At 54.8% G+C, this 139,591-nt stretch overlaps 1 protein-coding gene and 2 long non-coding RNA genes across 7 annotated transcripts; all 3 read left to right on the top strand.

Moving 5' to 3' along the window:
* The first annotated feature begins 25,752 nt into the window (after positions 1–25,752).
* Positions 25,753–29,909, top strand: FOXA2 (forkhead box A2). Of its 3 annotated transcripts, none has more exons than XM_075749967.1 (4): positions 25,753–25,804; positions 26,587–26,733; positions 27,436–27,505; positions 28,174–29,909. In XM_075749967.1, exons 3-4 carry the CDS (start codon positions 27,437–27,439, stop codon positions 29,434–29,436), a joined length of 1,332 nt encoding a protein of 443 aa, XP_075606082.1. In that variant the 5' UTR covers positions 25,753–25,804; positions 26,587–26,733; position 27,436; the 3' UTR covers positions 29,437–29,909. The 3 variants fall into 3 exon arrangements, with proteins under 3 accessions (XP_075606082.1, XP_075606080.1, XP_075606079.1); XM_075749965.1 differs by lacking the exon at positions 25,753–25,804 and adding an exon at positions 26,169–26,302; XM_075749964.1 differs by lacking the exons at positions 25,753–25,804; positions 26,587–26,733 and having other exon boundaries at positions 26,997–27,505.
* Positions 29,910–31,845: 1,936 nt separating this feature from the next.
* On the top strand, positions 31,846–79,111 carry LOC142601205 (uncharacterized). The gene is made up of 3 exons (XR_012834837.1): positions 31,846–32,030; positions 78,321–78,508; positions 78,958–79,111. It is a non-coding gene; the product is annotated as an uncharacterized LOC142601205 (long non-coding RNA).
* Positions 79,112–79,822: 711 nt separating this feature from the next.
* Positions 79,823–83,429, top strand: LOC142601206 (uncharacterized). Of its 3 annotated transcripts, XR_012834840.1 has the most exons (4): positions 79,823–80,567; positions 80,641–81,501; positions 82,141–82,209; positions 82,393–83,429. It is a non-coding gene; the product is annotated as an uncharacterized LOC142601206 (long non-coding RNA). The 3 variants fall into 3 exon arrangements; XR_012834839.1 differs by having other exon boundaries at positions 80,641–82,209; XR_012834838.1 differs by having other exon boundaries at positions 82,141–83,429.
* The last annotated feature ends 56,162 nt before the right edge of the window (positions 83,430–139,591 follow it).

A 139,591-nucleotide genomic window follows, 5' to 3' on the forward strand; every position in this document is an offset into this window, starting at 1 on the left:
GCTGGTTTATTTGCTGAGGATATTCTGCTGGTTTTCTTGCTGGCCTGGGGGCTGTGTTGTACCCCCAGGCAGGGACCCGCTTGGTTGCAGAGCCGTATCCGAGTCCCCCCCCAAAACGATGCTCTGCAGGGTAACACGTCTTAGGCGAATCCAGGGGAGGAAGCGTTGTTAGGTACCGAAAAACCTGCGTGATTTCCCAGGTACAGTGAGCGAAACCGATTCTTGACACGGCATTTTGGTACCCCCAGGGACGGGGGGCTTTCCCGGCCACGCTTTCCATCGAGCCCCGGGACGCCTGCGGCGCTCGGTCCCTCGGGCAGGGAAAGGTCAGACCCCGGGAGGGTAGGGGGGTGCTGCGGTAGCTTTTTGGACGTGTTTGTTCACGGCAGCCTGATAGATCGGCCGCGCGTGAGTTATGGCTGTCCCCCTCCCGGGAGGATGTCACCCCCACCCTTCCCTTCGGGCTGCCAGACGGGACGTTCCTCCCGGCCGCCCCGCTGCCAGCACCCGGCTCCTTCCCTCCCGGCCCCACGGGGACCCTCCAGCCCCCGATCCGCCACGGCATCCCGCACCGCCCCGGGAAAAACTCAGGATCTTAAATCCGCCTTCGGCTTCTATGGCTGGAGCCGGGTTCCAGCCCAGCTTCAGCTGGAGCTTTCCCAGGAAGCCGGCTGGCTCCGAGCTGCGCCACGATAACCCAGGGGGCAGGGATGGGAGAAGCCGGAGCAGACGGCCGAGCGGGCGATGCTCTGGGAGCGCCCGGGCAGGGTGTCCCCATCCCAAAAGATGACAGATGCCGCATCCTGCCTTTGTTCGCAGAGGGCGGAGGGGCCGGGAGGTGCTGATAGCATCGCCCCCAGCTCCCCCGGCCTCTGCAGCGAGAAAAGGATCTTTACTTTTTTTTCCTTTTTTTTTTTTTTGTTTTTTCTCTGGGTTATCTCAGGAAATCGGGCGGGGGACGCAGGTTGGGGGTTTATCCCCAGCACACCAGCACAAAAGGGAGGTTTTTACCTTGTCCGGGCAGGCAGCGCAGGCTGGGAGGTGGGTGCTGGGGGCTCCCTGCTCGAGGGCAGCACGTTTTCTGTGCACCTGCTTTCCCTCCCCCTGCAGCATCCGCACTGAAAACATCATCAAGATATTATCTTATCTTAATCGCAGCTCGGGTTGTGGCGGTGGGGAACCCCGAGTCTTGTTGCGGTGCTGCTCTGATTTGAATAACTGCTCGAGCGAGGTACCGAAAGGAAATCGGCACTTTCTACTGATGACTGTTAACCACGGAGTGACAATGCAGAGGAGAAGGCACTTTTTCAGAAAAAAAAAAAAGCTTTTTGCTCTGAAAAAGCCTTCACTCTCATACGAGGTGGGGCCTCTGAAAAGAAAAAGCCACTTTGCCTCTTGATGCCCCCGAGTTTCAGGTGCTTTAGCCAGGCTGCAAGGTCAAGTCGTTCTCAAATTCAAATCGAGCATCGAAGGGCTTAACCTGTCGCCTCGAACACTTTCCATTTATAAATGGCAATTTTAATTCTGGAAAGGCCTGGAAGTGGGGGGCCCTGAGCACCGGCGCTGGGAGGAGACACCCAAAGCGCTGCAGCAGCCGACCTGCAGGAACGTGGGGCAGCGGAGCAGGGCAAGCGGGAGGCAGTGGGATGGCAATCCGGAGGGAGCCATCTAAACCGCGGAAATTAAACCCGGGGCCGACAGTAGGTGCCAAACATCTCTCCTGGTGGATGTTATTCCACACAGGGCAAGGGGGGCCTCCATCGGCTTTTTAGGGAAAAAAAAAAAAAAAAAACAAGAAAAAAAGAAAAAACTGATTTTCCTGATATTGTTCTGCACCTCTAAAGGAAATTCCAGGACTGGGAACCTTCGGGGAAACAATGAGCGGGGCTGGGGGCAAAGGTGGGCTGCCCCCAGCTTGGCATGGTCCTCCTGCAGCCAGGGCAGGTCCCCGCACCCCCAGCCCAGCCCTTTCGGACACCTCAGGGCATCTGCCAGGGCCCCCCCACCCCGCTGGGGGGTGGCTGCATGAGAGCCCCGCTGCCTGCACCCTCGGAGAGCCCCGCTGCCGGCACCCCGCTGCCTGCACCCTCGGAGAGCCCCGCTGCCGGCACCCCGCTGCCTGCACCCTCGGAGAGCCCCGCTGCCGGCACCCCGCTGCCTGCATCCCGCGCTGGATACGGGGCTTGAGGGGGTTTTTTTTGCTTCGCAATTTCCTGCAACCTTGCTTTTTCAGAAAAGCACCCAAATTCCAGAGCAGGTATGGCACGTTGGGGTGCTCCCTGGCATCTTCATGCACAGAAGTCATCTCTCTTTTTTTTGTTTCCGAGGGGTCAATATTTCAGCCTCTCTGCAAGTGTTTCTGCTGCAGGGATGAACCGAGCGCATCCACATCACTGCACTCTTTACTGAGACATGAGTTTTAGGAGAAAATTACTATTTCTCTCTGCTCCTTCCCTAAAATAACAAAGAATGCTCTACGTTTCCTGGGGAGCACAGCTCTCTCCTCCCTTAGCATCGGCCACACTCTGCACCCCTGCGGATGAGCCCGCGCTTCAGCCCAGACGACTGATGGCATCGCTGGAGACCAGCGACAGCGCGCTCGGCCCGAGCGACCCCAGCAAGACGGAGTTCCCGTTGGAGCCCCTCTCCCGCGGCGTGTGAACGGCATCCCACCGCGCAAACGGGGGGCCGCTGCGTTTTGTGGGGGGTTGAGCGCTCTGCGGTAATTTGGCATCGTGGAGGTGCCTGCTGGCGTGCGGAGGTCTCCTCCGTCGCGGCGGCCACGGGCGACGCGTCGGGGTGTGATTGCTGATGACATTGTGTCCACGGGCGCTGTGGTCCACGGGCTGGACGCAGACGTGCCTGGCTACTCCCCATCCTTAACGGGTTCGTCCACCCGCGTTGGAAAGACGTTTCTCCCTCCCTCTGGTCTCCCCACCGCATCTCCCTTCCCTCTGCTGAGACGCGAGTGTTAAATTCCCGGCTTAGCAAAACAGGGTTCAGTGTCAAATGCTTCATTTCAGGTTTTTGTGAGGAGCCAGTTCATTTACAAATGACCAGCTGGAAGTTATCAGGCCCTTAAAACAAAATAAATTGCTCCAAAATTGTGCCTCCCTGCAGTTGGTCTGCTATTAATTTGTGCCGAGTGCTGGAGCCAGCTAAGCCCCATCCCGCCGGGTCTCTTCTTCCCCCCGGCATCTTTCTGCGCGGAGGGAAGGGCAGCGAGATGGGGCGGGTGGGGAGGCGCTGGGATTTTGGGTGCCCGGTTCCCCCCCCCGCCGGCTCTGTCCGACCCTAGCCGCTTCGCCGCTTCGCTCCCTGCTTTGTGCTGGAAAGCACCGTGCTTTAGGAAGCGGCCAGAAATGGTGGGGTTGGAGGCCGAAATCTGCCGCGTGGTCCCTCCTTTTGCCCTTTCGCAGGGCCGGGCGAGCTCGAGCAGGCTGGGACGACGGGCTCCGGTGCTCGAGCGTCTCCCCAGGGCTCATCCCGCCCGGCGATGAAGATTTCTCCCAAGCAATGACGTCCCTCCCGCGCCCCGCGCCGCCGCCCGTGGGGACCTGAAGCTGTGGGTCAATTCAGCATTTGGTTTTTTTCCCCTGAATCAGTTGGGAACGAGTTTGGGAAGCCCTGAAAATTCCCTGAAATACGTAGCCAGACCCCAGAAAAACTGCTTTGGTAGCAGCCTCGGCTACGGGCATCCTCCAGCGGGTCCCCAAGGGAGGACCCTTTCTCAGCGCGTGGGTTTGTGCCCCAGGACAGGAGCCAGGAGCTGCTCCTCTCCTTCCAGCCGTGCGCCAGCGACAGCGCGGCAATTGAAACGCGAGGCTCTCGCTTGCACGGCTGCGAAGCAAACCCAGGGAGGCTTTGCCAAACCAGGCGCTGCCCGGGCTAATACCGTGCCCTGTCCAAGTTATTAAATGTTCCTTGGCACCAAAGTACCACCAGGATCCGCACGTCGCTAATTGTTTCCTGTTGGCCGACGCACACGTTTTTAAGTGAATAAACTGTTTGCAAAAGCGTTTCCTAGAGCCGTCCCCGTCGTGCCCGTGTCCTCGCCCTCCCCATATTTTCCCCAGCGGTGGATCAAATTTCTTTCTCTTCGTGCTGAGCTGGCTCCGAATTACAAAGAAAGAAACAAGCCCCAGTGATTGTTATGACCTCATCCCGAAACGCCAATTCGGACAGAAGGTTTGAGTTCATTTTAACATCCCTCCACCTCCAGGAAGAACGAAGCGAACGCGTCTTTGCCCTGCCCGTCTGTCTCCAGCCGAGCTGGAGGGACCATGGAAAATGGCATCTCTCCTTTCAGGTGGGGGATCGCAGCAACCCCCCGGCCGGCCACCCCCACGGGGCTCTCCGGGGGCTGCGAAGCGTTTTCCCTCTCGCAGAGCAAACCCCAGACCATCCCCACCGCCACATTTGTGGGAGGAGGGTTTGAACCTAAGGGTAGCGGAAAAGCAGCACGAGATATTTTGTGTCCAAAAAAAAAAAAAAAGAAGAAGAAAAAAAACCTGCTTGTATTTCAGATTTCTGACAGCATTTATGCCTTCCCAGATAAACTGGAAAGAAAACAAACCCAGGGTGCAATGACCGAAAAAATAACTTGATTTGCTGCACGGGGTGAAGCACCTTCCTCTCGCTGGAGGAACAAGGGGAGGGAACTGGATGGGACCCAGGGCAACCCTTCCTCCCAAATAGTTTGAGTTATCAAAAAGCCTGAAAAATTTCAGCTGAATCAGAACAGTTCCTGGCAGTCAGCAAGCTATTTCTCATCAGTCAAACCTCCCGGTGCAAACACGTCGCATCGGCTCCGCTGCCAGCACGGTTTAGGGGACCGTGACACGACCCCCTCTGCCCCAGCGTTAGGAAACGGGCTGGTTTAGCTCTCAGGCTGCGTTCACCACCTCATCCCCGCACGCCCCGTGTGCCCTGGACCCCCCACCTGATGCCTGCAGACCTGCCCCGCTCTCCCGCCGTGGCTGGACCCCAAATTCGCAGCCGAGGGTCAGCCCAGGTGGGAGCAGAGCAGGGGAGCCTGTGGGTGCTGAGGGCACAGCTGGGCATTCCTGAACGGCTGAACGAGGAGTCCTCAGGTGGCTCCTGTCAGGGGGAATCCCATTTAAAGGGTGCCAAGAGCCCCTGCCCTGGGCTGGGGGTTTCCTTGGTGGGGGTGAGGGGTGCTGGGGAGCAGGAGGCTGGATGTCAGATGTCCTCCCTCGCTGGTCCACGGTGCAGCTGGCCGGGCTCTCGGATAACCCCACAGATAAGGGTTAGTGCATCGCTCCTTGGGGGGACCTGGTGGGCTGCGTGGGGATGGCGTGTGGGGGACCTGGTGGGCTGCGTGGGGGACCTGGTGGGCTGCGTGGGGATGGCGTGTGGGGGACCTGGTGGGCTGCGTGGGGATGGCGTGTGGGGGACCTGGTGGGCTGCGTGGGGATGGCACGTGAGCTGGCTTGCTCTGTGGTGTGCCTCTTGCCCCAGGGGCTGCTGCCGAGGAGCTCTGCAAAGCTGTGCTGTGAAAGCGCTGGGGGCTCTGCTCTGCTGCAGAAACCCCCTGTGACCTTGGAGGAATCCTTTTGCCTGTCCCTCCTAACAGGAGGGAGGGTTTGGCCTTTGCTTTGCACCTCTAGGCAGGGTGCTGATGAAGCTGCTGCAGGCTGGCGCTGTGCTCCCGCTGCAGCGAAGCCCCTTTCCTTTCTGCCGGCGGCAGCTCTGGTTGTTGTTCCACACGTGCCCTTGGCAGAGCTGAGCGCTGCCCAAAGCCGCTCTCCTGCCCCTGCCTGACAAAGGCCGCGGGTGGGAGCGTGCCCTCCTTCCCCCGCGGCACCTGGGGAGCACAGGGCACGAGCGAGGCGGCCTTCACCTCGCCGCGGTGGTGCTTCTGTTGCCGATCTGGTATCGCACGGCCGGAGAAAAGGGAAGGATGCTTTTGGGGATGGGAACACGGGGCTCCTGCCGACAGCCGCTGCCTGCTCTTATTAGCTGCCACGCTACGGTTCTGTCTCTCCTCTCCAAAACCCGCTGCGTTCCCGTGACCGTGCCACGTGAAGAGGGCGTTGAGTGGTGGCACATGGCTGATGAAGTGAGCGGAGAGATGCAGTGACTGCTGCTTGTGCTTCTTATCGCATTTAATAGCTGGCAGGGAAGCTGCTGCCTCTGCTTGCTGCGCACGGGCTGCTGCTGCAAAGCCCTGCCTAACTTCTGGCAGGCTTGGCTAAGCCAGGCTTTGCTAATGCAGCTAACTAACCCTCGCTGCCCGTTTGCGTGGTCTTGAGGGCTGGTGACAAACGGCCGGAGGAGGTGGCACTTCAGCTGGCACAAACTGTTTGCAAAGCGAGCGTGATGCTGCTCCGCTCTTCCAGTAAACCCTCTGCGCCTGGCGGCTGCAATCGCTGCCAAAGGGGCTTTTTGGCAGCTTGGGACTTCCCTGGCCTCGCGTCCCCTCCTGGGGACAGCCTGAACCAGGGCGAGCTTTGTGGCTGAGCGGCTGGCCCCGCAAAGAGCGGCTCTGTGCATTCAAGCCCCCCCTTGGCAGCTGTACCCGCTTTTGAGGGGCAGCGGGGGGTCTGCACCCCCAGACAGACCCCTGAGGCCGTCCGTCTCTCCGTGTCCCCACACTTGTGGGGTGGCTGTGGGTGATGGAGCCCCATTTATCCCTGTGCTTAAGGCTTTGGTTTGTTGTTTTGTGGGGTTTTTTTTTTTCCCCAAAGCTGCCCCCCGTTTCCCTGCCTGCCACCCTCTTCTCCTGCCTGCGCTGCCCGGCCGGCTGCCTGCAGAGCCCCAAAAGTGAACCTCTGCTGCCCTCTCCTGTCAGCTCTGCCCGGGGAACCCCCCCCACCCCCGGGATTTGGGGTGCCCGTGGGTGTGTTGGTGCAGGGAAGCTAGCCGGAGGCGTAGCGATGTTTTCCCAAAGGGCATCTCCCCCACGCCGTAAGCGTCGCTCCCGAGGCCGCGGTGCGTTTGGAACCCCGCTTTGCCGTCGGGCTGCTCCGCAGGGCCGGAACCCCGCAACACCTGCGGAAGAAAGGCGGCCTGGCTCCGGCAGGCTGTTGGGTTTGGCCCTTCCCCGCTGTTTTATTTTTACGCTTTAGGGGTTTTTAACGTTGCTTAAAATCTCAAAGCAGAAAGTCATTTCCAGTAAAGAAAACTTATCATTTAGGAAGCGTCCAAATAGGATCCTTCCAAAATGCTAAACAAGCAGGTACTGACCAATTTTAAAACTTCTTTCCCCTCTGAAAATACTGTGTTATTGGGAGATGTGGTAAAACTGCCCCTTTGATCGGGAACAGCTTTCTGGCCCAAATGTAACTGGCCGCAGGTTTTTGACCGGCGCAGTTAATGGCCAGTGCCCTGTGGACATCATCTTCAGCACAGCTGCTGTTGGCTTGGGGGTTTTTCCCCAGAAAATACTATCTTTAAACTCTCCAAACTTTTGCCCCTCTTAACTTCAGAGTTTCTGCTACTTCATGGGGGGAAAAAGAGTTTTTGGGAATATGACCTTTTTTTGGTGAATAAAGGCATTAACAAAAAGAAACTCCCCGTAGTCCAACAGCCAGCTTGCTACCGGAGAAGTGTTCTGGAGAGCCTTCAATGTGCGCGTCCCCGTACAAATGATAAGGGAAAAAGGCTTTTATTGCCGTTTGTGTGTTTGTAAAGTGAATATCTCAACACGTGAGGGGGAGCCCAGATGAAGCTTGGAAGGCTGGCAGCGTTTCTGTTCACGTGTGCACACCGAGACCCCCCTGCTCCCACCGTCGGCGTGCAGTGTGTTACCTGCGCGGGTCCCGCTTGGACCATGCGAGGGATGGATGGAGCCGCCCGCTCCTCAGCCCTGCTTGCGGGCAGGGTGCTGGCACCTTCCAGGGTGTTTTGCTGCTGTTTTACCCCCCGGAGTACCTGGGTTATAGACGAATACCTGACTCGGTTTCCCCTCCCCAGTGGGCGAGGAGGTGGCGTTATCTCCGCTCGTAGGGAGAGATGGAGGTTGGGGCTCTGCGCGTCCCCCCGATGCCAGCCGGCAGAGCTCGGGCAGGGAGCTGGGTTGAGCAGGTATTTGTTTACACGGTCTGGGGAACCACAGTGGTGTTACTTATTCCTGCCCTGGCTGCTGTCCCGGCAGCTCCTGGACGCTGGCAGCCCGGCGGTGCCGGCCGGGAGCGCGGCAGACACTGCTGCGTTTCACAGCCCCGCTCAATGCCCCTGTGTCTGCTCCTCCAAATATTCACACCTCCAGGAGCCTGGGGATGGGGGAACCGCTGCCACGGGGTGCGCAGGATGGGGGGCATCCCTGGGGCTGCAGGGGTGTCCCCGAACCTCGACTGTCCTGGAACCCCCCCTTGCAAGCTGTTGCTGGGGGGGGGGGGGGCACAGCGTGGCTCCGGCCGCCAGTTTGGGCTGGGGCTGTGGCCAAGGTACACAGGACATGTCTCGGAGCGAGCACCGGCCAGGGTCGGCTTGCTGCGCCCCGTCTGACCCAGCTTTCCAGCCCGCTGCTCCATCCGAATGCCTCTCACGTCCTCCCCGTGGGCTGGGAGACGTGGCACGGGCTATGGGAGACACAGCTGGGCTCCGGGGCACGGCCGCCGGCTGGGTGGTGGGATGCTCCGGCTGGGTGGTGGGATGCTCCGGCTGCGTCCCCTCTTCCCTTCCCCGAGCCCCGCTCACTCAGGGCTGTCGGGTTCGGCCCCTGCTCGTACCTGTGAGTCAGGCTTTCATTTGCACGCAGCAAAGCGTGGGGTTTTGTGCCCAAACCTTGGCTTTATTGGCATAAGTATTCAGGTTGGTCAGAAATGCTGATGCTGAATAAAGCTTATGGAAAAACTACCCTGCCAAAGTGGGGAAGGGGCAGAGGCACGGTGCTGAGCAGGACGGGACCCTCGTGTCACTTGGACCCTGTAGGTTTGCAGGGCTTGTGCCTACAGGTGTATTAAACCTCAAGCAAGATGAGTAACCCAGCGAGCAGATGCAGGTTACACGTGGGTACGTGTGCTCGGCCGTGCAAGACAGCAGAGCAGCAAAAGCAAAGAGCAGGATTTATCCCCGCTCCAGCAATAGGAAGGAGCTCCTTAATCCCAGATCCCCTAAGACCGGACCAACCTTTTAACTTGGGGAGCTGAGGATGGAGAGGGGAGCAATTCAGCTAACTACCCATTGCCTTGCTCCGGCCCGATCCCTGTGGCAAGGGTTTTGCCAGGCTCCTCGGCTCTCGAGGGGTCTGGGGGACGGCAAGGCAGCCGTTCATCCCCCGGTGCCTGCCAGCCCCTGCCTGTGTGCCATAAACCTACTCGGAAAACGTCTCCCAGATTTGGAGGGATGAAAGCTGTTTGAAAGGATACGCAGAATGCGCCGGGTGAGAAATCTTAATTAATATTTAAATAGCGTGGTGGAATTTGTCTAAATCCTGCTAGATTAAAGGCAGGCATGGTAATGGAAGAGCTTGAATTTCCAATGGAAACGACGGCAAGCCGAGCTATACGGACATAGAGTGGCCAAATGAGTGCTGAGAAGCTACAGCGCCTTCGGTGTGTGGTCCAAATGCTGATGTACAAGGGACATGGTGCTTGTCCTCTTGGTGGCACTTACATTTGCGGCTTCTCCCTTTAGCTGTGGACAAAACCAATAGAAAGGGGAAAGCACTGAAAATTGGTGGATCTCAAATGGTGCTCGTGGTCACCGAATCTCGGAACTCGCTGAAGGGCCTTGCTGGAGATGATGGGGATGTTTCTCAGGGCCCCTGCTCGCAGTGTGAGGGTTTCTCTTGTTAGCACCAAAAAGAGAAGGAGGATTTCCCTTCCTGGTGTGAAAGAAAGGCAATGATGGCTTTGTGTTAAATCCCTTGATATTCCCCCTTTTTTTTTTTTTTCCCCTGGGCGTGTGCATTTTCCATCTTGAGCCACAGGTTTTCACGGTGCCCTTCCTCCAGCCCAGCTGGGGCATTTCTGGGCGGAGGGGGACGGAGCCAGGACAGAGGGATGCATTTATCCCCCCACCGCTTGCTGTAAGGCTGAGGTGACATCACTTTGCCGGTCACTCACACTATATTAATTTAGCTGCACCTTATTTTGGAGAGCTGGAGCCTCAGTCTTTGCCATTTCCTATGGTCTCCTCAAGCCGGCTGAGGTTTCCTGGCTGCCAAGACAGAGAAGCAGGCAACTTTTATGGCAGGGCACCGCTGAAACCCAGCTGGGGATGAATAGAACCCATAAATAGAAAAAAAAAAAAAAAACAAACCCAAAAAACCCTGGAGCTGCTCCCCTTGCAGAGCAGCTCTGCCCAGGCACGCTCCGGCTGGAGGAAACCAGAGAGCCGGAAAGCGTCTTGCCCTGCCCGTGGTCCCCCCATCGCGGCGGGCCAGCCCAGCTCTGCGGGGACGGCGGCTGCTGGCCGCAGGGATGGGCTCTGGCACCCAGAAATGTCCCCGGCTGGCCTGAGGACCTCCTGGTGCAGGGATGTGCCCTTGCAGGAAAGCTGGTCCTGCAGGGCTGTGCATCCCCCGGCCACCTCCTTGCATCGGGGTGCTGCTTTTTGCTATTTTTTTCCTTGGTTTTGCGGGGTCAGACCAAAGGACTCTTCCCTCTTCCATCCTTCCCCGCAGGCGGTGTGGCCCGGATCGCCTGCCCAGGGGAGGGGAGGCCGCTGCGCTCTTGCTGGGGGTGCCCGGAGCACGGGCCGGCTGTGCATCTCCCTGTTTGCACTGGGCGAGGAAACACCCCCTGCGCTTTCTCGAGGCTCTGGCACTCGCAGAGGAAGGCTGCTACCACCTCAAAACCATTTGCAAATAGCTTCTGTTTGCTCAGACAAACACTGGAAAAAAATATGTAATTTTTTTTCGCAGCAGCGTGTTTATTGCCCTCTGCACTTGAGCACAGGCTTAGCCCCCGAGTGCTGCCGAGCACCGTTTCTAATTGTCTGCTTCAAGCTAGCCGCCGTTTCAGCAGTGTTTCGCTCCCGATTTCTCTCCGAGCAGTGTAAACGCTGCCCTTAAACCTGGCTTTTCCGTGCCCAGCTTGCAGCAGCTCTGCCCGCTACCCAGCAGCGGCGGTGGGCAGAGCAGGTTGGGAAAGAGCGGTCTGTGGCGTTTAAGATAACGCAAGCCGGGCTGGAGAGGGCAGCCCCCTTGCTTTTCCGGAGGCAGGGCTGGGATGCTGGTGCATCTGCAAGCCCCCTGCCCGGGTCCGGCTGTGTGCTCCATGGAGAGCCTGGGAACAAGCTTAAAGCCACCGCGGCACAGGCTTAGTGTTGAAGTGCGAGCTTAGCGCCCATTGACTCACGGGCTTTACTTGCTGTATGCACAGCTGGAGGAAAAACATAACTCCCTAGTTCAATCGCATAGTTAATGCCCTACCTGAGGAAATGTTTTTTCCTGCCTGAAGTCGGAGCGAGGTCTGGCAGCTGAGCGAGCAGAAAGAGGCCTTAAGGCTTGGCTGCTGTTTGCTCAAGCAAACAGCTGTGGCAGTGTCGGATGTTACCGGCTCCCCCGGTCACTTCTCAGCATCCCTGTGCCGCTCAGGAAGGCAAGGAAGGCGCCCTCTCCTCCTTATTTAATAGTCGGCATTTTACATGGCGTTCAGCGTCTCCGAAGCAGGGATGCTGTGGTCCAGGGCTGCCTGCCCTCCCGCTGTCCCTGCGGAGCATCCTCTGCCAGGGGGTCGGGAGGGTGGGCAGCTCTCAACAGAGATGATTTTCACCTTGCCAAGCCCCGCAGCGTGGTACCTCCAAGCCACAAGCCTGCCTGAGCTCCGGGGCTTCACCACCGGCGCTGCAGAAGGTGAAGGTATGCGATTTGGCGGGGGGCAGGTCCCCCTCCAGTCCCTGCAGCACGCTCCTGCGTGGCGGTTCAGCTCACTGATCCGGCAGGAAACAAACCCCGCAGGGAAAAGGTAGGTTCTCCTGGTCTTGTGAGTTAGAGCCGCTGGGGAGGTGGTGAAACCCTGCGGCCGAAAGCAGAGCCGGGAGCATCGCCCCGCCGCAAGCTGCTGTGGGGCTTGGTGCCTGTCAGCCCGAGGAAAGGGGATTTATTTTTATTTTTACCAAATGGTTTCAGCTGGATGACAGCGCTGCTGTGCCTTGAGCCATCACACTGTGGCATGTTAATTATAAATATTCTGCAGATGGCAAGGTGTTTATAGCCCCCGGGGAAGGGTACCATCTACAATCAGAGCCGTACCGGTGCGTATTTTTGCTGCTCACCTCCAGGAGCAGCGTAACCCAGTGGAAAGTAATTTTGAATTTTGAGCATGTGCCCGTCCTGGGCCTGCTAACGGACCTGACTTCTCTGCACCTTGGTTCCTTCGTCCGCAAACCAACACGATGCGCCTTGTACCCTGCGGCTGGGGGCGCGCCAGGTATTACTGATGCGGATTATTACAATAATGTGTGGTCAGTGTGCAAATTTGGAACGCTTCCCTGAGGAAAACCACCCAGATACTAAAAGAAAACATGGGATTTTTACTGTGTTAGGTCAGAGATTTCAAGGGAACTTGAATTTGCCCAAGTACTGTGAAATTTCAGTGGGATTTGGGGAAACAAATCTCTTAAATCCTGGCGAAAGGGGCTTCCACAGCAGCAGTGGCTTTTCTTCCCCCCTCACTTTTTTCCTAGCAGATGAACAAATAAAAACAACCAAGAAAGTAACGGGAAGGATGATGCAAGGGGCAGGAAGCTGGTATCTAAGCTATGTTATTGCAGAGAAAATGACCTGACACTGAAAGAATTAAAATAATGTCATTCCTGTTTGCTCTGGCTCATTTTTAATACGCCAGTCACCTTGACATTTCTAAAAGAATTTTTCAAGTATGTAAGTTCAAAAATTATGCAACTTGACAAAAGCAAGGGGGATATTTGAGGCTGCTGGAATAAATTGGGAGCCGGAGGCAGTACATGACCCGTGCCCCGTGCGGGGCGCGATGCTGGTGCGAGCTGGGCCGGATGGGACCGGCTCCTGCATCTGGGGGGACGGGGAGCTAGGACGGGGTGAGGGGATGGCCCGGCTTGGGGCTATCACTGTGTGCCAGTGCTGGGCAAACTGGGGCCGTTTGCTGGTGACCCTGCAGCGGATGCAGTCCCAGCCTAGCTTTTCTAGGGATGCTTTGGGTCTTTAATATGTTGCAATTTAAAAAAAAAGAGGTGTATATGAAAGCAAAAACTGCCTGGCTGGTGGTCTTCCTCCAGCACCCCACCAGCCGCGCTGCCCCGGAGACCCTGGAATGTGAGTTGGGGAGGGGGGCGGGCTGCCCCACTGAACCAGAGTAGGGGGCACGGGGGCAGCTCTGCACCCCCCCGGTCCAGGCTGAAGCCGGGCGATTGCTCACGCAGCAGCCACGGAGGAGATCATTTGCCGGTGTAATTGTATGCTTTGCTGTTAAGCGTATTGATTCTGAAAAGTTAATCAGACAATTTGGAGGTGCTATATCTAAAAACCTAAAATCCCATTAAACTGATTAAATTAAAACTGAATCCATCTTAAATAACCCCTTGCAACTTAAAATTGTTGAAATAGCATATTGTATTCAAATAAAATTATTTCAGTCAAACAAGGCTGCGAGGAGCTCTCGCCCACCGATGCCTCGTGCGTCTCGGCGAGTGCCTGTGCCGGGAGCCGTGTGCAGGGATCCCCCGTCGTGCGGCACGCCCTGCCGTGTTTTGGGACCACGGGGACGCCGGTGAGGCTCTCTGGGTGGTGATGCTGGGGACAGGGGTGTGACTGAACGCGTGGCACGGCCTCGATAGCCTTCTCCTCGCAGCCTGGGGAAAACACGACGCTCGGCAGCGTTCTGTTCCCGGAAGCATCGGGTTCTGCGACTGCGTCTAAGCTGTGGCGTGTTTGCAGGTGCCTTATGCATCGCGCTGAAACCTCTGAGCAGCTTCTTAAAACCCATGCTTTGCCGTGTGCTCTCCTGGGTGCCCACCTCGAGCTGGTGTTTGGGGTCTGCTCGTCAGTTTGGAAGCCGAAGGGACTTTGGTGCGGATGTAACGTGTATATCTCACTAAACCGGGAGGCACAGAGCGCTGCTCTCGGAACCGCTCCGGAAGCGGCGGGAGATCGGGTGGGAGCACGCCTGCCGTGCCCGGCACGTCGCCCCGATACGCTGCAGGTAGCCGAGGTGCCTCGCGGAGTGGCAACGAGACCGGCCACCCGTGGGTGCCCTTGGGGCATGCCTTGCCCCGGATCCGGCCAGCGGGCAGGGCAGAGGCCCTCTGACGAGGTCAGCGCCTTGATTTAAGGAACGCCTTTGCTAGGAGGGAGGAGATAGCGCAGGGCGGCCGTGAGCTCGGAGCAAGCGCTGATCCTGCAGCGCTCCCATCCCCGCTGTCCCACCGGCCGCGGCCTCTCGCCGTGGCACGTCAGCTCCCCAAATCAGCTCTTCTCCGAACGGGTGCCCGCCTTCGGCCCGAGGTACCCGGCTTTGGACGTGGTCCCCTGGCTCTGTCGGAATGCCAGCGTGGAGTATCGGGCAGACACGGCAGCAGGAGCTGATTTCAGTTGTCTGAGGGACAAGAAAAGCTTTTTTTTATCTGCCGAGAGCTGAGTTTGGGATTGTTTCTGATTGCATCACTCAGCTAAAGCGCTGCAGAGAGCTGTACGCCTTATATTGCCTTAGCGATGTTATCGGCTGGGACCCGGCAAAGCAGGACTTGTGACTCGGAGATAAGTGGAGGATTGCTCAGTTAGTTTGCTTCCAAATTTGTTTATTTTCCCCTTTCTGAGTCTACCGTCTCTCCTTCTTGATAAGTTCAGATTGCGAGCCAGACTCTATTTATTTGTAAAGAAAGCGCTCCTTTTCACCTTTACAAGGGAGCAATAGTAATAATAATCACATCCCTGGGGGGGGATGAACGCAGGCTCCCATCCGCCCTAACGCGGAGCTTTGTGCAGGGAACCGTCCGTACCGGAGGGCTTCCCGAGCATCCTGCTCCAGCTGGCCTGCAGTTTGCTTTGGAGGGCGCTTCCCCCGCCCCGCTCTTCCTGCCAAAACTGCTTTTCCAAACAGGACAGGCACCGGCGCGCCGAGCTCCCGTCGCTGAGGATGGGGGGGTGCCTGGCAAGCGGTGATGCCGATGCCCCGTGCGTCGGTGTGCCGCTGCCTCCCTGCCTGCGGGCATGCTCACCAAAAAGCTGGGAGAAAGGCTTTCCGTAGGCTTTTCCGTGGGCGGACTGGGTCGTAGCACTGGTACAACCTGCAGAGAGTCTGAAGGCGGTTGCAGGTGGCTTGGGACCACGCGTGGGCAAGTCGGAGGGGTTTGGAAGGACCAGGGGCCTTTGAGCCCCGTGAGGATTAAACCAGCGGAACAAGGCGCAGCGGGGAGGGCTGCGGCCGCGTTTCTCTCTTCTCCGGGCCCTGGCTGATGTTTCTGCCTGAGCAGAAAGCGTGCGATTCCCGAACCTTCTCCCGTTCCCTCCGAGAGCGTCTGTTTACCTTTGCTGGCCCCGCGAAGCGGGCAGGGGAGGTATCAGCATGCTAAATTTCCAGCCCTGACCTCTGCAGCGCTGACATGCTGCTTTATCTCCTCCGCAACCGTGGGGCTGCTTTTTGCAGCATCCCGAACAAAGGACGCGCCAGCGGCTGCCGTTTTTCACGGTGTCGTTCATGGCTGCGAGCTGCCAGCGGAGGATAAATCCTGTGTCCCCCCCCTCAGCAGCAGCAGGGAACCTTCCTCCCAAGGCCGTCGGGTGCGTGCCAGCGGCGAAGCCCCCTGCTCTGGGCCTAATCCCGAGAGGAGGGGAAGCGCTCCCCTTCTGCGGCGGGGGGACGGGGATAATGGGGAGCCCATTAGCATCTCTATGCGCAGGGGCTGGGGGAGCAGCGGGGTGCAGGGGCGCTTCCTGAATCCACATCCTGGCATCCCTGCCCTCCCAGGTGCTGTTTGCCCACCCGAGATGCCGGGGCTGGAGGCAGCTGCGCCCCTGGGGCCAGGAAGCATCTTCCTCCTCCTCCTCCACCTCCCGCTCCCGCCCCGGGGGCTCTGCATCACAAGGCCCGGGGTATTTCCTCGCCCGGGCCGGCTGTGTTTGCCGGGGTCCCCGGGGAGCTGATGAGGTGCTAATGCGAGGCCTGCGGTGGCTTTTCAGCCCCCCGAACCACCGGCGGGGCCGGGAGGGGGGTACCCGGGGCGGGGGGAGGCAGCGAGGGGTTCGCCCCCCCCCCCGCTGCTCCATTGCCAACACCCCATAAGAGTGCAGCTGGGCCGGGGGGCGGGGGGGGGGAAGCCTAATTTTGCCGTGGGAAAACCCCGAGGAGCCCGGGGGCATGGCGGGGGTCCGCAGGCAGGGGTGCTGCGGGGGGTGGGATGGTCTCTGTGGATTGGGAAAGCTGTCCCATAAGTGGGTCTTTTGTGATGGAAAGGGAGGGGGGTCAGTGAAAGTTGTGTGCGGCGGGGAAAGTTGGGATGCTCGGGTACCCTCACCCTGCCTTCTGCAGGGAGGGAGCAGGGGCTGCGGAGGTCTCGGCGTGGCAAAAACTCGGGTGGATGGGGTAGGCGCAGGTGGGAGCTGCCGCCGGCGCTGGGCATGGCTCAAACCCATCCGTACGTGCAGCAGGATGAGGCCCGGGAGGGCGAAGCAGGGCAATTCGGTCGCTGTCGGCAGCGGTGTCGGTGCAAACCAACCCTGTCGTGCGTGTGGAGCTTTGCTCATGGAGCCCGGGAAGGCGACGCCTCCGAAGGCCGCGTCCCCTCCGATGCGGGGTGCAGCGCCCGTCGGTGAGGGCCGAGGTGGGGATGGGCCCCGGGCCCCGCTGGGACCACCACGACCGGCCCCGGGCGCGGGGGAAGGAGGTCTGGCCCAGGAGGGTCCGTGGGCGCTCTCCGTGCCTTCCCCGTGCAGGCACAAGGGCGAGAGAGATCCCAGCTACAAGAGCTGGGGAGAAATCATGCCTCTTCCTTGCCTTTTTATCTTTCTCAGCTTTTTGCAGTCTGGTCTTTTCTTCTCTTCTTGTCGCTCGCTCGTCACTACACTTTCTGACCTTTTTTTCTGATGAAAGAACAAACACGTTCTCTGGGGCACCTTTTGGTATTAAAATAAATGTGTGACGCGTCCAGACACCTGTTCCTGCTGCTTTGGTGTATAAAAACTTACCCAAAGTATACAGCTCGGTATATAAACCGTAATCCGTGTACTTCGTTTAGCAAATGCTGGCGGGTAAGGACGCGCTCTCGGCGCATCGACAGATAGGTATCTGCAGAGATAAGGGCAAGCCTTGCCGTCTGCATACGGAGCCGTGGCTGATGAGGTGCGTAGTGGTCCTCTGTCCTCGCAAGAGTGGCTTTAACTCACGGCGGGAGACCTCGGGGAGCTCTGTCTCCTGCACAGAGATTGAATTAGCCGGGCAATGGGGCTGGCGGCTGGGATGGGGACTGGGAGGAGGTGGCTGCTGCTGGAGATAAGCAGTGCCCTTGCTTCCCAGCCGGGATGGGGACCGGGGGGGACTGGATGGGTGATGTCCCCCCCTCCCTCGGAACGGGTGTCCCTAGCTTGGGAAGAGAAGGGAAAGCAGCCGTCCCGCTGCTCGCTCCCTCCTGCTGCGTGCGAGCACGTCCAGCCCCTCGGGCCGGCACCAACGCGGCTCGTCGGGGCTGGCGCTCTCCCAACTGGACAAGGTGTTTCGGCAGTTTTCCTCCAAATATTTGCAGATGCAAAGCTGCAGGAATGAGTGCAAATATCTACGAATGCCTCTGATGTCATTTTTTTTTTAATTATTGTTTTTGATATCTCTTTTCCAAGCTATACCCATTTGGTTACTCATGACAAAAAAAAAAAAAAAAAAAAAAAAAATTACGAGCAGCTTGGGGATGCTCAGGTGCCTTTAGGGACCAGCCCTGAGGTCCCGGCCCATGGCTTCGCCTCCGTAGGAGCCGTACTGCCTGTGGGGGCTCGCAGATGCTACCAGACCCCGCGAGGAGTCACTGGCCCACGTGCGTGCCACGTGCTGCCGGCCCGGCGGCTGCCGAACTCCCCCGGCGCGCACCTGGGGCAGGGGGGCCGCCGCCTCTGCCCCGCTCCCAAAGAGGCGCAGCTAGCGGCAGATGGAAATAGCAGCAGCTCTGTTGATTTACAACCACAGCCCTGACTTTAATGGGCTGTTTTTGCTCCCCGACAGCTACGGATTCGGTCTTTTTTTTTTTTTTTTTTTTTTTAACAAGCCTCTCTTTTTCCCTGCGTGCGACCCTTTAGCTCCTTTAAACCAAGGGCGCGCGGGGAGGCGAGGGTTCGCCCTGCGTGCTGGGGGTACACGCGAGCTGCTCTCGTCTGCCCCTTGGAAAAAAAAACCAAACCCAAATCCTATAAGCATAAAAGGCCTTTGTCTGCAGGTCCCTGGTCCCCCCCCCTCCCCGGGGAGAGGCAGCCGGCGATTTCGAGCAGACGGGTGCTGCTGCACCCCGGTGAAGGGCCGGCGGGCGGTGGCAGCCGCGGGCGCCCCAGCCGTGCCGCAGGGGTGATGCTTCCCCGCGCCAGCCCCGGCAGGAATGTTTGCTGTCACCGCAGCCTGCGGCGAGGAAATATTTTCCAAGCAAAAAAAAAAAAAAAGAAAAAAAAAAAAAGGCCTCCCAGTGTATTTCGCGCTGACGGCTTCCAGCAGCCCTCTGTAGCCGTCTTGTTCTGCCGTCGCCGCCGGGACACCTACCCGGAGGAAGAGAGGAGGCGAAGGTGGGAGAGCTTTAAAAAGCTCTGGTTAGGTTTGTTCCACGCTGGCCGTCCCCCTCTGGAGTGGGGCTTTAGAGGCTGCGAAACACCCCGTGGCCGCTTGGCAGCGGGGTGGGGGGCACACACAGATGGTTTCCCGTCTGTCTGGGATGCTCAAACCCCCCCCCCCCCGCCCAGCATCGTGTCGCGGAGAGGAGAAGCAGGGTCCCGCGCGTCGCGCAGCGGAGGTCAAGGGATGCCCCAGCTCCTTCCCGGGCTGGGCTGGGAATGTAGGTCAAAGCCCTCTCCTCACTGAAATCCAGTGACGATGCTGGTGTTACAGGTTGGGCTGAAATATGTACCTCCGGGTCTTTACTCTGGCACCAAAACAAAACGTACTCAGAAAACCGTGAAAAATAAACCCAGCTTGTGAATGCAGCTGATTGGAAGTTTTTCCAGCAGAAAGTGCTGTCCGACCCATGTAAAATCATTCCTCGGGCATGTGTTGATTTGGGCAAAGTTTCCTCTGAAAAGAGAAAAAAAAGATCAGAGCGAGGGGGGAGAAATGTTTGGAGAGAGCCCGAGCCGCCGCCTTCAGCGGAGCTTTTCCATCCCCGCTGCAGAATGGCTCTCCCTTGGAAATGCACTTTATTTAGCAGCCGAAATGCACTTTTTATTTAGCAGCCTGGTACGTGCTGCCGTCACGGGGGGCAAAAACAAGAGCGTCTGCTGCGGGCTTGGCTGAGATGCTGGTCCCTGGTGGGGATGCTTCCGTTGCCTCCGCGCTTTCCCCCCCCCCAAGGACACGGGAATGTGAGTTTTACCAGGAATTTTAGGGGGGAAAAAGGGTCTCGGCAGCAGGCAGGAGCCAGCCCCTGGGAGAAAGGCCGGCTGGGACGAGCCGTGCCGGTGGCACTGCGGCTCGGTCAGCACGTCCTGCCTGGGACAGGCAGCCTCAGCCCCGGGGCCGCCTTTGCCTAAAACCGCCCCGTTTCCCACCAGCCTCACTGCAGCCGTTCTGGGGGCCGAGAGCAGGTGCCGAACGCTTGTCCTCGAGTTGGGGTGGGGGTTTTTTCATTGGAAAGATGTATTTAATTATTTTTTTTTTTGGAGCAGAAAGAAAGGATTCCTGAGCCAGGTGAGCATTTGTTTGGCAGATGTTAAGCCGATCACGCAGTCAAAGCTTTCCTGCATCCTAACAGGACTGAGATTAAATTTTTTGCCTGGAAATGAGCGGGGTGGAATTCAAACGACCTTGCAGGTGGCGACAGCCCTTAGCTCTAGCGATGGGTGTCGCTGGCCCATGGCAGACCCCTGGGATGGGGTGCCCATCCTGGACCAAAACCAGCGCCGAGCTCAAGGCGGCGGGGGTACGGATGTCCTGGCGTCCCCGGGGCTCACCCCACCGGGGTGGCACTGACCCCTCGCCCCGGGGCAGGCTCTGCGTCCCGCTCGCGTTCGTGGCACAGAAATGGGCTTGTGCGCCCGCGGCCGACCCCGAGCAGATTTATGGGGTGATCCTGGGCTGCTATTAGTGGTCAAGGAACCGCAGACTCACAGACAAGGTTTGAGTCCCAGGCAAGCTCCTGTGTTTTTTCGGAGCAGAAATCTCCGCTCCGGCTGTTTTGCCGGCGGCTCTGCCAGGGACACCTCGTTCCCGCGAGCTGCCGGCTCCGGATGGGGCACCCGGGGAGACGGGGTCCCCTGGGAGCGGCGGGCTCCCCTGGTCCCTGCACCCCCCTCCCCGGCAGCCAGGAGAGACAGAGGGGTGACGCAGAGGAGGGGGGTGACGCAGGGGCTCTGTGCAAAGCGTGCCGCCTCGCTTCCCCGAGCTCGGAGGAGCCGTCGCGCTCGGCGAGCGGTTCGCCCTGCTATTTATACCCCGCCGGGCGCGAGAGGAGCCTTTCAGTATAAATGAAGCTATTTTAAAGGTCTTGGCCAGGTATAACTGGTTTAAACAGGGCCGGTAATGACTCAGAGGGCTATAAATGTCCGTCAGAGCCCTCAGCGAAGCTGTCGGGGATTGATCTCCCGAGCGAGCAGCCTCCCGTCCCCTGACACCAACCCCACCGGCAGCACCCCTCCGAGCTCCCTTCGCCCGCGGCCTGAGGGCTCATACGCGCCGTTCCTCCGCGGTTATTTTGGGCGCTGTGCGAGTACGGGCCCGGGGGTCCCCACGTCCCTGCTGCGGGCCGAGCATCGGCAGGTCCCGACGGGCTGCGGCACGGTGGGACGCCCCAGCGACTGGTTTGGCTGGTCGCATCTCTTTGGTATTATGGGATGTGTTAAGTCTTTCGTTACGGGGTCCCTGTTTAAGGTGATGGGGACGATGCGCTGGACCGCCTTGGGCTGCAGCGGGCTCGCTTTGTGCCCCTCTGGAACGCGAGTCGTCGCGTTCCTCCTCCCTCGGTCTCTGTGGGGACTGAAGCGCCTTCAGACTACGCCAGGCTGGAAGGTTTCCAGCAGAAAGGGGTTTTGTTAGGAAATAACAGGGAGTTTTTAAAGCAGAGGGTTTTGGGAGGAGTCTCTATATTCAATTTTTCTGTTTGTTTTCTTATTGTAAAACCAAAGACATTTCAGTTTTCAGAAACTGATAATTAAACATAAAAAATATTTCCCCTGAATGAAACCAAACCCTGGATACTTTGGTCAGCCAGGTAAAACTTCCTTTGCCTGCCAGGGCCTTTGGGGACGAAGCTAAGGAAAACGTCCGCGGCAGGACTTTCCTGGGAGGTGAGGAAGACTTTCTTTTCTTCCTTTCTTTTTTGATCTGGAAAGTCAGCATCGCCGGGCATCTCCCTCAGCTCCATCACGTGAAAGCAGGGGAGCTGGAGCCACCCCGCACGCCCCAAGCGCCGGGATAAATCCGTTAGCTCCGGGTTTTTCACACCGAGCCTTCTCCTCCGGACATCATTCCAGATGCCGGCGCATCTTGTTTACCCAGCAAAATGCGCTCACGGAGAAAACCAGCGCCGGGGCGTCACGTGGGCCACGGTAAACAGCCAGCAGATGCACTCTGTTTATTTTGCTTCGGAGCCTTTCCAGAAGGCACCGTTTTGCTGGTGGGCTCCTCAGAGGGGGCTCTTGCCCGTACCCGCACCCTCCGTGGCGGCAGGTGCCCGCTACCGGCCGCCCCGCCGGGGGCTCAGCAGCAGGTACGGTCCCACCGGCGCCCACCGCGCCATCCCTGGGGACCAGCGAGGTCCCTGCCTTGGGCTGTCGTTGCGCCCAGGAGCCATCGGCAAATGCTCTCAGGTTCCCCAGTTGCCTCTCGGGAGCTCGTCGTCGCCATTGGTACCGGTGCCGGCACTCACCGAGCGTGCCGGTGAGCCGGGGGGACAATAATGGCCTCTATCCCCCCCCACTGCCCCAAGTCACATTCTTCAGGCACTTGCGGGGCTTTATTTTACCAATCAGTGATTTCAGCAACTCGTTACCTTCACTGGCATGTTGAATAATTACAGAGTGGGGAGGAATATTAAAATAGCACCTGGATGACTGAATAGGCCAAAAATAGCCACGCCGGCCACGTCCTGACCGGCCGGATCCTCGGGTACGTTTGTGGAGGCAGCGAGTTTCTCTGCGATGAAGTCCCTGAGAACCTGGGACCGGGGGATATCATTCCAGTGTTAAAAAGACAGATATCCTTGGGCTCTTGATCAGATATTAAAATTACAAAAATTTCGTGTACTCCTGGCTCTTCCTTTGTTAGACTTGTTAAAGCCTTGGAAAATATTTTCATGAATTAAGAAACCCCATTAAATGTTGAATCTAATTAGGAGAGACTTGGCTGTAGAGTTCTTCAAATAGTTAAGTCAATATTACACGGTGTAATTGTGGTAATTCCCCGGCGGTGCCGCAGCTGACGACGGCCTGTTTTAGCGTGGAGGTAACTCCGAGGATGGGGGAAAACTCTCCCCACCGGGGAACGTCACTTATTTCGCTGGTTCCCATCTGAAACCTTCGATGAGCGAAGGATATTGTTTCCTGACGTGCCCCAAAGAAGTGACAGGGACCCCGGCGGCACCCTCAGGAGCATCCTCGGGAGCGGCACCCCGGCGAAGCCACGTTGAACGTGACCTTGGGATCATTCCGTGCTGGAGAGCCGGGCTCTTTCCAGCTCTGCCGCGGGACTACCCGGAGAGCTTTGGTCCAGATGCTCCGCCGCTCTCCGGCATATTTCCCCGGTTCAGAAGTGTTAATAGTCATCGTCGTCATTGTCATCCTCCAGTTGTCTGTTGTTCTTGTGTGAGCGAAGGCTCCTGGGGATGCTCCCAGCCCAGCGCAGCCCCTTGGCCTTACACGTTGCTCCTCGCAGGGATGCCGAAGGAACGAGCTGGGAATAAAGTGTGATGGGGGGGAAGGCCTCGCTAAATCCCGGCGGTAACGGCGGTGGCACCGTACGTGCACCCTGGGCCGTGTCCCTTCCTGGCAGGCCGTTTGCCTCTTGTCTCTAACAAGATCCGCGGCCGCGCGGACTCCTTTCTCTTCTCGTTATTGAAATGCCTCTCTCCGTGAGGGCATCGGCTGCTGCTATCTCACAGGAGAGCCCCTTCCTCAATTAAAGGGGGGGAAAAAAAAAAAGCCAACTCGTTCAGTTTGAAACAGCAGTGCAATTGGGAGAGTTCATTATATTGGATTAATTACGATAATTATCAGTTGAAGGGAGATAATTACCCTGTTTGTTGTCGAGAACAAGGTAAGGGGTTCTTTTTTTTTTTTTTTTTTTTTTTAATTGTTATTTCCTTTTGCACAGACCAGCCTGGTTATGCCATGTGGGGGCACAGGGGAGGCGACCACCAGCACCGGGGCTTCACCCTCTCCCGCCTTGGGGCACGCGGCTCATCGCCGGCCGCGGTTACGTGCTCGCCCGCTCGCTGGCCACCAAAGCCCGGCAGCACCCTCCCCTTCCCAGCCATGCCCTGCGCTGCCCTGGCCCTCACACGAAATTGCCGTTGCAACCCTGGGAGCGCCGGGGAAGAGGGAGCGGGATGCGCTCGCTGCCATCGTCGTTGCTGCAAGTGATGGAGGCGGCCGAAAAAGCACCCCAGCTCCCGGCAAAGCTTCGCGCCGGTCACCGGCCTCCCAGCCCTGGGAAGGGAGAGACGGCTCCTCGAGTCGTGACTTCTAGTGCAAATAAGAATGTCATTTAAAAATTAAATTTAAAATAAATATTAGTTAAATATTGAAGAGAAGAAATCATTTATAAATGGCCGGTGTGTTTCTCAGTAACCCAACCAGGTATGGTTCAATAAGAGACCGCTGAAAGTTTTCAATTTTTATCATCCTGGGTATTTTAAAAAAATGTTTCTTATGAGGCAAGAATATATATTTTACTGCTTCTTTTCCTACTCTCTTAGGAGGTATCAATTTTAGCAGGTTTCCTCAGGCTAGGAGCGTGGAAGGCTGCCCTAGCGAAAGAAGGGGGAAGGAGGTGGCGGCTCCAGGACCCGGGCTGCTTACCGGAGCAGAGATCCCCGTTGCTGCCTGCCGGGTTGGTCCCACATCCAGCCGCCTTCAGACAAGCCGCCGTCTTTGCACGGCCACGTTTGTGAATGCAAATGCTCGCGTAGCTCAGCAAGCGCGTGTCCTTGCGTTACAGAGACAAAGCCTTTGTCTGGGGACGAGGACGCGGTCGCTGTAGTTCACCCTCGGCACCGTGTCCCCAGGATGCGGGTGCCAACGATGCTCTGGGCACGCCGGCCGGGACCGTTCCTTGGGACGCAGGGGATGCGGCGGGTGAGGAGAGCTTCTCCTCGTCCACCACGTGCTGCGTGGAAGGTCCTTCGTGTCCCGGGCAGGGCGAGAGGCTCGGATGGTGGGACAGAGAATGAAGGGTGCGATAGCGGACCAAGGAGGCAAAACTGGATTTAAGCGTTGGGGCTGGAGCAACAACGGTAGGAATGTCCTCTGTAGCCGAGGAGCGGCCTCAAGCGAATGTTTTGGGTCAAAATCCAAGTGAACAGGACTCTCGTGAAAGCAACTCTCCTTTGCCGCTCCGCGGCTTCCAGTCTGCGCACAGTGGGGTGACGAGAGGCAGAAAAACCTCATCTTTGCTGGCAACAAAATTCAAAGTCCTGCTGACCTGAGGGGGAAACGGCACTTCCTAAAGAGCAGCGCGTTCCTGCCGCTCCCCGTGCTGAGGTGCCAGACGTGCTCGGAGCACGCTAGCATCCGTGCCGCTGCAGGACGAAGGCCTGAAGGCGGGTGAGTTTATTGCAGGAGGAAATTCTCGTTATGGCCTCCCTCCTCCTCCCGTGGAGCTCACCGGGAACTTCCACACCAAAGCCAGCCACGCTGAAAACACACGCTCACCTCCCGCACCTCGTGTTCAGAGGGGAAAAAATGATGCTAAAGTTAACCACGCCTCAGCCTAAATGGCTGAAGTCAGCCGTAAGCGGGGAGCTGAGTGGACAGGATCTCTGAACTGATGATCTTCGTCATGTCCAGCAGCCACAGTTACTAATTTTACTGAATCCTCCCCGAATTCTCCCCTCCTGCGCCTTTTGGCTGTGCTGCGTGATGGTCCAGAGGAACACGAGGCTCCGTGGAGATGCATTAGGTCGGAGAGTCCTGTCCCGGGCTCTGCTAGGTCGGACTTGGGGTGCACCTAGCCCAGGAGCCCCTTTCAGCCGTGCCCCAGGGCGGGTGATTTGGGGGTGAATATAAAGCCCCGGAGGCGGGCAGGGTGCTCCCCCCGGGGAAAAGCCCCTCTTGCAGAGACGAGCGTGCCTGAGCCATTTGGAGCGGGACACCCCCCCACTGGGGGGATGCAGCACCCGCACGGTGGCCCCCGGGGGTCCCGCGGGGTCTCCCCCCAACCCTCCCCCCCCCCCCCCGCGGACCCACAGCAGGCGACAGGGGGCGCCCCGCCACCGCTTTTCACCGGCGGGCCACCGGGCCGGGCCCCTCCCGGCGAGGGGCACCGCCGCTCCCCTCGCTTTTGGGGGTACCCCCCCTCCCGGCGGGGGGGTAGCCCCCCTCGGGTCATACCCCAACCAACCCCCGCATCCCCTAAATAGGGAGTGGGAGGGAGGCGGGCTGCCCCTGTCGCCGAGGCTATCGCGATAGGAGCGTGCCCTGGTGGAGGCGGTGGGGGGGGGGTCGGCGATGGCTCCCGAGGGTGCTGGGATGAGTCCTGCGGGAGGGGGAGGGCTCCTCCCGGAGCGGGAGCCCCGCCGTGAGGTGAAATCCTGCTCTCTGTTGGCTTTGTGTTAATATTTAAAAACTATCGCCAGCCTTCGCCGGTCGATGGGCAGGGGGAGAGGGGGGGTGTGTGCGTGTGTGTGTGCGTGTGTGTGTGTGCGTGTGTGTGTGTGTTCCCCCCCTCGGGAGCGATAAATAAATAAATAGAGAGATAAATAAATAAATGAAATCTGCGGTTCCTGGGGTTCTTTTGAAGGTGGGGAGGTGTAGGTGGGGATCTATCAAACAGGCAAAACCCAATCCCGGGGCGCGGCGGAGGCGGCCAGGGCCGGGCGGCGGTCCTCGGCGCCGGGGGGGGGGGGGGGGGGGGGCAGGCAGGGATGCTGCCGGGGGGGTGGCGGGGGGGGGGTGGAGGTGGAGGGAAGCTCCCCGCTCCCTCCTGCCGGGGAAGGAGCCGCGCTCGGTGCCCCTGCGCCGGCTGGACCCCGCCGGGAGCCGACGTGCCCGCAGCGCCCATGGGGCGGGCGGCGGAGCCGGGTGGGTTTTGGAATCGGGTGATTTTTGTCGGCCGTCTGTCCGTCCTTCCTTCCCGGCACACCCCCCCCCCACACACCCACACCCCCCCCCGAGGCTGCCGGGGCGTCTCGGCAGTGGGAGCGGCGGCGCTGCCCCGACGGCGCCCACCGGGACCCTCGCACCGCCCGGCCCGGCGCCGGGGGAGCCCCCGGGCCCCCGACGGCTCTTCTCCCGCGCCGCCCGCCGCGCTCCCCCCTCCTCCTCTCCTGCCCTTCCTGTTTGTTTTAGTTACGAATTTGTTGTAGGTACCTGAGCCGGAGCCCGGGGAAGAGCCAGAGCGGCGGCTGCCGGCGGCCGGGCCCGCCGATGGGGCAGAGCCGGGGCACGGCCGGGCGGGCGGCGGCCTGAGCCCCGGGGCCGGGGGCTCCGCCGAGCAGCCGCGGGGAGAAAAGGTGCGTGGGGCTGGGCTGGGAGCTGCCTCCCCTCGGGGCTGCGGGGGGGAACGGCTCCCGTCGGGGGTGTCCGGGGGGGGGGGGTAATGGAAATCGGCTCCCGCAGGATCCTCCTGCAAAGTCGGGGGGAACCCGGGTACGGGGCGGGGGGGGGGGGGGGCACGGCAGCTCGTCCCGGCGCCCCGGGGTGCTGCCGGGCCCGCCGTGCTCGGCGGCGGGGTGCGGGTAGGTGCGCGGGGGGCCCCGGAGGAGCCTCTCCCGCCTAGGTGTGAGCTGATTATTCAAATGGGCAGCCGAGGACCTGGGGATTGGAGGCTCGCCCGGCCGCTCCGTGCTATATCACTCGGGCACCCACGTCACTGCAGCACTTGTCCTCCTCTTCCTCCTCCTCCTCTTCTTCCTCCCTCCTCCCTCCTCCTCCTCCGGCTCCTCCATCGCCTCCGGGCGACTCTTCGCCGCGAAGCACTGCGAAAACCCACCCAAGGAGCAGCAGCGAAAAAAAAACCCCAGCCCCAGCGCCGCTCGATTTCTCCCCCCCCCCCCCCATTCCTCCCTCCCTCCTCTTCCTCCTCCTCCAGAGGCTCCGACGGAGGGGAGGGAGGGCTGGGGACTTTTTTTTTTTTTTTTTTTTTTTTTTTTTGGGTTGCTCTCTGTCGTCGTTGTGGCTGTTAAATTTTAAACTGCCATGCACTCCACTTCCAGTATGCTGGGAGCGGTGAAAATGGAAGGCCATGAGCACACGGACTGGAGCAACTACTACGGGGAGCCTGAGGTAAGGAGGGGAGCCGGGGCTCCGCCGCCCCCCGCCCCGGCCCGCCCCGGCCCCGGCCGGGGTCCCCCCGCCGTGCCAGCCCCGGGACAAGATTAACTTTGGCATCCCATACCGGAGCGGGCTCCTCGCTGGCTGCCTGCTGCGGGCAGGGCTGCGCCGGGTGCGGGCAGGGGCGCGGCGGCAGCGCGGGGGCTCCGCGGGTTGGGGGGGGCCCGGGGGGGGCGCGGGGCAGCGGGTGCTGCCGGGCGGCGGTTCGCTGGGTTTTCTCCCCCCCACCCCGCACCCCCCCACACCCCCCCCCCCCGCCTCCTCCCAGGTATTTTTCTCGCTCCGGGTAGGGATGTTCCTTCCCCTTCCTCCAACTCCTCTTTCCAGGACGGATCCGCCGATCGTGCTGCCATCCCGTCTCTTTTTTTATATATATATGTATATATATATTTGTTTTTCATTAACGAGAAAAACAAGCCCCCCGCCCCGGGATTTAACCCTTCCCGGCCCGCGGGGCACGGAGCCCCGGGGCTGCAAAGGCTCTCCGGGGCTGGGCGGGGGGTGTCCCCGAACCGCTCCCCGCTCGCCGGGCTGCCCTTGTCCCCGACGGGGCTACCCGCCTGCCTCCTCCCCGTCCCCCCCCCCCAAATCTCCCTCCTCTCTCTCGCTTGCCCCTGCAGAGCTATTCCTCGGTGAGCAACATGAACGCGGGGCTGGGCATGAACAGCATGAACACGTACATGACCATGTCGGCCATGAGCACCACGGCCAACATGACGGCTGCCACCTCCATGAACATGTCCTACGCCAACACGGGCATGAGCCCCTCGCTCACCGGCATGTCCCCAGGCGCAGGGGCCATGCCCGGCATGGGCTCGGCCGGCGTGGCGGGGATGGGTGCCCACCTGAGCCCCAGCATGAGCCCCATGGGGGGCCAAGCGGGCTCCATGAACGCCCTGGCCCCCTACACCAACATGAACTCCATGAGCCCCATCTACGGGCAATCCAACCTCAACCGCTCGCGGGACCCCAAGACCTACCGGCGGAGCTACACGCACGCCAAGCCGCCCTACTCCTACATCTCCCTCATCACCATGGCCATCCAGCAGTCGCCCAACAAGATGCTGACGCTGAGCGAGATCTACCAGTGGATCATGGACCTCTTCCCCTTCTACCGCCAGAACCAGCAGCGCTGGCAGAACAGCATCCGCCACTCGCTCTCCTTCAATGACTGCTTCCTCAAGGTGCCCCGCTCCCCGGACAAGCCGGGCAAAGGCTCCTTCTGGACGCTGCACCCCGACTCGGGCAACATGTTTGAGAACGGCTGCTACCTGCGCCGCCAGAAGCGCTTCAAGTGCGAGAAGCAGCTGGCCGCCAAGGACAGCGGCGGAGCGGGCGGTGGGGCGGGCGGCGGGGGCAAGAAGGGGCCCGGGCAGCCCCCCAGCCAGCCCCTGGGGGAAGGCAGCTCCTCGGGGGGCTCCGAGGGCTCAGCCGGCGCCGAGTCCCCAGCCAGCGCCTCGCCGTGCCAGGACCACAAGCGCACTCTGGCCAACCTGAAGGGCACGCCGGGGCTGAGCCCCGGGGAGCCGGCAGCCTCGCCGGCCCAGCACCTCCTGGCCCCTCCGCACGCCGGCCTGCCCCACGACGCCCACCTCAAGCCCGAGCACCACTACGCCTTCAACCACCCCTTCTCCATCAACAACCTGATGTCCTCCTCCGAGCAGCAGCACCACCACCCTCACCACCACCACCACCACCACCACAAAATGGACCTGAAGGCCTACGAGCAGGTGATGCACTACTCGGGCTACGCCTCGCCCATGCCCGGCAGCCTGGCCATGGGGCCCGTAACGAACAAAAACGGCTTAGAGTCCTCCCCTTTAGCCGGAGAGACTTCTTACTACCAAGGTGTGTATTCCCGGCCCATCATGAACTCCTCCTAAAAGGGGTGAGGGGAAAACCTCCCCTGGCGAGGGGGAAAAGCCCCCCGCGCCCCCCCGCGCAGCCCCCTAGCAGAGCGATGGACTATGAACGCTGTCGAGCACGGTACATATACGTATATATATCTCTATCTATTTTTTTTTTTTATTTTTTATTTTTTTTTTCCCGTTGGCTCCAGATGTTTGCATCCGTTCGGGAAACAGCGGCCGCGTGTCTCGCAAGCATCTCGGCCCGCGCCAAGGGCAGGCGTGTCGGTGTCCCCCGCGCCGGCCCAGAGCCACCCGTGCCTGGCGGGGGCTGCGATTCCCTTCGTTTGCCTTGTGGGGTGGTTTGTTTTGGTGGGGAGGGGCGGGTTGGGGGAGAGGGGACGGGGAAAAGGGGGTTTCTCTTGGGCTTATTTTTTTTTTTTTTCGTTGTCGTCGTTGCAAGGAGGTATAAATATATCTATTTTTTTGTGTGGAAGTGACGGGGGGGGGGGGGGGGGGAAAGCAAAAAAACAAACCACAAACAAAACGAAACCCTCCTTCAGTGTGAAACCCATGCTAGTTTCGAATCCGAGGACCAAAAGTCTTGTAACGTTGTAAAAAGGGGGAAAAGAGGGGGGTGGGGGGGAAGAGAGAGAAAAAAAAAAAAAAAAACTACGAAAAAAAATTTAAAAATTAAAAAAAAAAGTCAGGATAGATCGTTGTAATTGAAACAAACGCTTGATGTTACCGGGAGAGTAAACTACTTGGATCTGATTAATTTATCGTTTCTGTATGCTTTATTTATGGCTTATAAATGTGTATTCTGGTAGCGACTAGCCAGATTTTCACAGAACTATATTAAAGTGTTATTGGCGGTTTTTTTCCCCCTGCATCTCTGTGTCGCCGGGACTCGCCCTTCGCCGCCGCCGCCGCCGCCCCGGCCCGGTTCGCCGGGACCCCGCCGCTCGCCGCCAGCCCCGACGGTGCGGCCGTGCCGGCCCGGAGCTCCCCGCCGGTTTCCCTCGGAGGGGCTCGGCCCGCTGGGGAGCCTGCCCGGGGAGAGGAGGGGTGCTTGGGGGGGGGACGACAGGGCCGGCCCGGGGCGCGGGGAGCCGGTGTGTCCCCGCAAAGCCGGGGCGGGAGGGGGGGGGGTCGGGAGCGGGGACCCCCTTTCGCTCGGGACCCTCCACAGAACAGCGCGGCCGGCGTGGCCGCGGGACCCCTCGCCCCGCAATCACCGGGCAGTGTTAATTAGGGGGGGAAATTAGGGCTCGGAGAGGCGAGCGCATCCCTGCCCTTCCCGGGGGGGGGCACCTCGGTACCTCGGCGGGGGGATCAACCGGCGGCGACAACCCGGGGCGAGCTTTTTGATTCGGCCTTTACACCCCCCCGGCCGCTCCGAGCCTCACGGCCGGGCAGCGGAACCCTCCGGCCGCCCCCCCCGGCAGCCCGGCCGGGCTTAGGTTCATTTCTTCCCCCCCCCGGTAAATACCCCGCCCGGCTCCCCAACCACTTGTTGTTTTTCCCACGCGTTTTTACGGCAGTCATAGATGTTGCTTTCCGAAATAACATTCAAATCCTTCTTAAAATTCCGCATTGTCCGCGGGAAGAGAAAAGAGGAGAAGGGGAGAGAGCGGGGGGGGGACACGGGGGGACACACGGACGGACACAGGCGGGGTGGGGGGGGGGGGAAAAAACCCTCCCAAAAACAAAACAGGGATCCAGCCAGAAATCTGTCCGTCTCTATACGGCAAGGACACACACGTTGTGAACCAAGGCATGCAATGTGTTTCATTAGCACATAAAAGGCTCCCGCGGGGAAGGAGCACGGGCGCGGGGGTGCCGCCGGTTTGGGGAGAGGGCGGCGGGCTGCACCGCTGCCGCCCCCCCGCCTCCCGCCGCGCCCCCGCCTCGCTCCAGCCCCGGCACCGGCACGACAAGGTGCCGTTTGGATGGCCGCTCCAGAAGCAGGTCTCACCCCCCCCCCACCTCCCACATTTTTTTTTTTTTAATTTTTTTTTTTTTAATTTTTTTTTTTTCCCCTTTCTCCGGCCTGGTTCACGCTGAAATGCAAGGATGGGGACTTGAAGGAGAGGGGGGGGAAAAAAAGGAAAAAAAAAAAAAATCCACACGCTAGACGTTATTTCTTTTTCTTTACACCCTCTGGCATTTTTCTCTCCCGCTCCCCACACAACTCGCCCGCCCCCAGCCTTGCTGCAAGTGCATTCTGCTCCTGCCGGTTTAAGCAACCGTGAGCTGTGAATAAACAAAGTCAGTAAACAAAAAAAAAAAAAAAAAAAAAAAAAAAGGGGGGGGGGGGGAGAATCTAGATCCAAATTCCAGGAGGGTAAACTTTCAACACCACGTCATACTTCAGCAAATTTACACAGATATTATATTGCGTCCCTTTCCTTCCCCCCCCCTCTCCTTTTGAGCCATTGTGCTTAACTGAATTTTATAAAGCTGATCGATATCTTGGTAAAATATTCATTTTTAAACTAGCGGGCAGCGAAATCTTTGCTTTGTGCTAAAGTCAACAGTAGCACGGTTTCAGCTCCAATAAATGCCGGGATGCTTCCAGCTCCCGCAGAGCCGGGGCGCGGCGGGCTGGGCCGGCGGCCGGGGCGCAGGTAGGTGACACCCGCCGCTCCTTCCCCCGCTTCTCCTTCTGCTCGAACTCCCACCTTCAGCTTCTCTCCCATCCCGCCTTCCTCCTTCCTCCTCCTCCTCCCCAGCTCGCCTTGGGGAGAGCCGGCCCGGCCGGGGAGGCGGCGGGGGCCGGGGGGCGCCGGGGGGGTGTGGGGTGGATGCTCCCCGCCGCTTCGCCCCCGGGTTTTTTTTGGGGGGGGGGGGTCCTGACCCCGCCGCTCCTCTCCCGGCCGAGGAGCCGTTTGAGTAGGGAAAAGCGCGATGGCGAGCAGGGGAGGGGAGAAAAGGGGTGTAATTTGGGGGGTGCGGGGGGGGCAGCCGTGCGGGAGCGGGGTGCGGCGGGGGCCGGGCCGGCTGGCAGCGCCGTTCCTGCCCGTTTTAGCACCAAACCCCCCTGCCGAGGCGGTGAGTCGTTGTGGCTCGCTCGGAGGAGGGTGGCAGAGGGACGGGGACGTGCCGCCCTTCTCCCGCTCTTGCGGGCCGGACACCTTTCCCCCCCCCCAAAAAAACCCCCCAAACTTTTAAACGATTTTTATTTTTGTCTTGTATTTCTGACCCTTCTTCCCCCCCCCCCCCCCCCTCACTCCCCGGCTCCGTGGCATTCTTTTGTTCCGGGTTGGAAACGACCACGCCGTGTCCGTCCCGCGGAGGGGCATTTCTCCCGTGTCCGTGACACCGGGAAAGCGCCGCCGCCCGTGCCGGTGCCGGTGCCGGTGCCAGAGGGCAGGACACGGCCTGCACTCGCGTGGGCAAAAAAAATGGGTGGGTGGGGGTGGCGGGAAAACCCCCCTCCCCGCCCGTATTTCCTCGATACAGTGGAAACCGGGAGCTTCGGCGGGGACGGCGGCCCTTCCCCGAGGGTCGCCCGCTCTGCACGCCCGCAGACACGGACACGAGTGGCATCGGCCACGCTGGGAAGGAGCGGAGCGGGGGTCCGCGGGGATGCTTCCCGCGGGGGCTGCAGGGCCCGGGGCCGGGTGCGAGGTTGGCGGTACCCGAGGCCGGGAAGGCGAGGGCAGGAGCGGGTGGGTGCGTGTGCGTGTGCGTGTGCGTGTGTCCCCGGCCCCGCGTTGCCGTGACAGGTTACATCTCCCTGGCAAGAGGGGAAGGCGCACGGCGGCTAATGGGCTCTCAATAATTCATAACAGCCCGGCCCGCTCGTAATGCAGCTCTGCGCGCTCGCCAATTACTTCTCATTAAACGCCTGTCGCCCGCGCGGGGAGGGGGACGCGAGTGGGAAGGGCCCAGCCCCGGCCCCGCGGCATCCCGCAGCATCCCTCCCGGGGGTACCCCGCCGCCCCGGCCCCAGCGACACGGGGGCAGAGCGGTTCAGCACCGGGGCCGGGCGCTGTCTGCCCGCTCCCGGTGCACCGGGCCCCGCGGGGGGGAACCTGCCTCTCTGCCCGCGGGTCCCGGCTATTCCCCCCGCCCCCCCATTCCTGCAGCCGAGCATCCTCAGCTTTCTCAAGCCCCGCGGCTTGATTTCTCCCGCTACCAGCGGGGCAGAGCGCTGGGCTCCGTTTCTGCCGGTAATTCCCCCAAAATACGGCTTTATTTTGCGGGCGGGAACCGAGTGGCATCCGATGGCGCCGGCCGGTGTCTGTGAGGGCTGAACCGGGTCGGGCAGGGAGGGGGGACCTGGGAGCCGCCGGCCTGACCCCCAAAATCAGCCCCGATCCAACCTCTCGCCTTCCCGCGGTTATCTATATTTTTATTTTTTTCTTTTTGACTTCCCATCCGCGGGGAGGGCGCGGGGAAAAGGCACTTCTTTTAATTGTTCGGGCCCCTAATGACATGCGGCGAGGGCGCAAAAGCCATCGGAGGAGGTGGCACAGCCAGCAGTGGGACGGGCGAGCCCCGCGCTGCCCCGGCGGGCGAAGGAGGGTTCGCTGCCCGCCCCCCAAACGCCCCCCGAACCTGCCTGCTCCCCGGGATAACGGCGGGGCGGGCAGCTGCCGGCCCTGCCTGCCCTGCCCTGCCCTGCCCTGCCCTGCCCTGCCCGCCGGCAGGATTCTAGCCAAAAGTGCATTTATTGATGATCTTTTAAAAAAAAAAAAACCAAACCAAACCAAAACCCACCCAAAAAAACCCAAACCCCAACCAACCCAAAACAACAACAACAACAACAAAAACCCCAACACCGGACAACTCGGGGGTGAGATGAGTCTAATTATTGCTGGTTCTAAAAAGAGCTGGAACACCCAAGTAGGGCTTAACTCGTCTCCTGGGAAACTGATGGAGACCTATTTTACAAGCTGTAATTCTGCTTTAGACTATTGCAGGCTAAAGGCAGTTCACACTATCCTCTTTCTTCTAGAAATAGTCCTAATCCTATATTTCGGCCGGGTAAAGTCCGCTTCTGCTCCGCACTAGATTAATCCAGAAACCACATAAAACCAGGTAGGGAAGAGGATGGAAAAGGGGAGGAGGAAAAAAAAAAAAAACAAACCCAAACCCGTTCAAAGTTTGTTACCTCTGCCCTGCCTAACCTTCAAAAGAGTAAATACGAAAGGGTGATGCAGAGTCTGCCGGCTCCTTATTTACGGGACAGCCTCGTCGCCAGTGGAGCTAAACGCGGGGCTTTGGGGCCGGCGGGTTCGGGAGGGGAGCACGGCCGGGGGGGGTTCGCTCTCTCGCTGCGGTGGTTTTCCAGGCTCCCACGGCGGCAAGGGAAATATTTATCCTTTCCTGACGGAGCCCCGGGTAGGGGGGGGGGCGGCTGGGGGGGGGGGGAAAGAGGTGAATTTGGTAGGTAGTTATTTTTATTGGGAAAAAAAAAACAAAAAAGGGGGAAAAAAAAAAATCCCAGCCCTAAATAAGAACTGGGTCCGCTCGCAGCCCCGGCCAGGCACCGCAGTCGGGGGTTTTCCCCCCAAATATTCCAAGAGCACTTGTGTTCCTGGGGGGCCGGGCTGTCCCCAGGGACACAGCGGCTGCGGAGCACCCCTGTAAACCCGAGGTTCGGCTCTAAACAACGGATTTGGGGGGTTTTTTCGGCGGTCGGAGGGGCTCGACCCGCCATCCTGCCGTGTACCTGAGCAGGCAAGGGCACCGGGGCCGGGGGGGCACGGCGCCCCCCCAGCCACAGCAGGGCACGGCGGGGGATGGCCGGGCAGAGCCGGCGGTGCGAACCGCGGCCGTCAGGACGGGAAAAGCCGCATCGAGCTCGGGATGTTGTTTTGGGCGGGTGAACGGATGGAGGGATGGAGGGCTCCATGGAGGGAGGGAGGGATGGCTGGATGGATGGAGGGATGGAGGGAGGGAGGGAGGGAGGGATGGATGCAGGGGTTGATGGAGGGATTGGTGGGTGGGTGGATGGATGGATGGAGGAAGCGACGGAGGGATAAATGGATGGAAGGATGGAGGGAGGGAGGGATGGAGGGACGGGCAGCGGTTTGTTCAGCCGCTGCTGCCCGCAGGGCCCGTCCCTTCCCCAGGCCGTGGGGCTCCAGGGAGGGCACGGCCGAGCCTGGCAGCGGCACCGGGCAGGGCTAACGAAAAGGCCCCCCAAACCGGCTGGGAAGCCGGCGGGAGGTCGCGGGGCTCGGCTGCCGGCGGGGCTGCGGCTCGGGGGGACGCGGCGCCGGCGGGGGGGGGGGTCGGGAGCGGCGGGCGGCGGCTCGGCCAGGCCGTTATGTTTGCAGGTGCAGCCGGGCGTGAAATTGCATGTTAAAAAAAAAAAAAAAAGAAAGAAAAAAGGAAAAAAAAAAAAAAAGAAAAAACTTTCTAAAAAACGCAAATGACGCGGAGGCGGCTCCTCGGGGGGAGCCACTGGAGCGGGGCCGGGGAGGGGGCTCCTGCTTGCACCCCACCCCGCCCGAAGCGGGATTTTTCGTTTGCACACGCGTGTGCGCTGGTGTGCCGGGCAGCGTCCCGCAGAGGGGCTGCGGCAGCCCGCGGGGCTCCGCCGGCCGGTGCGCAAACGGCGAGGGCAGGGGACAGCCCGCGGCCGCTCCTCTGGCCGGGGACTCGTCCTTCCCCCGCCTTTTCCTTTTTTCCATTTTATTTCCCTTTCTGTCCTTTTATTTCAATGCCTTTTATTTCTCTTTCTTTCCCTTTCCTCTTTTTTCATTTTTCCATTTCCCCCCTTTCTTTCCCTTTGCTTTCTTTTCCTTTCTTTCCTTTTCTTTGAATTTCTTTCTCCTTCCTCCCTTCCTTTCCTTTCATTTCTCTTTTTTCCTATTCTTTCCATTTTTTCCAGGTTCTTTCCCTTCCCCCCCTTTCTTTCCTTCCCCCCCCCCTTTCTTTCCCTGTTGCCCCCGCGATGCCAGCAGCTCACCCCTCCTTGCAGCCCACCTCGCTCCGCTCCACCCTCCCCGGTTCCCCCCGGCCAGGGAACCCCTTTTCCAGGGGAGAGGGGCTGTTTTGTTTCCCCAGGCCGGGCAGGGGAAAGGCACAGAGCAGCCGGCAGCCCAGTGAGGTTGTGGGCAGCCCCGCTGCCACGGGGATGGGCACCAAGGCAAGGACCACAGCGGCAGGTCCCTCCTGCTGCCCTCCACCTGCCCAGAGATTATTTTTTTGTTTTATAAACCGCGGGGGCAGGAAAGCCCTCAACATAGCACTTGCTGCAGGCAGCATGGATTTCTGCACCAGATCCTTGCTGATGGGAGATCTCTACCTGTCCGAACGGTCGGTCACTGCCGGCGCCGTCCGTGTAGGGCCAGAGCAAGGTGCTCAGCCCTGGCTGGGGAAGGAGTGGCTTTCTACAGGTTTTTGACTCACACAAGCAGTAAAAAGAACGAGCCTCATCCCTCTGCAGCTGGAAAGCAGCTGCCAAGTGCCAACAGCACAGAGGAGTGTAGGGGTGCTGACTTTACTTCCCACCCTGGTACGGAAGGCATCGGTACCGAAGGACTTTTGGAGACCTTGAAATGCTTTGCTTGTCGCCGACAGCCTTCCGCACGCAGCACAGCAGCCATGCAGTGCTTCACCGGCTGCCTGCACCTACGCTCCCCTTCGCTCTCCTTTATTTGTTTTAATAATGGCACAAGGCGTCAGTGTCAGGGGTAGCTGGGGCAAACTTCTGGGCTTCGCTGAGCGTGCTGCTGCCGTGTATGCATCCCCTATTAAAGCCACAGATTCCCATCTCCGATTGCCTGTTTGTGTCTGTACTTGTGTGCGATACCTGTGTCACGCTCCAGTAATTCCTGACAGGAATGGGGAGAAGCGTTATCCTGGCCTGGAGGAAGCTTAAGAAGGTGCTTTGCCAGGAGGGATCCTTTTAGGCTTCAAAGAAAAAAAAAATATCATAACAGCACCTTGAGAAAGTTGAGGAGTGAATTAATTTGTGGTGCTCTTTGGGGGATGCACATTGGTGCTATGCTAAGAGGAGCTCAGGAAAGGTGTTGGAGAGGAGAACAAACTCCGACAGCCAGAAATATCCCCGAAGTGACGATTAAACCCCTTCCCATGCCACCGCTTTTCTACCATGTCCCACCTCGGAACATTCCCTGCCTTCCTCCGCACCAGGTAGCTCATTGTACATGGCACGGATATTTCTATGCCTAGTGGCAACAAAATGGGCGTTCATCCCATGGGAAGGGACGGATGTGCAGATGCACGAACCCATTTTCTTCATGAGAGGTTTGCGGCGGCGGAGCTGCCTTCCTGCCCTGCGTGGGGCTGTGCATCGCTCCCGAACTGATGGCCTGGGAGATGGGGGGGGGACACAAACCCATCAGCCCTGGCGGGGGGAGGCGGCGGGGTGGGGGGCAGAAGGTGAGGCTCGCTTCAAAAGGGGTTGCCAGGACTTTCTGTCACCCCTGGGTCCCATCTGAGGCATCATTAGCAAACTAATAAAATAGCTGCAGATGTTGAGCCAACGGCGGAGCATGTTTCTCAGGAGCATCCTGACAAACTCTTTGGTTTGGAAAGTCACCAGCTTGCCCCGGCTTTCTCTTTGTTTCATCTCCTTTCCCACCCTCCTCCCCCACTGCTTCCCTCCTGTCCGGATTTTTAGGGGGAGAAGAAGGAAAAAGGCCGGAAAGGGTCTTTCGCGCAAGGAAAGGCAAAAAATGAGATGCCTGACCCAGAGAGATGACCACGTCCAACCCCGTAGCACGGCTGCCAGAGCCAGGAGATGTGTAGAGACCCTCAGAGAAATCAAAGCAGCGGGAGGCAGGTGCTTCGCTGCCCGTCGGCCGGAGCGGGGCTGCGTAGTGCTTTCCCCTGGCACGAGGATGCTCGGAGGAGGAATACATCAACCAGGGTGACAGGCTCTGCTGCTGCAGAAACGGGGCTGGGGTTGCTGCAGAAATGAGAACTCCCCGTGCCCAGGAGGGGGTTGTATCTGCTGAAGTGCCTCTTAACCTTTTCTATATCCTGTTACTAAGGGGGAAAAAAAACCCACATGAGGAGTTTCTGCCTCTTCACCTGACCAGAAAGAAAAAAAAAAAAAAAATAAAAGAGGATGCTATTACCCAGCTCTCCAAGACGTTGGGATCCATGAAAGCAGACGAGCTTTGTCGTGGCAAAAAGCCAAACGCCAGCCAGGTCCTGGGAGAGGGAGAGGGCAGGGGAAGGGGTGGGTGGAGGGAGAAGTCACCCCAACTGCGGTGACAGGATGGGGCACTTGCTCCAGGCCCTCGAGGATCTGGGTTATACCATCGCAGGTGCGGGCATTTTAGCTGCTGTTAACACAGCTGCTGGTTTCCCTGGGAGTGCTGAGGCTGCTCGAGCAAAACCCGTACTCCTTGATGCGTTTGGAAAACTGGGAGTATCTTCCTCGTGCTGCACTGCGTCCTCTGCTCCCGCACCCCAGAAATGTTACTCCAGTTTGCACATTTAGCCCAGTTTAGTGGAGCTGATCCCCCACCCAGCAGCAATACTCTTCCTTCGGATGAAACTGGGGATATTTTGGGTCAGGAGTGGCTCCCACTGGGGCGAGGCAAGGGCAAGCTGTCCCGGTGTGCAAGATGCCCATGCAACGGGATGCCATCTCCGTCGGCAGGCAAGGCCATGAGGAATGAGCAAGGGGGCTGGGGGGTGGTGGGCTTTGGGGTGCAGGAGGGTTTGGGGTGCGGCAGGGTTGGGATGCAGTGGGATTCGGGATGCAGTGGGATTCAGGATGCAGCAGGATTTTGGATGCAGCAGGGTTTGGGGTGCGGCAGGGTTTGGGATGCAGCAGAGTTTGGGGTGCAGGAGGGTTTGGGGTGCAGCGGGATTTGGGATGCAGCGGGATTTGGGATGCAGCAGGGTTCGGGGTGCAGCAGGGTTCGGGATGTGGTGGGATTTGGGATGCAGCGGGATTTGGGATGCAGCAGGTTTTGGGATGCAGCAGGGTTTGGGATGCAGCGGGATTTGGGATGCAGCAGGGTTTGGGATGCAGCAGGGTTTGGGGTGCAGGAGGATTCGGGGTGCAGGAGGGTTTGGGGTGCAGGAGGGTTCGGGGTGCGGCAGGGTTTGGGTGGCGGCAGGGTTCGGGTGGTGGCAGGGCTTGGGATTCCGAAATGCCCTGGGGTTTCAGGGCTTCCTGCGGGGTGCAGGGTCTGTCCCTGCTCTGCCGCTTCCATCGCCTTCCTTTTCACCCGCCCCATCCTGCAACGGGCCCCGCAAGCGCGTCCGGGCTCTGCCCAAGGTCCAGCCTGCAGCAAGGGCGCTCCAGGGCCGCGCTGCCCGGGAGCCGGAGAGGGGTGCGAGCTGGGTCCGTGCTGCGGCAGGGAGCAAAGACAGAGCCGGCATATTTTCCCCGAGTTACTTATTAACCGCTGTTCATTTGACAGATCAATATTTCAAGCGAGGGAGTAAACACTTAAGAAGCACCACTCTGCTTTGCTCTCTTTTTCCTTTGCAAAATGATTTATTTTCTAAAATGCATCTGCCTGGAAAGGAGGCAGCGCCCGGAGCCCGGTGGCTTTTATCTGCGGGATATGCAAAGCACATTTATTTCGTCTTTTATCTCTCATATTGCATGTTGATCCCATACATATAGATTGATTTTGTTCAGGTAGATAATGAAAAGTCAAGTGGAAAATTTACACAAAGGCACTCAGGATCTCGACTTTCTATTGGTATATAAATTGGTTTATTACTTCATTCCCTTAAACTGGGACTTTCACACTGGGGAACACTTTAAAATATATCATGTTTAAACACAAAACCATTTACCTTTCATGTGTTTTTTTTCCATCAGTAATTTCCTCGCCACTTTTGTTAATTACCAAAGATATTTGTGTTTAAACAAGGGCTCGCTCCTTCTCGATCCCTCCAGCAATTCATCTGCCTCCTCTCGTTCCCCTCGCCCGAAAAGTCCTAACGGGAGATTTCTGAGCTGCCGGCCGTGCCCGTCGTGCCGACATGTTGAGCGCCGGGGCTGACAATACCTCGGGAGCTTTTTATTAATTCCCTATAAGCGGCTTTCATTTCGCCACCCTCGCCCGGCGTCAGGCGCGCCGCCTCGGCGGTGAATAGAGGGCACTGTATGTGCAAGAGAGCACAGCTTGGAACAAAAAAAAAACCAAAAAAACCACACACACAAAAAAAACCCCAACCCACAAACCCAAACCACCCCACCGAAAAACCGAGAGGAAACATTATTAATAAACATCTTCTGGACATTTGGTGGCTGGCATAGGCTGCTCCAGCTTAAAGCAATTAATTCAGGATACTGACATAAACTCTCCAGCTCTTTGACAGCTTGGAGCTGAAATAAAAATGCTAGTTCTCCAGGGAAAAGGAGAGGATAGTTGGCTCTTTTCTGGACTGTTTGCTTATAGGCCCAGAGAGCAATCTTCCTCGCAGAATGAAATGCAAGGACACAAACAATGTACCAGGGAGAGAATAGGAGATGGGAATGAACAGTTTGAACTATTTGCTCAGCAGAAGGGCAGCCACAATGCTCGGCCAATGGCTTTCCCATGCATCAACCCGGCTTCTTAGCCCCTTTTGTTGTTCAGCCTCTTCCTCCGGCCAGATAAGAGCACAGCTGCGGAGTGGCGGCTAAGTCAGGCCTTCTACTTATCCGCCCAAATCTCGGGTCGCCTTTACTGTATTTCCCCCCGCGCATCGCCCTCCCCGCCGCATCCGATGCCGTATTCGCCCCCAGGGCCGCCCGGCAGCCTGCGCTCGGGGGGCATCTCATCCCCCGCAGCTCGCTTTCGCTTCTTCGGGGCCGGCTCGGAAAGCCTTTCCGGGCACCCGCCGTCGTCACTGCCCGCCCTCGTCCCCTGCTCGGGTCTCCCTTCTCCCACCGAGCCGCGCTGGGCTGCCTGGCTGGGAAAGAAACCACGGCACCAGCAAGGCACCCTGGCACGCCTTTCCTCGTGCGTGCCCCTCCGTCCCTACGTGTGCGTGTCCCAGCTCCAGAAGCGCCGTGCTCCAAAAGGTAAAGGACGTTGCCATCACGGGCCGGAGCCGCAGAGCTACAAAATGCAGGATTTCACCTTTCTACCAGGCACGACCAACCTCGAGCGTTCTACCAGCACCAACGTGCGTCGTCCTCGCAGCGCAGCGGTGGGATGTCTCTCCCGCTACCTGGATATAAGCGACGGCGAGCGTTGGTGGCGATGCCCTTGCAGGGGCAGGTCCTGCTGCATTCCCCTTCCCTCCCTGCGCCCCGTCTCCCTGAAGATCACCCTCCCTCCTCTAATCCACCCAGGGCACCACTTGTTTTGCTTGAACGATGTCATTGCCGATCGGGCAGGCAAATGCCGTAATTAAAAATAAATACGTAGCAAGGTCGGACGCTACGGCACAGGCTGGTCTTACAGTCTGAGCTAAGCACTGATGCCGACGGGGATGCTTCGCTATTTTTACTCTTTGTCCTACCCCAGGCTGTTGGTTTTGGGAGCCGGGCTGCACCGCGCGGTTCTGTTGTACTAAGGTTTATTTAGCTTGAAAGGGTTTTACGAGGTGAAAAGGCAAAACGCTGAGGACTAAAGAAAATGCCTGCCTGGCTGAGATCACATTGAGCGTTTGTAGTCACGGAGCACACCTGCAGGAAACACCGAGTTTAAACACTGCTTCTCTCACAAAAATCTGAGAAACCGACGGGGCTTTTTTTGTTGGGTGTTGTGGGTTTTTTTTTTTTTCCCCCCTCCTTTTCCCCCTTCTCCCCTGGTGGGTGGTCAGGAGGATGGGCTGAAAAGCAGGAGGGCTCCCATTGTCTGCCTGAAGAGCTGCCCCCGCCGTGTCCCTGCAGTCGCCCAGCACCTGGCTGTGCCCTGCTCCCGGGGATGCTGCGCCGCCCCGACCAGCCCCGCATCCGTGGGACGGGCGATGGTGGTCCAGGGGTGTCTGGCCGTGCAATGCCGCACAAAAAAAGAGTTTTTATGACTTCACAGCGGCAGTGTTCTTATGCCCGAGCGGTGTCTTATCACCCCTCCTGGATGGGGTACTCTACTGTATTTAATTGTGTTTGTATTTCATGGAATATCTCACGTTGGAAGGGACCCGTAAGGATCATTGATTTCCATTTTGAAGGCACGGCGCTAAAGAAAAACCGATGCTGGTGTTCATTTTAGGGCGCTCAGGGTCTGCCGTTTCATTGACAGCTTGAGCCCCGTACCTGACAGCTACGGAGCAGCGCCCAAAGTCCCTAAAATGGGACAAACCTGCCCAAACTGAGCCCAACCAGCCACCCGAGAGGGTGAGAGGAATGAGGCCGAAGGCTCAGCTGGAGCAGCCCTGCAAACAGCCGGAGCAGAATAATCCCAGCGGCTCGCAGCCGGGCAGCACCTCTGCCCCCGCCAGACCCACATCTCGCCCAGCGCGGGGCATCGATCTGCTCCCGGCCCAGACGGGTTAATTAACGAGACATTAAAGAGGCGGAATGACACTTCCCACCGTTCACGGCGCTAATTTCCAAACCGCTCCGCCATAGACAAAGAGAAAGTGCAGTTAGTGCAGAGTAATTTGCGCTGTGTTCCCGGCGAATGAATTTAGGGGAGCAAATATAGTTATGCAGAATTTAAATTAAAGTTGACACTAATGTAAATACAGCAATGCAACTGCATGTTTAAGAAATATGATGAGGCTACGGTTTTAATCAGGTCCTTTTAACTCAGGTGGCATTTTAAATCCTCGCCATTTAAATTGGATAAAATCCATAAGCTGGGAGAAGGCGCATCAGAAAGGAAGTCCGCGGGGCTGGCTGTGGAGCGTGGCGCAGCTCTGCCCCAGCTCCCTCCGCAGGGATGCTCTGGGTGCAGGAGGGTACCGGGGCTCCGGGGCCAGTCGTGCAGCCGCTCGGAGGGGAGATCCAGCGCGGGGAAACCCTGTGCCTGGCTTCTCCTCCCCTGGAGAAAGGTGGGGAGAGCATCCCCACGGCCCCGCTGGAGACTTCCCGACCCCTGCTCTGAGACTCGACAGCCCTCTGGCCCTCCCTCACCCACTGCCCTGGCACCTCGTGGTCACACAGGTACTCCCCGTCCCCGTCTTCGTCACCCAAAATAAGAACTAAACGCAACAATCCAACCCCAGAGCTTCTCTAGCCGGAGCCAACGCTACTTGTCTCCCGCTGGTGCCTGTGCAGCACGAATTCTGGGGGGGGTCTGTTGACGCCTGCCAAATTTCCCCGCTGCTTTTGAAGGCTCTGCTTCCAGCTTAAACCATAGACTTGGGCTTTGGTAAAAAAAAAAAAGAAAAAAAAAGAAAAAAAAAGAAAAAAAAAGAAAAAAAAAGAAAGCAAAAAAAAGCAAAGCAAAGAGGAAAGAGCCGCCCGCCTCACCTACTTCAAAGCGGGCTGATCCTGCACGGGAGCACGGGTGCTCTGCAGTAACAATAGGCATTAGCTGCAACACGGCAGGAGCTGCCTAACAGGAGCTTTGTGATCTGGCAAGACCCAGAGTCATTCCTGTTACAGTTACCGGAACAATATATTTGGCAATTGAATTCTTCTGTCTTTTTTTCAAAGCGAATATAATGCCTCTGGCAGGAACAGGCTGCCAGCACGGCTCTGCGGCAGGTTTCTCTGCCACGAGATAAGGTGCCTTGGCGTGAGGCACCATCTCCGCCACCGCCCCGGCGGTGCCAGGGCTCGCTCACCCGCCAAACCGGGGCGGCCGCATCCCGGCTGGCTGCTGAGACCCGGCCCCGGTCCCTCCGGACCCCTCGCTCGCCCTGGGGCTGGGAACGGGCTTCGCCGAGCCAGGGCTGAGCTGCGCTGGGGCGTGCTGCTTCTGTCCTCGGGTCGCCTCGCTCCGGGAGGGCTCTGTCCTCTGCAAACGCCACGGCGGGCAACCGGCGGGAGAAGCAAGCCGTGATGAAGAGGATGTGCTGAAATAGCGTCAACCGTTCTTCGCATCGAGCCGTCCCCTGCATCCGGTTTGCAGATGGTGCTGGGACGGGGCGAGGGCAAGCACGTGTTGCTTCGCCTCCAGCCGTTTTCCCCGAGAAGCACGGCTGGGAGGAACGGTAGAGAAGACGCGGGAGAGAAGACCCTTGTCAGCTATTTTCCTTTATTTTCTCAGAGGTGCCGGCGTTAACTGAACTGAAGATGCTCCAGGCGGCAACGGCACGAGCCGAGCCGGCCGGCCCGCAACAGCGACTGGCGACGTGTGTCCATCCACACACACACGGCTCCGGAAAGCTTCATTCTCCTCTTCCCCGCTATACGTTGAAACCTATAGCTGAGAAGGGGAAGCGGCCCGTGGCACGGCTGAGCTGGGTCAGAGCTCCTCGTCACCCGGCCCCTTGCACACGGGGGGCTGACGCCCACGGGTACGAGCTGTTTCGGAGGAGCTGAACACATCCCCCTGACAAAATGCAAACACACGGAGCCAGGTTTATGTCCACGCTGAGGGGGTTCTGCTCCGCTACCAACACGGGGATGATACTAATAAGAGGAGTAATAATAACATCAACAATAACAAAACAAAACAACACGCTGGCAATAATAATAATAATAATAATGATAATAATAATATCAACTAGCCTTTGGGGAAATGTTTCTCTTGGGATTTTTGGAGAGCCTACATTTAATGACTGGCTGCCCCCAGGCATCTGGGGTGCCTGAGCCGGAGGCACCTCTGAGCTCGTGTGAAGTTTGGGCACCCCGGGTCTGGTCCCAGATGTAGGGGGCTGCGGAGGAGATACCCGGGGGAGTCAGGACGGGTCACGTATCTCCTCCGTGCGTGAAATATCCAGCGATGTGCGTGATTGGCCTCGTGTCGTCCCAGGTAGGTTCTGCCTGGCAGGGATGCTCTCCCGCAAGACACCCCGGCCTCCCACCCTGCCGAAATCCGCCTGCCTGCTGCTGCTGGCAGAGCCCGCCGGCCCGGCCCTGCGAAGGATTTCGTATTCCTGTAGCTCTCTTAATCCCCCAGGGTGACTCAGCATTGTCAGGATGCCTAAGAGAGTAATAAAAAGTGATATAATGCCATTAATTATCCCTCCTAGATATCCCGGCTGCCTTGCTACAGAAAAAAAGAGATGTTGCAAGCGCCAGATTCTGGGAAAAATACGGAGGAGGATTCAAAGGAGGGAGAAAACTCCCCCAAAAAGTGAGGGGGAAAAGCTGGGGAGCGTCTCAGGTGGCGGAGCGATGTCCTCCTGCTCTCCTGGGAAGGGAGAGGGGTCCCTGGGGGGGTGTGTGTGTCACCCCGCGGCCATCCCCCAGCCTCCTGCCTGCGCACAGATGCCTACGTCCGCACCCCCTGAAGGACTTAACGAGCTTCCAGACGGCTATTGTCTTGACAAATCTGATTGAAACGAGCCGAGGAGTTCAAGGGTTAGGAGGGGAGGGACGCCCAGACAGGGTGACACCAGAAACCCCGTCTGGGTGGAAATCAAAATAGATGGGGCTCTTACATAGGTGCGAGCCGCAGAGACCTTTGGAGTGATGATAATTGATGCTGAAGAGCACCCGAGTGGCCCTGACACGCCGTGCTTTAGTGTTTAATTTCTGGTGGGCGACGCGGGGAAGGAAGAAGCGGAGAAGTTGATGAAGAAGCAGAGAAGTTGATGCGATCTGCCCTGATTTTGCTGTCCGAGCCTCCCCCGGGAGAGCCAGCCCGCGAGCACTTTCGCTTGCAGAGCTGCTGGGGAAATAAGAAACTCGGCAATTTTGTTTGCAAAGCCAATTTTGGTCCCACGGTTTTCTCCAGCTTTTAGGGAGAATTGCTTTCGCGGGCTGGATGGGCCCCTGGGGAAAAGGCAGAGCAGCTCCCCGGGGAGGACGAACAGCCCTTATCGAGGGGCAAAGTCCAAATTACTCAACGCATTTTGGGCACTCCTTGGACCTTGCCTAGGGCGTTTGGAAGGGGGGGAAGGCGAAGCGGAGGACGGTGCCGCCACCCCCAAATTGCTTCTGCTGCGAAAGCCGGGGAGCCCCTGGGCCAGCAGACCCCGCTCCGCTCCTCTCCGGCCAGCCGCACCGAGTGGGGTTGGGTTTTTTGGTTTTTCGGGGTTTTTTTTTAACATCTTGAGACCGTCAGCGATGTTTTCCATGCGTGCGTGTTGTGCATTCAAAAATCCTGAAACCACCTTCACCTCAGCAAGACCAGCAAAGATAAGAAATAGCGTTTAAGTTGGCTGAAATTAGCAACTGCGTCTGCCGCACAATGCCCCGGCTGCCGTTAGCTGTGACCGGGGAATGGCACTAGCAAAGCACGCTGGCAATGTTTAACGAACCATCATCCGTCTTTTACCTGGTCCTGCTCAACAGAAACCTTTGTTTGAACCACGGGCCTATTCAGTCACGCTGCTGTCTGCTTATCGGGCAGATTAATCTCCTAGGTATCACTATATTAATTTTAAAACCGGTCTTTATTATTCCCAGTCCTCCAGTGGGGCGGCAGGAGGGCGAGGAGGCGTTTCTGCCGCTGAGCGGGGAAGCCGGGCTCCCCGTTTCCCTCGCGCCCGCGCTCAAAACCAAACGCCGCGCGGCGAATCCCGACTCCCTCCCGCTCCGCGGGCGCTCGTGTTCTCCTCGGCTTCTCTTTGGGGAGGCTGCGGTCCCACGCCATCCCCCGCATCGCCCCAGCGCGACGGCTCGCGGCGGGGATGCTGCGGCGGGAGCATCTCGGAGCATCCCCGAAGGGCGAGGGGGGCGGGAGGCCAGCCCTGCTGCGGGGAACACGCCGGGCGAAGGTGGCTGGCGGGAAGGCGGCTGTGGGGGGGGGGGGTGGGCCGGGCCCCAAATTCCTGGCGGAGCGCTGTGCACACACACCTTATCTCACGCGGCCGTGTTTGCGCAGCAGGGAGCCGGCCGCCCCGGCGGGGAGGGAGGACGGCCAGCACCTGTAGGACTCCCCCAGCTCCCGTCCCCGCCTGCCGAGGGGGTCGCTGGGCTGTTTTGTGTGCCGCTGTAGACTTTTTAACAAGCTGTTGGTGTCTCCTGGTGCCTGAGCACCCTTGATGGACCTGCTCTCTGTGACTTGTCTCGTTGCAAATGTTGCGGAAAGTCATTCACACCTCTGGTCACATCCATACCTCGTGGCGCTGAGATCCACCCAAGCGCCCAGCACCGTGTGATTTCAAAAACCAGCACCCGATGGTTTCCTTTGCAGCGCCCAGTTCTCACGACGGAGGGGTGGCAGGTCACTAGCATCACCTAGAGATGCCGCAGCGTCCACGCACCGGCTCCGCGTCCTCTCGAGCCTGCGAAACATCCCCTCTGAAAGGGCGCTGCCGTGAAAATGCTGGTGCTACACGTAAAGATGAGCGATGCTCGCCTGGGTTGCCTGAAAATGAACCAAACCCTTTCTTCCCAGACCCAGCGGGGTGAGGGCGAGGGGACAGAGGGGATCCAGGCCCCCCAGCAGACGGGTGCTCGGGGTGCTGCGGGACAGAGGGGCAGCTGCGACTGCGTGATTCCCCCCCCGATGCCGAAGCTCCCTGATCTTGGCGACATCAGGTACGTCCCCTCCCATTGCAGAAAGGAGCCGAGAAGCTTTATTTGAGCAAAACCAGGGTGTTCCTGCAGCTCGTCTGCGCCGCTCGCTCTCCCCTCTCTCTCGGCCGTGGCTGTAATGAGCGCCGTGGGAAATGTCCAGCTCCGTATTAATAATACAAGATAGCAAAGCAAACACGCCTGGCCCGCTCACGTGTCCCTGCCGGCCACCCGTCTGAGCTGGCCTGCCTCGCCGTGGGGGCAAAGATGCTTCTCTTCCCCATTAATCGAGCCGGAGGGTGCCCGGGACTACCTGCGCGCGTGACGGGCTGCAGCGGCCGCTGCCCGGCCACCCCTGCCCTCCTGAAGCAGCCCCTGTAATTGCATATTTACCCATCGGAGGCTCTCATTATCTCATTATCACGAGAGGTTAACCGAGTGGCTCTGGGTCACCGAGAAGGTCACTAGCAATGCTAGGAAGGGTTCAGATTCATTTGCTGGCTCGGCATCGTTTTGGCGCTGAGGGACTGATCCTGAGGATGCCGCGGACACGTCCCTTCCCTTGCGCGCCCCTGGCTTGCTTGACGTGGCGTACCACGCGCGGGCGATCGCGGGGGCAAGCTGAGCATCCACCCCCACATCCTTTCTCTTTGCAGCCCAAACACGCGTGCTGTGAGCTCGCGTTCGCTGCAAACAGCCGGGCAATTGCGACCGAGCCCCCAGCTTTTTGTTCCTCCGGTCAAAAACGAAGCAGCTAATAGGGGTGACACGGCTTTTCCACGCAACACGCCATCGCCGGGCAGCGGCGTTCTGCCCGCAGCCTGCTCCCCGGGCGTTTGCATCGCCTTCGGCTCTTATCCACCCTGGTGAAGTGACGCAGGGACTAATAAACAGCCTGTCAGCACCGAGCGCGAGACTTGAGCTTAGAAAGAGCATCTAGAGAGAAAAGGATTTCCACCCCGCGGCAGGAGAAGCGGCCCCTTCCCCTTCCCCTGCCTAAGCTAACTCTTCTGCTATGCCCAATAACAGGCAGGCGGAAACCCTGCCTACGCTGGCAAGGGACAGAGGCTTCCCTGTTTGGATTCGAGATGGGGATTTCTGTGGCTGAAAGTACCTTTGTTATTTTTCCAGGAAAGCTTCCTTTTTGGCTGGCTTCACCTCTGCATAGGATGCATACGGCAAATTGACTGCAGCGATGAAGAAGGAAAAATATTTAAACAAGCAATTATGAATGAGCTTTGGTTGCTAACTCGGAGAGCAGTTTCCTACGCCTGTGTTAAAATCTAAGTGATTTACCCTAGAAGTCCAATCGCAGCCTCAGGAACTCATTAAGAACGCCTCTTAGATTAGAGCTTTGTGGCCGGAGAGGACCGTAATTAGTCTGCTGCGCTCGTTAATCACTTGTGCTACTAGAAAGCTGTGCTCCGCTTCCAGTTTGGATATGCCTGGGAGCAGGTCCTGCTGACTGGTTCCCATTTATCTTCTCCCCGCTGGATTAAAGAGCCTTTTAGCACCCTGGTTTTTCTCCCCAGGGGTGGTGGGGGGGGATCCCACCCCCCCAGCCAACTCATTTCTCAATGTTTCTGAGAAGCTTGATGGCGAGCCCCCAGGTCCCCGCCTGCGATGCACATTGCCTCCTTGTTCCAGCCTTGCATTAACCTCACGCCTCTCTGCAGCGGAGCCCAGCTCGGTGTATGGCAGACGTAGCCAGCTCTGAGCTAAAGCCTACGGAAAGCAAGGAGAATCTTTCCCCTGGCTCTCTGAAAGCTTTGACTCGGAGCAGAGCAAGCTGCAGCACCTCAATAACTGAGCAAAGCAAGAGCTGCAATTCAAGCACCACTGCTGGCTCTGGGCAGGAGGCTGTGGGGAGCTACAGGCTGGCCAGACAGAGATCCAGAGATCTCCTTCCCACCTCCACAGTGCTGGGGCTTTGCAGAAGGGAATGTAAACACTGGTCCAGCCCTTCCCACCCTCCCCTTGGCCAATCCTGCAGAGCCCCACCCTAGAAAGAGGGCCCAGGCATCCTCACCCACCTGGGATGCAGCAGCTGGTACCTGCCTGGTGGCTCCGAGGTGGGAGGATGTGACTGTGAGTACCAGCAAGCGGGTCCTGGTGGTTCTGGTGTTCTCTGTGGCAGGGCTCTCCATCCCGCTCGGTGCGGTGGGGCTAACGCCTGGGTGCTTCCTGCAGACTGACTTTAAAGCCCTCGACTCTACTTGGTTGTTTTTAAAAAGTTCAAAGTAAAAGAGTCAATAAGCACAAGTGACTAAAGGGACCGCTCCTGCCCTAGCCGGGGGTGCAGGACCCGTGGCTTTCAGTGCGTTAAACTTCATCGTTGTTGCCAATGAGCCCTTGGCTGCGACGTGAGCGTGCAGACATTTCTCAGGGACAGAAGAGCCCTCTGAGACCTGGCCTCACGGGTGGCCTTACTGCCTCGGGGGGATGCAAGCTGGCTCTTAGCAGGAGTGTTTTACCTTGCGCTCGCTGTTCGTGTTGCCCTTGTTGCAAAATAGCTGTGCCTACCTGGATGCTTGCGAAGGTGGAGATCAAAGCTTTCGGTGGCCTTGGGGCTGCAATGTTTACCTGGTTTTTAGGAAATCTGCCTGCGGACCGGTGGTGCTGCCCTGGACTTGCTCTGAATTCAGGACGTGTCCCTGTGTGTTTGACACGAGCCACGGCACACGGGCTCTCGTGCCAGGGATACTTGAGTCTGAAGGAGGTGTGCAGGGCACTATAGGTGCTTGTGTTGACGCTATAGGTGCTTGTGTTTAGAAAGGGGTTGGTTACGTTGCAAGGGGCTATTGCATACAAAATCTTTCCCCTCTCTCTCAACCATTGGGGTCTCTGGGTGTGAGGACGAGCGCTCGGGGAAAATATCGCTGTGTGTACCCTGTCCTTCTAATCTTCTCCAGATATCTATTATGTACTACTGAAAGGCCAGGCAGGGACTATTTGTTCCTCTGGTCTGACCAGACTGGGTAGTGCTTATGTTCTTACACCTGCTCTTCCCTCACCCAAGCCTACAAGCCCCCTCTGAGCCCAGTGGTACATCCCACACCCGAATCACATGCAGAATTAATGGTGCTGGTGCCTCAACACACGAGGTGCTTCATCCCATGAGGCCTTAGAGACCAAAGCCAGTGGTGGGGTGCTCTCTAAATACCGATGACCTTGGCAACTTCTCCAGACACGGCTCTGTCCCGTAGGAAGCTCATGGTACCAAGGCTTCCAGGCTCCTTCAATGTCCTTGAGAACTTTATCTCTGTGAGTCACCATTAGCTGGCCTTTACAAATCTATGACATTCAAGGGAGTTTCCTCTTTGATCTGAAAAAAAACTGGCACAAGGAACTGGTGGCCTGGCCCCACGTTCCTCTGGTGGCTTTGGGGTGTGCCACCTTCATGAGGAATGTGGTGGCAGGGCTCCCTGGGCCAAAACCTGCTTGAGTAGAAACTTCTCAGCTGTCTTGCATCTCCTGAGTGCAGCTCCTGCATCTCCTCTTGCCAGGAGGATGGTCCGCAGAGAAGCGCTCTCCATAGCTTGTGCTCGAGCAAGGAGACCCTCCTGTCCTTGCTGAGTGGGGACAAGCTCTGGGTGACAGAGAGGGGTCAGGGTGCTCAGGCCATATGTGACCCCAAACAGCCCCGCAGCCCTCACGATGTCCCCTGCAGGGTGCTGGGCGAGAAGTTGGCTGTAGGGACCTCCTCAGGGAAGCCCCAGAGGTAACACAGCGAGCAGTGACAGGGCAGGCATGATCTGCGAGCCCCGGTCGCCTTTTCAGCAGCTGGGCCATGGACATCCCAGGGTGAGCAGCACGTAAATCCGTGGGGCAAATGGAGGGACCCACCATGTTTTCCCACTGTGTTCCATCCAGCTTCCATAGACCAGGAGGGGTGCGGGTAGCACGTCTCAGCAACAGGGCACCAAAAAGCTAAGGAACCATTTAATTGCTTGTTAGATTTGGCATTTGATCCGCTTTCCATCTGCGGGGGTACCAGAGGAAAACCTTGCTTGCGTGAAGTCCTTGAAGGTACTTGAGTGTGTGAAGCTGGAGATAACGGCAGAGGGAAAAGGGGCATCCGCCCATCCATCCATCCGCCCATCCATCCATCCGCCCATCCCTGCTCCGGCTGAGCAAGAGCTTTTCCTCCCTGCCCGTGCTTACGTGCAGTCTCAGGGCTCTCCTACGCGCAGCGGCGGTTAATCAGGAGCGTTTGCTCCTTGAAGGCTGGTGTGGCCATTGCCTTGGTGGCTCTCAGCTGTGGAATCGCTGAGGCGTTTTGGGGGGGAAAGCTTTCCAGCTGGGAGCACGGCGGGGATGTGGTCCCGTTTTTCCTGTCGGGATGGTACAAATGCAGGAACGAAACAGTGAGAAGACCCTCGGCGTGGTTCTCCCTCCGTCTCCAGGCGGGTTTGGCAGGCTCCGCTTTCGGGGCGGATGAGCAAAGCGTACTGTCAGGGTTTGACGGAGTCAAGGGAAAAGTTCAAGCACCTTGAAGTTTGACTGTGATTCTCGTTTAAGCTGGCACAAATCACCTTCTCCCAGCAGCTTTATGGGGCCTGCAGACCTACCTGTCCTTTACGCTGCAGAATGGGGGTTTCTGTTCAAAACCGGTACAAAAAGAAAAAAAAAAAGGCATTTTATTTGCAAAGTCAGAGAAAGCAGAACGGGCTGCGGGTGCCTTTACCAGTGTGCCAGACCAGTCAGTCTCCTCTTAAACCATGTCCTCAAGAGGTGAGGGCCTAAAATCTGTGCCCTCCTCCCCCCCCCTCTCGGCAGCACCTGGAAGAATCAGGCCCTGAGCAAACAATTTGGAAAAAGAAATGCGATGCAGAAAATATTCAAGCCCCTTGGTGACACGAGGGGGAGGAGAGGAGCGGAGCGAGGCAGTCTGCATTCCTCCCCATCCATACATTATTCGCGAGGGATTATTTGCTCAACCCCACAGCGTACGCGCGCGCACACAAATTGACAGCTGCTAAGAAATACAAAGCGCTGTATTCAGATGACCAATATGGAGCGTACGAGCTGCAGGCTGACGTCTCGAACGCGCTAGCTCTGTATTTTTATCCCGAAGGAAGGATGGAAAAAGTCCGAGGTTGGAGCAGAGGAAGCCTCGCGCTCGCCGGTGTAAAATCACGGGAGCCCTCCTGCGTGGGCTCGGACCTGCTGGGAGCCCGACCCAGCCGGGAAAGGGGTTTTATATACGTGCACGGATGTATGCGCGCGTATAGGCATATGCCCGGGGGGCTGAGGGCAGGTGAAAGGAGATCTGCAGGCGGGCAATGAAACGGGGAGGCGTGAGCCAGGCTGTTCATTAGTACCTGGGTATGGCTGCCGCTGACCTGATGGCAAATATGAAATATCAAAGCGCTTGTCAGCACTCCTGAATGGGACAAAGAAAAGGCGCATTAATGATTAACTCCGCTAAAAGCTCAGGCTTTTTTATTCCCATGGCGCTGGGACTATCTCGCTGCCATGTGACATGCTTGGGCCATTTTCTAGCAGATTGGGGAAAGCTAGTGAGCAAACACAGGTGCTTTCGAGTCAGCGGCGCTGTCAGGGACAACCACAAACACCATCAGCTATGCCTGCCTAAATTAGCTCCTGTGTTTGCCTCCATTTCTTTTTTTTTTTTTTTTTTTTTCCCTTCCCGGAGATTTTTACTTTCTAAGTGCGGCGTCTTTCGCTCCTGTCTTCGACTATTCACACGCAGCATTAAAAAACGGGGAGGGGTGGGGGGGAAAGAGAGAAAAGAAAAGGGAAAACCCGGAGAAAGGCTCTTCTTTGAACCCGCAGGGCTGCGTGGGGACCGAACGCAGGAGACCCGAGTAAACTAATTAAAACTACTCAGGTCTTTAACTGCAAAAACAAAGCGCGTTTATTGTGCTCAAGTGGAATTATTTTAGTGATCCTCGGCAAACACAAAGTGCTGCGAACATGCGCGGGGTGCCGCGTTTGCGGTTTCTAATAAGCCCGGCGCGGCGCTGGGGTGGGGAGAAGGGAAGGGGTCCGGGCTGGGGGTGGTGGGGGCGGATTTGCCATCGCTCGCTGGGACTTACGCCTCGGACTACGTGTGTGACCTCCCCGGTGCCGCCGTTCAGAGTGAAGGTCCCTCTAGCGGTATTATTTGTTTTAATTTATTCCTTCCATAGCGCAAATCAGACAGACTTTCTTTTTCTGTTCAAATATTTATATATGTGTGTTATTGCACTATGCTTAGACTCCTCGCAATCACACTGGGGCAATAAAGAACAGACTATCAGCGTGCGATGATAAAGGTACTTTGAGTAAACAAGCAGAAAATGAAATAAAGTTATAAAAAAGAAGGCCCGGGATGGTATAAATGTCTACAAATAATCGCTATATCAGCCTGCCTGATACTCGGGCAATTAACAACAGCAACAGGGGTGAAATTGTACCCGAGCCGTGCTATTGAATTTCAATGCTGTCTCCTCTCCGGGCCCTTCAAGGAGGAGTAAAGCGTCCAGCTAACGGCGGGAGGGGGGCTGTAATAATCCACACCGCCCCGGGCTCCCGCGGACCCCCGCGGGCTTCAGCTCCGGGGGGGCTGCCAAACGCCACGGGGCGGTGAGGGGTCGGCCACGCGCCGGCGAGGCCGCACGGCTCGAGCTCCCTCAATTTTATCCTCATGGAGAAAAGGTTGAACCTCCCCAAAATGCGATTAACTCCCCCAAAAGGTGGAGGATTCCAATCTGCAAGGCCCAAGAGTTTGCTGTGGGCTTGCGTGCGAGTCTTTTGGCTGCAAACGCACAGCGAGCCCGGCAAGGTCCCCTAAGCATCCGCGAGACCAGCGGTAGCCCGTGGCAAGCGTGGTGGTAGCGTCCCTTGCCTCGGATGAACTGACTTAACGTAAAGTGGATTAAAGTTGTATAAGCAGGGGAAAAAAAAAGTTACCGTGGTTCAGCTACTGGACGGCATCGTCGGGAGGGTCCGGCAGAGCGACCGTGCGTCTGCAAAGCTGCCCTTGCCGTAGCGTTGCAGGTCAAACGCTCGACGGCACCGAGCGGGAAAGTTTAATCCCAAAGTGGATTTCTACGAGCAGTGAAAAATGCAGGAGTTTGAAACCAGTGTCCAGATTTTGTACCAAGGACAATGATTGCAGATGCAGCATAGTTCACTTAGGGGGGAAATTAAAATCTGTGTATTTAGTGAGATTATGCTTGAACTGGTACCAATTTATTTTGCCAAATTGAGCTGCAGCCAATTTCTCTCCCATGCGATGATGGATAAATATCATTAAATAGGAAAAGATGAAGGCGATTGATGCCCTTGTGTTAGCAGGAACTAACATCGCATGCTCGAGAACCAAAGGACAAAATTGGGGAGATTTGGATGCAAATCATCCAAATGAGACAGATTAAGCACGAGGGGCCGAGGGAGAATGGGATCTGGAAAGCGTGATGCTGGGAAGAGCGGGAAACCGCCCGGGTTGTGTTCACCGAAGGGGTTCGAAACGGCGACGCAGACTGGGAAAACTGCGTGCAGAGGTTTCGGCCCCTCGAGACACCCCCAGGTCTCGGGGGTCTATTACAGCCAGGGGTGCTGGGGCACATCCCACCTCTGGGGAAAACGGAGCCCGGTGCCATTCATGGTGGGGTCTTCTGCCAAGAGCTTCCCCCCGGCGCGAGCCTTCCCAACCTGGAAGTCGAGCTAGGGCTTCGCGTGGCCGTTGACGGAGAAGGTTAAAAGCAATTTTCTTCTGGAATTGAATATTTTGGTGTTAGAACTTTTGCTTTCCAGCAAAAAAAAAGTTAAAAGAATCTACAGGAGTGGCTTGTCATACTGGCTTTTGAGTTATTTGCGTGTTTTTTGAAGAGCTAAATATTCCTTAGTTTGGGAAATCTAGTTGTTGCTAATGAGATGGCGGATGCTTGCTTAGTGAAAGCAATGTCTGGCACTTTATGAGCTGCGGTCAGTTTTTGGATTGACGATAGAATTCATAGAAATGAATTTTACGGTAGTATCCCGGTGGGAAGCCCCCCCGAACGCTTCCTTTTACCCACTACGGCCGCACTCCCACCCAGTGCCAGCGAGTGCCCCCCATCTGTGTGTTCGGAGAGGCCAGAGATAACTCTCTGGTTTGCCATCTGTAGCGCACGCACAGGTAGAGTTTAACCCTTCCTTTGCCTCCTCTCTGAGCTAAACAGTTGCAGTCTCTCATTTCTTTTGTAGTCTCCAATTTATTTTCTAGTTCGGAATTTTTTCCTATATATTTTTATTCTTTACTCCAGCAGCAGTTACACTGGTTCTGGTGGCTAGGTGTCGAATACAGCTTTTGCTGAGTTTTCTTTTTCTCACGTTTTTTTTTTCTAACTCAGGTGCCAGGTTCTCTTCCCTCTGTAAATCCCCCTCTTCATGAGACAGGCTCTGAAAGTCTGACTAGATTTCCCTTAGACCTGCTGCTTCTGGTCTGCAGGAAGGGAAGAGTCTCCTGGCAGAGAGAAGCTTGGGCCTGGGGTGCCTTGGGCCGCTCCAGCGTAGCGTCGCCACTTGGATCTTTCATAAAACCATTTTGGTCGTCGCCTCCTAAGAAGGGTTGCAGGTTAATATTTCCCAGCATTGTGCAAAGATGAAGCAGACCCAGATTTTCCTTTTTGTAGAATGGTTGCTGATACAGTTCTAAATATCACCGCTCTCTTCTTGGGTTCCCCGTGAGTACAGACCCTCTGGGTGGGATTTCCTTGGCTTTGGCCCATGATAGTTTATCTGCTTGCGGGCACTAAGGGCGCTTGGTCTCTGTCCCCAGCCGGAGTCCGTGGGGAGATTCCCCAGGGGCTTTCTGGGTTTGAACGCCTCTCTACCCGGCTCGTTTGGGACAAGGATGACTCTTTGCAAAGCCGGTCCTTGGGAGGACGTGGAGAAGTGATGCAAACCATGGTCCAGCCAAGCCGCGCTCGGTTTCCAGCACAGGCGGAGCTGGGGGAACTTGCGGCTGGCTTTCGCTTCCCAACGCACGTGAAAGGACTTGCCCGGGTGTGTCGGTACCTGCACGACCCGGGGCTGGGATGTTCTGCCTCATCCCGGGATCTGTGTCCCGGAGAGGGCATGGAGAAACTGGAGCAGGTCCGGAGGCAGGCAGGGATGGGCAGAGGATGAGGCGAGCTGCGAGGAGGCACGCTGAGCTCCGCAGCCCGTGCGGGGTTGTCACGGTCCGGCTGAAGGACCCAGGGGAAAGTCACCCCGGGTGTTGCAACATCCCTGCCCGCCCCCGTCAGCAGCTTTTTGGGAAATAACCGTGACCCAGGGCGCTCTCGCAGCCCCAGCCATTCGGCAGCAAAGCAGAGGGTTTGGGCTGTGCTCACAGATGTACAGAGGTTTGTTTTTTTTCTCTTTTTTCACTGTTCTGTAAAAAGGAAAAAAAAAAAAAGGGGGGTAGAAAAAGGAAGCGATACTGTTGCAATCAGCACGGTGTGTGATAAAGATTTATTACAGGTAGAAAGCAAATAAAGGTATGGTAGGAACTTCTTTATTACCCATATCATGATTGCTTATGTGATCAGTGACCTGGAATACATTCAAATTCATGTTAAATAAAAGCCTAATAGAATTTCTTTTTTCCCTGCCTTATGGTGACATGTGGGCAGTAGAAAGAGCAGCCAATTGCCGTGTTTACCCGCTTCCTGCTTTTCTGGAAAGTCAACAGTTTTTAAAGGCTTAGGCTGGCTCTGAATGAAGAAACTTGCACTGGTTTAACTAAGGTCATTGACGGACAAATGGGATGGAACTCGGGTTTTTCTTACCACGTTGCTGTGCCAGGCCTACCCCACCCCACCGGTGGGTCCCCCGCCTTTCTCCAAGCCCTTTTCTCACTGCTTCGGGAGGAGAACATCACCACAGGCAGGCAGCAGAGGACTAAAGGCGCCCAAACGACTCGCAGAGACCACGTCCGTCACCCAAAGCGGTCGCAAACCCAGCCAGGCGCTTTGGTTTGCACGGCAGCCCAACCCGATGCCACCCCATTCCCAGGCGGTCATCCCTAGGTCCACCAAGCCTTCTGCCTTGGGCTGAGACCTCAGAAACCCACCGTGGCCGTACCACCAGGAGGTACCCGTGGGCTCAGATAAGGTCTTATCTGCTCACCGCTTTCAGACCTTTCTTCTCTTGGTGGTTCATCCATCACTAGTTAACAGGGTACCCTCGCTTTGTGCGGTATCTTTAACCTCCCGCCAGTAAATACCCTTTGTACACATGTATCTCGCTCCTTGATAAAGCATTGTATTCCTTCCACCACCAAAAGCGCTGGTGGCATGAGGAGAAACAGTCCATTTAGATAAAAAGCAATTAGCACCTCCCGGGCTGGCTTGGTATATATTGTTAAAGAAAAGGGCCCTCGCAGGAGGCTGGTGAAATTCCTCCTGCCTGGAAAGAAGGAAAAGAAAAGCTGAGGTTATTTCAAAGGAAACCTCTCCTACAGATTTGGAGATGCTGGGGTTGTTGGGGTTTTTTTTCTGAAAAATCAGGCAACAAAACTATCTGTCTTGCAGCTTTAGGCCAGGATTTAGGTTTTGGTAAACAAGTTGCTGTGGTCTCTTGAAGATGGAAGAAAAGTTAGTAATAAGTTTTTAAAAAATAATAAAATTGAATCCCATCTTTCATTTGCTTCTGTGCAGCGTGGTCCTGGTGCACCCTCCCGGCTGGCAGGTCTGGGGTGGGTGGTGGGGGGTGTTTTGGGGGGGTTGCTACCCAGGGACTCGGCCCAGCAAAACGTTTTGATTTATTTTATAGCCCCCTCCCCTCAGTTATATCATGAGACACGATGGGCTTTAACAACAGTGCGAAGCAGTTTCTGCAGGTCTTTAGGAAGAGCCATGTATCTTCATTTATATGTTAATTTGCATTAAATAAATGTCACTATAAACAACTTGTATCTCGGGAGAAGGTGGAAAACATATGGGTGTTTGCCAACCAGGGGTTATTAATTTTACACTTTCCATCTGGAGCCTATAAAGGGTCCATTCCCAGGAACAATAAAGATCCAAGGTCGCCGGAGAGCGCAGGGAAGGCCACTGGCAGGGCTCCGCGACGCGAGAGCCGTAAAGCCTTTGTTCCACCTCCAAGGTGCACATGCCCACGTACGAGCGCCTCGTTAAAGCCCGCACGCATGCCGGGACATGCTCTCCTCTCCTATGAACCATCCCACCCCCGGTACACCCGAGAAGCGGCCGGTGTCTGTGCCAGGAGGAGGCACAAAAAAGGGACACCGTGCTGGCGGTGAGGGAGGAAGCACGGAGCTTCTCCCCGCCGCCAGCGATGCTGGGAAGGTGACGTTGCTGCGGCAAAGTTCTCCCCGTGCGTGGAGAGGAGCGGGGTAGACGTCCCACACCTTGCCGAGGTCCAGCCTGCGTGGGCGGGAGGAGCGGGGAGCGTGAAGGATGCGGGTGGTGGGAAGCGATGAGGTTAGTAGTTCATGAAAAAAAAAAAAAAAACAAAAAACAAGACTGTGGCCGAAACAGCACCCCTTCCCATCTGCACATCACGTTCCTTAAGAGCTGCTGCAGGGAGACGATGTCAAGACCTAAGGGAGGGGAAGGGGAAGGGGAACGGGCCCGTCCTCGGCATCCCGGGGCCGCGGGTCTGTGCTGGCCGCCCCAGGGCTCAGCAGAGCCGACGGCGGTGCAGTCGCACCCGCTAAAAACAGGCTCATGGCGGCAAAAGTGTCAGCAAACGCTTCCAAACGCCGCTGGGACGTTGTTGCCACGTACGGGCTGCCGCGTTTCAGACGCTTGTGCAAGCAGCCTCGTGCCCCTTGCCCGCCCCTCCGGCTCCTCCTAACCTGTCGTCCTCTTGCTTTCTGTGCTTCTCGTTCCCTTTCTCCTCCTTTTGTTGCAGCCCTTGTTTGCTTTTCTCACCGCCTGCCCCTCTCCCTTCTCACCCCCGCGTTTATTGGATTTCTCTCTTTTTTTTCTCGTTTCTCCTCGGTTCTTTCCTTCACCCGCTTTCCTGAGCAGGAAACAAAACTCGATGGTGTTGGCGTTGGTTCTATGAACTTTCGACCCTCCTGGGTGATGTTTGAGTGAATTTGAGCCGCGGTTGCATAAATGCGCCTTTACCCCTAGCACCTGGATCCCAAACATCCTCCTCCCGGGTGGCCCGTGGTGCTGGGCTTCCAAACCAGGCTGGGCAAGCGCATCCCAGCGGGACCCGAGCCGCGGGGAGGGGAGCGAGGAGTGACCCCGATAGTGCTCGCAGATCCCCCGCGCAAGGGCCAAGAACGCGTTAGCAATGAGTTTGGCGGTCTCGAGGGCAAAGGCAACCCAAGACCGAGCAGGTGAAGCTGCACTGAAGCATCTTCACTGGAAACAGGCTGCTGGTTTTAATTTTTTTTTTTTTTTAAAAATTCCCTTGAGTCTCCTGGTTTTTCCAAATTTCCCAGTGTTTCAGTCAGGGGATGTTGCTCTCTAAACCAAGAGGCCTTTTTGCTTAAAAAGCCCCCAAAACAGCAAAAAAACACAACCCACTTTAACTTATCACAGGAGAAAATGTCAATAAAATACCCAGGTTCTTCTGGGCACCCAGGTTTCATTCTAAAAAGTGAGTGAGGGGCCAGATTTTTAAAGGGCATCTCGCGCTTTAGTGGGGTCTGCGGCAGCGCCAGGGTGTTCTGGAAATGCTCCCTGGATACTGGCCATCTTGGCATGTAAATATCTTTTAAAATTGGTTCCCTAGGAGCCTCGAAAGTCACCGGGACTTATGCTCCTAAGTCATTTAGGCAAGCTGAAAACGTCAGGCCCGGAGCTCAGAGTAAGAGCTCCGTTTGTTTGGGTGGGGTTTTTCGATGGCGAGTTGATTTACTTGCTGTTTGGGGAAGAGAAAACGGGTTTAGTGGTGGTCCGAAACGCACTTTGGGAGCGTCACCGGGTGCTTATTTCACAAGGAATAACCCCGTGCAAGAAATTACCTTGTGCAATCATTTCCCAGCCTCCTACAGCCCGTGAAAGGGGACAAGGGTGCAAATAATCACTTTTTTTTTTTCCCCCCCCGTAGCCAAAGAAATCCAGCCCTGAAGGCGAGGGGACGGTGGCTGCCGGGGCTGCAGGGTTTTGCGTGCCCCGGCTCACAGGTATCCCATCCCCACCTGCCGCGATAAAAACCTTCCCAGGGGAGTTTCTCCCACCCGGTTAAACACAACCACGTCGGCTGCCTGGAAGCCCCCCGTTTCCACACACGCGTGGGGGTTTTTTTTGGGTTTGGGGTTTTTTTTCAGTTTTTTTTTTTTTTCCAGACCTATAAAGCTAGCCAGCCTCTTGCCGGGTATTTCCATACTCCTCCCGGCTCCGTCCTGCCCCGTTCCCAGTCCGAGCTGTCCCGTAACAAATCTATTCAGGGAGGCCTCTGAAAAGGGAGAAAGAAATGCCATCCATTCAGCGGCCCCTGCTCCTTCTGACACCCTCTGTCTCCCCATCCAGTTCATAAAGGACTTTCTGTTGGTTCGCGGCAACCAGGGAGCAGGAATGCCGCCGGCCGATCATGGTTTATGTCGTCTACAAAACGCCAACAGTATGGGGATCAGATGACCCTGGACGTGTTTATTGTAGTAGGGGAAATTAGCAATAAATAAAGGCAAGTGGGCAGAAGAAAACTGGGACCCTCTGGGACTCTTGTGTCTATAGGGTCAGAATCAAAAGAAGGCTCGATTTGCTCCTATAATTTAACCCAGCCCCTGGGCTCCTTTATCAGAGCAAGGACAAGGACATGCTAATCTGAGTGCCCATAATTTAACGGAGATATACTGTACTTACACTGTGCATTTAGAGTCGGCCGCACGGTCCCGCGGGGCCCCCGCTCCAGGCTGAGCCGGTGTTCCGTGTGAAGCTGGCTGCGGCGGGCTGGGACCCCGTCGGGAAGCAGCAGATTTTGGTGCTTTGGGACTATTGAACGTCCTCGTGGGGTTTCTGGCCGGGGCTGCCAGAGGTGCACAGCATTCTAAGGGGTGGGTTTTCACTGGGGTGCTGATTTTTTATTTTTTTTTTTCCTCCCCGAATCCCATCCCTGCAGCGTGGTGAAGCAGGGGAGCCAGGCGTTACCACCTCATCTCCAGGGGATGGGTCCCCCCGTTCCCCGCCGTGGGGCTGAGCTCAGACACATAGGCACCGGGGAGGGGGGGGCGTGAGCCCTCTCTTCCCTCGCACCCCCAGCACTCATCCTGTCCCGTCCCGCCGGAGGGGAGGCATCCCTGCGGAGCCGGGTCCGGCTGCATCCCCTCCATCCCACCAAACAGCCAGACATGGGTCACCTTCCCCTCCGGGCCCTTCGTTAGGAGGTGAATGGGATTACCCGGCGGCGAAGTGGTGCGTGCACGGGAAAATGCGGTGCTGGATGAGGTCCCGGAGGCCCTGCGCGCCTGGGAAGGACGGGGAAAATGCCCCTCCGTGAGCTGCCACCACCAAGTCCTGCTCCTGGGCTGCTGGTGGCTTCGTGCCAGGCTGGGGGACCTGGATTTTGGCTCGCATCAGCTTGGGAGAGGGGTTTTTTCCTTCCTTCCTACCCGTTTGGCTTGTTCCTAAGATACTTTCTCCTTCACTAAGGATTGTTCTTTCCATGGAGAGAGAAGGAAAAAAAAAAAAAGCTGGGGTTTTCAATAATCTGGGATGGCAGAGCAAGCCAATAAATTCTCTGCTTGAAAGATGAAAGACTACAGTTCAAGAAGAAAAAGAAGCCACCCTAACAAACCTGGGTTCCCCAGCCCCGGCGTGCTGTGGCACAGGTGTCCGTGCCCTCACCACACAGGAACGGCCCACAAAACCTCTGCTCTCCCTTCTAAAACTCGCCTTCAATGGCCGAAAAAATTTCAAGCTGCTTTTTTTTTTTGTGGTTTGGGTTTTTTTGTGTGTGTGTGCGCGTGCACAGATGCTTTTTATCCATCCCTGCTCTGTAACCGCCGCGTAAGCGGGATCAAGGCATTTGCAGATTTTGGCTCCGGCAGCTCGTGGGGGCTGGGATGAGTCCCCGTGGGGGTCCCATCGGCATCAATATCGGTGCCCGGCGGCTTCAAAGGGGCTCCTGGCCAAAAACCTGGCCGTGGCCGGCAGCGCCCTTACCGTCTCGCCGCCGTGACCCACGCGTGCGGGCAGCCTGTGCCTGCAACGCCGGCATCGCCGCGTCCCGCCGCCCCGGGAGCGATGGAGCCGCCGGGAAAACGCTTATCCCGGGCGCCTGCTCCTGCACCTTCCCTGCCGAGGCGGCGGTGGGGAGCGATTCGGGACCCCACCAAGGGGTAAAAGCCTCGTTATGTAAAATAAAATGTTAAACCAAGTGATGATGGAGGAAATTAATAATGCCCAGAAGACGATAAAGGTAAATATAATTGTAATGTAAACATAATGGCTTTAAATATTGGCTTTTATGTGACAGCTGCTCTCTGAGCACCTGCTTTAGGCTCTTATTCACAACAGTAATTTACAGGCAGCAGCTTTTGTTGCATGGCACAAAAAAAAAAAAAAGGAATATCCCTATATTCCTATTGTCTTGGGTTTTTTCCCCTTCCATTTCCTCGCACGGGAGGTATTATTGACCGCGCCTCATCCCCGACCCGGTGAGACACGTTCGCGCTGTTAAAATCCTGATGCCAGAGCACAGAGCGCGAAGGGCCGCATAAAAATCACGCTGCCGCCCCTTCCTCGGCAGGAGCTGTCCTGGCTTTCGGGTAGCCGGGATTTTTGGGGCCAGGAAGCACTCGGGGCTGGGGGCAGCGGCTCGGGGGGCGCAGGAGCTGTGGGTGCCCCAGCCTGGGGGGGGACGGACCCTGCCACACCAGGTATCTCTTGGCTTGAGGTGTTCTTGCCTAGGCATCGTTTGGCTGGTTAAATACGGGGTAGCGGTGGCGAGGTCGAGGGATGGAAATGGCTTTACATGCTGATTTTTCTTCCGCTTTTACACAAACCCTGTTTTCTTTTTGGAATCCATAGTTGAATATTTGGGAACTGCGCTGTCCCTGTGTATTTTTCCCCCTGTAGATGTTTACACGCAGGGGGATGCCGGGCTTCCCCTGGCACAGCGGCACCACCAGCACCGGGCGCGTGTGTGGCCCCGGGGCCAGCAACCTCCGGGCACCGGGTCCTGCCCTGGGAGGGGGCTCCGGCATCGGCGGGTCCGTGGGGCAGCCGGAGACCAGGTTCGCCCCTGCTGCGTCCTCCCCCGGGGGGTTCCTCGCTCCCCGTTTTTTGCAATAGGTGTTTTCTCCCCGGCAGCGAAAGACGGTGCAAACCTGGCAGCAGTTTTTTCTTCGCCCCGATGTGCAGGGGTGCCTGTGACTATAGAGATATTGCACTTCTCGGGGGTTTTTTGTCATACTTTGCTAACGCCACTTTCCAGAGTCGTGTCATTCCACAGTGAGCCTCTCCCATTCACCCAAAGAAAAGTAAGTTTTATCCCCCCCCTCTTTTTTTTTTTTTCATCCTCAAAACACAGGAGGGAAATAAAAATTACACCCATTCAGGATTTTTTTTAATTATGTCCTTTTAAAGGTCATTCCATCACTGGGTATCAGTTTCGCGAGGTCCTTTCCGAACACTGGTTGTTAGCAGCAAACCATTTCCGAAGGAAATTCACCTCTCGGGAGTGGGACGGGGCGGTGGGTGCCCCGCAGAAGGGTCCTCCTGCGCCCTGGCAGCTTTTTCGCAGCAATTAGAAGTTTTGCCTCCGCACGGGGCTGCGTTTCCTAGTTTTGTAGAAGTACTGCAGAGCCGAGGGGGTGTATCACAGCGGGTTTGAGGGCCGGAATATTCCCCCAGCCATCGTGATATCGGGGGGCACGGTAAACTTTTAAGAGCTGTGGGGATGGATAAGAGATGTGCCCAAGCTTTGTATTTACTTTAAGATTAGCGGAGAATTGGCTAGAACAGCGTGTTTTCTGTTGACTCTGAAAACAAGCGTGGCCCTGGCCCGGGCTGAACCCCGCGGGGGGACGAGCCCCACGCCGGCAGCGTGTGGGCAGGGTCCCTGCCTGCAGCTGGGCGCAGGTTAAACCTGGCGGGAGCCCCGCGTTCAGCCTGGGGTGGCTACGGCTGCGGCAGCGGTGGCTAGCGCCAGCCCAAGCCGTGCTGGGGCGGTGAGCCCAGCGATGCTTGGGGGGGTCAGGGGGGTGGCCGGGAGACCCGTTCGGCTCTTTGCTACTCCGGGATGTTTTTTAAAAGGTAATGAACGTACAAACATGGGAGGGAAAGAGCACTCGGGTAGCGTGGCTTAGGCTCGTGATAGAAAATTCAAACAATATTAGACTCAAAAAGTCAACATTAGACACACTTCTACTAAGGACCTACAAACAAACAGAGTTCCTCTGTACACACATTAACAAACACAGCTCGGAGGATGATGGCTGCTTTCACCTTTTCACTGCCTCCGTCTTCTACCCGGGTGTCGGTGCGGTGGCTGTCGGCGGTTCCCAGGCCGGGGAGGCTGCGTAGCGCAGGGCTCGTGCTCCTCCATCCACCCGCTCTCCTGCCCGTGGACCCTCTGTGGGGTGCACAGCCCTGGGGCTCAGCACGTCCTCAGGGGTTTTGTCCTGAAAAGTTGGGAAGAGTTTGTGCAGGGCGAGCGGGATTCGGACCTCGCCGCTCTGCGGGGAGGATGAGGAGCACGGCAGAGGCTTGCCCAGCCCTGGCCCGCGGCAGAGCAGCCGGGCGGCTTGCGGGGAGATGGTCCCGGTGACGGGGGTGGCCGGACGCACGGGGAGCCGGACAGCCAGCCAGCTACCCCGGCACCGTGCCTCTGCAGAACCCACCGGGGCTGCTCGCAGGTACGAGGAGCCTCGGGTACCGCCTCAGCTCTGGTTTTTCCAAGAGTGTTTCTAACGCCTGGAGGGGGATCGAGCCTCTCCTTCCCCAAGACCCATCTTTCCCTGGGGCCCCTCTGCTTATGGAATGAAGTGGGAAATGATCTCCTGTGAAAATCTGCCCTTATATATTGAACTGAACCAACGAGCCCCGTGTTTCGGGGGGGGGGGAGAAGCAAGAGCAAAGGGAGCCCTTGGGTCCTGCTGCCACCGTCTCCTCTTCCGCCTTTCACCCCGAAGATCGGGGTGGGGGGGAGCGAAGGGAAAGCCTCCCTCCTGAAGAGCATCCTAATTGTCATTGCCCCCGTGCGAGAGAGTCGATAGCACCCGGCCGGGGCGGCTGCCGCTCCTCCGAGTCCCCGGTAATGCGATGCTCTTCCCCAGGATCAAGGTATTAAGGTTTAGGTTATTTGTATTGATTTTATGTGCTGCCATGCTGTGTCAGTCATGCTCATATTTGTGGTTCACAAATTCCTCCTTTAAATGTCACAGCCATTTCATCTCCCTCTGCCATCAATACTTCCAGCCACGGGGGCTGTTTATTAACCCCCGGTGCCGGCTCCTCGCGCGCGCGTCGCGCTTCTCCTTTCCAGGCCCCTTTTTATTAGCAAAAAAAAAAAAAAAAAAAAGGAAAAACCAGAGTTACTTCCCCACAGAGGGGAAAAGACCTTCCGAAAGCGCGTCTCCCCGCCGCAGGCGACTTGCTCCGCACAATTTTTGGGCCCTCTAGTGGTTAATGCCATTTTTGGATAAAATTTCGGTATTTCCCTGGCGCTGCGGTCGTGGTGGCGTTGCGTGGCTGCGGCTCCCACCTGGCAAAGCCGGGACCGTGTTTGGATAAGGCGATTGCTGAGCGAGCAGAGACCGGCAGAGACGGCTTCATCAGGAGCGCGCCTTGCCCAGGGATTCCCCTGGAAAAGCGGGAGCGGGTCTGGCACGTCACCCCCAGCCTTCCGAACGCACCGCCCTCTCTGTTCAGTGACCGGGAAGCCCCACGGATGCTTCCGAATATATAGGGATAATGACTGTATTTATTAGCGGGGGTCCTATTTTCTTTGTGATCCTTTAACAAACAGGCAGCGGAAATAAAAACAGCAAACATGTTTTCCCCTATTCCTCTGCAAGCGCTTACTTAAGCTTTTATTATATTTGGCCATGGGACGTTTGGTAAACTTACTGATGATATCAGAGAATGATTTTACAAACAGTAAAAGTTACACTATTGACACCTCCAAATTCGGGAGTATTTACATTGTGTTAGGTGCACACTTGCTCGGCGAGATTAACAAACATTACTCGAAAGGCTATAGCCAAATCCACCGTGGTTGTTTATAAAACCTTTACAACTCATCAGCTTCCACTAACACACTGGCACTGTTCAATTACCATCACTTTTAGAGAGCCTTAGCAAAACACCCAGTGCCCATGTAAATAGACAAATCTGAAAACTAGCTGGTCTGTTGGCTTACATACTGTAGGTAATGTTTTCTTTTGCTCAAATTTGTTCTAGAAACTAATCACGCTCTGATAAAGCCATCTGCAAATATGAGAAAGATTGACATCCACATGTCAAAGTTTACACAGCCTGACCAAGTGTACATATAGTGCGGGCGACGCGAGGGCCTCGCCGCGCCGAGCTTCGCGGCGATGCTGCTGTGGGGACCGAGCCCCCTGCCCGGGCGCTGCTCCTCGTGGCCCAAAACGCATCACCTGCTCGGGGAAGCGGGGGGGAAAACCGACTTGTTCCAATGCAAAGGGCAGATCTCGGCATAGCCCGGTTGGGATGGAGATGCTCTGCATCCCCGGCTCCCCCGAGGCGTCAGGGACCCCGGCCCCGGGATGCTCCCGCGCTGGGATGCTCCCGCAGCGGGCTGCTCCAGCAACCGCCTGAACTTATCTTCCAGGTCCCAGTCAGAGCATCTTTCCTGCATCCCCCTTCTCCGGGAGGGAGTTAAAAAAAAAAAAGCTCTTTTCTCCCAGGGTTTTGCCCCGGGTGCGTGCAGGAGCCTGCGCGGAGCCGGTCTGCTGGCGGGGTACCTTGAGGCATAAGGATGCCGAGATGGTAATGCCGCAGCGGGGCTGGGGGCGAGCGGCCGTGCCCGTGTCGCCGGCTGCCATTCAATGCTTTCTGCGTGGCAACGGCCAAAAAAAAAAAAGTTGGGAAAAAAAACCAACAAACCAACCCCAACTTAGAGGTGAAGCTTAGCAAAAGGTTTTGACACAAGACTTGTTATCCCGCCGAGGAGGCATCATTAGACTTGATCCAAAGTACGGATTTCCGTTTGGCTTTGGGTTGTTAAACATGGCTTTTGTTGACTCCTAAACAAGGCCAGCGCTCGAGATTTGGAGCCGACCCCAGCGGCTGGCACCCGGGGCCTGAAAACCCAAATACAGAAGGAGAAAATAAATCACTAACGTTTCACTTAATCGTATTGCTAAAGAAAGGATTTAATGGACTTCCCGTCCTTCTTTTAATCAAATAGAATATCCTGCCCGCGCGGGGCCGAGCCTGGACATTTGCCTCGCCAGCGTGGCGAGGGAGCCAACTTGGAGAGCGTGCCGGGGCGAGCCGGATAAAACCCGGGGCCAGCCGCCCTGGGCTCAAATCCTCATTTTTCAGGCCCCGTGGGCCTGGGGCGGGACCCCAAACTAAGACGGCAGGGACCACAGCCGCAGGCTCGGGAGCTGCCGCCGCGATGCACGTCCCACCCGTGTCCTCTGAGGCTGCCCGGGGCCCCGTGTGCCCTCGGGAGATGGGCTTTGCTACGGCTCGCCTTGCTGCTCTTGGCAGTATTGGTGCGTTGTTATGGAGCCAGTCTGGGATGGAGAAAGGAGGAATTTTTTTCTTCTTTTTTTTCTTTTTTTTTTTTTTTTTTTCTCCCTTTGAGCTGAAAGGGAAATGCCACCTCCAGCACAGCGATGGTCCCCTCCCGCGCTCTCCTGGGCGCTCTTTTGGGCGTTCCCAGGGCGGAGAGCCCACAGGTAGCATCTCGGGTACCCTCGGCGCTGAGCCGCAAGGTTGGGGTCCTGGATGCGCCTTTTGTGCTAAGCGGCTGGAACGGCCGTGGTTGGCTTTTTCCATCCGTCCCGGTTTCGCCTCTGTATTTCTGAGCTGACTGCTTTCTCAGCCTCTCTGGTAGCCAGGCAGACAGATATTAAAGCAAAATTCACGCCCCTTCCCCTCTCCCCCTGCTCCCAGCGCGGCTGAAGGATGCTCGGGGCTGGCGCTGCGGGACTGCAGGCCGCTCTCCGCTGGGAAGGGGCGGCGATGCCACCCCACCTTTCCTCCCATCCCTGCGGAAAGGCAGCCCTGATTGCTCAGGCTTCGTTATCCTGCGAAGGGGACCTTGTCCGAGGGGAAAAGCCGTCCTCCAGAAGGACTTGTAGCAGAATAGATAAATAAATGGATAAATCCCGGCTCACGTTTAACGGGGGCTGGAGCTGCAGGTCCATCCGTGCTAGCGTTAGGTGTTTAAGGCGACTCGTTTGAAAGCACATCAGCATCAATCATTGTCTGCTGCTACTTGAAAAACAAGGCTGATAGACTAGCGGGGAGCAAAGCTTTCTGCCTGCCTCCGCAGCATGCTGCAATTCAATTAGTCATGGTCAGAGGGTGGCATTATTATTCATACATTACTGATTGTTCCCAAAGTAAACAGCGCGAGGATGGGGTCTGTGATCCTCTCCGTGCCCTTAGCCAGGACACAAAGGGAAATGCGATGCAGAGCCTGGGGTGGGACGTTGTTTGCAAACTTCACAGTCAGATCGCGCTGGGTTTCATCCTCCTCGCAGATGAGTGTCGGTGTACGCATACAAAAAAGCCCCGAGATATTTTACCCCAGTCAATCCAGTGATGGTTTCTTCTAGCACCGATAACTTTTTTTTTTATTAAACAAAAAAAAAAAAGCCACATGCTAATTTTAGATAGGATGGATAGCTTAAACTATGCAAATACAAACCCTGTCACCGCAGAATATAATAATGATCGACAGCTTAGCAATTAGCAGTAAATAACCACGCTATGCAACACAGCAATATCATTTGCATGCTCGCAAAATAGTCACCCCAAGCTGTAATGGCCCGTGGAGCCATCTGTTTATCAGCGGCACGGCGGCGAAAGCCAAGCCAGGCGCGACGCGAGGGCTGACCGAAGCGCTGGGGACCCGCTTCTGCCCTCGCTGGCCCTGGGGGCTGCAGCGGCGGTGGGCCCTGCGCTCCCCCCCGCAGCAGCAGCCGGGGAAACCCTCCCCTGGAGCAGCCAGAAGGGAGAGGGCTCCTGACAGCATCCCTAATTGTTTTACACCTTTCCGTCTGTCCCCCCCTCTTTCCCCCCCGCCCGCCGCCGGGTTTATCACTTCTGCTAATGGTGCAAATTACCGCCCAGGCTGATTTCCTCCGCTCGCCCACGATTTCATAAGCGAACGCAAAGCTGCGGGGAAGGGGGGGCGAGCGCTGCCGCAAAGTGGCGACGAGCTTGTAAGAAAAATTCCTGCCCGCCCGGGTCACCGTCCGCTTTCCTAGTGATGCTGTGGAGCAAAACATGTGGAACTATGTGGAACCGTGGAATAATCGGTCGCTCTGGGCAAGTCTTGTACTAAAGCAGAGGTTTCGGGGTAGGTTGGTGCCCTGGTCCATTGAAGCGTTCAAGGGTAGGAGCACCCTCTGGGTGAAAGGGCATTGCGGTGAACAGAATGGGAATAAATAGTCACAATTAACCTAACCGTCACCTATGCGGGTGCTTTTATAGGTATTGGGAAACCTGTCCTCAAACGTTCAAGCTTAGCTTGGTTAAAGGCCTGACTATAGATTTCCAGCGTTGAAAAATACGGCGTGTCTCACGCTAGGTGAGTGCAGAAGGGGGTTAGGTGCCATCATGTATTGAACAAACTTGTGACCTCCCCCTTAAACTTTGCGCTTCAGAGACCTTCACGAACTATTTTGCCCAAATAGTCTTTTCTTTTTGGGGCAGGGGAGCTTGAAATGCAGATGGCATTTCTTCTTTTCATCAAAAAAAATTAAAAATAAATTGTACGAGCGTACAGAAAACTAGTCCTCTCCCTGGAACCAGCTCCTGGCTCCCCCTGCGATGGGGATGCTCTCCCCGGTGCAGCTTCTCCTCCGCTCCCCGGCAAACCCCTCCTCCAGCCCGCTAATATATTTGCACAAAACTCGAAGGAGCGCGATGTACGCGAGAGCCCTACTGCCTCCAGAGTTATTACGGGGACCGATGGGCAGCCGCCCTGCGAATCGGCGTATTTGCTCCTTTTCCTTGGGGAAGCCGGCTGGCTACGATAAAAACGTGCGTTTTCATAACCGCTTGACGAAATTCAGGCGCGAGGGAGGAAGATTGCTTTGGGCAGGGTGAGGGTGAAGATGAGCTTCCTTCTGCGGCTGTGCAAGGAGCGCGGATTCAGTGAAGAAGTTGCGGTGGCTGGTGGTAAACGTCTTCCAGGCTCACCAGCAGAATTATCGATGGGGCTGCACTGATTCTGGGAGGACATGCAGCACAGAGCTTACAACAGATCCCACCCAAAGGAAAAATAACCACCTGACGCTCCAACGGACTCGAGTTTTCCCTTTTTTTAAATTTTATTTTTTTTTTTTTTTTAAAAGAGGCCATCTTCACCGTCTCATTGATATTCTTCCCCTGCCCTACTCCTCTTCCAGAGGACCAACCCAAACCTAGCAAGGGAGCAGCCGCAAACCTCCCGAAATGACAGATGCAATGCCTGGTGTCAGTCAGTGGCATGATTTTCCATAGCGGTACTGTTCTGGCCCCTTGACAGCTTGATTTAAGGCCGCCCTTGCTTGTCGTGTTGACATGACAACTGTGGGATATGTCGTAAATATCCCAGGAGTGGACAGGAATTGTGGGGCTGGATTGTACGGCCGGCATTGTACGGCATGTGGCTGAGCCCTCAGCCCGTCCCGGCGGCCGAGCAGGGTTTGCTGTGGTTTTGTTTGGAAAAGAAAGAAATAAGAAAGAAAAGAAAGGCGGGGGGGAGGAAACCCTACTAAAAAAAAAAAAAAGTAAACTTTATTTTTGGTTGATTTTGTAACTCTGCGGTTGTGGGATCACTCATGGCCATCAAGGACCCAGCGGGTGAAAGCCGTCAATCAACCGGTGGTTTTCTCAAAGGCTCAGAGATATCTCTTCCCCTCCCCAAGGCTGAGCTGCTGCGGAAGCGAAGCCAAGGCTTTCCAAGACCTGAAGTGGAGGACAGGCTTTTAAATCTGGGCAGGCAGGATGACGAGAAGACGCGTTACCAGCGTGAAGTCTTGACCTAAAGCTCGTCAAAGCCAGGGCAAGGTCTTACCGAGCTCCGCGCTGGTCGCAAGAGCCCTCGGAGCCAGTTTTTTGGGGCGTGTTGGAGCACATGGCATCCCCCCAGCAATCCCGAATCCCACCGATGTTATTGGCCTGCTTCTGGCCTCGGTGGCCGCGGAGCGTCGGCGGAGCGGCACCCACCACGGCCACCCCGTCCCGCACGCTGGAGCAGCCGCGTCCCAGCAGGCCGTGAGCGGGAGATGGAGATGAGGAGGTCCCAGAGGCACAGGCACCAGTGCCTCGCGCTGCTCTGCCCGATTAGGTGGCATCCCAACAGCGTGTCGGTCCCTGGAAACAAAGATTACCAATAAAATGGTGCCATTGGTACAAAACACAGTTTTACAAGGAGATGATATTTGAGCGGCGAGTTGTACCGGAGGAACAGAATTTCGTGGTTTCCTGAACTTCTGATGCCGTTCTGGGGTAAAGCAGAGCAATCTGTGCTTGGAGAAACCCCTCAGCCATCGCCTTCAAACCTATACGCTCAGACTGACCCGGCTGAACGGCTTTTTCTCCAGCTAACATCCACAGAGGGTGACATTTCCATTCTGGCATTTTCTCTCCGGTTTGGAGTTTATAAAGCAGCACACACGCGTATTGAGTTTTGTTTCAAATTGAAATGAGACATTATTGAAACAAAGGAAAAGTTTCCTCTCTTCTCCCCTCATTCTTTTCCGCTATTATAGGCGGTAAGACAAATGATGGGGAAAAGCTCCTTCCCACTTTTTCCTTTTCTTTTTTTTCCCTTTGTAATTTTGAAAAAAGACCCCAACTTGAAAGGAAGATGAGCCAGAGCAGCAAGGGAACAAAACCCATCAGCAACTCCATCGCTGGGATTTTCAAATGTTTAAATGCACCAGGGTGACAAGGGAACAATCTCTGTCATTTCCAAAGTTTCCCTGAGCTTGAGGAGCTGCAGAAAGGAAAAGAGGCGAAGGGGGAATAAAAAAAGGGGAAATAATGACAATTCCTAAATACAAGGCATGAAGTGCAAAAAGCGAATTTAGACTCAAAGTTCAGGTTCATTTTTAGGACGATTTGTTCAGAGGAAGGTGCGCTGCCTCGGTCTCTGCGGCTGCTCCCCTGGAGATGGGCCGATGCCGAGCCGCCCTCGCGGGACGGGGGGGCCCTGCCTCCCCCAGCCCAGTTTCTCATGGGCTTGGCCTGGAACAGAGCCTGACAGCTGCGTTACCCTTGCTCCAATCTGAGATGGGCATGACCTCACCCGGAGCTTTACGAGGACTTTCCTGCTGCCCCTACCTTCCCTACCGATAGCCCCGAGGAGCTCAAAGTGGTCAGAACACCCAGGCACCTAAAATCCTGCCCCCGCCAGGCCCCTTCCCTGCGGCACGGCGTGAGAGCGCCGACGGGTACCAGGAGCATCACGCCTGAGGTCCCTCCCAGCCCACCCCACCTGCAAGAGCAACCCCGGGCAGACGCTCCGGGGACAGCCCTCGGAAGAGGGTGGGCACACGAGGTTTCCTTCCCAAATACTCCTCAAGCCTTCAGAAAGGACCTCTCGAGCCAGCAGCGGTTTGGAAATATTTAGTACCCCTCAGGGAATTTTTCCTCGAAGCCTCCCCGCCTTGCAGTGCTGATTTATTCCAACCTCTTCTAAAGTTTCTTCCGCTGCCGCGGAAGCGAGCCCTGATGCTGCGAGCGCCAGAGCTCCCGTCCCGGTTTCGCGGGACCTACCCCTGATGCGATGCGTCACCTCCGAGCACGGCTGTGGCCTGGAAATTTCAGCGTGGAAAGGTGTTTGCGTGGGTGGGTGGGTTTGTAACGCGCCACCTCACCCTCTGGGGTCCTTTCATAAATGGGTTTGTTAATGAGCAAACTGTAAATGCGATGGGGAAGAGCATCGGATCCCACTGCCAGCTGGAGCATCGCCTCTGCCCAGGGCTGGATGGTGGAGCACGGAGCCGCTGAAGGCACCGTGAGAAATCCCAGAAAGGACCTTTAACATCGGCCAGGGCACATCCCACCACCTGGCACGCGAGCGGCTCGGCACGTACAGGCAGAAATCATAAATGCAACACTAGTCTTCCCTTTCCTTCCCGGATGCTGGGAGAAAAGTCTCGATTGGTTTTTGTTTGCCTGTTTGCTTGGGCTTGTTTGTTTGTTGATGTGTGTTGTGTATTTGTAGGTGTGTGTAGGCTTTATTGACTGAACGCTGAGCTGACGCGTAAGCGGGGCTATAGGGAGGCACGGAGGAGGAGAAGCAAGCTGGCTGGATTGATAGATATGGCATTTACATTCTCCGTTCAATCTGCATCGGCGAGGAGGGTCACTGCAATATTCGTTTCGACTGCGATGTACTTTGCGGAGCTCCGAGGAAGCCGCAGGCACAGGGAAACCCTTCAGCCTTCCCCAAACCCCTCCCAGAACCTGGCTGGAACCACCACCAGACTGACCTGACGATGTTTGTCCCGTGGGCTGGCGCGAGGAGGAGGGGGAAGGTCGTGGGTGGTGGGCTCAGAGGACAACCTCTGCTGCCGGGAGCGGCCGTGGGGCTGCCCGAGACAATCCGGGACGTTGCCGTCACCGTCGGAGTGCCAGGAGAGCTGGGGTGGCTCAGGGGACAAGTGCTGTGCCGGGAAGCTCGGCTCTGCCGCCCAGCCCGGCTGCCCGTGTCCCTGCCGTGGCGGTGGGGGCTCCAAGCTGTGCTTCAAGAGCACTTACCAAGTTTCAGGGCCCGGTAGGTAAATAAAAGGCACATTTTTTTAAGGTTTCATACTCACCAAACCAGTCTGGGGCTTTTTTCTCTGAGGTTTGACTCGAGGTTTTTCATCGCTGGGCGTAGGGAAAGGAAGACGAGGCAGGATGGGAAAAGGATGACTTTAATTGTCGCCTGCGTCCTCTCCCTGGTGGGACAGCCAGGAGGGGGGGTGCGTGCAGGAGGGGTGCTCCCCAGCCTTGCCTTTCCCTGGGCAAACGGCTTCTTTCCCTCTCTGCCCACAGCATGTAACCCCAAGATATTCGTGCACAGTTTGTGATTCGGCTGCTTCCACTCTTGGCTGTCTTAGCTCGAGACTGGCAGCAGGGAGAACAGCCCAGGAGAACCAGCTCCAAAACGGTGCCCGGCACCAAAAATCAAACCTGCAAACCCCAAATAACATCAGAAGGCTCAAAGATAAAAAAAAAACCCAAGACAAGTCAACACAAATTCACCCTGCTTGTGCTGGCTCCCTCCCGATTCCCATCAGCTCAGCGCTTGAGCAACAAATATAAAATAAATATCCTCTGCGTACCGCTCCCTATTACACAGGTGGGTGCGTGGGCGAGCGTGGGGCTCGCAGCCTCCGCACAAATGGGCAACATCTGCAGCTGCCCCCAGACAGACAGACAGACAGACAGATAGTCTGATGTGAATTATTTAACACAAAGTGCCGTGACCTCTATTAACAAAGGGAGATGCTTCCAGACCTGCGGGCAGCACCATGGGAAGCAGCTGGATCCAAATCAATCTAATTGAAGACGGGCCTGAATTTATTATAGGAGCCGGCGGCAGGCATCCTGTTGAGGATGCTGGGGGGGAATGGATGCCGGTACAGTATATTCCTTTTAGCTCAGCTGGAAAGATCACGGCCATAAATTGTGCTTAAGCAAAAGCTCAGCAGCTGAGCGCGTCCAGACGCGCACGCACGTGCGCCGAAAGGGGGGGAATTGCTTCGTGCTGGGGCGCTTGCGAAAAATAAAATTATCTTGAAATTTCCTGATTTTTTTTTTTCGGGGGTTTTTTGGGTTTTTTTTCCTTTCCCCTTCCCCTTCCTCTGCAATCAAAAGAAAGAACTGAAAGAAACGTGCACTTCAAGGCTTTAAATCTGAAACTTCCTAATCCCCTGAAGTCCACACTAGACTTCTTGCCTCCATGGAAACCCCAAAGCATTCATCCAAGTGATTGGCCTCCAATGAATTTTAGATAAGACAGAATGGAACGGAATTGATGTGATTTTAATGCAGAAGAAAGCGGTGGAAGGGAGGTCCACTTGGTTCATATTTGAATAAAGCAAACATGACAGACAAAAGGCTGACAGCTGTAAATGACATTGTCAGTACAAAAATTATCAGCCAGTTTACAATCTGTTTGCTTATGTTGAACAAACAGAATGTGTGTGGCATCCCTTGGCTTCATGAATGGCAGAAATACTTGCAGGCTCCGGAGAGAGGCAGATATCTGTTCCCTCCCAGCCCTCCCACTATAAGATATCCATTTGACAGCCGCGCTGAAAAGGAAAATTCTCTCCTCTTTTTTTTTTTTTTTTCCCCCTTCTCCTCCTGCTTTTTTTCTTTAAAATTTTTTAGTCCTTTTTATTATTATTATTATTTTTTAGCCCTTTTCTTTTTCTCCCTCTCCTCTTTCTTCGCCTTAGTTGTGGGTTCGTGATTTGTTTGGGGTTTTTCGGCGGTTGTTTTGTTCGAGGGAGGGCGGGTGGTGCTGCGGCCGGGCACAGCCCGCTCCGGGGCCGGATGAGGCCCTTCGGTCCCGGGAGCGCCGGTCGGGGACGGTGCCCTCACCGCAGCGGCCCCGAACCCCGCTGGTTTTGCGGTCCTCAGGGCAGCCGAAATGTTGGCACCCCCCCCGAAATGTTAGCTGCGAGGGGGAATAAAAAAAAAAAAAAAAGGAAAAACCGAAACCTTTTTTTGGGGGGTGTGTGCATGTTTAATAGAGAGCCGCCTCCTCTGAAAGCGCGGGTCCGAGGCACTTGTGAAACGAGTTGTGGGGTCTCAGCTGAGCGCCGTGGGGTGTTCAGAAACCGCCCTTCTTGGTTCATAAACCCCGTATTTATGTCCATAATTAGCTCAGGTGCTAAATACCTTCCTTTTTTTTTTTTTTTTTTTTTTTTCCTTCTTTCTCTGGCGGATTTCTATTGTCGTTCTGCGTCCTTGGTTGCGTTTTCCCGTCTGTTCTTTTACGGTCAGACTTTTCAGAAGTTCTTGCTCAAATCCCTTTCTCCCAGCCCATCCCCGTAGCGTCAGGCCGCGTTCACACCAGACAGTTTGCGATTCCCGGGAAGAAGCTGCCTCCCAGCACAATGTAATCCCGCGTTAAATCCCAGCCGGAGCTGAGAGCGGGTTTCCTGTTTGCCCTGCCAAGCCTGCCCGGTTTATCCCGTCCTGATAGCAGGGAACCCGGCGGCCGGTGCCGTGAATCAAGTCCCCTTCTTTTATGGAAATGGAAGGGGAAGGGGGGGGGGGGGGGAGAGTGGGGGGAAGGAAGGAAAAAAAACCCAAAAACCCCAACAAAAAACCCCGCGCCAGAATTTGTTTAGTGGCACTTGGCTTGTTTGATCAGAAGGCAAAAATAGTGACAGGTGAGCGGGGTCTGTGCGGGGCAGATAAAGGGACTAGAATAACACCGGGAGAACACGGCAACTGCTTCCCGGGCAGCCGAGCATCCAAACGCAGGCACTCGTCTGAAAAGTTTATCCAATTACGGCAAACCGGATGACGCTCGTTATGTTGTGTTACTCTTTTCATTTTAATCTAAATTGCCGTTTCTTTCTCTCTGATATGGCAATCGGTCATAAAGGGTTGACCACCATTAAAGCTGTTTGATTTGGAACCCTGTAGTGTTTGACTAAGAGGGTAAATGCAAATTTGATGAAAGAATAAGGATAAATTTACATATCAGCTTCGGCTCACATGGAGAGAGTAAACATTCTGTTTATCTCAAGTGTCACTTTATGATTTCAGTAGAATATAAAACTGACCTTGGTCCAGACATTGCAAAAGACCTGAATGAAATATATTGTTGCCTAAATACAATTTACTCAAGTAGAAGTTGTCAGCAAACCCGGCGTAACTCAGCAAACAGGGTTAGACCGCGGGGTCGCCGGCACAAAATTGGTGGGATCGGCTCCGCAGGGCACACGGCGGCGGCCGGGAAGGGGCAGGAGCTTCCCCCCCCCCCCGGTCCCGGCCGGTCCCGAACGGCTCCTCCTGCCCGCCGCAAAGCTCCGCGGAAAGTCCGAGCGGTTGCAAACTCTGCGGTGCGGCAGCCCTCGCTGGTGCGGGGAGGGCAAAATTGCGTTAAAATGCTACATTCGGTATTTTGATATTTTTTTTTCAATTATTGTTATTATTAATACCTGCTGGCCGTTATCCTTTCCCTCTCCTTAAATTTACCCTCGTCCTTCACTCAGCATCCCCTACAAATAACTGCACTTCAGGTCGCACACACAGTTGGACAGCCCTTCCTTTCTTTGCTGCTGCTCTGGGGTTTGTAGTTGCGGGGGAGGAAACACGAAACTTTAACGCTAAATGGGAATTCTTCCTCTGCACAGAAATACTTCCAGGCTATTGACACTACACTGAGCATTTATTTTATTTTTTTTTTTTTTTTTTTTACCCCCTGCTCCGTCAGATCATCCAAAAAGGAAAATAAATGTGGCAAGGAAGGGAGATTTTCTCCCGCTGTCGGCTAAGCGATGCTTCATAAAGGGTCCGGCCGCGGGGCGCGATGCTGAGCGCAGGACTTTGTGTGTTTAACAAAGAGACGAGCGAAACCGACCGAACGAATAAACAAGAAAGTAACCGGGACTGACACACAGAAGCAAGAGGAAGCGTAAGCTATTTTTTATTTTTTTTATTTTTTATTTTTATTTCCAGGTAACTAAATAAATCGGTTATTGCAACGACGCCGTGGGTTCTCCCCCGACAGGCAGAGCTGCCTGCAAGGCACGGGACGGAGCAGGCAGCGAGCGGGGGGCTGATTTCCCTCCGTAACCCCCCTCCCCCGGCAGGGTGAAGGCAGGGTGAAGGCAGGGTGAAGGCAGGCAGGGCACCCCGGGCGCTGCCTGCTCCTGCCAAGCCCGGGCCCCGCCGGGGCTCGGCGCAGACAAAGGCTGCCCGGGAACAAAAGGCGGAGGGAAAGAAAGGCCACTCGTGCGGGGTCGCCGGTCTTGCTGCGGATGGGGTGCTTTGGTGGGGTTTGCTTATTTGTCCGTAAAAACGTCTAGATTATAATGCTTTTTTTATGATGTATTTAATGCTTTTTTTAAATTGCGTTCCCAGGGGCCGGGTTGCAGGAGCTGTGCTCCTCTGGGTGCTGCTCCACAAGTGGACCCTTCCCTCTCCGGCGGTATAAACGCGGGTAAAACGCACCAAGTCCGGGTGACGCACCAGACTCTGGCGTCCAGACCACGTATTTGGGGCTGATTCATGCTTTAAGGCCGTAACACTAACCTTTTGCAGTTACAATTTGCCTGGGCCCAGAATGCAGTTAGTTAGGAACCTTTTTTTTGTTGTTTTTTTAAAAAAAATTCACGGGTATCGATTTAATGAGGGAACCTTGCAAAGCCAAGAAGCCTTGCGATACCGTGTGGGGATGGGTTCAATCCCGCTCAGGGTGCTGTGGAGCAGGGCTGGGTGCGGAGGCAGAGCCCTGAGACCCGTCAGCCTACGTTTGGCCCTTGATCTATAGGGGACAGAGACCGGTATGGAGCTACAGCCTCGATGCACCGCTTGCTTCGGAGCTGCCGGCCTAACCCCTTGATAGAAAACGTAAAAATTAAAAAAAAAAAAAAGCAGGAAAAATAAACCAAAGCAGATGAAAAAGCAGGGAGAAGCAGCTCTTCCCCAGGACAGCCCCGTGCCCTCCCAGGCTGCGTGGGGAGATCTCCTGCCCCATCGCTTGATCTGTTCCCCCCCCATTTATAGAGATTATTTGCACTTCTAAAAGCCTGAACAAGGCTGCAGCTCCTGGAGGCCGGGAGCAGGCTGGGAGAACAAGGGATTTGGGCTGACCCCGGGAATTCCCGCTGCTGCATTGTTTCAGGGCAGTCAGAATTAGCAAAAGGGGGCACTTCGCCTTTCGCGGGAGGGAGGGGACGCATCCTCCCTAGCTGGGGAGAATCATATGCTGCTGGGTAGAAATATTTATGCGTTGTCGATTCTGATGTTGTATTTAAATAAAAAAATCCCAGGAGAGGGAAAAAGTTACCTGGGAGAAAGACCTTGGGTTCCCTGCTCCTGTGCTGGCCACATCTTCCCTAAATTTTGACTTGCAAATGAGCTTATTTCTCCATGTTTTCAAAATTATGATTTTTTTTGTTTGTTTTTAAGAGAGATAAAAGAAGTTTTTGAAGGAAATAAACCTGTGACTTTCCTCTTCTTCCCTCCCAGGGGACACCCGCCCCTCGGCACAGCCGGTCCCGCGCTTCGTTGGGGCTGCAGTAAGGCAGGTACCGGCACCCGCGGCCCTTTCCGGGATTTCCTCGGGTGGGCAATTGCCTCGGCACGATGCTCGCTGAGCTGCTCTCTCTGAGCCCGACTGACCTGGGCAGAACCCGCCTGCGTTCGGCTTCCCTTCCTTTTGAACCCCTTTGCTCGCGAAGGCGACTCGCCACGGCTCTGTCCTCTCTGCAGGAGGTCGTACCTGCTCTTTCCGCGCCTTAATCTGACGAGGTAGGAGCGAGGGCTCTGCCGGATGGGCCCTGGCGATGACGATGTTACGGGTGCTCTTTGGAGATGAGCTACTTTCCCAGGGAGAAAGGCAAGAGCCTGTTTCCCGGAGTGCAACGCACAAGGTGGGATTTGAGAAAGGAGGATTTGGACTTTGCTGACGTTCGGATCCAGGGCAGGAATCAAGAGGACGCCTGATGAAGCAAGGTCCATTCATTCAGGTGAGGATGGTCCCTATAGACCAACCACATCCACGATGGTCCGAACGCTCTGCTTTGGTCCTCTCCCTCCCAGGTGGCTTTCCCAAAGCCCCCTGCCACAGCAGCCAGCCAGAGGCAGGACCAGCCAAACCTCAGCTCCGCAGAGAGCACCCGGAACGTGGCGTACGTGGGACCGGGTGCTCCTCACCCCTCGGACCCGCCCTGGAGGACACCAAGGCCACCCTGGAGCACCCTGCCAGGCCACGGCGGGTTCCCAGTCTCTGCGGAGGGATGTGTGCATCTACCAGCTGCCCCAAAAGCCCCTTCTCTCCTGCTTCTCTTGCTCCTCCCCAGCCCTCATCCAGCGTCTTGCTACTCTAAGGGGCCGGCAAGCGCTGCCGAAACCTGCCTGGCCTGACCAAGGGCTTCCCTCTCGCAGGCGGGTATATCTCGCTGAAGCCCCCGGCACCCACTGCTCCGGATGGCTCCGGGATGCCCTTCGCTGCCCATTCCCATTTCTTCCCTTCCAAAAGGCCGGCTCCTTAGCCGGCATAATCCCACCGGCTTTCTCCCCAAACCAGGACCGGTCCCGTAGGCTGCTCACGCCGTACGGGAAGGTCGTATCTGCAGCATCATCCTGCCCAGCGATACCTCCGAAAAGGAGGAAGGCGGCTGCTCTGGGCTTTCGGCATCGCAAGCGTGAACCTTTTTCCCCGGTGGAAACCAGGGCTTATAATGGAGTTGCTGACACCACCTCAATTACCGCCGCGCTACCCGCTGCCCCGTAATGAAGGAATTTTCCTCTTTTTGCAGTGTGAATACTAATTGAGACGGGCTCCCGTGCGGCGCCAGCGCAGGAGGATGGTGCCATCTAAAGGAACCGAAGCAAAGAAGAGCAGCAGCCGCCGCCGAGGTGGTGCGGAGGGACCCGTGGCATCATTTTGGCTGCTGTGAGGTCGGTCGGCAGCGGGGGCCCAGCTCGGCAGAGGCCTCCACAGGAAGTTTCTGATGGGTGTTTGATGGTTTCACGCCACCTTAAAGATAATGGGGGCCCTCATTTGCATGGAATTTGCCTATTCCCTACAAAGCTGAGTGCGTAGGGTGTTTTCCTCCTGGCACCTTCTCGTTTCCATCCCGTACGTAGCTGATACCAGGGAAATCGAGGGTAGCGTCTGGCTGGGATCCTCGATCCGCGCAAAGCAGGGCCATCCACCCCAAAGCCAAGTGATCGCGATCCCAGAGGACTTAGTGCAGGTCTTTGGGATCAGGTTTTGGAAGCGCCCGTACCCGATGTGTACAAGCTCAGCTCTGCCCCCGTAGCCTCGCTGGAGCATCAGGGATGGTTACGCTATAGGGACCGGGAACCGGGACCTCCACAGAAAACTAACCAGTTTGAGCTAACCAGGTCAATGTATGGGCACATCTGCTGGCGCTCTGACCCAGCTTAAACCCCCGCCCCCCCCCCCCGATGCATTCCCTTTGTCAAGAGGGCTGCAGTCATCCAAAAAATCCTCTTGGCATATGCAGCTAACAAGCCCAAACCAACCCCAGCATTCCTATTTTACCTTTTTTGACTCACTGCACGCTATGAAAGGAACATCAGTCATGATTTACAGAGCCGCCACAAGAACCCTGCAAGATGGGACTGCCCGCCGAATTCCAGGTACGTGAAGAAGGCTGACGCTTTTGTTTCGGCAATTAATTAATTTTCACCGGGCTTTCACTTTTACAACCTCTTTTTCCACTTCCCGGGTTGCTCAACTCGAAATCAATAAGACCACCCCGTGATAAAGACGTCATGCTGAATGTATATGTCATTAATCACTCGAGTTACCTTTCAACCCAGCGCGTTTCCTTTGTTGGAGCCTTCCCTCGAGGTACTGGAAAAACAAACAGACACATTTATAACAACCCCTCAGGGCTAAGTCAACAGTTGCATTCACCTCCTTAATCAACATCTTGGGCTTAACCAAGATCATCTCTCAAACTCCTCAAAGAGCTACAAAGCAGTAACTGTACTTTCCCAGTACAGATAATTGGGATTTTACATGGCACGATGATAGACTTCATTGAAAAAGTTATCCTAACATCACTGCTCGCTGCTGCGAGTCCTAAAGTCATTGCCCAAACCGAAGCGAGCCTTCAAGATACCCGATGGCATCGTGAAGACGCGCTCGGGCATGTTTTCCAAACCATTAATATTTGGCTGTGGTGCAATGGAAGATGAAAGACCTGGAGTCCTTCGTTTCCAACCACCCAAACCCGCCACGCCTCGGCCCTATTTTTACCCATCTCTTGTGAAAGAGCGATGCGAAGGTCAACAAGTCAAGAGCCGGAGCGCCCGGGACCATCAGGGCTACGGCCGTCCGCCTCAGCCACCCCTGGGCACGGGGCTCCCTGCTTGCAGGACCCAGCACCACCTTGCGCTTTCTCGGTCAATGAGGACCAGGATGGACCTGCCCTGGGGTCCATCTCACCTGCAGTCCTTCACCCAGCCGCCTCCTCTCCTCTTCTGAAGCTCTCCACAGCCCATCGGGATCGACGGACCCTGCGCTGAAGTGTTCAACATATTTTTGAATGAAAGTGTCAGTTCGAGATCCTCGGCATAAAACATACCTAACAAAGCCTATTTGCAAAGTAAATTTACTCTGGATTTCCGATACCTAGGAAAGTTTTTTCTATTATATTTATTTAAAATTACAACAGTTTACATTAGAAACAAGCTCAAACAATTAAGGTAAAAGATAAATAACTGCATACAGTTTAATTTTACAGAACGCAAACATACATCTTTCATTGTTCCATTATCCGAGTATTAAGTGCAATATAATTGTCCGATGCATTTTCGCTGACTTAAATGCTATGAAATTAAACGGGCCTGACTTTTACGGAACAATCTTTATTTCCCTTCATTTATGCAAGCAGCGGCCTGTGACGGCTCAGAGTTTTTTCGGGGGGGCGGGGGGAAACACCTTCAAACGACATGTTTGCTTCCTGCCGCGCGGCAGGGTTGGTTCCTCCGCAGTTCGGATGGCCGAAAGTGCCGCCTAGCAGGACGCAATGCCGAGGAGCGGGAGTCGGAGGCTGACTTTGGAAAAGCCGGGCATCATCCCGGCTATCAAGCTGGCAGGGAGAGCCGCGGGATGATGCTCCGCGCGGCACGGTGAGCGAGCAGGCAATACTCGCCACGCTTCCCTCGCTCCCCTCGCCAAACACCCCTGGGGGGACACGCTCTTTATCTGGGATGCGATTATAAAAATTGGCTTTGAAATAATCCTTTTAGAAGGGTGGAAAAAAAAAAAAAAGAGAAATAACAGGAGGCTTATGTTGTAAGGTCGGTCCTGTATGTATTACAGCGACTCGTAAGGCGGTATTACATCAACGGCAGCGCGCCCGGGGGTCTCGGAAAGAGCGGGTTTGGGTTTTCAGGAATATACTGAGTCTGAAGGAAGGATGGGGAAAATGAAAGCCGACGTTATCTTGTTAGGGCCCTGCATAAAGAGGCTGAAAATTACGGTGGCGTTTAATTTCAGAAGGGAACGGGAAAGGAGGGACATGGCGAAATAACGGCAAAGGATGCCCTGCCCGGGAAGGGCAGGTGGGAAGGTCAGCCCGGTGAGGCGAGCGGAGGGGCGGCCGGAAGCAGCGCCGGGAACCCGCCGTGCAGCACGCTTGTCCCGGGGCAGAGCGCGGGCGAGCTGGCCGTGTGCCGCCATGGCATCGCGGTCCCCGGCCGAGCGAGCCACGGGCCGAGCCAGCACCCCCCTTGCTAAAACCAGAAGCACTCGGCGACTGATTGGAGTGTAAGTTACGGATGACTCGTATCATTTCGACGCACGGGCCGGGCTCACCAAGGTCTGCAGGTGCTTAGGGGTAATCCTGTAAACCTCTACGCCCCCAGCTCTTTGGTAGACGCCCGCGCCAAGAGGAGAGGTGGCATCTCCCGCCGCTTCTGGAGGGCTGAGAGGTGCCCTCCGAAACAGGGGCCTTACGCCAGCCCCTCGCACCCGTGCTCTCAAAGGCAGCCTTCCCCCCGCCCCGTGGGCTTCCCAAGCACCGCATTGCTCCCCCGCGCAGGGACTCGGGAGGGGATGCAGCCCCCGCATCGCAGCGCCGCTGCTCCGGGAGCATCTTATTGCACCCCCTGAGTTATGGAGACAGTATTTGTCTTGAAAACAGGCACATTCCTCTTGTGCAAGGATGCCTCCAGCCGCCTCCTGGGTGGGCATGAATCACACCAGCCCACCGAGATTGGTCCTATAACTCCTGTCCGCGGCAGCCCCGGCGCGGGCTGCTTGCGCGGAGGATGCCGGCGAACGCCGGGAACGTTTTTTCCATGGCAAATCAAGAGTTTCGCTAAGACGAGCCCAACGTGCAGGCGCTAGGCGTTGATTTGTGGCGGCTCTCGCGACGGCGACGCTGAAAGGGCAGACCTTCAGCTGGTGTAAATTGGTACCGTTCCCCCCCCGGGGCCCCGGGTCAGCTCGTAAAATGGTGTAACTCAGCGTAGCCCTATGGATGTCACTGCATCCCCACTAATTTACCCGCGCCACGGGATGAAAGCGTTAACTCTGCCGCCGAACAGCCGCGGGGATGCCTCGCAGACCTCCGCCTGCAGCCGCAACCGAAAAATCGCAATGCAACTTCTCTTTTCTTTTTCTCCTTCTTTTTTTTTTTTTTTTTTAATAACCCTTTAATTCTTTCCCTTACAGCTGCATTTCCCCGTTGTCTACTCCCGCATCCACAAAGAGGGGCTGCTAAAGGAGAAGCCGGCGCGCCCATAACTCACTCCCTCGGCAGTTGCGATGCCTCAGCCTCCGCTCGCACCCCCAGACAAAAAGGCCATGTGTCACAGCCCCGAGACAAATGCTCCTGGCACAATGCTGCGACACAAGCGAGGGGGCCGGAGGTCAAAAGTTATTTGTGTAAGCCGGTATGCTTTCAGCAGGAAGACATAGCTGGAACAAAACTTTAAAGGTCAGTGCTGTCTCCTTTTATTTTTTTTTTTTTAATTATTTTTTTTTTTCCTTCCTTTCGCCCCTCCATCCTCCTGCCTGCACCTGTCCCGAGAGCCCTGCCTGTGCAAAAGGCAGGCGAGGGGTTGCAAAACCTCCTGGCGAAGGGTGGGAATCACCCCGGGAGCGGGCATGGGGAGAGGTTTGCCCCCCGGGAAGCAGAGGGCAGAGCCGGGCTCCTCCAGCACCCAGGGACCAGCTCGGTTTGCTGCCGGCAGCGAGGAGCGGCCGATGGATTTAGGTCCGGTGCAGCATTTCCCTTGGGATGTTCTCGACTAGCCCCAGGTCTGCCCACTTTTAGAGAGGTGGTGTTCACGAGATGGAAATTCGGGTGATTTGCATGGAAAGGCGTGGACTGGAGAGGGGGGAAAAAATAAGAAAAGAAGGACAAGAAAAGAAAAAAAAAGGGAAAAAAAGCTGGCGGCAGGCATGAGCAGACAGAGGTGTCTCTGTGGAGACAGGGAGGGGAGAACGGGTGAACGTGCCCGAAAGGCAGACACCCCGCCCCCAGCCACCTCGCAGCTTTTTGGGGAAACCCCTTTGGATGCGCGCTTTTAGGTAAAGCTTGCTTTTCCCCTGAGAATTCAGCCAGCCTGGGGTTGCGCCTCTCTACGCTTGCTAACAGAGTCGCTACCCTCAACTTTGGCGACCAGCAGCAGAAGCGCTGTCCCCGCCTGCGCCTCCTCCAGTCGCTAACTGGTTTAAACTGGAGTGCCGCTAACACCCCGAGGCTGACCAGCAGAGGTGCAGCAGGAGGATCGGGAAGCCTCGGCACGCTCTCGGATGGATGCTTTCTTCTTGGGACCAAGGGAATTTGGGCAGAAAACGATGCGGAATTCCTAAGAGCCAGGGACTCTGGATGGACGGGAGGAAATCGAGCGCAAGCGGTCCCGCCGATGGGCAGCTCCTCTCCGCAGTTCCCTCCTCCCGGGCGTTCTCCCACCTCCCCTGCGACGAGAAGCACCAGCAGAAATTCGGCAGAGATGCGCAGGACTTGCACTCGACGGGGATGCCGAACTCAAGCCCGAGCATCCCCACTGGAGGTGCTGCCCGCCCGCGCTTTGGGGGCAGGCGGGGTTTGCCCCAGAGGTCCTGCACCGCGGGGAGACCCGCCGGGGAGCAGCTCGTCCCCCCCCAGGAATGCGCCCACCCCCTTCAGATGAGAGGGCATCCTTGGAGAGCGAAACGGGGTCCTCACCTTTCCCTCTCCTTTCAGTTCCCTGGGACAAAACATAAATATCTCCAGCCAAGTGCACTCAGTACGTCCTTGTTTGCCAAGCCATTATCTACTCCTGGGTTATGAGAAGGCATTTGTGTTTCAACGGGAATCCAATCAATAAATTCCACAGTCTTTCACCCTCTCTTCTTGGCAAACATCTCCATCCCACCCCACTACACCAAGTTTTCTCCCTTTGCTGGAGTTAAATATTTGTGGGGCCCCTTGTTAAAACATCGGGAGCACCGGGCTGCGGCAAAGGGCTCCGGCCGGCGCTGCCCCGGGGGTCTTCACAAGGAAAGCCTCTCCTCCCTCGGCAAGGGGCGCGTGATGGGAGGAGGCCATTCTCCTGCGTGGTTCTGGTGACGGGAAAGGCAAATCAAATGAAAGATTGGGCTCAGTGATCCTTATGGGTCCCTTCCGCTCGGAGATCATCTAGGATTCCTAAGACAAGCTTTTGCAATGTTACCTTGCCCGTACTCGGTTGACGAGATGGACCTTCCCAGTTTCCAAACCAGACAACCTCCTAGCTTACCGCATCGAGATAAGCGGGGTGCTGGAAGCCCCCCTTGGAAGTCCCCTGGGTGCCCCTGGAACTCATCCTTGGTCTGTAGCAGAGGCACCGGGGAGGGACAGGGCCAGACCCCAGGCCGGTTGGTGCGGGAAGGGCTATGGTCCCTCCGAAAGCACCGCGATGTGAGGTGACAGCAGCTGCGACGGCAGCCCTTTCGGGGCCGCGGGTGCCTCCAGGTGTTGCCAGGTGTGCCCCGAACCTGCCCGCACCCTCTCCAGCCTGCTGCTGGCGTTGCCTTGGCTGAGCTTGTATCGCCGGGGCAAGAACGTGATTCTCTCCGGCAGGGCGTGAGGGTCTGCCGTAAGCACGGCACTCCTAGCACCAGGCAAAGAAAGATTATTTTTCTTAAGCTTTATTTTAGAGGCAACAGCAAGCTGGAGTTACCGGAAGGTGTTTTCCTAGTTGGTGCTGAGCACTTCTGGGGTACACAGTGCCAGAGCCGCCGCAGAAACTGCTGCTCTCAGCCCTGCATTGAATAACTACCCGCGTCTCTGCTCCCAGGTTTCTCTCCACAGCCTCTTTCTGTCTGGAGCAATGGAATCTGGAAAAGTATGTTTGCAATTAAGATTATCAACCCCGTTATTAAACGAATTCAATAAGCGCTAAGATCTGGAAGTTTTTTCCATGCCAGATAGGTACCAGACGTGCTACGCAGACACTCTCGCGTCTTGCGTCTCCTCAACATATGGCTTTGTGCACTCACGATCTGCATCTCCAGGAACCGACCTAGAGCTCGACCGTCCCATCGCGTCAAGATGCGCGAGACCACCAGTGGGACACAAGTGATGGGAGTTGAAAGGTATTGGCCCCGCTGCAAGAAGCTCTCCATCAAAACCTGGTATCAAACAGCGAAGGCTGCGGCGAGGAGGGAGGAAATTCGTAGCAGAGGTTGTCGGGGGGGCAGGAGCTGCAGCGCTGGCCAGGGAGCGGGGCCGGTACCAGCTGCCGATGGCCGAGCATCTCCAGCCAGGACATCCCCGCCAGCAGCAGCGGGGAATGGGGGGGAGCGGGGCGAGGGCTCACACCGGGGATTTCAGGCGTTTTCCACCGCAATGGGGAACGCGAAATAAAACGCGCCCTGGATTATTTCTCATTCCTAAGTGAGGGGCATCCGCTCGCTAGACGGGAGCGGGTGACGGGCGCCGTGTCACGGGCACAGCCTTGGTCGAGCGGGGTCTGTTCTGCCCGTGCGAGGTGCTGGAGCAGGAGACGATCGGGGAGGGAAACCCGTGATTTCAGCCCGATTTCATGGAGTGGTTGGTGCTCGGCTGGGATGTGAACGGGCAGAGAAAGAGGAGTGGAGAGGCATCCCACGCCTGCTTGTCTCCCCAAACCCATGACACTGAGACCTCGGCGTGGGTAACTGGGGACAGGGGAGCTCCGGATTTGTCCCCGAACCAGCTCCTCCGCACTGAGCGGTGCCTTAGAGCACACCGTGGCCGCTCCACGTCTCTCGGTTTACGCGTGGCCGTGGACACCGAGGTCTGGGGTCACCCTGGGATGCAGCACGTTATTCAATACCATCGTCCCCCTCAGCTCCGTCGCTAGTGAATCGTGGGGGAGAGGCACCACCGGAGAATGAGGGCTATTGTGGCAGCATCACGTGGATCCCAAAAAAATGAAATAAAATCAGTCTCTATTATAATAACTCTATTATATCAGGCTAATTTTTAATTAGGGCTATTAGAGGGATAGTCCCGCAGTCATTGAAGTAAACGGGAACTGTCTTTAAGCCTTAACCTTTTTAATCATCCCCGCATGGCATGCCAGAGCTTGTGAATAGGAGCCTTTTGTTCCTCCAAAAACATCTAGCAGACAATTGCATGTGAAGGCATCATCTCTATTTAATAGACAACCTGTCAAGAACCAGGCAGCTTGTTACCCTCAAACCACATGCCTAGATAAAGGAGAGGGTATCAGGCCTGATTTTCAAAGGCAAGCGTGCTCACAAAGGCGAATTAAAGGCCTTGGGAGCTGTGTTTGCTCAGCACCTCTGAAAATGGTGGCCTGGTGGCCACGATCCAGGCGCTATTGAATTCCCTGGAAGGGCTCCGCCAGGCGCCAACGGGCGTTGGATCAGCCCCGCGGAGGCAGCGACGTCTCGAGGGAGACGTGACCTGAATTAATACGAATAAATATATCCCCCTCGCGCACAAACCCAACTATTTAAACTGTAAACGAACTATTTGGGACTTAACGTGTATTCCTGAGTCAGGCAACGGTGTGAAGGCTAACAACCAAGCTCTGCTGGTAAACCACAAATCCTCTGAATCAATATTGTTACCGTACTCGTCACGGCGAGCGGTGCCATGCGCGGCGTTACTGCCAGGCTGCTACAGCAGGCTGGGGGTTTTTTTTTTTGCTCGTTGCACGTCCCCAGTCAAAACCGGCGTAAAACTCGCCTTCAAAGCGGGGTGGGCTCCGACAAAGCCACCTGAAGCACCACCACGCGCTCCTCAGGAGCACGGAGGTGCCAGCATCGTGCCAGACAGATGGGGCATCTCAGCCAGGTCCTGCTTTGGCTCCCACGCCCGACATTTCTCTCCGTTGCGCTCCTACCAGCGAGCGTTTATCCTAACGGAGCGGGGGAATCGACCTCGGAGGGAAAAGGAGAGGTCAGCAGTCTTTCGGAGGAGAAAGGCTGAACGCACGCATCCCGCTACTGGTCTGCTGCCTTCCTCTTTGCTCTTCCCTTTTCCCACTTGCACGGGATGCCGCAGCCCGAGACGGGATGTTTGGGGATGCCGCCCACAAATTTTTTGAGCCCCCTTAGGCAGCCGAAGCAGCGGAGGCATTCACCATTCACAGACACAAACCAGCGGTGAGGCTCCGGCGGGGGGAAGACCTTGCTGGGACCCAGGAGAGGGCTTCCATCCAGCACCCCCCCCCACCCCCCTTCCTTTGAGGTTTTGAGGCCCCCAGGGACGTGGCGGTAAAGGTGAGGACCAGCACATAATTTTGCCTTACCACTGGGTAAAACCGAAGCGTATGCTAACGAGTGGCCGGCCAAAAGGAAAAGATCACAATTATTCAGGTTGCCCAGCACAGGAGCCGGTGACTTCCATAGCTCTTCCAGGATTTTGGCCGATTTCATTACGTCTGTTTAAAAATTAAGGTAACTGTGTGCAGTTATGAACTAAATTAAGGGGAAGTTCCGCGGGGTGCCTGGAGGTTCGCTCCGAACTGCCTTCCCTGTAGGAAAAGCTCTTTGATAGGCAAGGAGTCACATCGGAAAATGAAACAAATCGCACTTCTCTCTGGTTTTTAATTTATTTTTTTATTGTTCTTCTGCTTCCCTAGCCCTCGTTTAAATGCAAACCTGTTCCAAAGCCGCGTCCCGTGTAGCAAATCGCTGGCCGTATGCTCCCTCCAGTGGGCAAAGGACCTCAAAGCAAAGGCACCAGAACCGCTCCGACGTTCTGCTCCGGGACCCTACGGCAAACCTCGCCCGGCCAAAAGAGCTGGGACCAGCTTGGGTTTGGCACCCAAGGGCTCAGCCTGCTTTCCTGTGCTCGCCCTGCTAAAAAAAAAAAAAAAAAAAAAAAAAAAATCCACCTGAAAATGTTACTTTAACCGCAGGAGGGAAGTGAAGTTTTGCTGGGGCTTGTTTGGCGTTGGTCAATCCAGCCTGACGCACGCTCCGGAGGTCTCAGGCCACCCGTTTCTTCTCTGTTTATTTTCCCTGGCCGGTTTTAGGGTGCCTTTCTGGGGTCCCACATCCAGCCACCCCCGTGATCACCTTCAAAGCCTCAGCCAGGACCTTCGCTGCCTAAATAAACCATCACAAACCAGTTCTTCCTTGGAGAGCCGATATTTCTTAAACCCCCCCCGGCCCCGACGTGCCACCTTCACGTGGCTACAAAATCACCTTGTTCCTCTTGCCCGGGCCATAACTAAGTTTTCAACACCCACAGCTGCAAAATGGGAACCTTTGGTTAATGAACAATGGGAAACCCATTGTTTGGCAGTTTTAGAGGCTAGGCAGAAAGAATGCACGCTGTCAGCGTGGCTCTGGGTCTCAGGGGGAACGGAGTAAGAGCACAGTGACCCACAAGCTGCCATCCAAAACCAGCTTTCCCGTTAAAGCAGCACGGGTGCTCGGACCAGTGCTTTTACACCTCCGGGTTGCTCGGGTTTGTAATTTATGGCGTGCTCGGAGCTTGAAATTTGGCTTGCGGGCGGGTCACGGTGCCTAAGGAGACCGAACGTACCCCAAACCCACGTTGTACCCTGAAAATGGGGTGCGCTTCTGAGACACCCCCAGGCAGAGGGGTGGGGAGGGGCACATCACCCGAGCTGCCCATTTAGCCAAGAGTTTATCCCATCTCCTCTTAAACCACTGACGTGTTTGAGCTCTTCAGCATCCCGCGGCAGCACTTTTCCTAATTTCTCATCGATATCGAAGGCGCCTTGTGTTCGGTGCTGCCCACGGGTCGGGGGGGGGTTTAGCAAGGCTCCTTCCTCGGGGTGCTCTGCCCGTGCGCGGGATGTCTGCAGGCAGACGGGTTTAATTGCGGGCTCACGGCCCCTCTCATTACTCCTGGCATCCCGCACTCCCAGGAACAATGGAGCTCCCTCTGCTAAAACAAGCACCTACAGCATTAGTTCAATCAAAGCCCTTTCAAACTGACCGATTCCCCCCCAAGAAAATGCAGTTTTCCTATTAAGCCTGAAAGCAATTATCTGGGATTAGCATCAGATCAAAAGGGATTACTTCCAGTATTGTTTTCAAAACCCTCAGGGCTGGCAGAATTATGATACCGCACCGCCGTCGCCAGCGTGCCGAGCCAGCCGCAGCGTCCGTGCCGGCCTGCCGGAGGATGCCAACCATCCGGCACCCCGCCATGGCGGGGGCTTCGGCCGTCCCGGGACCCCAGCACGCTCAGGCCTGGTTCCTGCCGGCTGCCCCGGCGTGCTTTGGCAAGGGAGGAATCACGATTTTTGCAGCCGTCTTTGCGTGACGGCCCGTACACCCCGTTACCCCTCCGGGAGGGGAGGACGGCACCAGCATCGCTCCCCACATGAGGCAGGGCTGCGTGCTGGGGGTGGGGGGCACGGGGCTGGCTGGGTGCCCTCCACGGGTGGATGTCGCGCTCGGTCCAAGCACCCTGGTGTGACACCCTGCCCTGCAGAGCCCAGACCTGCCCCCGGCTCTTCCGCCCCGCAGCTGGGCTCGTCATGCTGACTGCCTCAGTTTCCCCACCTGCGGAAGGCCAGGGGCTGTTGCCTTCACCTGGGCGAGCACCCACTGAGGCGCAGCACATAAAAGCCAAGTGTTTCGCCCCCCCCTCTGCCTTAGGACCCTGGTTAAGACAGCAGGAGGTGAAGGAAGGCTTCGGGGAGCGAAGCAGCCCCAGGTACTTTATACCGCCTGCGTTCCTCCTTAATCCCACCCGGTGGCTGGTGGCGGCGTTGCCAAAACCCTGCAAAAAGCAAGGCCGGAGGAGGTGTTAAAGCTAAAACGGATGCAAGCGTTATCCCGGGTGAGACGCAGAGCGGCAGCGGGACGGCCGAGGGCTCTGGGACCTCGCAGCCCGCAGCTCTCCCGGCCGGCACCGCTCGCCTCTCCCGCAGGATTTACTGGGGTGGGTCCTTGCGGGAGCAGGAGCCGTAGATCTGCCGCAGGCTCGCCGGCCGGGGCTGGGATAACATTTCATCCCCGCCGTGACGCGGGGGGGGGGTGATGCTGGTTCAGGGCGACCTGTGAGCGAATCCTCCTGGGAAGGACGGGGCTGGCCAAGTGCAAAGGGTTATTATTAAACCAGCGGTGTCACCGTGCCTGGCAAGCTCTACAGACAGGAGCCACGTAGAGCTTTGTGCAGGGAGGCGAATATTTTTTTTTATCGGGTGGTTAGAGAAAAAAACCAAACCCGAAAACCCAGGCTTTTGGGCTGGCTGAGTCAGGGAAACTCCTGATTTCTGCGTTAGTATCGAGCAGACTAACGAGACAGCTCAGCTCTGATTATTTGGCCAATTTTATTTTTAGAGTTTGTTCCTCCTTCCCAACGTGAACAAACTCCCCGCGGCCGCACAAAGCAAGCCTGCATTTTAAAGGTTTGGGCGATACCACATTTAAAACCAGTTATTTTAGGAGTTTCCTGTGAATGCTATATAATTTGGCATTTTTGAGGCGAGGTTTCGTCTCGTCTTTATTAAACTTCTGGAAGTCAACAGAATATTATTAACTGTCGAAGCGACGCTCCTCCTGCACGCGGGAAGCGGAGGATGCCGGCAGCGTGGGGCAGGGCCGGCAACTTTCTAATGGCATAAGCCTGGCTCAGGAAGGGCTTACGGGGGGGGTTAAACCCATCCCAGGGTCTGCAGCAGCCGCTCCGTGATGCTCTGGGAGATGGGAAAGGGTTGGTCCGTGACCTCCTGCTTTTTTCTTTCCTCTTGCTCAGCGGATCCAAATTTTCTCCATTTTTAAGAAGTGTGTTTCTCCAGCAAACGCGCTTAAAAAAAAAAAAAATTAAAAAAAAAATTACCCTTTGAGGCTCGATGGAGTAGGAATAGCAGGCCCAGGACATGCAGGGCTGTTAAACTGATGTTTACCTGTTTTTCTTTCTACTTATAGATCGGTCACAACTGACCTTCCTGACTCAGGCTTCGTGGCGGGGATGCCGGGTTTTCTTCTCCTATCCCACCCTCGTATTTAGCAGCTCCTAGTTATCTGTCACGGCACGGTTAGCGATCGCTAATTTTTCTTCTCTCGCTGAAAAGGAACGCTTCTTTTTTTTGCCCAGTGCCAGCAAGGTAATGAAAGTCAGTCTGATTTTTATTTTAGAAAAAGCAATTTTCATAAATGGTGTTCCACTAATGGCTCACGATCACATATAAGCCCCACAGCAAATTACTCTTAATCCAGTTTGTCTGTGTTATGTTACCTGAGGGAAATAATATCAATCCTTTCTCTTTGCTAGCAAACTGTTCGCCGGGACTTCTCCAATATATATTAATCCCATCATTTATCTTTGTCAACCGAGAACAAAAATAATTTGTGGGAGAGTAAACAGAAGAGCATACAAGACAGGAGCTCAGCATTATTAAACAGCGGAAAGCAGGTGTTCACAAAACCGAGCTTATTTTTATTGCAAAAACTTGAGTAATTCTCCTTCTGCATCCGTGCATAGTAAACAAGAGTTTAGGGAGATTCTAATATTTCAGAGGAAACTGAAATTTCATCACTCCAGGAGCAAGGTACAAATAACCAAATACTTTGTGCAGCCTTTTTTTTAATTCGCTGCGAAATTTGTTCGGGACAAAGGAATGAGATGGCTCCTCCGCTCCCGGAGAAGCCCCCGGTGCGGCTGCGAGGCCAAGGCGGTCCCCAGCGCCCTGGTGACAGTGCTGGGTGCCAGCCTGTTCCCAACCCCCCCGGATCTCCCCAGGGACACGACCTCTCCGCTTCCTCTCCTCCTCCAGCATCTTCCGCGTAGGAAAACATCACATCGCTCCTCGTTCCTCGCCCATCCCAGGCGGGTGCACCGAGACGCCCTGTTTGGGAGCTTCCTCTCGCTTCCTCCTAGCGACGCTGCTTTCTCCCGCTGATTGTGCCCGGTCGCTTTGAAGATGGCTTGTGTGGGTTCCTGCAGGGTTTTTGTTGGTTTTTTTTTTTTTTATTGGAGGAGGAAGCCCCGCCGTCAGCAGCACGCCTCTAATTGGGGGCCGCTGACCCGCTCCACGCCGCAGAAAGAGCTATTTTTCGTCTGGCTTAAATGGAGCTTTAAATAGAGCTTCATAATGAGCCTCATTACAGCAGGTACTCCCATGTAGCGGGGATTAAATTACCCGCGGCAGGTATTCCCCCCGGCCGCAGCCTGGCCCTGCGGCTGACAGCTCGCTCGCGGGGCAGGACAGCCCAGGCGTCACCCCTCGCGTCACCCCTCGCCCCATAAAGCACAGGCGAGGAATGAGCTTTCGCGCGGGGTTGTCGCCGGCGGTGTAGGGGAGTTGTGGGTGCTGTCAGGGCACGGGAGTTATGGGGTGCCGGGCGGCAGCGGGTCACCCTTCACCCCCCCCCCATTCACTGATGGGGACGAGCACCCCCTCGCTGAATAAATAAATTTAAAAAAAAACCCCACCAACCACCAACCCTGGCCATTGCTGGGGCATAAAGACTGCTTTATTAAATGGCAGCATCCATCAGCGCCTCTGATTAACTGCATCGGGGAGGGCGGCCGGGCCGAGCGCGCAGCCGGCGGGGACACGTCTCTGCGGTGCCATTGCCTCGGGGACAGCGCGGGCATATGAGAAAATCCCAGAGCTCCCCTCTCTGACACTTCTTTTTTTCTTTTCTTTTCTTTTCTTTTCTTTTCTTTTCTTTTCTTTTCTTTTCTTTTCTTTTCTTTTCTTTTCTTTTCTTTTCTTTTCTTTTCTTTTCTTTTCTTTTCTTTTCTTTTCTTTTCTTTTCTTTTCTTTTCTTTTCTTTTCTTTTCTTTTCTTTTCTTTTCTTTTCTTTTCTTTTCTTTTCTTTTCTTTTCTTTTCTTTTCTTTTCTTTTCTTTTCTTTTCTTTTCTTTTCTTTTCTTTTCTTCTCTCCAGGTTATGTTCATGCAAAACCTTGTAAAAGAAATCATAACGTGAAATCGAAAGGCTCGCTTTCATACCTAGCCGGCCGTTTCGGGCAGCCGGAGGTGCAGTGCTCAGCACTTAAAAATAAAGAAACCAACAAAGCAAAGAGAGATTTCTAAATGAAAACTCTTTGCCAAACCTTCGTCGTCATTTTTTTTGCCAAAAGATGTTTTCTCCAGCTGACCATCAGCAGACCTGCAGCTCCAGGGCCCGCCGTCTGTTGCCTCGGTGGCTTTGGGAGCACGGCGGGGTTTGGGTGACGCTGCGTGCCCATCACTCGGGCATCCACAAAGTGGACTCTGAAAGTGCAGGTCCTTCGTCTTCAGAGTCACTAGGTGGCAACCTAAGGCATCCTTTGTGTTTGGAGAAGTCCTGTGGAAGATGGACATGCCTCCGCTTCTGCCTCCGACCCGCTCCCTCCTTCTTTTTTTTTTTTTTTTTTTTTTTTTTTAAAAAAAATCCTGAATTACTGACAGACACGGTAAAAACATCTCTTCCCCCATGTTCTTCAGCGGCGGAGAGTGGAGGACCGTTCTGGATCTGCTCTGTCCCAACATCGCACTGGACAAGGAGGCAAAGGCAAGCAGGGGAGCACGTGCTGCGCGAAGCCCAGGAAGGACGAGGCTTCCGAGGGGCAGACAGTGGTCGAGGGTAGGAAAGGGGGAGAAGAGTCCGAGGCTGGTGGCACCGGCAAACGGGCTCCTCGGGTAGCGAACACCGGAAATCCCAGATTCGGGTCGTGTTGGGAGAGTCTGCGGCCAGCTTGATAGGAACCGCTGGTTGGGGGCACATTTTCAGTGTGGTTTTGCCTTTATTCCCTGCCCACGTTTTGTGGGTTCTTTTTCTGGGCCTTTTCATAGACATATCTGAAAATACTGATTTTTTTTTTAAATTATTTTTTTCCCCAAAAAAAGAGGACGTTCTGCCCAGGAACACAGATTTAATCACACATTTGCAGCCTATAAAATGCAGCCAGGATTAGAAGGGAGGCTGTTTCCCTCCAAAATTTCCTGTCAGCATTGACGTAATTATCTCCCTTATCCCTGTAAGGGACGGTGACATCTTTAGCCAAACCTGGACACGGAGAAGCCCCTTCCAGCTCAAACGGCAGCCAGCTCTCCATGCCCCCTCGCCACCAGCAGTGTCCCCCGAAGGGGCAGAGTTGCAGCTGCATCACTCAATAACCCTTTATTTATCTCCCGACCTGTCACCGCTTAATCCATCCACTCTCAGGACCTCTTTCCCCCCCCTCCATTGCTCTGTTTGAAGCTTCACACTTCTCCTGCCGCCACCGTCCCTCGGCAGCGCATCCTTCCTGGGCATCGCCTGCCAGCGGGAGCTGAGCTGCTCCTTCCCTGCGAACCGGGCTGAAAAAAACCCTCCACTGGTTTTTCCCATTTCTCCAGGCAGAGAAAGGAATCCATTTACACCTTCCTCTTATTTAATTTGGCTCCCAGCAGATCTGTTTTATAGGACTGTCTACTCTGGGAACAGGGGGGTTTTTTTGGAGGTTTTATTCTCTCCAGATGTTCTGACTGTCTTTGGTAACCCCGTTCTGGTGCGAATGTTAGACAGCATCCTCCCTCTTCGCGGGGCGTGATGAGGTAAGACAGTTTGCTCCTGGGTATAGATGTTAATCGCAAACGAAAGGGAGTTGTGATTCAGTGCAAAAGCTGGGCACGAGGTTTTACGAGACCTCAAACACTTCCCGTGTGCTCTGATCCGCGCTGGAAAGTCGGAATCTCAAAGGAAAAAGTTGGAGGGGACCGACAGCTTGGAAAGCTTTTCAGTTGCAACCAACAAAAGGTTCATTTTTAAAAGCTTCCTTGGAATTCAACCGCTTAAAAATGTAATTGGGATGCTCACAATAATTCAGAAACCAACCAGCCCAAGCTATTTTCTTCTAAAATCTGGCCACCCTCGCCATACCTGCATTGACAGAAGCACAGCCAGCTATCCGGTGTCCCCGGAGTTCAGGGCACGGTCAGGTCAGTTATCCTGTTGAAGAATAACCATCTTAAGGAAAACAGCTCCATACTTTTGCCCTGGCATGGTCTGCTTCTGGGGTGGTTTTTTTTTTTGGTTTTTTTTGTTTTGTTTTTTAATCAGCCTTCCTTGCCCAGAGGAGCTGATACCCCACGCAGGGAGATGAGATGGTTTGTCCCCAGGACACGCGATGGCTCGGCGGCAGGACAACCCTCAGCATCCCTCCGGCTTTCTACTGGACCGTGCTGCCCCAGCCGTACAGACACCCGTTTGTCCCCCCGGCTCGATTCAAGCCGGTGACTCGCTCGTGCCCCCCGGTTCACGCCTCAGTGGCCGGTGCTCCTGGCCAAACCCAAGCCCCGGTGTAGACAAGATGAGGCACGACCAGAGCCGAGCGCTCCGGCCAGAGAAAACAGCCTTTGCTGGAGCACCGAGAGAGAATGGCCATTGATGGCTTTCAGGCGACAGAAACATGATCTTTTCCTGGGTTTATAATGTGGAAATAGCCCAAAAAGACTGGATCTCTCAGAGTGGGCATTTGGCTTTTGGACAAAGGGCCCCACACATCATTACTTTGGCTTTGATTCCTCCCTCGATACAAAGGGCTGCTTTCTTAGCGCGGCTCTTGCCCCAGGATGGCCACCTCGATGTGCTGCCCACCGTCCAGTTTCTCACAGTAATTAAGTGGTGAGAGTGAAGAGGTGTTGGTCCGTTATCAGCCAAATGCCTCTTACGCTGCGTTCCTCGGTTGTTTAACTACGGGTCCCTCCCACAGAAGCCGAGGAAGCACACAGTAGGTAAGATACTCCTCATATTCTTTCTGCCTTAGCCTTTGGTGGTGTCTAGCTGGAGTTCCTAAGTCTCGCAGGCTTCATGCCTGGGTTTTGACTCCTTCCATGCAGCCCAGGTGAGGAAAGGCACGAATGACCATGGCCGGGTCCTCATCTGCCAAGAGAGAGCAGAGTCCCCTGGTCCGATGGAGACAACCTTGCTCCTGGCTGCTGCTAGGAGGGAGCGCGGTGCCCTGCAGGAACCCATCGGTGCTAGGACCTGCAAAGTTACATCCTCACCCAGCAGCTTCTCCCACCTCTCGGACACCTGCAGCTGCGGACCAAGGTCTCTGCTCCCCCCCCACTGCTTCCCTGCTCCGTTCAGACCACAAATACTTCCCGAGAGGCACCGTCTCTCCAGCGCGCACCGGGACTGTCAGCTCTAGGAGATGAAAGCTGGCAGCAAACAGGATCCCTTTGTGGAAACTCAGTTGAATTTGACTGATTCTGGATTTTGGTTCGCTCATTAACTAGCTGGAGCTTGGTTTTGGTGATACTGTAGGCTTGCTTGTTCACTATCACCTAATCTTTCTTCTGCTGCTACGGCACGAATATTTCTGTTTCCCTTCCCTGTACAGACCCGACCGTACCTCAAAGAACTATTTATTTTATAGGGTTTTTTTCCAGGCAGATGACTGAAAAGTATTCCCGAGCAGTTGTGCCAGGTTTCGGTCACCAGTCCTAGGCAGGAGTACAGATGGGAGCTGTGGGACAACATAAACGATGTGGCAGAGTCCAAGCCCGTTAGATAAAACCCAGGAGGAACCGTCCTTAGGATGACGCGACGTCCAGGTCTCGGGGCTGGACCAGAGCAGGTTTACTGAGCTCAGTGGAGGAACCTACACATCTACAAGTGGAAATCTAGTTCGCATGGGGTCTCTGCTTGGAAGGCTGTCCTCACTTCTTCCAACAGCAATGTTAACGGGGGGGGGGGGGGGGGGGTGTCAGCTGTTGGGATGCAAATAGAAAGATTTGTCATCTTCTGAAGATGCTAATTTTTTTTATTGGAAACACATCCCAGGCTTGCTGAGCAAAGACTTCTCCTAACCCTCTTTAGCTTTGGGAAGAGTTAAAGTCATTTGTAGCTGGGTTAACAAAGAGCTGGCCAAGATCTTAAAAAACGATTCAGTTTTGCTTTACGTACTCGTATTTATCTGACCTCAAAACTCTGGCACGTGTGTGTATTGCGTTGAGAATTGTCAAACAGTCGTGTTTACAGAACCGCATAATCCTGGGGCCCCCCTTCTCCTTTCCCCCGATGCGCTGCTTCCACTCGCGTTTAGACACGATTGCCTTCCGACGCAGACCTGTACCAACCATCCCGATTTTCCTCTGAGAAACGGCGTCGTATTCTTTTACATCCTCCGGAAAGCCGGCCAGCTGCTTGCGAAGCTGGCGAAACCCTTCGCCGAGGCTTTCCAACGGCTAAAATTCGTGTCAGATTTTTGAAGCCAGCACAGCTGCAGGTTGAGTTTTTAGAAATACAGATCTCTAGCGCAGGTAAGCAGAGGAAACCCTCAGGCAGGCACGAGGAAGGCGGCAGCCGCATTATCGGCCGCGGCGCCCGGCAGGACAGGTCTGCAGCACAGCACGCGGGGCGCCGAGAGCTTCGCATCCCCCTTATTGGTCTTTGCGGTGATTTTGCTGCAGCCAGTTTGGCTGGTGGGGAAGGCTGAGAGGGAGTCCAGGAGGAACCACAGAGAGCAGGCGAGATCCAGAAAGCGTAACCCGCAAGGAAAGCTCCAACCCGCCAGCGCCGCTGACAAAAGGCGCGATAAACGCAGAAGGAATTCCCAAGTCCGGTGGGTTCCGGAGCATCACCCCTTCTCCCATGGCTTCTACAAGGATGGCAACCCGCAGCCGACGGGCGGGCCACGGTGCAGTGGCAGAGAAATTTTTACCCACAGCTAAAATACCCCGTTGCGGGGTGCGTGGAGCCCCGGCACGGCACCCGGCGGGCTGCTGCCCGCTGAACCCCCCCCATCCGGCTGCTCCCGGGCGCCTGTGCGGCAGCGCGGCCCCACCAGGCATTTCAGGGCTCGGGCTTTCATATGAACTTTATTACCTTCAGACAAGTTTTATTTCCTTTTGAATTTAGGAGACGGAATAAAACACGATAAGCAGGATGCAGGAAACTCTTGCGGCGGGAGGAAAAGCGCTGGGAAAGAAGCGGAGTTGGGGGTAATGAAACAGCTAGCGGGTGTTAGTGCCGTCCCCAAACCAGAACCAGCCCCTTCCCCGGGGCCACGAGCCTGCCCGGGCTTTCCAGAGCGGCTGCTCTCCAGACCGCTCCCGCCCGCGGAAAGCGTAGGGGGATGCTCGGTGGGGTTGGGAGCTCGGGGGGCAGCCCGCTTTCCCGTGGCAGGGCCCCGAGATCCCGAAAGCCCGCGGGCAGGGGACAGCGGGGCCGTATCTCCGTCGCCGTGCCCTTGCCCGGAGGAGGGTGCAAGAGCGAGGCGCATACGTGCGCCACCCTGCCCCGGACGCTTTCCAGCCGTTTCTTGGCTTAGAGGTATTTTTGATGCTTTCAGCCACGCTCAGCACTAGCTCTTTCCCCTGAGTTTGCCCAGCCTCTCCCCGAAGCAACGTGAAGCTTCAGCCCCGTCTGTGTGGAGCTAGGTCACGGCTTTTGTAGCTTCTCCGGTGTCTGATATTAGGGCTGAGCTCACGCGGCGCGGCTGGACAGCCCCTCTCGGGCTCCTCCGAGCCCCTGGGCGCATCGTATCCATCTCAGCCAGCAGCTCCTCTGTCTAATTCGGTTGCACCAAAAGGTCCGGGAGTTATTTGGGGCAGGGGCAGGGGAATTAGAGGCAGGCAGGCAGCGTGATATTGCGAAAGCCGTGCTTCCTTCGGAGACCCAGCTAGCAAATCCTGGGGTGATGAACTCCGGGTTTCTCTCTACTTCCAAGTAGAGAGCGGGGAGGAAAAAAAAAAAAAAAAAAAAAGGGGGGGGGGGGGAAGATGTGTCCTATCTTTGGCCAAAGAGAGAATGAAAATGAAAAAGAGTCGGTGATGTGCCAGAACTTTTACTTTTTATTAAAAACTTAAGTGCAGATGACGAGGAACCCACCTGTTTTTGATTTTTTTAATAAAAAGTCAAATAATCCCCACAAACAATTCCTTTGCAATGGTTTCAATATCGGAACCATAAAGATGAACTTTAAAGGCGCTTGTAAAAGAAAGAATATTACAATAATTTTAGTGCAAAACTCCAATATCATATTTTCTTTTATTTGAAAGAAAAAGGAGAATGTACAGAGGATTTCTTTTTTTCTTTTTTTTTTTTTTTCCTTTCTCAGGATGCAGCAGTTTCAGATCATCTATACTTGTGAGAAGGGAAAAGAGAGGAGGAGGACCGGGAGGCCGGGGCCGCGGGCAGATGCTGAGCAGGAGGTGCCCTGGGAGCGGAGGCACGCTGCCCGCCTCGCGCCGGCACCATCCTCTCCCTCTCCGAAATTCGGAACCGCATCCTTGGCTTCCCCGCGACCGCGTGGGATGTGCTCCTTCATCAGCCTTGCCCTCGGCCAAGGCAGAAATAGCATCTCCCTCGCCCGCTCGCCCGAGGCTGGAGCGAATCGGTATTTGGAGATGCTCAGGTTCAGCAAATGCGCAAAAGGGGCTCAAAATGGCTGCGGGGGGGAGCCGGGCAGGGAGAGGGATCCCGGGGGGTCGTGGTGGCTGACCTCTCTCTCCCAGAGAGCTAGAAAGCTTAGCTGCTTGCAATTCCTCCCTAAACTCGAGTCAACCCAAAACACAACCCAGCTCCCAATAAAAGCGCAGTACTATTGCTTCTTCAAAAAAAAAAAAAAAAAAAAAAGAGAGAGAAAAGAAATTCATAACACTGAGAGAAAACAGCCTTACCCTAATCTGAACTCTTCCTCCTAAACTGCCAGAAACATCATAAAATTTCTTGGGGAGTATTGTGCAGGGGGGATGCGAGGAGCCCGCAACCCGGCTGGGGTGCCGACAGCCGGTCGGAGACGGGGACGGTTTGCCGGTTGGGCAATCGGCCTTCCGCTGATATCAGAATTTTAAAACATATGAGAAGCGATAAAGTCAACTTTAATCTCCTTTAAAATGTATTTCAAACTGGGGAATTAAAGCTGGAGAGGATTAGGAGGCGGTCAAAGAGTGCATTTCAAAACTGCTGGAAATCTGAGGATTTAAAATATATTAGCAAACAGAAGCGGAGCTTTGGAAAAGCCGTGCGGGAGGGAGCGGGGCCGGGAGCGAGCAGCATCCTCGCGCTGGCTGGGCCCGCGGGAGGGACCACGGGAGGTGCGGGACGCGCTGGGGAGAGGGGCTTTGGCCGGCTTCGGCATGGTGCGTGGAGGGAGAAATGAGAACGTGGGCTTAACCGGGGCGGAAACTGAGAAGTGAGCCCGAAGCGAGCAGCGTAAGCAGATCTAGGCTGGCAGGAAGAATGCAAGGCTGACCAGTAAGACGTGGTTTTGCCAACGGTGGTAGAGGGTTTCTTTCTCCTTCTCTAATTTTATTTTTTTTTCCCCTATCCAAAATTGGTTTACCAGCTCTGATTTCCTGTTTCCATTTTGGCAAAAGAAACACTCACACAAAAATTCCTCTGCCCGGAGTCACGCTGAAAGCATCTTCAGGCAGAGACTTGCTGGGCTGGGCTGGCAGCCGTGCCAGAGCAGCCCGTTCCTTCTCCTCCGGAGGCTCCGAGGCCGAACGAGCGACGGTTTATAGACGGGTGAAATCACAGCGGTTTGGTGAAATCACACACAGTCGCCGTCGGGCTGCGGAGGGGAGCGGCGCAACGCGAAGCGTGCACGGCTGGAGCCCTGCGGCACAGCCCCCGCCTCGTGCCACCCCCGCCGAGGAGGGATGGGCTGCGGGACGGTCAGCAAGTCCTCGCAGTTGGGTCAAATTCCTCGGCAATTTCCTTCCGATGGTTTCAGGGTTATTCTCGTGATGTCCCAAACTCCCCGCTCCCGGAGTCACGGGACGGCGCGTGAACTCCTGCCTTCGGACGCGGTGATGTTCTCCGCCCTGTGGGTTGTGCAGGAAACTCTGGAAATAATTGAGGATGACAAGTATGATTTTTTTGCCAGTGTGATTTATGCATATTATGGGGTTTTTGTTTTGTTTTTTTAAATCCTCCTGATCTCCAGCCTTCCCTTCTGATGCTTTCGGCTGTCCCCGAGGTACTGCCGGGGACGAAGGCTGCCGCGCCGGCCGTGATGACGACTAACGGCGCGCACCTTCTCGTCCTTTCAACCTGCCCGGGCACCTGCGCCGTCCCACCAAAACCATTCAATTAGGGACCCTGGGGAGACGTGTCAGCAAGCGGGGGGGAGCCCGGCCCCCCCTTTCGGCGGAGCCGGCGGCCAGGGAGGTGCGGGGTTCTCCCCCCCCCAGCCCCTCTCTGCTCACCACTTGTCCAAATAGTCGTAAATCACCAGCAAATTCCTGGGTCTGCTCGTCGAGGGGGGGGAGGTTGGGGCTTCAAAGGCGGCGAGGGGCAAACAGGAACCTTTCATTAACTGTGGGAAAAGCCTCCCCGCGCGCAAAAAGGCCTGGCCAGGTATTTGAAGAGGTGGAAAAAAGCGGGGGGGAACATAAAGAAGGGCACCAACGAGACGGTAATCTGCTCGTCTGGAGCTCGGAAAGACAGCCCTGGTTCGCAGCCTGGAAAATTTGGGGAAGATGGCAAAGCCAGAGCGAAGGGACCCCGCGTTTCTTGTGCCTTTGTATTTACTGACGGGTTCGCGGGCGTGCCATCCGGTTAAGTGGGACGCTATCCAGCCGCACTAAGCTGCCGTTCGCTGCTTTGTCACCCTCGCTTTTCCTCCTCGTTTTGTTTTTATTCTTAATACTAGGCTTCTTAACACCGCCGAGGAAACACAAGTTATAACAAGAGTTTTAACTGCGAAGGGGCGACGCGGCATCTTCAGCTGGGATTGTCATTTCCTTCCAGCGTGACCCCAGCATCAGCCGTTTGACTTTTCAGGAATCAAGGTGAAGAAGAACAAACACTCCCCTGGACCAGGAAAATAAAAAGCTAGAGCTCCCGAACCGCGCGGGCGCTGGAGGCGGATCTTCCTAGCTGCCAGCGAGCTGCTGGCGTTTGGAAAACTCATCAGCGGGCTCCCTGCCAGAGCCGAACCTTGGCGATGGGTGGTCACCAACAAAAAAACAGAGGAAGAGAAAGGGAAAAGTCTACGAGCAGATGATTTTCCACGAGGCGATGGGTAGCTGTTTTACTACACGGTGTAAGTGCCGCCCTCCCGTTGACAGATGAAATCCTAGCGATGCAACGAGGAGCTGGAGGAGGGTCGGCTTTGACCGGGGCGGGATGCCTGCAGGTCCTGGATGTGTCCCCAGGCCACGTGCGGCTCAGCTGCGGCAGGCTCCGTGCGCCCGGGAGGCTTTGACCTTGTCCCTGGACAGCAGCGCGGTGGCACCTTCACCGGCTGCATCTCCAGGGCCACCCCCGAACGGCGGCGGGGAAGGACTGGCAGTCACCTGCCTCGTCCCTCTACCCTGGGGTGCCCGTACCACCCCGGGCAGCACCTCCCGCAGCAGCCTTCGCTCCGTGGATTTACCCCGTGTATTTATTGTCCCCTATATTTACTCCACGCGTCCCACCCCTGCTGCGAGCTGACCCTCTTACGATCTAAGAAATAAAGTCGACAACCTTTGAGGAAACTGAGAAAGTTAAAAAGGGGAACAAAATCCAGGGTGTTTCCCAAAACGTTGAACTTTAAGTGTGCGCAGCAAAGCGATTTCCCTCACCGCCCGAGCAGAGCGTCGCTCTGGCCGCAGACGCTGCTGAGTCAGCAGACGGTGCCCCGCTGCCTGCGACGGCACCGGATGCAGCTCGGAGCAAACCGGCTCCCGGAGTGCCACCCCGCATCAAGCACCTTCCCACCTCTGCGCCGGGACTAGGACGTCAGCCCCTAAGCTCCCAGCCACCTGGAGTTAGTCTGGATTTAGGGAAGGGCTCAGACTCAAGGGAGCAGCCCAGCCTAGCTAGGAAGGGTTTAATCCCCCATTCGCCCCACCTGTGCCTAACCTCGCCCAGGCTGCCCTGGAGCCTACTTAAGGCTTGCCCAAGGTGTTTGCTGCTTGCTGTCAGTGTTGATGCTGCTGGCCCTCCTTCCTGGAGCCTGGCTGTGCTCCTGCCCTCCATGCCCGGCCCCCCCTCTGCCACAACTTTCCTTTGGTGGGGTGCGCTAAGGGTCCAGAGCCCCAGGGTGACGTGTGGGGGCTGCTGGAGGCGGCGGTGGCCGAGCAGGAGGAAAGGTTTTGAAGCAGATGCTGCCGAAGCAGAGCCTGAGCGAAGGTAAGGCATGGAGGTAGGGGAGAAGGGAGCGGCGGGTGCAGGAAGGCTCCCGGAGAGCCCGTGCCCAGGCTGCTGCACGCGGTCGGGCTGGCTGAGAAAGTCCGAGCGTGGCTCCCTGGTGAAGCGGTGACTGGTGCTGGTTGAGAGGAGCAAAGTCGCGGTGCTGCCTCCGCGGGGGCTGCTCTTGCCTCCACAAACAGCATTGAAGAGCTGCCAGCTTGACAGCTGGGGGGGCTGCAGCTCCTCTGCGCGGAAGCGTGTAGTAAGCATCGACGCCGCGTCGCTCTGCGTCGGGAGGAGCTGGGCAGCTCGTTCCTACGGCAGGGAGGGGAGGCGGATAATAAAACCCATGCGCTTCCGTACTGACGACTTGCTGGGAGGACGCGCTGGGAACGCTGGGAGCGCGCAGAGCATCGGTGCAGCTCCGCAAAGGTCTGGGTGGAGCACTGAGCCGTGCCGAGGGGTGATGCTGCCGAAGCCTTCCTCCCCTCGCTGCCACCTCTGCAGGGCACGATGCTCTGGAGGGACGAGGCCACCGTGAGCCTCTGGAAGCCCTGCCGCACCGTGCGCGGGGCTCCTGGGGTTAAGGCTTGGTTTTGTTAGCGAGCAGCGGTGCTGTGCCCCTGATCGATGGGTTTGGTTTTTTTTTTCTGAAAATAAGGAGCAGTGACTCGCAGTGAGTTTTTGGAAGCTGGCCCGGGGTCTCCAGAGGACCTGGCTCTCACATGCACCGCTGTACAGCGTAACTGAGTTTATTTTAGCAGACCCTACTCTCTGCGAAGCCTGGAGCCCTGCGCGCTTGCACGCGCGTGTGTGCAGGTACCGGTTCCCACAGCTCAGCTCTATCATCGCGTCACATTTCCTCCTGGCTCTGGGATTTTTGCCCTCGTGGGGTGAAAAAAAACCACGTCACAAGGCGTAACCTTCCCGCTCCGGCTGCCGAGATCCCCCGGCCTGCCTGCCAGATGCCGCGGCTCGGCTGCTGCAGGGATGGAGCGTCCCTTCCCTTTTAGCAGGACCACTAATATGGTCTCTCTTTGGTTTTCATTTTATTCCCCTGCCCTAATTTGCGGAGCTCTAATTCTCTTTTCTGTCTGGCTAGGGCTGAGGAGCAGACTGCAACGCCACGGGGGGAGACTTTGGTTTTGGTGGAGAGATGTACACTTGAGAGATTACACAAACCTCATTTCTTTGGGAAGCCAGGCTGAAAGCCCACAATACTTATTTTCTTAGAAAATAAACCGCTCCAATACATCAACTGTCTGTGCATGGGCGGGACGATCGCTGTTTAGCAAAATAACTATAATTTTCCCTTTTCTGTCCTTCCAAACTGAACTCTTGTAGGCTTGGACCTCAGGCAGCCTGTAAAAATGCAGCTACCAAAAAAGCTCCGCGTATGCAGATGCTGTTTATTCCATTACAGCCGAGCGCTTCTGTGTCACAGAGCATCGAGTTCGGGGAAATTGGGCAAGTGGGATTTTTATTCCAGATGTGTTTAGCACGAGCTCTGAGCTCCCCCCATCGGGGGGTAGAGCAGCTCCCTGTCCTGGGGGCTTGCACCCGCGGTGTGGTTTTACAAGCGCTCGGGTCCCCGTGGGATTTATTCACGCGGTTGTGTGAATAATTTATTCACGCGGTTGCGCTGCTGACAGCTCCGGTGACTGTCACGGGGGCTCTTCCCTGCCACGTGCGGACCGGGAGCTGCTCCGAGTTATCTTTCCCAGGGAAAGGGATGGTTCAGGTCGGGAGAAATCGATTGTCAGGACACACCGAAGTTGCTGATGTCTGTGTGAGAATTAATTTAACTTGCTGCTGAGATGGACATACCTGCACAGACTTCTGGTTTCCCATTAAATACTCGTTGCAGTACACGTTAGGATGATGATGCAAGGTATCTTAAAAAAAAAAAAAAAAAATTATTATTGGCTTGAATGCAACTGGGAGAGGCAACTTCCGGCGCTTCGCTTGAAGCTTGTCTTTCCGTTTGCTCTCTAGGGAAGGAAGGGTGTTTTGGTTGGGTTCTGTGTCGGTTCTGCGTTGCTCTGAGCACGGAGGGAACCTGGCCTTGGAGGGGAAGAAGGGGCTCAGACGCCTTCAGAACTCAGCTCTGCCATCTCCTGGCTGATGGACTTGACCTTGCTTCGAGGTCCGATGTCAATCGGGGATTTCTGACCCCGTTAGTGCAGGGTTAGCCCTGTCCCGTGCCCGACGCAGCGGCAGTCGGCGTTGGGCTGCTGCTCACCAGCTCCGCGTCCCGTGCCGAGAGGGTCCTGCTAAGCCCTCCAAACAGCAGGAAAATTCGGGTCTATTCTAGGGCTCAGACCCCCCAAATTTAGGTGCCTGAGCTCGTATGTACCTCAGAAATGTGTTGGATCTCGCCCTGGATGAGGACGGCTATACGTGCTCCTCTGACTTGATGTGCTCGTAATATTCGAGGTTGCTTTCGGGTCCCTGGTGACTTCATTGTATTTTGTATTTGGGTTATAACTCGCAGGCAGTTGGTGTTACTGGCAAAAGAGTAAATAAAAGGTAAATGGTGCCTGCGTTCTAAAAATAAAAGCTGTGCTGTTTAAAGAAAAAAATATATAGAGGCACCCCCAAAATCCAAATTCCCTGGGTTTGTCCATGCAGAGGCTGGAGCTTTTGCCTGGCCCCCGCTCCTGAGCTGCCTTTTGTACCAACTCTCATTTGCCCCCTTTAACCGCTGTTCCTCGTTAGCCCAGGGGCAGCCGGTTAACGACAGTGGGGTGCGATGGGACTCAGCCCCCCCCATCAGAGGAGCGACGTCTCCAGCTCTGCGGTGGGGTTAGGGCTCCTCGACCTCCTGCCACCACCCCGCTCGGGTGCCTTCGGGAAAGCTGCTCCTAGTATTTCTGCCGCGGAGCTTGCAGGGTAGTGGCTGTGCAGGCTGCTGAAGAGACCCAGGAGGCTCCGGTATTTTAAAAAGGAGTTAAAAAAAAAAAAGGAAAAAAGGAAAAAAAGGGGATGTGTGTATGTGTTTTTTCTAAGAAAGTGCAAGTCTGGCAAGAGATTTGAAAACAAGGCAAATAAAAGTAAGTGCTACTCTTGGTAGAGTTGTCTATTAAAATTTCAATTTACCAGCTTCAGTCCTTCATTAGGGCTAATGGACAAAACTGTCTCAGTCTTTTTTTGCTCCCCCATTTGGTGCTTTTGTAGGCTTTTTTTATTATTGTTATTATTAGATACCCCCATTGCAGCACTAAAACCTGAATTTTCCCCATGTGGAGCTCACTTCTTGTTAAGGGTGAGACCGTGCCCTGTTGACGTCAGTGGCTAACCTGCCGCTGATCTCAATAAAGCTGGGATTTCACCCAAAACAGCATTCTGTACTCTGTGGATCTTGCAAGCAGGAACTCCTGTGTGCGTACGTAGAGCTTACTAGCTGGCATCGGTGCACTGAAGCTCAATTTTTATTTTCGAGCCCTTTCAGGGTACAAATGAGGTACGCGACGCGTGCGTGCGGTGGCTCCCAGCCTCTTCTGCTGGTCCGAGCCCGCTCCCCATCGCGCAGCCCGACGGGTGCCACGGCAGGATGGACGGGGCCGTGGTTACGCAGCCTGAGGGCTGGAGCCTTTCTAGATGTTCCGAGCTGGGCGGTGACTTCCACCGAGTGGGGGAAAAAAAAAAAATAAAATATGATCTCAGCTGGTTTCTGCTCCATCATCCAGCTAGATTTCTGTTCGACCCAGGAGGTATTACTCATATTTACCTTTACAACCTTGTGTATCTGAGTAGAAAAAAAAAAAACCAACAACAAACCAGGCTTCTCCATTGTCCGGGACGGAGCAGATGAGCGGTACGGTTTGCAAAGCTGTCCCTGCCTCAGAGATGTGCCCCGAGTTTTTTATCTCGATTCGAACGCTCGGAGGAGCGGGCTGGGAGCTGAGGCGCGCGGTGCGAGTGTGCCCGCAGGAAATCTGTGTCAGGGCTGGGCTCTGCAACAAGAGCTGCGCCCTAGCCCAGTGCTGTAACCACAAACCCGTGCTCTCCAATAGACTGTTTTTTCTCCCTCGTGTCCAAAACCCATTCAAGTGTCTGGAGCGGCTGAACATCTGGTATTAACTGCTCATCCCAGCACTGGGTTTTGGAAAAAGACTCGAAACCACTGGAGTAGTCATATCCTAAACAGATGAGTTTATCCCTCAAACTGACCGTTTTGTTCCAGTTTCTCCTGTGTTTCTCACTCTTTTGCTATCTGTCTCCTTCCAGGACCAGCCAAACAACGTTTTTGAACGACTGGGGCTTTCTGCGCGGGACCGGGGGTAGGAGAGGATCACTGCCGGCCACTGGCGGGGTGGGCATCGCAGAGAGAAGGTAAGGTTTTATCTCTCGTCTTTGCTGCCGTTGTCTTCGTACTGCGTTAAAAAATTTAAAAAAAATAAAATAATAAAAGAAGGCTCTGGCTCAGAGCAACAATTGGTTCAGCCCAGCATCCTGTGGCTGCTACTGGTCAGTGATAAAAAATTAGGGACGGTGCGTAGGAGATGCCAGGTCCGGGGGCTCTTCCTCTCCCGCTCATCAGCCTGCTGCCGCGGTCCAGGAGCGGTGTGAGCGAGCTACCCAGGGTGGGAGCAACGCCGCACGATGCGCCGCGGCGGCAGCGAGAGGCGTTGGTGTCTGAGCTGGGTCTGTCCAGGTTTGGGGAAAGCCGCACGGCGCCGGGTAGGTGCAACCGACGTCGAGCGCTCTGACCCTGCGCGGAGCCGGAGATGTACAGCGCCTTAAAGAAATGGCAAAAAAGCTGGGATTCTGCCATTCAGCTAGCAGAGTCATTTCCAGCCGGCGGGGAGTTTAGCATTTTGATGGGGTTTTACCCTAGATTGGCGTGGAGGGTTAAGATATGTTTGTTTGGTGGCACAAGAAGTGCAGAATTACGTTATGTTATAGGAAAGTCGCCCTGTTTTCTAAACAAAATATTTTAGGGTATGCAAGCCTGAAACATTTGGACTCCAGTGACATTTCTAAGTGCAATATTTCATTTTAAAATATCTTCTCATAAAATAAAGGAAAACATTGCCGAAGTCGGGTTTTTCCCGCAGAGATGTTGATTTTGATGGAACTGCCTATTCTGATGAAAAAGCTTTTCGGCAGAAAACGTTTCATCAACGCGGCTGTTAGGAAATACCACTCCGCGCTTCCACGCGCGCGCTCTGTTTCAGCTTGAAATCGCGCTGTATTCTGTGTTCAAACGTCGCCTTACGCAGGCAACGCCGCAGAGGCGTTGCGTCTCCGGGAGCTGGAAGGCAGCGTGGCATTGAGCCGTACTGAACCGGAGATAGCGGGGCTCGAGCCGTGGCTGGTGTCTGTTATACAAATGCGCTTCCATATTGTAACGAATATTATTGTGAGGGTGCGCAAGGGGGAAAGGGGTCAAATAAAAAATCGAGGCAAAATTTTGCCTTTTTTTTTTTTTAAATATACCTTGCTTTGAAATGGGCGTCATCCCATCGTCGGTCAGGGTCTCGGATTTAGATGTTTCAAAGTAGGAAGGTGGGAAAACAGTTCTGCTAAGATCTGCCTTGGGTTTTCCATGGACTTTTGTGGGGGCAGGATTTCACCCTCTGGCATGAGGCTGTGTAAGCAGGTCTCCCTGGCCATAGATTTGAGGTGGGAGCTTCATCCCTGCTCTACCTTCCCCGTGATTAAAGCTGAGGCTCCGCTGCACCCATCCTGAGCTCTCCAAGCCCGGTTTCTTGGTGCCTTCTGCCTGGTGCTTCCTCCTGGCTAAGTCTGGCCAGCAAACAGCAGAGCCTGGGTGGGATGAGGGATCCAGCGTTGCCAGGTGTTTGTCTGGGGGGGTTGGTTTGTTTTCAGTAGATGTTGCCGCGTTGAGCTGTTCGACTCAACCAGCAGCCTGCCAGAAGGAGCAGGTTTACTGGTGGGGTAATGGGGCTGTATTCTCCTGTCCCCGTTTAATGGTCGGGGACCAGTACGTTGATGTGGTTCCTGCAGCCTTTCCATCACCCCAGCGATGCTGAGCGAGCAAGCTCGAAGCTAGCAGCAGGTACAGGGGTGCATTGCTCTGCCTGCGATGCCCTTCTCAAAACAAGGACCAGTCTTAACCCTGATAGTCTGGGAGCCCTCAAAAAGACACCAGTAAAAAAAAACAAAACAAAAAAAACCCAACAACAACAAACCAAACCAAAAACCCCCACCAAAGGAACAAACAAAAACCCCCAAACCAACCCTCCCCTCGTTAGTGCCCCAGTGCAGATGCTTAAGCCTCTGGGAAGGAGGGGGTAAGATTTATTATTTTTATTATTTAGAACTGAGTGAAAACCATGATCTGAGCCGAAAGTGTGGTTGAGAGAATGAAGAGTGATTTGGGAAGCAAGATTCACCAGTGCCTCTCCTGGAAAACAGTTTTTATTTAACTTGAAAAACATGCCAATAACAGAAAGCATAACTCATCTCGTGAAAGTTATGGTTGGCTGTAAAAGAGAATACAGAAAATTTTCCTACTCAAGCTGAAATGTTTTTCTTTTAATTCTTTGGTATTCTCTCTGCAGCACTATAAACTCTAATTCGTGTCTTGGCCTGGGCTGTAAGGTCTAGCTGTGCTTAGCAGAATGGGCTCCGCTTTCAAAATTTTCAAGATTTTAAGTCACACACCTTCCGCAGCATTATAAACCCACCATATGTCAATTGGGGGGTTTTTTTGCATTTATGAGACCTTTGGCTTAGGGAAAAGGCAAAGAGGAAGATTGGAAGGTAAATAGCTAACTAAATGGGTTTTAACTGCTGCATGTTGTTTTAAATATCCTTTTAAAAAACCCTAATATTGTAAACCGAGATGGGTTCCAAGTTCAGGGGCTTGCAGATGCCATTTATTTTCTTTCCAGGTAGTTCTCTCAGACCATACAGTTCCGGCTGTGATTTAACGTCGAGAGGTTAAATGGAACCGTATGCAATTAGCCATTGGGCAATATAACAACGTGGATTTCGAAGCGTGCGGAGCCTCCCCCAATTTTTGCTAGGAAACGACTTCCTGTGAAGGTCCCTTACGTTTTTAGAGCTCCATAACCTGCCGGCTGCGTTTCCCCCTGGACCCCCACCATATGAAAAAGGCGTCTCTGGAGCTCCCGGGGATGGAGCTGGGGGACCTGGGGATGGGGATGCCGGGTCCTGCTCACCATCCCCAGGTTGGCCTTGGCACTTAGTTGGACGTGTCGCCATCTCAGGTGTTGTTTTCATTCTGAAATAGCGTAAAACGAATGCTTTGGAAACTTCCAAGGAAGAGAATGGAAATAAATAAATCCCAGCGTCTCGAAACCCCCCCAGCATCATCTTAGACTTTTGCTCTCTTCCAACCATTGCGTATCAGGATGTCGCTTCCACTGGAGCATCTGCTCCCTTGTGTATAACGCTTCAGTCCCCCGAAAACTCTCTCGTTCCCTGAAAACAGGCTCCGACCTGCGCTCTCCCGTCCACGCGATGTACTCGCAGGGCGTATTGGGTCGGTCGTGGCTCGCTCTCTGGGCGGGTGGTAGTTGCAGGTTATTGCCATGCTTGCAAAGTCAAAGCCTTGGACGTTTACCGTAGACGTTAACGGGACTGATTCTGCAGACTGGTAATAAATCTTTATAACCGCGCGTGGCTGAGTTAGAAATAACCCGCAAAGAGCGGGAGGGGAAAAAGCAAGCCGTGTACAGAAAGGTGTCTTTGCGACTTTAGGGGTTTGATACTATTTTTAAGCATTTTATAGTATTTTAGAGATGTTATACTTTTTTTTTTGAGGGAGTGTTATATTTTAGAAGGTGAAGGGCTCTGAGGTCAACAATCTGGACAAAACAGCCTGAAGAAACAACAAAACACAATCCGTAAGACTTCAAAACATAAACTCCTGTAATTCTGGTTCGGTGAAGAAACCCCTCGAACACTTCTGGCCTGAAAACCACGAAAGCCAAAGGCTTAAAACGGCGGTGGAGAGCCCCAGAGCCCCGTCCTTTCCCGGTCTGCAACAGGTTGCTGCTGCAAGCGCTTGTCCCAGCTTCACCGCTGCAAGAGCAGCCCGTCGAGTCTTTAAATGCCTTGCTCGTAGGCGTGGGGAGAGGAGCGGACAAAAGCTCTGGGATGTGGAAGCACTTGAAGAAAATCAGTATAAAATAAGGAAATATTGATTATTTATTTTTAAGGGACCTACCTCTGATTATTTTTTTTTTGGGTTAAAAATACGTTCCGTTTGCTTTCAGGAGATAGGCTGTCCTTGCAGACGCTCTCCTGGCCGCGTTGCATCTCTGCTGCCGGATGGCCGGATCGTTGTTTTTCCAGCGACGGCTCATAGTTAATAATAACGAAATGAATGCGACAAAGAGCTCTCCTATGAGGAGAAAAAAAAAAAAGAAACGGTGCAGGCGAATACTAGGCAGGCTAGTCAGCTATTCAGCTGATGTTCATAATTCATAAAATATAGATCGTTTGCAAAGTAAATGATTTATCATAGAAAAATAAAGCACGGTTTCCTATAGGCTCCTTTTCAGAAACCTTGCATTTATTTACCTTCACAGCACGGCTGTTTGGAAAATGGATCTCTCATGAAATATTAAACACACTTTCTGTTTTTTGAAGAACTGTCAACCTTTTGGGGAGATAGAAATAGAATTAACTAAAAAGGAATCTGGAAAACTGCAAGTGAGGAAGAAAGCTGCAGGTTATTTTCTGTCTTTTAGACGACAGGGCAGATTTTGCAAGTGTCAGTAAAATGGTCTTTTTTTTAATTTTTTTTTTTATGGTGGTGCTCCCTGATCAGCCGCAGTTTAAAAGATCGAAATGTGTTTATGTAGGAAAGCTTCCTTGAGGTCTAATATTAGTACCTTATGCTGGAATACGGCCGTACCAAATTCCCCGTTTTTTCCCCCGGTAGGGCCGGCGGGCCCGCGGGGCGGTTGGGAGGATTTATGGCACGCGCTGCCTGCCAGTGTTCAGCTGAGAGTACCTCTTATTTTAAATGATAGCTGGATATATTTTATCCAAAGTATTACGCTAACAGAAACACAACAGTGCGTGATGTTTTTTTCGTTTCGCAACGGAGGTAATCAGGGATTTCTAAAGGCAGAAGAAAGTTTTGTTTAGCGAGTTGGGTGAGCAAAATGCTTGTACAAGGCCCGTTTTTAGCAAAACTGCAGGTATTTCATAACCAAGCAAGGCAGTGCTGCCAGTAGAATACTGTTAAATTGGGACAAACGGTTGCAGGGTTTATTCCTTTATTTTCCACAACCCACCCCCCCCCCCCCCGCACATACGGAGTTTGTGTTTGCACAGTGTTACACACCTAATCGACGAGCCGTAAGGAGCGCAGCGGTGTGAAATAAATACCGCACGCTATTAACGTCTGCCTTCACGTATGGTCAGGAATGTCCTTTCGGGGCTCTTCGGATAAGCCCCTCCAATCGGAGCTTAACACCTCCCCATCCTTAATAGATGTTTATTATTTTTATAATTTTTTTAAATAACTTTTTTTAATGCTTATAACATCTGGAAATGGCACCTTTTGCTAAATAAGGCAGTCGGCCTTTTTCTGGAGCACGGCGTCTCTGCCTCACCCAGGCACGAGCAAGGCGGAGGCAGGAATTTCTTCCAGAATCGGGAATTTCCTGGTGGTGGCTGGCTTAAACCTTTTTATTCAATGTATAAATATTGTGGATTTATGTGGAAGAGTATGGATTTATTTTTTTTTTCAGTCTCACCAATAACTGAAAAAGGTGTGTGATCGCCAAAAGCCCCTGGAAGAAACGTATGGGAGGCTGCATTTGGGGCAATGCAATGCTAGGTTGGTAAATCAGAGTTTTGGGACTTTCAGCACAGCATTAGCTCTTTTTACCCCGGCTGTATTAAGTGATATGAAATAATTGCTGCCAGCGTACCTTTGTTCTGCCCGCTGGGGGCTCTCGGTGGCAGTTGGTTCAGGTTTTTTCAAAGACCTTCCACATCCCATTGAGTTCAGAATTGCTCAGAGCGATGTTTTCCAAAGCCCTTGCCATGGGTCAGCGTGCCTGCTTGCCAATGTAGTACTCGTCATGAGTATCGTAGTAACTTTCTTCTGAAGCCCCAGGTCCTGGAGTCATGTTATTTGAGATTTTTCTCCTTTCCCTTTAAAGCGATTTTTCTAGCAATTTTGGTTAATAGAAATATGAAAAATGGGGAGCTGGGAGGAGCTGAGCCTCTTCCATTTGAAGCTGAACTGAAATCTTTTGGGGACACTGGATGTGCTGCTATGGCTGGGAGAGCAATGCAAGGGTGCTGCTCTACCCGCCTGTCCGAGCCAGCACCACGGGCACTGTGAACGCGTGGAGAAGCTGCACCGGGGCAGGAGGGTGGATTTCTCCCAGAGAAAGGCTTGTCCTGCGTAAGCCCTCGAGACGGGTGATGTGGTTTAGGCCCAGCCGGCAGCAAGGTACCATGCGGCCGCTCGCTCAGCCCTCCCCCAGCATGATGGGGAGAAGTGTAACAAAAGGCTTGGGTTGAGATAAGGACAGGGAGAGATCACTCACTAATTACCCTCATGAGCAAAACGGGCTGAACTTAGAGAGGAGATTCATCTAATTTATTACTAAACAAAACAGAGTAGAGCAATGCGAAAATAACATCAACTTCTAAAAACACCTCCCCCCACCCCTCCCATCTTCCCGGGCTCAACTTCACTCCTGGCTTCAACCTCCGCCCCCCCCAGCGGCACAGGGGGATGGGGAGTGGGGGTTACGGTCAGTGCAGTGCATGTTGTTTCTGCTGCTTCTTTGTCCTCAGGGGGAGGACTCCTCTCATCGCTCCCCTGCTCCAAAATGGAGTCTCTCCCACAGGCTACAGCGTGGGTCCCCCACGGGGTCACAAGTCCTGTCAGCAAACCTGCTCTGGCGTGGACTCCTCTCTCCACGGATCCACAGGTCCTGCCAGGAGCTTGCTCCAGCACGGGCTTCCCACGGGGTCACAGCCTCCTTCGGGTGTCTCCACCTGCTCCGGCGTGGGGTCCTCCACAGGCTGCAGGTGGAATCTCTACACCCCCTCATCCTCCCTCCATGGGCTGCAGGGGGACAGCCTGCTTCACCATGGTCTTCACCACAAGCTGCAGGGGGATCTCTGCTCCGGCGCCTGGAGCACCTCCTGCCCCTCCTGCTGCACTGACCTTGGTGTTACACCTTCACACTTCCCCCTCCCGCTGCAAAACCTTCCCCCCACTGGTGTGGGGTTTTTTTCCTTCCTAAATATGTTATCCCAGAGGAGCTGATTGGCTTGGCCTTGGCCAGGGGCGGGCCCGGCTGGCATTGGCTCTGTCAGACACAGGGGAAGCTTCTAGAAGCTCCTCACAGGAACCACCCCTGTAGCCCCCCCACTACCAAAACCTTGCCATGCAAAACCAGCACACCGGGCGTGATGTTTAATTACTTTGTACTGGGAGCAGCGCATCCCCAGGAGGAGAGGGGCTTCGGGCTGTCTGACATCAGGTATTTATGAAGCGCCGAGTGTTGGAGCTGGGGCATCTCTGCTCTCTCAGAAACAGAGATGGGCTCTGAAATTTGGCAATGGGCTTCCAGAGGAAGCTGCCAAAATAAATCCATGATTTCCCAGTGAATATAACTTCCCAAATACTAGTGTGCCCGTCCGCCCAGAGATCCCTTATGCTCTGCGTGTTACCCCCCAGGATACAACCCAAGGGACCGAGGTCGCGTTAGACTGTACTCGGTGCTGCCAGTTTATTCCCCCTGTGGTTCGCTGTGTGTTTGTTTCTAAAGGCAATTAAGGCAGCAGAGACTTTCTTTTCCACTCTAAGATGTGTTGTTATGTGCTGAGGAAGGAGAGGGACTGCTAATTCGCTGTAGGAGGGACTGTTGATATTCTTCCTATGGTAATCTTGCATCTGGCTTTGCACAGCTTAAAATCTTCAGGAATGGGAAGGGGAAAGATTGAAAAGAAAATGAAGTCACTGAGAAGCAGCTTTCCCCCTAAATTGCAGAGAGGACGGTGGGTTCCCAGGGCCTCGGTGGCGTGGTTTCCTCAGCGCAAGGTGAATTTTTGCCCTGGTCCTCCGCGTGCCGCTCCGCTGCCTGGTGGGTTGGTCTGTACCGCTCCTCTGCCACTTCTCTGTTAACAGACAAAGCCTGGTCCTCGGGGCAAAGCTTCCCGTAAAGATGCCAGGAGCCTTTGGGAGCCAGCCCTGCGGATCTCCCTGGGGCTGCCGCAGGCGCTGGGCACCGTGCGAAGCTGTTCCTGGGCTGCCGTGGCTTATAGCTGGTGCTTCGAAGTGCACTGGCTCTGGCTGCAGCTCGTTTTAAAAACTCCAGGCTGAAAACCACAGCAGTTTAATCTGAGCGATGTGAATCAACACCAGGCTGGGCTCTGCGCTGGGGCAGCCCGGGTACCGGCTCCTTGATGCTGGGGCATCATCATCATCATCATTGCCGGGGCATCATCATCATCATTGCCGGGGCATCAGCATCATCATTGCCGGGGCATTGCCTCTGCCCACAGCTGTGATGAAGCCCTGGCTCCGCCACCCACTGAGTCCCACGGAGGGCCCGGCTGCCAAATCCCCCTTGCAGGCAGGGAAACCTCCCCGGGGAGCGAGGAGGGCTGAGGAGCCTTTAGCCAGCCCAGTTCATTAGAGCCGAACCCCCTTGCTCCCAGAATGTGGCTGCTCCAGCCCAGAGTTTTCTGTTGTGGCACAGGTGAAGGGCTCGGATTTATGTATTTTTTTTTTTTTAATTCAATTTGCTGGATATCGATGAGATTTGAGCTGGTGCTTTGGAGAGAAGCTGGTTTCTGTAGGAGCAGGCTGAAGTTGAAGCAGTATGTCAGTATTAAATGCACCCCCCTGGCCCTTCGACATGCAGGGCGCTTGCTTACAGCCTGTTATTTCCAGACATTGCCACACGTTTTCCTACGTAAATTGAGTTGTAATATGAAAAGCAGAGTTGGATGTTTAGCCTTCAAGAGCTTCTGGTGTGCTTTGTTCAAAGGGATTCACTAGGTGACCTTAGACGTGCGTTTTGCGCACCTTGCGGTCTTTAAACGGGTAAAAAAATTAAACATGTTCTTGTTAGTAGTAACAAAAAGTATTCCCCCTCCTCTACCAGCAAGCGTTTAAGGGGGAAGGTTTCAAGCGCGTGTGTCTTTGTCACCCTTGCTTCGCTTGTCGGGCAGGGGCACGAGCAGCGTTTGACAGTGGAGCTACGCCTGCAAAAGACGCTGCTCGACACCCATTAACGCGTGTAAAGCGGCGGAGGCGACGCGCCCATCTGCGTGAATTTGGGCGTTTCGTACGTCCGTGGGGATAAGCATCAGGCGGCTAACGCTCGACTCCTTTGGCTAAGGGCAGACTCGCCGGAGCTTGAGGTGACGGACGAGGGGAGTGCGGCGGTATCGCGGGCGGCGAAAAGGGGAGCCGCGCTTCCCGCAATCTGGAAAGCTGTGCTAATGAAGATCTCGGCGGGCATATGGATCCCATTTGTAAGCGGCGGTGAGAACGTCCAGGTCAGCCCGTGTGTGCCGGGGTGTCTGTCCGTCCATCTGTTTTCACACGGCTGGCGAATGACGGAACCCTCCAGACCCGAAGGATCGTAAATCTCCGCGATGAGCGTGGCCGCTTTTCCCCATCCGTCATAAAACAATGAATTAAATTCATGCCTGTCAAAATACACCGCTGCGAGCTCGCCTTCTCCTGCGGCCGGAGGAATACAAAGCCCCATCTCATTGCCGTAATTTATGGCCTCCCGGGGAGATTTGGGTGATTAGGGCTTGGCCCACCAACACGCAGAAAAACAGTAGGAACTCCAATAACTCCAAATGGAAATCTTGGGTCGAATTTATCAAACAAATCAGAGAAATCTATTTCTGTTTGGAGAAGGAGGAGATATATTACATGTTTAGTAGACGAGTACAGCTCTGGAACATTTGGCTATTCGGTATTTGTGAGTTTTGGAATTTCTAGCTTAAATAGTATCGCCAGAGGACATGTGATGTATTGGACACGAGCACATTTTTAGCCAAATAAAATATACAACTGCAAGCAAAGAGGTTTTTCAATGTTAACAACAACATATTTGTGCAAATGATGTAACCGAAAATTTTCTAGGTAGGACTTAAAAAAGCAGAGGGTTTTTTTAGTACTGGAAAAATACACGGGGGAAAAAAAGATAAAATATGTTAGAAGTGGATGACATCAAACCCAGAGCTGGGGGGAGGAGAAAAGGCGATAAGGTGCTGTTATTCCCCTTGCAGAGATTTATACTGCCGGTTAATATTTGATATTTGGACAGGCTCTTTGTTTTAGCTCAGTCCTTTCTTTTACCTGGCTGAGACCGTTAATCCGAAACACGCGCCGGCCGCCCCGTTTCCTACCCAAAATACTCTTCGCCGTTAGAGATGCGCTGGAAAACGAACGCGGAGAAACGAGGGTGTGTGATGCAAAGCCCCCGGGGCTCCTTTGCGACTCCCGGGGATGTTCCTCCTCTCCCGGAGGAGAGGAGTTGGGTGGGTGCCGCGGGGATGCTGGGGGGGCACCCTGCGTGCGTGCCTCTGCGCCCGTCTATTTGCCTTGAGAAATCGTTTAGCCGGTGGAACTGCTTGCCACGAGGCGTGCAGGAACCAAGTGAGGTTTTACGGAGGATTTGGTATTCGAGCAGGATGCGAGGACGTCCGTATCGCAACAACAAAAAAATATTTAAAAAAAAAAAAAAAAAAGGAAAGGGTTTTCTGGAAAGATGTTTGTTTGTTAGAGATTTATTGCTCCCTGTGCCTGGCCGCTCTGATGCGTGATCTGTTCGAAATGCCCCACCGCGTTTTCTCTGAGGTCGCTGGGCTTTGGGCAGGCTCTGCCGCCTGCGCGACTCCAGCATCCCCATCAGCGGATTCGCTGGAATAGCCCCACCGCGGTAATGGGGGGGGGGGGACAGGGACAGGGCTGGTCCAGCATCGGCATATACTGCAGGCACGTTAAAATAACGCTTCAGGACTGCGCGGGCTGGAAAAAAATCTGTCCTAATTGCACTCCATTAGCCTCTCTCTGTAGGAGAAGTACCGTGTGTAATCTGAAGGCACTGGTTTATTGGTTTGCACTTCATAAAATACGTTGCTGTTAGTTTTATTGCAGCCTTGGTTTTTCTGTTTAATGGGGGGAAAGGTAGTTTGTTACACAACAGCCTCCGTTACCTGTCCAAACCGCGCGCAGCTCTGCTCGGCTGCCTGCGAGGGTCTGCTAAACGGGAACACATGTCTGGGGGGGGCGGGAAACTGCTTCGGCCCTTCCCGCAAGGCTGCTGCTTTGCAAAGGCAAGGGCTTAGCCAAGCTACCGGGCTTGTACCTCAGCGAAACCGCAAGAGGGAACCCAGGCGGGGCCCTGGGATTCGGGAAACAGCGGGGAAAAACGCCGGGCGCATCGCGCAGCGCTGCCCTAATGGGGGGAAAGACTCTGAGCAGTGCAGAGAACGTGTCTGCTCCTACCGAGTTTGCAAATGCAGGCTGCTTGTCTCCGTTCCGTTTGTGCGAAGCAGGAAATGCGTTTTCTGCCGTGGAAATAATATTTGAGTATTAAAAAGTTTTCCTAACCCCCAAGCGGGACAAAAAGTTTATTTCAGAATAGCTTGCACGCTCAGAAGTTTTGGAGAGTAATGGTTCTGGGTCACTTAAACTTGTTCTATTTCGATCGGTTTAAAACGCCTCCCTTTGCCCTCCCCACGTTATCATTTGTAGCATATGTAACGTACTCCAGAAAACTCCCACCGAGCCCCCGGGTACCACTTCCCGGGGAATATGTTCCATCGCGAGGCATCGTTCCGCTCGTGGCTCGATCCGTCGAGTCACCAAAGACCGATGCAATTCATTTATACGGCAAAAGGAGTTATTTGCAGCAGTGAGGAGAGGGAGGAACTGATGGAGAGCCACGCTGCCGGCGAAGCGGCGGCTGTTAATACAGAAAATAATTGCAAGCATCATCAGGAAAGCAAACGTACCTCCGTGTGGCTTGAATTCCTGCTTTGTGTCTCCGGTTTACCCGTGAGGCGGCGTACCTCGCAGCTCCGTGGCGCACGGGAGCACCTGGTAGCTAACCTGTGAATTACGTTATACAAGGCATGGGTTATTTACGACAGCCATCGCCGAGAACGAAGGCCAGGGTCCCACGCCTGGCAGTAATTTCACTATTTCGGAAATAGTTTAAGTGTATGGTAGCCACGTGGAATCAAAGCTGCCACAAATCATTTCCAGCCGCGCGGAGCAGCAACCTGCGCCGACACCTCCGGCGAGGGTGTCCTGCCCGTGGCCGCCCGCCGGACCTGCCGCGGGGGGGACGGGGGGGAGCGCGAGCGGCGCTGGGTGCGCTCCCAGGGGCTTCGGGGTTTGCCTGAAACCATGTTCATTTTCATCAAACTCTAAATTTGGCGTGCTTTGAGTGTCTCCTCGCCTTTTTATCTTTTTTTTTTCTTTATTTCAACTAAAGTCCAAGCTGGTGGGAATTGCAGATGACAAAGTTTTGCAAAACGCAGCGTGTTCCCTGTTTCTGTCGAGTGGTTTGATGCAAACGTCTCTGATTCTTCACAACAGCCCACAGGAGGGAACCAGAAACGCCCCTTTAAATAGGTGCGGTTTTCTTGGGGACCTTTCAATTTATCCTTTAAGGATTCGGTGAAGGGACTGAGGCAAAAGCGGTTCAGGGCCCGTGACCGCGTTGATGTGGGCGGCACGGCTCTATGAGAGGCGATGCTCAGCACGCCGCCCTGCTCCATCGCAGCCCCGGTGCCTCGTCTCCCGCTGAACGAGGGGGAAAAACCTGGTCTGAAAACCTCTGTCCTGGGTGACAGCTTACAGGATTTTAGTGATTTTTTTGCTTTGCTGTGTATGTGGTGCAAAATAGGCAAATGTTGGCTGGGTACGTGGGGGGCTGTTGTACTCCTGGGGGGCACAGCAGCTCCAGGAGAAACCCCAAGAGCCAGCGGGGAGCCCTCAGCGTTTGCAAACAGCCCGTGTAGCCGGAGGGGCACTGCCGACCCTCATGTCCAACAGACCTCAGAGCATCTTTGGATACTGCTCTTAGATGATTTTGTCGTCTTTTTGGGGGTTTGGGGTTTTTTTTTTTTTGGTAATGATGTGATTTTTAGTATTGCTCATGCTACCACAACGCCGATCCTCAGCTGGGAGGAAGGAAAAGCATTGTGTGGCTTCCCTTCGTGCTTTTTCTATAAATTCAAATGCGTGTGTTTAAGGAGTCCCTCGCCAAGGGACGCAGCGTGTGCCTCCCGGGCCTTCCCTGCCCTCACAGACAATGTAGATGCTTTAGAGTATCGAGGATGCTTTACATTCAGGGTAAAGCCCTCCGAAGCCAAGAGAGATAAAAACAAGGGAGCGAGGCTCCCAGAGTTCACTCCGACAGTTATTTTTAAAAATAACTCTTTGTATTTACCTTCCTTACGTTAAACCACAGCAGAAAACACTTGTGACTCAATGTAAGACGCTTACGCTGTTCGGCTTCAGTCATGCAGCTCGGGCACACAAACGAGCTCCAGGTTTTACGTGCAGTTCATTCTTCATGTTGCCTTTCTTGGCTTGTTTATGTTAGCTTAGCCTCCATCAAAATGATGTCTTAATTAAATCTGAAAAATGGACATTTGACTTTATTTTAAGTGATGATTTCATTCTGCCATGGGTATAAATTTAAGTTATACATAACAGACATGCACTCTGCACAGCTCATTCCTGGATTATATATATTATTTAAACGATAGCATTTTTTTTCTTCTCCATATTTTTCAATTATTTGTTTAAAAAAAAAAAAAGCAACAAACCCCAAGCCAACCACCGCACTTTCAGCTCACGCCGAAACGAAAATCCGTACGAGATTTCTAGCCCTGTATCCGAACGATGGGTCCGCAACGTGTAGCATAAATCTGTATTTCTTTTGGAGAGTAAATCCTGGGAGTACCGGTACGTGTTCGAGCTGCGTCTGCTTGTGAACCTCGAGTTACCTCGCGCGCGGAGCATCGGCACCAAGGTGTTAGGAACGTTTAGTGTCCTGCACCGGAGGAGGAGGAGACGTCCCCGGGCATCCCTGGACCCGGTTGGGGGGGACGCGGAGCAGGCGCGGTGTTGCATGCGGTCCCCGAGCTGCCTTTTGGCCCTGGGTTTTGTTTAAAGGTGGTGTCGCTTCCAACCGAGGCACCTGGCTAAAGGCTTTGCTGTCTGCAGGGTTATCTATAAGAAAATAAATGACCCGGCTCCAAGGTGCCTCCTCTTCCCCCCCACCCCGACTCTCCGAGCCCTGTTTGGGGGCATTCTGGATTTTACATTTCCAGCAACTGTGTCTGCCATGCCTCTTGAATGATCCCTCCTCCGCCAAATAGAGAACAGAGGCCTTTAAAATGTGGAAAATTAAGAAAATGCAGAACACATCATTAAATCATATACTCAGGAAGCTGTGGCAATCTTTCCTTCCACTCACAGAAGGTCCGCTATAACTGAAATCTATATTTTAATGATTTCCAGTTTGGATGCCCCCAATGTGCAATAGAGAACCTCCACTGTTTGCCGTAGAATAAAAGGGAAAATTGGATGGTAAAAAGAAGAATGCTGCAGCTAATGCGGAACAGTTGCACGTTTACATTCCACATTGCCCTGAGCAAAACTCTTCCTTTTATTTTGGAGAAAAAGCAATCGCTTTCCTCCGCGGGTCCAGCGGCTGCGCTTGCCTCGGCTTTTCTCGGAGCAGCTCTCTGAAGCAGCCGCTCCCCCGATACCCACCGGCCTCGAAACTCTTTGAAGTCGCGGGGGCGACAGCGTGTACTGCTCCTCCAGCCTTTCGAGATGCTAGGCAGGTGGCGGTGGGGGGGCTGCTGACATATTTTATTTTATTTTTGCATGGCATTTCCAGTTTCAGAGGGCTGGGATGACTCGGAAGCCGGTCTGGGTGAGGGCCGTGGTGGGGTGCAGCATCCCCGAAACCCCGCCGGCCGCTCCCCGGCTCACGTCATGTGAAATATCGATCCGTCGTATGCGGTGTGCTCCGGCTGAGACGTGGTCTGCCGCTTCAAAGCATTTACTCAGAAATACGGCGGGGCTGCGTTACGGGCTTATTTCTGCCTCATGGGCTATTCGATTTTCCTCTAGAAGTGCTGGGTGTCACCAAAGCTTTCCCTTAGAAAATTAAGAGCATAAAAAGCTCTATTTTTTTCTTTCAAGTCGTTGGACAAAATCTATTAGTCACAGAACTGCGCATTTACGTGAGCATGCGTATACATACGCGCGTTTCTACGCTCCCTTCCCCCAAACGAACGAGCTCACAAATATTTATTTCTTATTAACCGGGTCTAACGAGGAGCGGGTGTCACGTTGGCATGTGCCACGAGCTGAGGAAAGGTTGTCAGCAGGAGAAGGATGCAAACTGGAAAACTGAATGTTAAATACTCTTTTACTAAATTTTAATATTTAATACAAAGAGTAAAAGTCATATTGCAGTCGTCGGAGCACGGTTTATTCTAATTTTTTTTCTCGCTATTTCAGTGCGAACTGATAGGGGTTTGGCAAAATGGCTTTTCCGGGGTTTCAGATTTAGCCAGGCTAAGGTTGGAAACGGGGAGCCCCGTGCATCCCCCCGCAGGGGCAGGACCTCCCCTTCTCCCTCGGCCGGAGCCAGAGCCGTCCGCCACGCCGCACAAGCCCTGGCCTTCCCACGCTTTGCTCCTTCCTGGCATAAATTCACCTAAATCGGGCTTGGCCGGTTGCGGTTTTGTAACCCGTGTGTTATCGGGAGCGCAGCTGTGGGTTTTCTCCGCTGGTTCAGTGCTGGCGGGGAAAGGATGCGGAGAGCAGCGGGGCTGCCCGCGGGGATGGGTCCCAGCGTCCGCGGGGCAAATCCTGCCTTCCGTTTGGAAAAACACCGTTAGATTTATGGCTGCCTCCCTGCTTTGCGCTCTCTGAGGACGCAGTCTCAGTTTCCAGCCAGCTCCATAGAAAAAAAATACTAAAAAAAAAAAAAAGGCAATTACCTTTTTTTTTTTTTTTTTGGTGGCTGTTGTGTCTAAGTTCATTTTGTACAACCGTGCTGTGCAACGTGTTTGCAAAGCTTCCGTGGGCGTGCACGCATCAAATCACCCTCAGGACCGTGCGCTCAGCTCTCCTCGCCGCTGCTTCCCTTACTGGGAACCGCCACGACCGAGCCGAGCCTCTCCGACCCGTTAGTTCCCAGGCTCCGCTTTGGGATGGAATTGCTCCCTTTCCTACAACGGCATCATCTTTACCCCCAAACCCCCCCCCGGGGTTATGCCCTGCGTGAAGGGGGTGTCGGTGCTGGCATAGGCTGGGTGGGCACAATCCTGCCCGATGTCTGCAGCTCTGAGCCGGGCTTAGGTGTACGGCTTTGCAGGGAAGATGGTCTCGGGCTTTTCCCTGCTAACCACTCTCGCGTACGAAATACGGGACTGCGCTGCCGCCCTCCGACGCGGAGCCGAGGGGAGGGATCCCACCCGAGGCGGGGGGGTTGTTCCCAGTATTTATTATTTGCGTTGCGGTAATGCCTAGAAGCCTCCGTCATGGCACGTTGGGCTTTGTTTTTCGTTCCAGGCAGCTTGGCGAGGGCGAGCACGCTCTGCTGAAAAAAATAAGGAGGGGAGGGGGTGGAAAATAAAAAGCCAAACAACTCAGCGGCTGGTGTAAGTCAGAAAAAACTGATTTATATCAGCCAAAGGGCCAGCCCCATGCTTCTGGCACTCAGACAATGGCTTTGATTTTTTTTTTATTATTATTTCTTTTTTTTCCCCTGGAATTTGGACATCTCAGGTGCTAGACCGAAGCGGGTAAACACGCCGTGCTTTGCCTTGCCGCAGGCTGCTGATTTACCGTGCCTCCTGGCCCTCGCTGGCAGCGGAGCAGGGAACGCGGGCAGGCAGCGTTTTCCTTCGCTCTGCGGACGAGTGCGTTGCTTCGTGTCCTGGGGGGGTGTAAATCGGCCCCATGCCAGCGTGTGCATCGTGCCCCCCCGCCTCCCCGAAGGCGCACGGCATGCTCTGGGTCGCACGCGACGGGTCTCCGCCGAGCCCTTGGCTTTCTTCCTCCTCCCTGTTTCTTCTCCATCTGCTCAAACCCAAAATCCAGCGGGATGCCGAAACATTCAGAGACTCCAGAAATGTTCAGGAGTAACCTCCTGACGAGCAAAGTACTCCTTGACTCCCTAAAGGAATCAAAAAAAAAAAAAGGTGGATTTTTGGGATCAGAAGTCAGTAAAGGGGAGGGAGGAGCGCGGATGCCTTCTCGATTCAGCGTTTTGGATTTTTTTTAATAGCGTTTCTGCTAAAAAACAGTCAAGAAATCCAAGTTCTGTCTCACTGTTTGAAACTTGCTGTTTTCTGTTTTCAGGTCAATTGAATTCTTTCTTGTTGAGTCCCCAACCTTGCTCCAAAGGCCAGATGTAATAAAGACTCTCTCTTCTGCCCAGTGGAAAATTACACAAAACCCAGAAAATTGATTTTCCGGGGTTTGTGCGGTTTTGTGTAAGAGCCAGACAGTTTTCATTTAGCCTGGCCCTCGGCGACTGGAGTTTGGTCCTGAACGATGTGATTTAATGATGATTGCTCAGTAGCATCTCTTCCCCAGCCGGTGTAAATCAGCGATTCCCCACTGGACTCGATGGGGGTTCCCACCAGCTCAAATTTGGCCATTGGAGACTTCTGTAAGATGCGGGGAAAGGCGTTGTAGATGGTGGGCTACCCGTTTGGAGCGGAGGCGGCGGCCTCGGTGCTCCCCTGTGATGGGCAGTAGTGGTGGTCCGTGGTGGGACCGAAGCTCCCGTGATGATGCTGAGCCCCTCCGGGCTGCTCTGTCCCCCAGCCCCGATGCAGTAGTAAGGAAGAAATTGGGGAAAGCATATAGCTTACGATCTAGACTCCTAGTGTCTTTTCCAGTGTGTTTTTGGAATTCCACCAAATACCGAAAATTTGTTTTTCCTTCCCTCGCGCAGGGTAGGCACCTAAATTAGGTAGCGATTCTGGAAGTTGGGCTAGTTGTTTCGGTGTTGCAGCAGACAGTCACTAGGCAAATGCTCATCTTTGGATCTAGATTACAAGCAAAACATCAGTTGTCCTGACCCAGAGACAGTCAACAGAATTAAGCTGGAATTTTGGCGTCGGGTTTCTGCACTCGTTTGCAAAGAGAAATAGAGATGGCAACAGCGTCTGTACATAGAGATGCTGGTTTGTTCTAGTTGAGGTCTAGAAGAGTCACTGTAGAATAAAATGGGAGATAAGATTTTGATCGAGGCAGTCTCTCTTGGTATTTTCTTTTCATCTCTCGCTGCTTCTAACCATGAGCATCTTCTGGCATCCTTAGGAAAAAACCTACCTGCTGCTTTTTGGCCGGGCAAGCTGCTGGTCTGGAGGTTAGCTCTGCCTCCCAGCATCTGCTTTTCGCCTGGCTTGACCTTGAAAGGTCCCTCTAAAAGCCAAATAGTTGTGGCTCTGGGGAAAAAAAAAAAAAAAAAAAGCTTGGGATCTTGGCCTGAATGCGATTGAAAAAAGAATTGTGATTTTCTTTTTTTAAATGAATTTAAAAAGTGTGAAGACAAAATTATATCAGTGCCTTAAGCTCGATACGTTAGACTTATCTGAGTGGTTGCTAGAAAATTTTGGATTTGAAAACAAACCCTTCTTGGTTTAGTATTGTTTCCTCTGCTTTTTTATGACCAAAAAAGGGCAACATTCAAAAGAAAGAGAGGGAGAGGAGGCAACGCAAAATAAAAATTATGGTGTCCACAAGAAAACAGATTTTTTTTTTTCTTTAAAACCGCTTTTTTGTTTGTTTCTTAAAGACTCCTTGGACTGCGCTGAGGCCGAGAGCCACTCGCAGTCGTACTGGTGCACGGTTCCCTTTTCTGCGGCCGCTCGCAGGCGAATCCCCTTAACTGAAAACACAGCAACTAGACAGTAATGGGGAACAGAGCCCAAAATTACCCAATGACAACATATTTAGTAGCAGATAAAAAAACCCCGAGGAAAAGCTCAAAGGAATGCCTCATCTTAAACTTATTTTGGCCCAAATGTCATCCGCTTCGTGAAGTCTTTTATGTCGCAGTTGTTTTCTCATGTCGTCCTTTCTGGCAGATGTAAGGATTTCTCTCTCTCATCTCGAACGCGTTCTCTAGCCGGCGGGCACCGTGGTTCTTCCACGAAACTTCATTACAGTTGCGACGCATTAATTTGCTGAGCAGATTTTCTTCTTTCCCTTGTAAACCCATCTCCTCCCGCGTACGGTACCTGCTGAATATCTGGGGATAAACGTAGCTTCCGATCTTTAACTTGTCGGAGGGGTATCGTGTGGTTTCTCTAGGTTCAATTCGGGTCCCCTTGCCTGGCAAACTGCTGTCCTGCACGGGGTTAAAAAGATGATAGCACAAACGCACGGACTCGCAAGGAGAGGGAGGGCTGAGCATTTGCATAACCAGAAGAGTTATGGGAATTAAAAAAGAAAACTACGCAGTTTGTGACTTGAATTTTGCAGTGTCGCTAGGATCTGTTCCCAACTTAGAGTTTTAATGCAGGAAAAAGTCTCTGTGACGCAGGCTCTCTCAGATTTGCCCGGGGCAGTTTGATAAGTTATTTTGCCGAGTGGCCAGGGGCTGCATGGACCGCTTTCCCAGTGCCCCTTCAGCAGGAACAGCTGGCGAGATGCAGAGCGGGGCTGTCCGAGGAGGTGCTGAATCAGCCCAACCCAAGCGCGTCCAGGTTCGAATAAAGCAAAGCTGCGTGTTTGCCTTAGAAGAGGATTTTTAAGAGCTTCCATAAGGCAGGGAGTTTATTCTAGCTGATGCCGTGGCTGGAGTTGGTATGCGTTGCGGTGCTGGGGAAAACGGCAGTGCCCACGAGGCGTCAGCATTGGCGGGGATGCTCCGGTCCTGGCATTCCCCCCCAAAAAACTTCAGGATGCTGTTATTGTTCTGGGTCTGTGGGGTATCTCACTCCAGTGCTACGACGTGGGAGCAGCAGGCAGCAAACCTGGTCCCAGCTCCAGCCTTTTGCACCGGGACATCTGACTCTGCATGAGGCATCTTCCAGCGCAGGGGGCTGCAGCCACATCCTCCTCTTGGCTAACAGTTAATCCTGGAGCACGTAGGATTATAGGTGAGCTGCTACACATCGGACTTTGCATGAAGCAGAGAAGAGGGAAACCTCTGCATCTCCAACCTGGACTTTTCAGAGGTTGGTGGCACAATAAAAGGCACAGGCTGCTGTGGGCTACTCCCTAATCCAGCCCTGGAAAAGGCACCTGGAGCAAGAGCGGGGAAGGTGGTGACAAGTAAGACTGATGCTCTTGTCGAGGTCATTTGTGGCTTGTCTCCACAGATTTGGGTATCTCAGAGGCGTGCAGGACCGTTTGTATCCCGCCTCCTGAACGCCACAGCGGGGTGAAGGGCTCTGGGAGCATCCCTGCTCTGGAATCTTTCAGCTCAACAGCTCTGACGGCGTGGGCACCGGGGAACACGAGGTGAGCAACTGCTGGAGCTTTTACCGCCCTGCGTGTTGCTCCCCAAAGTCCTGCCGTCGTTTGCAACTCTGCTACCTCTCCAAGTCGTTAAGGCTCTTTTAATGGCATTAAGCCTGAGCTGGAAAGATGTAACCCAGTCCAACAGTAATGCAGTCAGATGATACCTGGGTGGAAAGCTGCCACCGAGAGCGCAGCTGTGGAATACGAGTGCCAAACGGTACAGAAGGTTTTCACTGGCTACCAGGAGAGCAGCTCTCTGCTCCAAAACACTGTCGGGAAGGCACGTGCCGAGATGTCCGCACGTCACTGGGAAGCAGGTGTTGCTTAGAGGAAAGGTGAAACTTCAGAGCCCAGAGCATCAGCGGAGGCGGAGAAGAGCCCGTCCTTCCTCGACACGCACCGGCGCGTCAGCGGCAGACGCGGCCGTGTCCCGGCACAGCCCGCCGACGCAGCCTCACCCCCCCGCACTTTGCTGGGTCCGGACACAGACGGCCGCGATGCCAGAGAGCCGTCTCTGAGTAACAAAAGGCGCTCGAAGGGCAATAACTCATTTTCACATTCCTTCCACCTTATTTTTTCGCACCGCGGTGACCGAGAAGCGCGTGGCGTGCCATAGCGCATGTTTCAGAGGCTCAGGTTCCCATTTGGTGCTGCAGGCGTAGGAACCAGGGCGCTGGAGGGGGTAAAGTGGCTCGTCGCGGAGCAAACCGGGAGGCACGAACCGACCCCGCGTTTGCTGGGTCCCCGCCTGACGCACCATCCCCGAGACCCTCCCCGTCACCACCACGGTACGGGGACACGAGGACGGACCGTGGTGCCCCGTGTCTGCACCAGCACCCTTAACGCTAGCGATGCCCTTTCCGGGCAGCAGGCTTAACCAAAACTGTCCAAACCATTGCACTAACCCTACAAAAATAACCCACGCGCAGCCCTTCCCGTGCCTCAGCGCTCTCGGGAACGCTGCCGTCCAAGCTTTTGTGACTTTAGCAAGTGCCTTGACAAAGTTGGGGGCGTTCTGTGGTTTGTTTTTTTTAAAGCCCTGGCTTTTGAGTTGTGTTTATTACGCGCCACCGTGCTTCGAACATATAAAAGCCTCTTGGCTTTGTAGCTGTAGAGGAAAGCTTGAAAAGATCCGGAGTCAAAAAATGGGAAGGAAAATTAAGAGCCCAGGATTTATTATTTTTCTTCTTATTATTATTTGCCTGGTCTCTGAGCCTGTCCTCTGTTTTCTTTGGAGCTAGCTCGTGATTTTTGAACTCCTGGGGCTGACCGTACTAGAGCTGGGCTCCAGCAAAAGCGCCTGACTGCTGCGCTTCTGCTCAAGCAGCTTTTACCGCCTGCGAGCAGGACAAAACAAACACGTTTTGTATTGTTTCTGCTTTACTAGAGGCTATACAGGGGAACCGGTCTCTGTCCTCAGGGCTTGCTTTCCTGGTTGTGACACCCAACTTCCGTCCCTGTTCCTCCACGTTAAATGCCCGACTCCCCGTCCCGCTGGGACTGGCGTGAGTAAATCCCTTTATAAGCTTCGAACCTTTTCCCCGCAAGATGCTCCCAGAGCTGAGAACCAAACCGACAACTCCTAACCCCAAAAATGAGCCGGCAAAGCATCTTCTTGGGCTGTCGCCGGGGGCAGGGGGGTGGAGGGAGCTGTGGCCCGAAGCCCTTCCTGGGGGTACCCGAGCACCCAGCTCTGCATCGTTTGAGTTGGTAGATGAACTCATGGCACGGTTCCTCCCCGACTGGGGACCTGGCTTGCTCCTCTGCCCATCCACACATCTTGAGATGAACCTATATTTTCCTACACTTAAACATGGTTAATCTGGACCTAAGCCCAAAAGTACATAACGTTACAAAACCTGCCAGTAACGTGGGGGAGAAATAAGCAAATCCACTACTTTCCTCTGGTATTTTTGTTATGAATCATGTTCGTTACAGGACTGCTCACTGGAAAGCTTCAGGCTTTTCTTTTTGGCCCCTTTGTAGGTTTGGCAAACATGGGTGTCTTTTGGGAGGGTGGAAGGGTCAGCGAGGAGACCGGTTGCTGTCCCTGGAGCTGTAGGAGATAAGACATGATGGAGAAACGCAGCGAGGGCTCAGTTCGGGACTGGCAAAGCTACGAAAATCCCAGTTCGTTACCCAAATGACTTTTTGAAGGTCACCTCCTAGCAAGCCTTTCCGGAGGCTGGATAACGGCACCTGGAAGCACAGGGGCTTGGCTGGCTTTGAAGACATTTCTTTTGCACTTACGGGGCTTGGGCTGCTGGCGCTTTCGCAAGGAGACCGAATAGTCCGAGGTGCTCTGCAGAATTACTTAGCGTCGGATGCGTTTGTTTCGGTGTCCTGTCTTACGGATGCGAGGCAGGAGGCTTTGTGGCGTGAGATGCGGTCTGCAAGAGGGATGCCCGCGCTTTAGGTCCAGCGAAGTGGCGCGGGGTTTAGAGCAGTATTTAGGTTTAGCAGCCTCTAGATCTGTGCGATCTCCCGGATCCGTTGAGAAAACCATTTCGGCTGGATTCCTGGACCTGCGAGGGGGGGCTGACCCGGGTGAAAGGATCTTCCCTTTTTCTCGTGGCAACTGCTTTCGGAGTAGCAAAACCCGTCTCTAGTTGAACGTTGTGTCGTTTTCCTTGCGTGTCGGTGTGACAGCTGGCATTTAGATGGAGGAAGAGAACCCAAGTGAAGGCTAAATGAAAAGTTCATTGGTTTTTCACTTAAATTCTCCAAGAAAAAGCCCGGAGCTGCAGGAGCACTCTGGAGCATCGTGCCAGAATTCCCCCTGTCTTTTTACCACCTCCAGACCTAGATGCATGCGTGGTGCAGAAAAAGACACGTTAAATGTAATGAAGGAATTGTCCCTCTGCCAAAGGCCGTTGGAGGGACGGGAGAGGACGTGCCTGAGGCAGATGTACAGGGAGACACAGCGGTGGGGTTTTTCCCGACGCTTTACGCTACATGCACGCGTTTCGGTGTTAGTGGAGTCTATAGGAGGCGATTCTGTGCCTATGGATTGTATGGCTCGGAGAGCGAACCGCGCGCCGGGGTGGCTTTCTGCGTTGAAGAAGGAATTAAAATTGTCAGATGCTCAAAATCAATTATTGGGTGTTTTTGCAGCTCTGAGCCAGGTTCAGCGTTGGGAGCCTTTCTGTGGACTTTGTCTGCGCTGATCGTTTTTATTGCCACGGCAAGGGAGGAGGAGGAAGAAAAATGGCCCCTTCACTACTGGTGGTGGGGATTTCTTAAAATATTAAGCTGATGCAAAAATGCCAAGCATCACAGCAGTAAAAATGTAAGCCACCAATAAAGTGGAGTTAAGGTTTCACAGCGCATACGTTTTTCAGGGTTTCCTGCTGATTTCAAGTGACTTTGCTTTGGCCCATAAATTTAGTCTTAAAGCAACATTCAGCGATTGCGTTGTGATGAAGGTATTGGTCTATAACAATGATGATATAATTGCGATAGTCATTACTGTGGATTACTTTATCAATGCCAGGAGCCTGGCCAAACACCCCCAAAGCCCGTTGTAGAAGACCCTGGTCCCAGGAGGGTTTCGGCTGCCCGTGCCCATTGTGATTGAGCCCCAGGGGAACCTGCAGGTGTGCACGGGTGCCCTCGCAATGAGCGGAGGCATGCTGGCAAAGGACAAAGAAATACAGGAAAAAAAATTAAAAAATGTTTATTTTAATCGTATGGGTACCTTAATCTTCCCCTATTTCAGTATTAAGTGTGGACTTCTCTTTAAGATCATGAACTGGATTCTTATGACGGGTCTTGAGGTCAATAGTTACCTTCAACATCTATTTTTGCTTCCATTACCGAGATCTTTACCCATCATTTAATTCGCAGTAGGCTGCAACCTGGCAGTCCAGATGTATTTCTTCTAATAGGGCAGAAAGTTTCTTAAAAAAAATCTTAAGCGCCTTTCCTTAGACTTCCAGCTTCTAATGTTTCTTTCAAGGATTTGAAAACAAAACAAGAAACAACAACCAAAAAAAACCCCTTGTGCCCCTTTTTCATGCCGTAACTGGCTAATTTAATAAATTTGATCCTCCCTTGGGAGGGTTATAATTCTGTATTAATTTTAAGCAGGCTCTCTGTGCTGCAGCTACTTTTACTCCTGGCGTCCTGCGTTATGAGCCCTTGCTGCCGGGCGGGCAGCGTCCGAGGAAAAGGAGGGGGGGAGCTTTGGGGCAGCCGGGATGAGAGAGAGACCTGAAATATTAGCGGGGGGATGATGGAGCATCACTGGGACGGCGGGTCCCCCGGCTGCTCCCTGCCCCGCGAGCTTCAAAGCCAAAAGTGGTGTCTCCATCCGAGCTGAGAGGGTTGAGGGCTTGGGGAGGAGCAGAGTGAAAAAAATGGAGTTTCCAGCTGATGGGAAATGCCAGTTTCTTTCTTTTTACTTTTTTTTTTGTGGTGTTCTTTTTTTGGGACAAGAAGTCAAACCGTCGCACCCGTTTGCCAAATGGGAAGTCTCCAACTCCCTAAAAGCAGAATTAATTTTGCAAAGACTGAAACGGTTTGTTTCAGCATTTCTGATGGCTGTGAAACGCTCTGGCGTTCCACGCAGGAGGGGTTTTCTCTCGGATTTTTCCCTGGTGGAGTTGGGTGGAATTTTCCATCCAATTCCACAGCAGGGGGAGGGAAAAAAAAAAAAAAAAATCAACTTTGGGAAAAAGCGGTGCCCAGCTGATGTTGAAGACCTGCTCCCCTGGGATGGTCCTGGGGAAGGAGGTGGCCCCAGGAGGGCAGCAAGTCTCTGAGCCCCTCGGGGACACCTCGACTCGAGGGAAGCTGCGGTAGCTGCCTGCTGCTTTCCGAGCATCCCCGTCGCGTGCGATTGCACCGTGGGTTTTTGCAGTGGGTACTGCCAGGCAAAGCCCATCTCTTGCCCTTCTCCTTGGGGTTGGGGTGGGATGGGATCCTCAGCAGATGTGAACCGGCACAGCTTCATTTCACCTTCAGAATTTCTGCCAGCACATCCTTTCTGGTCATCTTGTAAATAAGTATACACGCGCCTACAAAATGACTTCATTAAAATCATTACTAGTCCAAGTCATTTGTCAGAAGCAATGTGAACCTGTGCTTTGTTTACTAAGGTAAAATTGCAGTCTACTGTTCTGAAAAGGAAAAATGGCTTTTTACGTTTTTATTAAGAGAATGCATTCAGCAACGATCGTCTGGTAATAAGTTGGGGTTTTTTTCCACTAAGATTGTATTTTCATTTTGTTTCGTGATCAAATGGTTCAGGAATCTCAATCAGCCTGTTTCAAAGCCCTTTCTGCCTCCTTCAGCTGCCCTGGCATATTAATGAATTTGGAGGAAATCGCTAGAGGCTGAGCTTTGTGTGTTATTGCTCTAGATCAGTTATGTTTATGCTTTATTTGCTACCCACGGAAGAAATAGGAATACCAAATCATGATCAGATTGTAGTTTTGCAGCATACCAGAGAGGTGAGAAGGTGTTTAGCTTTTCAGTGCGATGCCAAACTCCATCCCTCTCCTTTCCATTCCCGTCCCAGACGGGGAACTGGGGATGCTTTAAAGCAGCAAGAAAGAAAACATGGTGAATAATCTTTGCAAAGAGCCCGTGGGTGTTGTGTTGGCCAGAGACAGCCTTTGAGCGGTATCAGCCGTGCAAAGGTCGCGCTGAGGGTGCCCGTCCCGTTCCGATGTGGCCCTGGAGCCGCTCTCGCCCGGCTCCCTCCGCATCTCAGCAGGTCCGAAGCTGCTCTCTCCAGCGCTCTTTGCACCACGGGTGCTTCTCTTTCTCCTGCTGGACACTTTCTCTTGCAACGTTGGGCTCTTCGAGAGCTGGCTGCCTTCTTGTGAATGCAGCTGGTATTTCATGTTACTTGGCATCTGGTTAAGACAAGCCAAAAAAAAAAAAAAAAAAAAGGCGGGGGGGGAAGGAAAAATTCCCATTAAGATGCAGGAGAAATGAAAAGGAGACATAATCTGCACGCATAACTTTATCTGAAATAATGATACGGAGCATCTTCTGTGAAATCTCAGCTCCTTGTGGACAGGGGTCAGAGAAGAGAGCTGGAAGTGATCAAAGAGCTTGAAAAATGTTCCTCTGCGGGGAGCGTGAGACGCCTGGCTTTGTTAATCTGGAAAGGGAGGGGAATTGTAAAACAAAAGCACGCTGAAGAGGGAGCACCTCTCGTGCTTTTCATGGTGTCTGTGCGCTTCTTCTGGAGCATTGGTCTGTCTGCCGTGGGAGGGTTTGCATGGGGAGAGGGACGTGAAGGAGTTGGGTAGAGGCTTTGGGCAACGCACACGTGCTCCCAGCATCAGCCCCACCGCGCTCTGATCGCTTCAGCAGCGGCATCCCTGCCGTCACGGGGACCCCCCGGTACACCAGTAAACACATTGGCTGGTAACCAGGAGGGAATGAAGCCCCTGAGCGCACACCTCGGCTTTCTCTGGGCTGAGCTGAAATGGGTGATTTCCAGATAAAAGCATCAGTTTTAGGCTTGTATTACTAGGTAAAAGACCAAGTACCTTGGTGGAAATCAGAAAAAGTCCATCATCAGGGCTGGATTTAAACCAGCTGAGAATCTCACTTAGCCCCCCTGCACCCCCAAATCACGCTCTCGTGTTCTCCCATCGCCGCTGCTCTAGCTGCAAAAATTCTAATTATTTGGGGGTTGCGGAGCAAATCTAATCCACTAACCTTGAGAGCTGATGTCACGTCCCAGTTGTCCAAAATGCTCATTACTGGGTTGAGCAACACCTACAGGCACGTTCTGCTGTTCCTTTATCCCTTCTGGCATCTCAAATATTTACTTTCCTTTGCAGCCGGGAGGTAGGGAAGCACCGAGGGGCAATGAAGTGGAGGAACAGCACGTCTGCAAGCTGCGCCTTGCAGCTGGTACCGTGGGACGCGGACATCCAGTGCAAACCGCCGTTGGCCTGGCCTTTCCCCAGCAGTGCTCGTGTTTCCATATTGCTTTCTGCACCGGTCAGGCACGGAGGCTCGCTCCTAACTGGAAGGGATGTATGAAGCGCTCTGAGCTTCTGGATGGAAAACTCAACATTGCACATCAGAGCACGACAACTCTGTGTTGTGTGTCCGCTCATCTTACGGTCAACCTTCATCCAAAAGTTGAGCTACTCAGATAATATTTTATTTCCACACCCCCCCCACATACACCCTGCAAAACGTTTGTGTGCTTTGACATTTTTAGATAAAAATCCTGGCTATGTACTCTTTGGAGACACAGGGAAATTCTGCTCAGAGTTGCGGCGGTATCCTTCTGGAGTGACCTGCCTTGAGTTGAGGACAAAATCTGGGCTCCGTAGGTATGAGTTGCTCTCTTGTACCTTCGAAACGCCTGGCCAACGCTCACCCCGCAGCCTGTGGAATTAGATGAGAAACGCAGTCCCGATTTCAACAGAGTTTGGATCAGCCCCCAAAACAGCACATTTCTTGTTTGCATTTCACTTCCTCGTTTAAGATTAATCGATATAGTTCCCCGCTCAGCGCAGGAATGAGGGTGGAAGGGAGAACTCGACTCGGCTTAACCCCCAGTGTTGAAATCCGTGCGAGGAATGCCTCATTTTATTTTCCTAGCCTTTCTTATCCTGCTCCGCTCCTCCTGGGAGCTGTTTGTGTGAGTGTTTTGGTGTCGTTCTATTTTTGCTAGCCTTCTCCTAATCCACCCAGCTCTGTGGGGTAGATGAACATTTAACATAGTTTCGTGTCATTTCCGTGTTGATCTTGCACGCTGGAATTTTATTTTAATGGATTGCATGTACATTTTACTCCTGAAAGCAGGCAAAATGCAGCTTAAAAGTGAGAGGAAAAAAAACCTATCCAAAACTCGAAATAGGCAAAGTCTGAATGTTTTTGAAGGCACCACTGTTGCCCTCTGTATTTTATCATTTGTGTTACGGTTGCAGTTAAAGGCATTGCCTGAGATCAGCCCTTGAACACGTCCGGTATGCAGTAATTCCCACACCGAAGAAAAGAAAAATACGGAGGGACCTTCCTTGCGCGACGGTACGTGCCGCAGAACGGTAGGCGTTTTGAGGCGCAGACCAAGGCCGTGCCAACGTAAGAATACAACAGGAAGGAAAAGAACACGCGCTTTTGTGGCCCCAGACCGATCTGAGTTGTGGAAGTCCTCGTGCTGACTCCAGCCTGGTTGTACATCAGAGGTACTTGCTAACATCTTCAGGGCATCGCTTACCCGTGCGGATCTCCTGTCCCCGCGAGGAGCAGAACCTCTTAGCCATCGCCCCCGCGTTTGGCGGTCCGTGCCTGCGTCAGGGTCCCGCAGCCAGGGGAACGGTCCCCTGGGGTGAGATGCTTGGAGGGCATTCATCTCCTCTTTCCCTCAGCTGAGGAAGAGGAGGCATAGGGGAGCGTGGACGATGTAAGCGGCTTGTTTTTAGCTCTCGAGTAGAGTCGAACGTCGTAGCAAGCCGTTTACGTCGGAGGGTTTCGAGGGAACGGCCCCGCTCCGCGTGGGCTTGGAGGTACCACGGCAGTGTCCGTTCCCGTGGTGCACAGCATCCTTCCTCTGTGGTGGAGGGCCCACCGTGCCCCGTGGCACTTGTAAGTTACAACACGGATAAAAACGTTTGGGAGTGTTTCTTATCGGCCGTTTTGACTTTTTACGGCAAATAGAGGTCCCCACCGCGTATTCGAGTTTCCTTAGCCTCTCCTCGCTCTCGCATCGCTCAGAAGGGAGATGGCAATGACAGTGCAGTGATCTGTACTAATGCTAAGTTAATGAGAAGACATCTCCTGTCAAAACTGTTCGCGTCCTGTAGTGAAAATCAATTCCACCAGATCACTTCAAGATTTTTTTTTTCGAGCTTGATTGGGGTTTGTCGTTCCGCCTTCATGCCTCATTTCCTGATAAAAGTCACTGTAAAGACAATTTTCAGGAGCTTGTGTGTAGTTTGAGCCAATAAATGCAACTGGCATGAGCAGAATGGGAAAGTGAAATGCAAACCAAATAGGGATGGATGGGACGGACCGTTGTTGTGCCTGCTGCAGCGCTGGGACGGTGGGGTCCCTTTTCTGGCCTTGGTAAGAAGTCTCCGAGCTTCCCTGCTCTGTC

The sequence above is a fragment of the Balearica regulorum genome, chromosome 3, assembly GCF_011004875.1.
Source record: "Balearica regulorum gibbericeps isolate bBalReg1 chromosome 3, bBalReg1.pri, whole genome shotgun sequence".
Classification (NCBI taxonomy): domain Eukaryota; kingdom Metazoa; phylum Chordata; class Aves; order Gruiformes; family Gruidae; genus Balearica; species Balearica regulorum.

Excerpts from the sequence above, each read along its gene's own strand:
- FOXA2 (XM_075749964.1), top strand. The coding sequence starts at position 27,419 with ATGCACTCCACTTCCAGTATGCTGGGAGCGGTGAAAATGGAAGGCCAT. Across the intron at positions 27,506-28,173 it reads ACTACTACGGGGAGCCTGAG|AGCTATTCCTCGGTGAGCAA; the intron begins GTAAGGAGGGGA and ends TTGCCCCTGCAG.